Consider the following 144,179-nt stretch of genomic DNA (forward strand, 5'->3'; position numbering starts at 1 on the left):
TCCTTCATGAAAATTTTCAACTTTTTTGAAGCCCAAATACTTCATGAAAATATTCAACTTTTTTGAATCCCAAATCCTTCATGAAAATTTTCAACTTTTTTGAAGCCCAATTTCTTCATGAAAATTTTCAACTTTTTTGAAGCCCAAATACTTCTTGAAAATATTCAACTTTTTTGAAGCCCAAATACTTCATGAATATATTCAACTTTTTTGAATCCCAAATCCTTCATGAAAATTTTCAACTTTTTTGAAGCCCAAATACTTCATGAAAATTTTCAACTTTTTTGAAGCCGAATTTCTTCATGAAAATTTTCAACTTTTTTGAAGCCCAAATACTTCATGAAAATTTTCAACTTTTTTGAAGCCCAAATACTTCATGAAAATATTCAACTTTTTTGAAGCCGAAATACTTCATGAATATATTCAACTTTTTTGAATCCCAAATCCTTCATGAAAATTTTCAACTTTCTTGAAGCCCAAATACTTAATGAAAATTTTCAACTTTTTTGAAGCCGAATTTCTTCATGAAAATTTTCAACTTTTTTGAATCACAAATTCTTTCTTAAAATTTTCAACTTTTTTGAAGCCCAAATACTTCATGAAAATTTTCAACTTTTTTGAAGCCCAAATCCTTCATGAAAATGTTCAACTTTTTTGAAGCCCAATTTCTTCATGAAAATTTTCAACTTTTTTGAAGCCCAAATACTTCATGAAAATATTCAACTTTTTTGAAGCCCAAATACTTCATGAAAATTTTCAACTTTTTTGAAGCCCAAATCCTTCATGAAAATGTTCAACTTTTTTGAAGCCCAATTTCTTCATGAAAATTTTCAACTTTTTTGAAGCCGAAATCTTTTCATGAAAATTTTCAACTTTTTTGAAGCCGAAATACTTCATGAAAATGTTCGACTTTTTTAAAGCCGAAATCCTGTCGTGAAAATTTTCAACTTTTTTGAAGCCGAAATCTTTTCATGAAAATTTTGAACTTTTTTGAAGCTGAAATACTTCATGAAAATGTTCGACTTTTTTAAAGCCCAAATACTTCATGAAAATTTTCAACTTTTTTGAAGGCGAAATACTTCATGAAAATTTTAAACTTTTTTAAAGCCGAATTTCTTCATGAAAATTTAAAAAAAATTTGAAGCCCAAATACCTCATGAAAATTTTCAACTTTTTTGAAGCCGAATTTCTTCATGAAAATTTTTAACTTTTTTGAATCCGAATTTCTTCATGAAAATTTTCAACTTTTTTGAAGCCCAAATACTTCATGAAAATTTTAATCTTTTTTGAAGCCGAATTTCTTCATGAAAATTTTCAACTTTTTTGAAGCCCAAATGCTTCATGAAAATTTTCAACTTTTTTGAAGCCGAATTTCTTCATGAAAATTTTCAACTTTTTTGAAGCCCAAATGCTTCATGAAAATTTTCAACTTTTTTGAAGCCGAATTTCTTCATGAAAATTTTAAACTTTTTTGAAGCCCAAATACATCATGAAAATTTTTAACTTTTTTGAAGCCGAATTTCTTCATGAAAATTTTCAACTTTTTTGAAGCCCAAATACTTCATGAAAATTTTAATCTTTTTTGAAGCCGAATTTCTTCATGAAAATTTTCAACTTTTTTGAAGCCCAAATACTTCATGAAAATTTTAATCTTTTTTGAAGCCGAAATTCTTCATGAAAATGTTCAACTTTTTTGAAGCCCAAATACTTCATGAAAATTTTAAACTTTTTTGAAGCCCAAATACTTCATGAAAATTTTCAACTTTTGAAGCCCAATTTCTTCATGAATATTTTCAATTGACCCACCCCCCTCACGAAAAAGTTGAAAAAAGACGAAACACCCCCCTCTCACGAAAAAGTTGAAAAAAGACGAAACACCCCCCCTTACTAAAAAGTTGAAAAAAGACGAAACACCCCTCCTTGCGAAAAAATTTTTGAAGCCGAATTTCTTCATGAAAATTTTAAACTTTTTTGAAGCCCAAATACATCATGAAAATTTTTAACTTTTTTGAAGCAGAATTTCTTCATGAAAATTTTTAACTTTTTTGAATCCAAATTTCTTCATGAAAATTTTCAACTTTTTTGAAGCCCAAATACTTCATGAAAATTTTAATCTTTTTTGAAGCCGAATTTCTTCATGAAAATTTTCAACTTTTTTGAAGCCCAAATACTTCATGAAAATTTTAATCTTTTTTGAAGCCGAATTTCTTCATGAAAATTTTCAACTTTTTTGAAGCCCAAATACTTCATGAAAATTTTAATCTTTTTTGAAGCCGAAATTCTTCATGAAAATTTTAAACTTTTTTGAATCCCAATTTCTTCATGAATATTTTCAATTGACCCACCCCCCTCACGAAAAAGTTGAAAAAAGACGAAACACCCCCCTCTCACGAAAAAGTTGAAAAAAGACGAAACACCCCCCCTTACTAAAAACTTGAAAAAAGACGAAACACCCCTCCTTGCGAAAAATTTTTTGAAGCCGAATTTCTTCATGAAAATTTTAAACTTTTTTGAAGCCCAAATAGATCATGAAAATTTTTAACTTTTTTGAAGCCGAATTTCTTCATGAAAATTTTCAACTTTTTTGAAGCCCAAATACTTCATGAAAATTTTAATCTTTTTTGAAGCCGAATTTCTTCATGAAAATTTTCAACTTTTTTGAAGCCCAAATACTTCATGAAAATTTTAATCTTTTTTGAAGCCGAATTTCTTCATGAAAATTTTCAACTTTTTTGAAGCCGAATTTCTTCATGAAAATTTTCAACTTTTTTGAAGCCCAAATGCTTCATGAAAATTTTCAACTTTTTTGAAGCCGAATTTCTTCATGAAAATTTTAAACTTTTTTGAAGCCCAAATACATCATGAAAATTTTTAACTTTTTTGAAGCCGAATTTCTTCATGAAAATTTTCAACTTTTTTGAAGCCCAAATACTTCATGAAAATTTTAATCTTTTTTGAAGCCGAATTTCTTCATGAAAATTTTCAACTTTTTTGAAGCCCAAATACTTCATGAAAATTTTAATCTTTTTTGAAGCCGAAATTCTTCATGAAAATGTTCAACTTTTTTGAAGCCCAAATACTTCATGAAAATTTTAAACTTTTTTGAACCCCAAATACTTCATGAAAATTTTCAACTTTTGAAGCCCAATTTCTTCATGAATATTTTCAATTGACCCACCCCCCTCACGAAAAAGTTGAAAAAAGACGAAACACCCCCCTCTCACCAAAAAGTTGAAAAAAGACGAAACACCCCCCCTTACTAAAAAGTTGAAAAAAGACGAAACACCCCTCCTTGCGAAAAAAATTTTGAAGCCGAATTTCTTCATGAAAATTTTAAACTTTTTTGAAGCCCAAATACATCATGAAAATTTTAAACTTTTTTGAAGCCGAATTTCTTCATGAAAATTTTCAACTTTTTTGAAGCCGAATTTCTTCATGAAAATTTTCAACTTTTTTGAAGCCCAAATGCTTCTTGAAAATTTTCAACTTTTTTGAAGCCGAATTTCTTCATGAAAATTTTAAACTTTTTTGAAGCCCAAATAGATCATGAAAATTTTTAACTTTTTTGAAGCCGAATTTCTTCATGAAAATTTTCAACTTTTTTGAAGCCCAAATACTTCATGAAAATTTTAATCTTTTTTGAAGCCGAATTTCTTCATGAAAATTTTAAACTTTTTTGAAGCCCAAATACATCATGAAAATTTTAAACTTTTTTGAAGCCGAATTTCTTCATGAAAATTTTCAACTTTTTTGAAGCCGAATTTCTTCATGAAAATTTTCAACTTTTTTGAAGCCCAAATGCTTCATGAAAATTTTCAACTTTTTTGAAGCCGAATTTCTTCATGAAAATTTTAAACTTTTTTGAAGCCCAAATAGATCATGAAAATTTTTAACTTTTTTGAAGCCGAATTTCTTCATGAAAATTTTCAACTTTTTTGAAGCCCAAATACTTCATGAAAATTTTAATCTTTTTTGAAGCCGAATTTCTTCATGAAAATTTTCAACTTTTTTGAAGCCCAAATACTTGATGAAAATTTTCAACTTTTTTGAAGCCGAATTTCTTCATGAATATTTTCAATTGACCCACCCCCCTCACGAAAAAGTTGAAAAAAGACGAAACACAACCCCCTTGCGAAAACTTTTTTGAAGCCGAATTTCTTCATGAAAATTTTAAACTTTTTTGAAGCCCAAATAGATCATGAAAATTTTTAACTTTTTTGAAGCCGAATTTCTTCATGAAAATTTTCAACTTTTTTGAAGCCCAAATACTTCATGAAAATTTTAATCTTTTTTGAAGCCGAATTTCTTCATGAAAATTTTCAACTTTTTTGAAGCCCAAATACTTCATGAAAATTTTAATCTTTTTTGAAGCCGAATTTCTTCATGAAAATTTTCAACTTTTTTGAAGCCGAATTTCTTCATGAAAATTTTCAACTTTTTTGAAGCCCAAATGCTTCATGAAAATTTTCAACTTTTTTGAAGCCGAATTTCTTCATGAAAATTTTAAACTTTTTTGAAGCCCAAATACATCATGAAAATTTTTAACTTTTTTGAAGCCGAATTTCTTCATGAAAATTTTCAACTTTTTTGAAGCCCAAATACTTCATGAAAATTTTAATCTTTTTTGAAGCCGAATTTCTTCATGAAAATTTTCAACTTTTTTGAAGCCCAAATACTTCATGAAAATTTTAATCTTTTTTGAAGCCGAATTTCTTCATGAAAATTTTCAACTTTTTTGAAGCCGAATTTCTTCATGAAAATTTTCAACTTTTTTGAAGCACAAATGCTTCATGAAAATTTTAATCTTTTTTGAAGCCGAATTTCTTCATGAAAATTTTCAACTTTTTTGAAGCCCAAATACTTCATGAAAATTTTAATCTTTTTTGAAGCCGAATTTCTTCATGAAAATTTTCAACTTTTTTGAAGCCGAATTTCTTCATGAAAATTTTCAACTTTTTTGAAGCCCAAATGCTTCATGAAAATTTTCAACTTTTTTGAAGCCGAATTTCTTCATGAAAATTTTAAACTTTTTTGAAGCCCAAATACTTCATGAAAATTTTCAACCTTTTTGATGCCGAATTTCTTCATGAAAATTTTCATCTTTTTTGAAGCCGAATTTCTTCATGAATATTTTCAATTGACCCACCCCCCCTCACGAAAAAGTTGAAAAAAGACGAAACACACCTCTCTTACGAAAAAGTTGAAAAAAGAGGAAACACCCCCCCCTTACGAAAAAGTTGAAAAAAGACGAAACACCCCCCCTTACGAAAAAGTTGAAAAAAGACGAAACACCCCCCACCTTGCGAAAACTTTTTTGAAGCCGAATTTCTTCATGAAAATTTTAAACTTTTTTGAAGCCGAATTTCTTCATGAAAATTTTAAACTTTTTTGAAGCCCAAATACTTGATGAAAATTTTAAACTTTTTTGAAGCCGAATTTCTTCATGAATATTTTCAATTGACCCACCCCCCTCACGAAAAATGTGAAAAAAGACGAAACACCCCCCCATGCGAAAACATTTTTGAAGCCGAATTTCTTCATGAAAATTTTCAACTTTTTTCAAGCCCAAATACTTCATGAAAAATTTCAACTTTTTTGAAGACGAATTTCTTCATGAAAATTTTAAACTTTTTTGAAGCAGAATTTCTTCATGAAAATTTTCAACTTTTTTGAAGCCCAAATACTTCATGAAAATTTTAATCTTTTTTGAAGCCGAATTTCTTCATGAAAATTTTCAACTTTTTTGAAGCCGAATTTCTTCATGAAAATTTTCAACTTTTTTGAAGCCCAAATGCTTCATGAAAATTTTCAACTTTTTTGAAGCCGAATTTCTTCATGAAAATTTTAAACTTTTTTGAAGCCCAAATACTTCATGAAAATTTTCAACCTTTTTGATGCCGAATTTCTTCATGAAAATTTTCATCTTTTTTGAAGCCGAATTTCTTCATGAATATTTTCAATTGACCCACCCCCCCTCACGAAAAAGTTGAAAAAAGACGAAACACACCTCTCTTACGAAAAAGTTGAAAAAAGAGGAAACACCCCCCCCTTACGAAAAAGTTGAAAAAAGACGAAACACCCCCCCTTACGAAAAAGTTGAAAAAAGACGAAACACCCCCCACCTTGCGAAAACTTTTTTGAAGCCGAATTTCTTCATGAAAATTTTAAACTTTTTTGAAGCCGAATTTCTTCATGAAAATTTTAAACTTTTTTGAAGCCCAAATACTTGATGAAAATTTTAAACTTTTTTGAAGCCGAATTTCTTCATGAATATTTTCAATTGACCCACCCCCCTCACGAAAAAGGTGAAAAAAGACGAAACACCCCCCCATGCGAAAACATTTTTGAAGCCGAATTTCTTCATGAAAATTTTCAACTTTTTTCAAGCCCAAATACTTCATGAAAAATTTCAACTTTTTTGAAGACGAATTTCTTCATGAAAATTTTAAACTTTTTTGAAGCAGAATTTCTTCATAAAAATTTAAAAAAATTTTGAAGCCCAAATACTTCATGAAAATTTTCAACTTTTTTGAAGCCGAATTTCTTCATGAATATTTTCAATTGTCCCACCCCCCCTCACGAAAAAGTTGAAAAAAGACGAAACACCCCTCTCTTACGAAAAGGTTGAAAAATGACGAAACACCCCCCCCTTGCAAAAACTTTTTTGAAGCCGAATTTCTTCATGAAAATTTTCAACTTTTTTGAATCCCAAATACTTCATGAAAATTTTCAACTTTTTTGAAGCCGAATTTCTTCATGAAAATTTAAAAAAAATTTCAAGCCCAAATACTTCATGAAAATTTTCAACTTTATTGAAGCCCAAATACTTCATGAAAATTTTCAAACTTTTTGAAGCCGAATTTCTTCATGAAAATTTTAAACTTTTTTGAAGCCCAAATACTTCATGAAAATTTTAAACTTTTTTGAAGCCCAAATACTTCATGAAAATTTTCAACTTTTGAAGCCGAATTTCTTCATGAATATTTTCAATTGACCCACCCCCCTTACGAAAAAGTTGAAAAAAGACGAAACACCCCCCTTACGAAAAAGTTGAAAAAAGACGAAACACCCCCCCCTTGCGAAAACATTTTTGAAGCCGAATTTCTTCATGAAAATTTTAAACTTTTTTGAAGCCCAAATACTTCATGAAAATTTTCAACATTTTTGAAGACGAATTTCTTCATGAAAATTTTTAACTTTTTTGAAGCAGAATTTCTTCATAAAAATTTAAAAAAATTTTGAAGCCCAAATACTTCATGAAAATTTTCAACTTTTTTGAAGCCGAATTTCTTCATGAATATTTTCAATTGTCCCACCCCCCCTCACGAAAAAGTTGAAAAAATACGAAACACCCCTCTCTTACGAAAAGGTTGAAAAATGACGAAACACCCCCCCTTGCAAAAACTTTTTTGAAGCCGAATTTCTTCATGAAAATTTTCAACTTTTTTGAAGCCCAAATACTTCATGAAAATTTTCAACTTTTTTGAAGCCGAATTTCTTCATGAAAATTTAAAAAAAATTTCAAGCCCAAATACTTCATGAAAATTTTCAACTTTATTGAAGCCCAAATACTTCATGAAAATTTTCAAACTTTTTGAAGCCGAATTTCTTCATGAAAATTTTAAACTTTTTTGAAGCCCAAATACTTCATGAAAATTTTCAACTTTTTTGAAGCCGAATTTCTTCATGAATATTTTCAACTTTTTTGAAGCAGAATTTCTTCATTATAATTTTCAACTTTTTTGAAGCCGAATTTCTTCATGAATATTTTCAGCTTTTTTGAAGCCCAAATACTTTTTGAAAATTTTCAACTTTTTTGAAGTTGAATTTCTTCATGAATATTTTCAATTGACCCACCCCCCCTCACGAAAAAGTTGAAAAAAGACGAAACACCCCCCTCTTACGAAAAAGTTGAAAAAAGACGAAACACCCTCACGAAAAAGTTGAAAAAAGACGAAACACCCCCCCCCTTGCGAAAACTTTTTTGAGGCCAAATTTCTTCATGAAAATTTTCAACTTTTTTGAAGCCCAAATACTTCATGAAAAATTTAAACTTTTTTAAGCCGAATTTCATCATGAAAATTTTTAACTTTTTTGAAGCCGAATTTCTTCATGAAAATTTTTAACTTTTTTGAATCCGAATTTCTTCATGAATATTTTCAATTGACCCACCCCCCCTCACGAAAAATTTGAAAAAAAAAGAAACACCCCCCCTTGCGAAAACTTTTTTGAAGCCGAATTTCTTCATGAAAATATTCAACTTTTTTGAATCCCAAATACTTCATGAAAATTTTCAACTTTTTTTAAGCCGAATTTCTACATGAAAATTTTCAAATTCTTTGAAGCCCAAATACTTGATGAAAATTTTCAACTTTTTTGAAGCCGAATTTCTTCATGAATATTTTCAATTGACCCACCCCCCTCACGAAAAAGTTGAAAAAAGACGAAACACAACCCCCTTGCGAAAACTTTTTTGAAGCCGAATTTCTTCATGAAAATTTTAAACTTTTTTGAAGCCGAATTTCTTCATGAAAATTTAAAAAAAAATTTGAAGCCCAAATACTTCATGAAAATTTTCAACTTTTTTGAAGCCGAATTTCTTCATGAATATTTTCAACTTTTTTGAAGCCCAAATACTTCACGAAAATTTTAAACTTTTTTGAAGCCGAATTTCTTCATGAAAATTTTAAACTTTTTTGAAGCCCAAATACTTTTTGAAAATTTTCAACTTTTTTGAAGCCGAATTTCTTCATGAATATTTTCAATTGACCCACCCCCCCTCACGAAAAAGTTGAAAAAAGACGAAACACCCACCTCTTACGAAAAAGTTGAAAAAAGACGAAACACCCCCCCCTTGCGAAAACTTTTTTAAGCCGAATTTCATCATGAAAACTTTTAACATTTTTGAAGCCGAATTTCTTCATGAAAATTTTCAACTTTTTTGAAGCCCAAATGCTTCATGAAAATTTTCAACTTTTTTGAAGCCGAATTTCTTCATGAATATTTTCAATTGACCCACCCCCCTCACGAAAAAGTTGAAAAAAGACGAAACACCCCCCTCTTACGAAAAAGTTGAAAAAAGACGAAACACCCCCCCTCACGAAAAAGTTGAAAAAAGACGAAACACCCCCCCATTACGAAAAAGTTGAAAAAAGACGAAACACCCCCCCCTTGCGAAAACTTTTTTGAAGCCGAATTTCTTCATGAAAATTTTCAACTTTTTTGAATCCCAAATACTTCATGAAAATTTTCAACTTTTTTGAAGCCGAATTTCTTCATGAATATTTTCAATTGACCCACCCCCCTCACGAAAAAGTTGAAAAAAGACGAAACACCCCACCCTTACGAAAAAGTTGAAAAAATACGAAACACCCCCCCCCTTGCGAAAACATTTTTGAAGCCGAATTTCTTCATGAAAATTTTCAACTTTTTTGAAGCCCAAATACTTCATGAAAATTTTCAACTTTTTTGATGCTGAATTTCTTCCTGAAAATTTTAAACTTTTTTGAAGCCCAAATACATCAGGAAAATTTTTAACTTTTTTGAAGCCGAATTTCTTCCTGAAAATTTTTAACTTTTTTGAATCCGAATTTCTTCATGAAAATTTTCAACTTTTTTGAAGCTCAAATACTTCATGAAAATTTTCAACTTTTTTGAAGCCGAATTTCTTCATGAATATTTTCAATTGACCCACCCCCCTCACGAAAAATTTGAAAAAAGACGAAACACCCCCCCGTTGCGAAAACTTTTTTGAAGCCGAATTTCTTCATGAAAATTTTCAACTTTATTCAAGCCCAAATACTTCATGAAAATGTTCAACTTTTTTGAAGCCCAAATACTTCATGAAAATTTTCAACTTTTTTGAAGCTGAATTTCTTCATGAAAATTTTCAACTTTTTTGAAGCCGAATTTCTTCATGAAAATTTTAAACTTTTTTGAAGCCCAAATACTTCATGAAAATTTTCAACTTTTGAAGCCCAATTTCTTAATGAATATTTTCAATTGACCCACCCCCCTCACGAAAAAGTTGAAAAAAGACGAAACACCCCCCTCTTACGAAAAAGTTGAAAAAAGACGAAACACCCCCCACCTTGCGAAAACTTTTTTGAAGCCGAATTTCTTCATGAAAATTTTCAACTTTTTTCAAGCCCAAATACTTCATGAAAATTTTAAACTTTTTTGAAGCTGAATTTCTTCATGAAAATGTTAAACTTTTTTGAAGCCGAATTTCTTCATGAAAATTTTAAACTTTTTTGAAGCCCAAATACTTCATGAAAATTTTCAACTTTTGAAGCCGAATTTCTTCATGAATATTTTCAATTGACCCACCAAACTCACGAAAAAGTTGAAAAAAGACGAAACACCCCCCTCTTACGAAAAAGTTGAAAAAAGACGAAACACCCCCCCCCTTGCGAAAAATCTTTTGAAGCCGAATTTCTTCATGAAAATTTTTTACTTTTTTGAAGCCGAATCTCTTCATGAAAATTTTCAACTTTTTTCAAGCCCAAATACTTCATGAAAATGTTCAACTTTTTTGAAGCCAAATTTCTTCATGAAAATTTTAAACTTTTTTGAAGCCGAAATACTTTTTGAAAATTTTCAACTTTTTTGAAGCCGAATTTCTTCATGAATATTTTCAATTGACCCACCCCCCCTCACGAAAAAGTTGAAAAAAGACGAAACACCCCCCCCCTTACGAAAAAGTTGAAAAAAGACGAAACACCCCCCCCTTGCGAAAACTTTTTTGAAGCCGAATTTCTTCATGAAAATTTTCAACTTTTTTGAAGCCCAAATACTTCATGAAAATTTTCATCTTTTTTGAAGCCAAATTTCTTCATGAATATTTTCAATTGACCCACCCCCTCACGAAAAAGTTGAAAAAATACGAAACACCCCCTCCTTGCGAAAACTTTTTTGAAGCCGAATTTCTTCATGAAAATTTTCAACTTTTTTGAATCCCAAATACTTCATGAAAATTTTCAACTTTTTTGAAGCCGAATTTCTTCATGAAAATTTTAAACTTTTTTGAAGCCGAATTTCTTCATGAAAATTTAAAAAAAATTTCAAGCCCAAATACTTCATGAAAATTTTCAACTTTTTTGAAGCCGAATTTCTTCATGAATATTTTCAACTTTTTTCAAGCCCAAATACTTCATGAAAATTTTCAACTTTTTTGAAGCCGAATTTCTTCATGAATATTTTCAATTGACCCACCCCCCCTCACGAAAAAGTTGAAAAAAGACAAAACACCCCCCTCTTACGAAAAAGTTGAAAAAAGACGAAACACCCCCCCTCACGAAAAAGTTGAAAAAAGATGAAACACCCCCCCCTTACGAAAAAGTTGAAAAAAGACGAAACACCCCCCCCTTACGAAAAAGTTGAAAAAAGACGAAACACCCCCCCCTTACGAAAAAGTTGAAAAAAGACGAAACACCCCCCACCTTGCGAAAACTTTTTTGAAGCCGAATTTCTTCATGAAAATTTTCAACTTTTTTCAAGCCCAAATACATCATGAAAATTTTCAACTTTTTTCAAGCCGAATTTCTTCATGAAAATTTTCAACTTTTTTGAAGCTGAATTTCTTCATGAATATTTTCAACTTTTTTGAAGCCCAAATACTTCACGAAAATGTTCAACTTTTTTGGAGCCCAAATAATTTTTGAAAACTTTCAACTTTTTTGAAGCCAAATTTCTTCATGAATATTTTCAATTGACCCACCCCCCCCTCACGAAAAAGTTGAAAAAAGACGAAACACCCCCCTTTTACAAAAAAGTTGAAAAAAGACGAAACACCCCCCCTTACGAAAAAGTTGAAAAAAGACGAAACACCCCCCCCTTGCGAAAACTTTTTTGAAGCCGAATTTCTTCATGAAAATTTTCAACTTTTTTGAAGCCCAAATACTTCATGAAAATTTTCATCTTTTTTGAAGCCAAATTTCTTCATGAATATTTTCAATTGACCCACCCCCTCACGAAAAAGTTGAAAAAAGACGAAACACCCCCTCCTTGCGAAAACTTTTTTGAAGCCGAATTTCTTCATGAAAATTTTCAACTTTTTTGAATCCCAAATACTTCATGAAAATTTTCAACTTTTTTGAAGCCGAATTTCTTCATGAAAATTTTAAAATTTTTTGAAGCCGAATTTCTTCATGAAAATTTAAAAAAAATTTCAAGCCCAAATACTTCATGAAAATTTTCAACTTTTTTGAAGCCGAATTTCTTCATGAATATTTTCAACTTTTTTGAAGCCCAAATACTTCATGAAAATTTTCAACTTTTTTGAAGCCGAATTTCTTCATGAATATTTTCAATTGACCCACCCCCCCTCACGAAAAAGTTGAAAAAAGACAAAACACCCCCCTCTTACGAAAAAGTTGAAAAAAGACGAAACACCCCCCCTCACGAAAAAGTTGAAAAAAGATGAAACACCCCCCCCTTACGAAAAAGTTGAAAAAAGACGAAACACCCCCCCCTTACGAAAAAGTTGAAAAAAGACGAAACACCCCCCCCTTACGAAAAAGTTGAAAAAAGACGAAACACCCCCCACCTTGCGAAAACTTTTTTGAAGCCGAATTTCTTCATGAAAATTTTCAACTTTTTTCAAGCCCAAATACATCATGAAAATTTTCAACTTTTTTCAAGCCGAATTTCTTCATGAAAATTTTCAAATTTTTTGAAGCTGAATTTCTTCATGAATATTTTCAATTGACCCACCCCCCCTCACGAAAAAGTTGAAAAAAAACGAAACACCCCCCTCTTACGAAAAAGTTGAAAAAAGACGAAACACCCCCCCCTCACGAAAAAGTTGTAAAAAGATGAAACACCCCCCCTTACGAAAAAGTTGAAAAAAGACGAAACACCCCCCCCTTACGAAAAAGTTGAAAAAAGACGAAACACCCCCCCCTTACGAAAAAGTTGAAAAAAGACGAAACACCCCCCACCTTGCGAAAACTTTTTTGAAGCCGAATTTCTTCATGAAAATTTTCAACTTTATTCAAGCCCAAATACTTCATGAAAATGTTCAACTTTTTTGAAGCCGAATTTCTTCATGAATATTTTCAATTGACCCACCCCCTCACGAAAAAGTTGAAAAAAGACGAAACACCCCACCCTTACGAAAAAGTTGAAAAAATACGAAACACCCCCCCCTTGCGAAAACATTTTTGAAGCCGAATTTCTTCATGAAAATTTTCAACTTTTTTGAAGCTGAATTTCTTCATGAAAATTTTCAACTTTTTTGAAGCCGAATTTCTTCATGAAAATTTTAAACTTTTTTGAAGCCCAAATACTTCATGAAAATTTTCAACTTTTGAAGCCCAATTTCTTAATGAATATTTTCAATTGACCCACCCCCCTCACGAAAAAGTTGAAAAAAGACGAAACACCCCCCTCTTACGAAAAAGTTGAAAAAAGACGAAACACCCCCCACCTTGCGAAAACTTTTTTGAAGCCGAATTTCTTCATGAAAATTTTCAACTTTTTTCAAGCCCAAATACTTCATGAAAATTTTAAACTTTTTTGAAGCTGAATTTCTTCATGAAAATGTTAAACTTTTTTGAAGCCGAATTTCTTCATGAAAATTTTAAACTTTTTTGAAGCCCAAATACTTCATGAAAATTTTCAACTTTTGAAGCCGAATTTCTTCATGAATATTTTCAATTGACCCACCAAACTCACGAAAAAGTTGAAAAAAGACGAAACACCCCCCTCTTACGAAAAAGTTGAAAAAAGACGAAACACCCCCCCCTTGCGAAAAATCTTTTGAAGCCGAATTTCTTCATGAAAATTTTTAACTTTTTTGAAGCCGAATCTCTTCATGAAAATTTTCAACTTTTTTCAAGCCCAAATACTTCATGAAAATGTTCAACTTTTTTGAAGCCAAATTTCTTCATGAAAATTTTAAACTTTTTTGAAGCCGAAATACTTTTTGAAAATTTTCAACTTTTTTGAAGCCGAATTTCTTCATGAATATTTTCAATTGACCCACCCCCCCTCACGAAAAAGTTGAAAAAAGACGAAACACCCCCCCCCTTACGAAAAAGTTGAAAAAAGACGAAACACCCCCCCCTTGCGAAAACTTTTTTGAAGCCGAATTTCTTCATGAAAATTTTCAACTTTTTTGAAGCCCAAATACTTCATGAAAATTTTCATCTTTTTTGAAGCCAAATTTCTTCATGAATATTTTCAATTGACCCACCCCCTCACGAAAAAGTTGAAAAAAGACGAAACACCCCCTCCTTGCGAAAACTTTTTTGAAGCCGAATTTCTTCATGAAAATTTTCAGCTTTTTTGAATCCCAAATACTTCATGAAAATTTTCAACTTTTTTTTAGCCGAATTTCTTCATGAAAATTTTAAACTTTTTTGAAGCCGAATTTCTTCATGAAAATTTAAAAAAAATTTCAAGCCCAAATACTTCATGAAAATTTTCAACTTTTTTGAAGCCGAATTTCTTCATGAATATTTTCAACTTTTTTCAAGCCCAAATACTTCATGAAAATTTTCAACTTTTTTGAAGCCGAATTTCTTCATGAATATTTTCAATTGACCCACCCCCCCTCACGAAAAAGTTGAAAAAAGACAAAACACCCCCCTCTTACGAAAAAGTTGAAAAAAGACGAAACACCCCCCCTCACGAAAAAGTTGAAAAAAGATGAAACACCCCCCCCTTACGAAAAAGTTGAAAAAAGACGAAACACCCCCCCCTTACGAAAAAGTTGAAAAAAGACGAAACACCCCCCCCTTACGAAAAAGTTGAAAAAAGACGAAACACCCCCCACCTTGCGAAAACTTTTTTGAAGCCGAATTTCTTCATGAAAATTTTCAACTTTTTTCAAGCCCAAATACATCATGAAAATTTTCAACTTTTTTCAAGCCGAATTTCTTCATGAAAATTTTCAACTTTTTTGAAGCTGAATTTCTTCATGAATATTTTCAACTTTTTTGAAGCCCAAATACTTCACGAAAATGTTCAACTTTTTTGGAGCCCAAATAATTTTTGAAAACTTTCAACTTTTTTGAAGCCAAATTTCTTCATGAATATTTTCAACTTTTTTGAAGCCCAAATACTTCACGAAAATTTTCAACTTTTTTGAAGCCGAATTTCTTCATGAAAATTTTAAACTTTTTTGAAGCCCAAATACTTTTTGAAAATTTTAAACTTTTTTGAAGCCGAATTTCTTCATGAATATTTTCAATTGACCCACCCCCCTCACGAAAAAGTTGAAAAAAGACGAAACACCCCCCCCTTGCGACAACTTTTTTGAAGCCGAATTTCTTCATGAAAATTTTCAACTTTTTTGAATCCCAAATACTTCATGAAAATTTTCAACTTTTTTGAAGCCGAATTTCTTCATGAAAATTTTAAACTTTTTTGAAGCCGAATTTCTTCATGAAAATTTAAAAAAAATTTCAAGCCCAAATACTTCATGAAAATTTTCAACTTTTTTGAAGCCGAATTTCTTCATCAATATTTTCAACTTTTTTGAAGCCCAAATACTTCATGAAAATTTTCAACTTTTTTGAAGCCGAATTTCTTCATGAATATTTTCAATTGACCCACCCCCCCTCACGAAAAAGTTGAAAAAAAACGAAAAACCCCCCTCTTACGAAAAAGTTGAAAAAAGACGAAACACCCCCCCCTCACGAAAAAGTTGAAAAAAGATGAAACACCCCCCCCTTACGAAAAAGTTGAAAAAAGACGAAACACCCCCCCCTTACGAAAAAGTTGAAAAAAGACGAAACACCCCCCACCTTGCGAAAACTTTTTTGAAGCCGAATTTCTTCATGAAAATTTTCAACTTTTTTCAAGCCCAAATACTTCATGAAAATTTTCAACTTTTTTGAAGCTGAATTTCTTCATGAAAATTTTAAACTTTTTTGAAGCCGAAATACTTTTTGAAAATTTTCAACTTTTTTGAAGCCGAATTTCTTCATGAATATTTTCAATTGACCCACCCCCCCTCACGAAAAAGTTGAAAAAAGATGAAACACCCCCCCCTCACGAAAAAGTTGAAAAAAGACGAAACACCCCCCCCTTACGAAAAAGTTGAAAAAAGACGAAACACCCCCCACCTTGCGAAAACTTTTTTGAAGCCGAATTTCTTCATGAAAATTTTCAACTTTTTTCAAGCCCAAATACTTCATGAAAATGTTCAACTTTTTTGAAGCTGAATTTCTTCATGAAAATTTTAAACTTTTTTGAAGCCTAATTTCTTCATGAAAATTTTAAACTTTTTTGAAGCCCAAATACTTCATGAAAATTTTCAACTTTTGAAGCCCAATTTCTTCATGAATATTTTCAATTGACCCACCCCCCTCACGAAAAAGTTGAAAAAAGACGAAACACCCCCCTCTTACGAAAAAGTTGAAAAAAGACGAAACACCCCCCCTTGCGAAAAAGTTGAAAAAAGACGAAACACCCCCCACCTTGCGAAAACTTTTTTGAAGCCGAATTTCTTCATGAAAATTTTCAACTTTTTTCAAGCCCAAATACTTCATGAAAATTTTAACCTTTTTTGAAGCTGAATTTCTTCATGAAAATTTTAAACTTTTTTGAAGCCGAATTTCTTCATGAAAATTTTAAACTTTTTTGAAGCCTAAATACTTCATGAAAATTTTCAACTTTTGAAGCCGAATTTCTTCATGAATATTTTCAATTGACCCACCCCCCCTCACGAAAAAGTTGAAAAAAGACGAAACACCCCCCCTTACGAAAAAGTTGAAAAAAGACGAAACACCCCCCCCTCATGAAAAAGTTGAAAAAAGACGAAACACCCCCCACCTTGCGAAAACTTTTTTGAAGCTGAATTTCTTCATGAAAATTTTTAACTTTTTTGAAGCCGAATTTCTTCATGAAAATTTTTAACTTTTTTGAATCCGAATTTCTTCATGAAAATTTTCAACTTTTTTGAAGCCGAATTTCTTCATGAATATTTTCAACTTTTTTGAAGCCCAAATACTTCATGAAAATTTTCAAACTTTTTGAAGCCGAATTTCTTCATGAAAATTTTAAACTTTTTTGAAGCCCAAATACATCATGAAAATTTTTAACTTTTTTGAAGCCGAATTTCTTCATGAAAATTTTTAACTTTTTTGAATCCGAATTTCTTCATGAAAATTTTTAACTTTTTTGAAGACCAAATACTTCATGAAAATTGTAATCTTTTTTGAAGCCGAACTTCTTCATGAAAATTTTCAACTTTTTTCAAGCCCAAATATTTCATGAAAATGTTCAACTTTTTTGAAGCCCAAATATTTCATGAAAATGTTCAACTTTTTTGAAGCCCAAATACTTGATGAAAATGTTCAACTTTTTTGAAACCGAATTTCTTCATGAATATTTTCAATTGACCCACCCCCCTCACGAAAAAGTTGAAAAAAGACGAAACTCCCCCCCCTTGCGAAAACTTTTTTGAAGCCGAATTTCTTCATGAAAATTTTCAACTTTTTTGAAGCCAAATTTCTTCATGAATATTTTCAATTGACCCATCCCCGCTTACGAAAAAGTTGAAAAAAGACGAAACACCCCCCCCTTGCGAAAACTTTTTTGAAGCCGAATTTCTTCATGAATATTTTCAATTGACCCACCCCCCCTCACGAAAAAGTTGAAAAAAGACGAAACACCCCCTCTTACGAAAAAGTCGAAAAAAGACGAAACACCCCCCCCCTTGCGAAAACATTTTTGAAGCCGAATTTCTTCATGAAAATTTTCAACTTTTTTGAAGCCCAAATACTTCATGAAAATTTTCAACTTTTTTGATGCTGAATTTCTTCCTGAAAATTTTAAACTTTTTTGAAGCCCAAATACATCAGGAAAATTTTTAACTTTTTTGAAGCCGAATTTCTTCCTGAAAATTTTTAACTTTTTTGAATCCGAATTTCTTCATGAAAATTTTCAACTTTTTTGAAGCCCAAATACTTCATGAAAATTTTCAACTTTTTTGAAGCCGAATTTCTTCATGAATATTTTCAATTGACCCACCCCCCTCACGAAAAATTTGAAAAAAGACGAAACACCCCCCCGTTGCGAAAACTTTTTTGAAGCCGAATTTCTTCATGAAAATTTTCAACTTTATTCAAGCCCAAATACTTCATGAAAATGTTCAACTTTTTTGAATCCCAAATACTTCATGAAAATTTTCAACTTTTTTGAAGCTGAATTTCTTCATGAATATTTTCAATTGACCCACCCCCCTCACGAAAAAGTTGAAAAAAGACGAAACACCCCCCTCTTACGAAAAAGTTGAAAAAAGACGAAACACCCCCCCCTTACTAAAAAGTTGAAAAAAGACGAAACACCCCCCCTTGTGAAAAAGTTGAAAAAAGACGAAACACCCCCCACCTTGCGAAAACTTTTTTGAAGCCGAATTTCTTCATGAAAATTTTCAACTTTTTTCAAGCCCAAATACTTCATGAAAATTTTAAACTTTTTTGAAGCTGAATTTCTTCATGAAAATTTTAAACTTTTTTGAAGCCGAATTTCTTCATGAAAATTTTCAACTTTTTTGAAGCCCAAATACTTCATGAAAATTTTCAACTTTTGAAGCCGAATTTCTTCATGAATATTTTCAATTGACCCACCAAACTCACGAAAAAGTTGAAAAAAGACGAAACACCCCCCTCTTACGAAAAAGTTGAAAAAAGACGAAACACCCCCCCCTTGCGAAAAATCTTTTGAAGCCGAATTTCTTCATGAAAATTTTTAACTTTTTTGAAGCCGAATCTCTTAAATGAAAATTTTCAACTTTTTTCAAGCCCAAATACTTCATGAAAATGTTCAACTTTTTTGAAGCCAAATTTCTTCATGAATATTTTCAATTGACCCACCCCCCCTCACGAAAAAGTTGAAAAAAGACGAAACACCCCCTCTTACGAAAAAGTCGAAAAAAGACGAAACACCCCCCCCCTTGCGAAAACATTTTTGAAGCCGAATTTCTTCATGAAAATTTTCAACTTTTTTGAAGCCCAAATACTTCATGAAAATTTTCAACTTTTTTGATGCTGAATTTCTTCCTGAAAATTTTAAACTTTTTTGAAGCCCAAATACATCAGGAAAATTTTTAACTTTTTTGAAGCCGAATTTCTTCCTGAAAATTTTTAACTTTTTTGAATCCGAATTTCTTCATGAAAATTTTCAACTTTTTTGAAGCCCAAATACTTCATGAAAATTTTCAACTTTTTTGAAGCCGAATTTCTTCATGAATATTTTCAATTGACCCACCCCCCTCACGAAAAATTTGAAAAAAGACGAAACACCCCCCCGTTGCGAAAACTTTTTTGAAGCCGAATTTCTTCATGAAAATTTTCAACTTTATTCAAGCCCAAATACTTCATGAAAATGTTCAACTTTTTTGAATCCCAAATACTTCATGAAAATTTTCAACTTTTTTGAAGCTGAATTTCTTCATGAAAATTTTCAACTTTTTTGAAGCCGAATTTCTTCATGAAAATTTTAAACTTTTTTGAAGCCCAAATACTTCATGAAAATTTTCAACTTTTGAAGCCCAATTTCTTCATGAATATTTTCAATTGACCCACCCCCCTCACGAAAAAGTTGAAAAAAGACGAAACACCCCCCTCTTACGAAAAAGTTGAAAAAAGACGAAACACCCCCCCCTTACTAAAAAGTTGAAAAAAGACGAAACACCCCCCCTTGTGAAAAAGTTGAAAAAAGACGAAACACCCCCCACCTTGCGAAAACTTTTTTGAAGCCGAATTTCTTCATGAAAATTTTCAACTTTTTTCAAGCCCAAATACTTCATGAAAATTTTAAACTTTTTTGAAGCTGAATTTCTTCATGAAAATTTTAAACTTTTTTGAAGCCGAATTTCTTCATGAAAATTTTCAACTTTTTTGAAGCCCAAATACTTCATGAAAATTTTCAACTTTTGAAGCCGAATTTCTTCATGAATATTTTCAATTGACCCACCAAACTCACGAAAAAGTTGAAAAAAGACGAAACACCCCCCTCTTACGAAAAAGTTGAAAAAAGACGAAACACCCCCCCCTTGCGAAAAATCTTTTGAAGCCGAATTTCTTCATGAAAATTTTTAACTTTTTTGAAGCCGAATCTCTTAAATGAAAATTTTCAACTTTTTTCAAGCCCAAATACTTCATGAAAATGTTCAACTTTTTTGAGGCCAAATTTCTTCATGAAAATTTTAAACTTTTTTGAAGCCGAAATACTTTTTGAAAATTTTCAACTTTTTTGAAGCCGAATTTCTTCATGAATATTTTCAATTGACCCACCCCCCCTCACGAAAAAGTTGAAAAAAGACGAAACACCCCCCCCCCTTACGAAAAAGTTGAAAAAAGACGAAACACCCCACCCTTGCGAAAACTTTTTTGAAGCCGAATTTCTTCATGAAAATTTTCAACTTTTTTGAAGCCCAAATACTTCATGAAAATTTTCATCTTTTTTGAAGCCAAATTTCTTCATGAATATTTTCAATTGACCCACCCCCTCACGAAAAAGTTGAAAAAAGACGAAACACCCCCTCCTTGCGAAAACTTTTTTGAAGCCGAATTTCTTCATGAAAATTTTCAACTTTTTTGAATCCCAAATACTTCATGAAAATTTTCAACTTTTTTGAAGCCGAATTTCTTCATGAAAATTTTCAACTTTTTTGAAGCCGAATTTCTTCATGAAAATTTAAAAAAAATTTCAAGCCCAAATACTTCATGAAAATTTTCAACTTTTTTGGAGCCCAAATAATTTTTGAAAACTTTCAACTTTTTTGAAGCCATATCTCTTCATGAAAATTTTCAACTTTTTTGAAGCCCAAATACTTCATGAAAATTTGAAAATTTTTTGAAGCCCAAATACTTCATGAAAATTTTCAACTTTTTTGAAGCCGAATTTCTTCATGAAAATTTTAAACTTTTTTGAAGCCGAATTTCTTCATGAAAATTTAAAAAAAATTTCAAGCCCAAATACTTCATGAAAATTTTCAACTTTTTTGAAGCCGAATTTCTTCATGAAAATTTTCAACTTTTTTGAATCCCAAATACTTCATGAAAATTTTCAACTTTTTTGAAGCCGAATTTCTTCATGAAAATTTTAAACTTTTTTGAAGCCGAATTTCTTCATGAAAATTTAAAAAAATGTTCAAGCCCAAATACTTCATGAAAATATTCAACTTTTTTGAAGCCGAATTTCTTCATCAATATTTTCAACTTTTTTGAAGCCCAAATACTTCATGAAAATTTTCAACTTTTTTGAAGCCGAATTTCTTCATGAATATTTTCAATTGACCCACCCCCCCTCACGAAAAAGTTGAAAAAAGAAGAAACACCCCCCTCTTACGAAAAAGTTGAAAAAAGACGAAACACCCCCCCCTCACGAAAAAGTTGAAAAAAGATGAAACACCCCCCCCTTACGAAAAAGTTGAAAAAAGACGAAACACCCCCCCCTTACGAAAAAGTTGAAAAAAGACGAAACACCCCCCACCTTGCGAAAACTTTTTTGAAGCCGAATTTCTTCATGAAAATTTTCAACTTTTTTCAAGCCCAAATACTTCATGAAAATGTTCAACTTTTTTGAAGCTGAATTTCTTCATGAAAATTTTCAACTTTTTTGAAGCCTAATTTCTTCATGAAAATTTTAAACTTTTTTGAAGCCCAAATACTTCATGAAAATTTTCAACTTTTGAAGCCCAATTTCTTCATGAATATTTTCAATTGACCCACCCCCCTCACGAAAAAGTTGAAAAAAGACGAAACACCCCCCTCTTACGAAAAAGTTGAAAAAAGACGAAACACCCCCCCCTTACTAAAAAGTTGAAAAAAAACGAAACACCCCCCCTTGCGAAAAAGTTGAAAAAAGACGAAACACCCCCCACCTTGCGAAAACTTTTTTGAAGCCGAATTTCTTCATGAAAATTTTCAACTTTTTTCAAGCCCAAATACTTCATGAAAATTTTAAACTTTTTTGAAGCTGAATTTCTTCATGAAAATTTTAAACTTTTTTGAAGCCGAATTTCTTCATGAAAATTTTAAACTTTTTTGAAGCCCAAATACTTCATGAAAATTTTCAACTTTTGAAGCCGAATTTCTTCATGAATATTTTCAATTGACCCACCCCCCCTCACGAAAAAGTTGAAAAAAGACGAAACACCCCCCCTTACGAAAAAGTTGAAAAAAGACGAAACACCCCCCCCTTATGAAAAAGTTGAAAAAAGACGAAACACCCCCCACCTTGCGAAAACTTTTTTGAAGCTGAATTTCTTCATGAAAATTTTAAACTTTTTTGAAGCCGAATTTCTTCATGAAAATTTTTAACTTTTTTGAAGCCGAATTTCTTCATGAATATTTTCAACTTTTTTGAAGCCCAAATACTTCATGAAAATTTTCAAACTTTTTGAAGCCGAATTTCTTCATGAAAATTTTCAACTTTTTTGAAGCCCAAATACATCATGAAAATTTTTAACTTTTTTGAAGCCGAATTTCTTCATGAAAATTTTTAACTTTTTTGAATCCGAATTTCTTCATGAAAATTTTTAACTTTTTTGAAGACCAAATACTTCATGAAAATTTTAATCTTCTTTGAAGCTGAATTTCTTCATGAACATTTTCAACTTTTTTCAAGCCAAAATATTTCATGAAAATGTTCAACTTTTTTGAAGCCCAAATATTTCATGAAAATGTTCAACTTTTTTGAAGCCCAAATACTTGATGAAAATGTTCAACTTTTTTGAAGCCGAATTTCTTCATGAATATTTTCAATTGACCCACCCCCCTCACGTAAAGGTTGAAAAAAGACGAAACTCCCCCCCCTTGCGAAAACTTTTTTGAAGCCGAATTTCTTCATGAAAATTTTCAACTTTTTTGAAGCCAAATTTCTTCATGAATATTTTCAATTGACCCATCCCCGCTTACGAAAAAGTTGAAAAAAGACGAAACACCCCCCCCTTGCGAAAACTTTTTTGAAGCCGAATTTCTTCATGAATATTTTCAATTGACCCACCCCCCCTCACGAAAAAGTTGAAAAAAGACGAAACACCCCCTCTTACGAAAAAGTCGAAAAAAGACGAAACACCCCCCCTTACGAAAAAGTTGAAAAAAGACGAAACACCCCCTCTTGCGAAAACTTTTTTAAAGCCGAATTTCTTCATGAAAATTTTCAACTTTTTTGAAGCCGAATTTCTTCATGAAAATTTTCAACTTTTTTGAAGCCCAAATACTTCATGAAAATTTTCAACTTTTTTGAAGCCGAATTTCTTCATGAAAATTTTAAACTTTTTTGAAGCCGAATTTCTTCATGAAAATTAAAAAAAAATTTCAAGCCCAAATACTTCATGAAAATTTTCAACTTTTTTGAAGCCGAATTTCTTCATGAAAATTTTCAACTTTTTTGAATCCCAAATACTTCATGAAAATTTTCAACTTTTTTGAAGCCGAATTTCTTCATGAAAATTTTAAACTTTTTTGAAGCCGAATTTCTTCATGAAAATTTAAAAAAATGTTCAAGCCCAAATACTTCATGAAAATATTCAACTTTTTTGAAGCCGAATTTCTTCATCAATATTTTCAACTTTTTTGAAGCCCAAATACTTCATGAAAATTTTCAACTTTTTTGAAGCCGAATTTCTTCATGAATATTTTCAATTGACCCACCCCCCCTCACGAAAAAGTTGAAAAAAGAAGAAACACCCCCCTCTTACGAAAAAGTTGAAAAAAGACGAAACACCCCCCCCTCACGAAAAAGTTGAAAAAAGATGAAACACCCCCCCCTTACGAAAAAGTTGAAAAAAGACGAAACACCCCCCCCTTACGAAAAAGTTGAAAAAAGACGAAACACCCCCCACCTTGCGAAAACTTTTTTGAAGCCGAATTTCTTCATGAAAATTTTCAACTTTTTTCAAGCCCAAATACTTCATGAAAATGTTCAACTTTTTTGAAGCTGAATTTCTTCATGAAAATTTTCAACTTTTTTGAAGCCTAATTTCTTCATGAAAATTTTAAACTTTTTTGAAGCCCAAATACTTCATGAAAATTTTCAACTTTTGAAGCCCAATTTCTTCATGAATATTTTCAATTGACCCACCCCCCTCACGAAAAAGTTGAAAAAAGACGAAACACCCCCCTCTTACGAAAAAGTTGAAAAAAGACGAAACACCCCCCCCTTACTAAAAAGTTGAAAAAAAACGAAACACCCCCCCTTGCGAAAAAGTTGAAAAAAGACGAAACACCCCCCACCTTGCGAAAACTTTTTTGAAGCCGAATTTCTTCATGAAAATTTTCAACTTTTTTCAAGCCCAAATACTTCATGAAAATTTTAAACTTTTTTGAAGCTGAATTTCTTCATGAAAATTTTAAACTTTTTTGAAGCCGAATTTCTTCATGAAAATTTTAAACTTTTTTGAAGCCCAAATACTTCATGAAAATTTTCAACTTTTGAAGCCGAATTTCTTCATGAATATTTTCAATTGACCCACCCCCCCTCACGAAAAAGTTGAAAAAAGACGAAACACCCCCCCTTACGAAAAAGTTGAAAAAAGACGAAACACCCCCCCCTTATGAAAAAGTTGAAAAAAGACGAAACACCCCCCACCTTGCGAAAACTTTTTTGAAGCTGAATTTCTTCATGAAAATTTTAAACTTTTTTGAAGCCGAATTTCTTCATGAAAATTTTTAACTTTTTTGAAGCCGAATTTCTTCATGAATATTTTCAACTTTTTTGAAGCCCAAATACTTCATGAAAATTTTCAAACTTTTTGAAGCCGAATTTCTTCATGAAAATTTTCAACTTTTTTGAAGCCCAAATACATCATGAAAATTTTTAACTTTTTTGAAGCCGAATTTCTTCATGAAAATTTTTAACTTTTTTGAATCCGAATTTCTTCATGAAAATTTTTAACTTTTTTGAAGACCAAATACTTCATGAAAATTTTAATCTTCTTTGAAGCTGAATTTCTTCATGAACATTTTCAACTTTTTTCAAGCCAAAATATTTCATGAAAATGTTCAACTTTTTTGAAGCCCAAATATTTCATGAAAATGTTCAACTTTTTTGAAGCCCAAATACTTGATGAAAATGTTCAACTTTTTTGAAGCCGAATTTCTTCATGAATATTTTCAATTGACCCACCCCCCTCACGTAAAGGTTGAAAAAAGACGAAACTCCCCCCCTTGCGAAAACTTTTTTGAAGCCGAATTTCTTCATGAAAATTTTCAACTTTTTTGAAGCCAAATTTCTTCATGAATATTTTCAATTGACCCATCCCCGCTTACGAAAAAGTTGAAAAAAGACGAAACACCCCCCCCTTGCGAAAACTTTTTTGAAGCCAAATTTCTTCATGAATATTTTCAATTGACCCACCCCCCCTCACGAAAAAGTTGAAAAAAGACGAAACACCCCCTCTTACGAAAAAGTCGAAAAAAGACGAAACACCCCCCTTACGAAAAAGTTGAAAAAAGACGAAACACCCCCTCTTGCGAAAACTTTTTTAAAGCCGAATTTCTTCATGAAAATTTTCAACTTTTTTGAAGCCGAATTTCTTCATGAAAATTTTCAACTTTTTTGAAGCCCAAATACTTCATGAAAATTTTCAACTTTTTTGAAGCCGAATTTCTTCATGAAAATTTTCAACTTTTTTGAAGCCGAATTTCTTCATGAAAATTTAAAAAAAATTTCAAGCCCAAATACTTCATGAAAATTTTCAACTTTTTTGAAGCCGAATTTCTTCATGAAAATTTTCAACTTTTTTGAATCCCAAATACTTCATGAAAATTTTCAACTTTTTTGAAGCCGAATTTCTTCATGAAAATTTTAAACTTTTTTGAAGCCGAATTTCTTCATGAAAATTTAAAAAAATGTTCAAGCCCAAATACTTCATGAAAATATTCAACTTTTTTGAAGCCGAATTTCTTCATCAATATTTTCAACTTTTTTGAAGCCCAAATACTTCATGAAAATTTTCAACTTTTTTGAAGCCGAATTTCTTCATGAATATTTTCAATTGACCCACCCCCCCTCACGAAAAAGTTGAAAAAAGAAGAAACACCCCCCTCTTACGAAAAAGTTGAAAAAAGACGAAACACCCCCCCCTCACGAAAAAGTTGAAAAAAGATGAAACACCCCCCCCTTACGAAAAAGTTGAAAAAAGACGAAACACCCCCCCCTTACGAAAAAGTTGAAAAAAGACGAAACACCCCCCACCTTGCGAAAACTTTTTTGAAGCCGAATTTCTTCATGAAAATTTTCAACTTTTTTCAAGCCCAAATACTTCATGAAAATGTTCAACTTTTTTGAAGCTGAATTTCTTCATGAAAATTTTCAACTTTTTTGAAGCCTAATTTCTTCATGAAAATTTTAAACTTTTTTGAAGCCCAAATACTTCATGAAAATTTTCAACTTTTGAAGCCCAATTTCTTCATGAATATTTTCAATTGACCCACCCCCCTCACGAAAAAGTTGAAAAAAGACGAAACACCCCCCTCTTACGAAAAAGTTGAAAAAAGACGAAACACCCCCCCCTTACTAAAAAGTTGAAAAAAAAACGAAACACCCCCCCTTGCGAAAAAGTTGAAAAAAGACGAAACACCCCCCACCTTGCGAAAACTTTTTTGAAGCCGAATTTCTTCATGAAAATTTTCAACTTTTTTCAAGCCCAAATACTTCATGAAAATTTTAAACTTTTTTGAAGCTGAATTTCTTCATGAAAATTTTAAACTTTTTTGAAGCCGAATTTCTTCATGAAAATTTTAAACTTTTTTGAAGCCCAAATACTTCATGAAAATTTTCAACTTTTGAAGCCGAATTTCTTCATGAATATTTTCAATTGACCCACCCCCCCTCACGAAAAAGTTGAAAAAAGACGAAACACCCCCCCTTACGAAAAAGTTGAAAAAAGACGAAACACCCCCCCCTTATGAAAAAGTTGAAAAAAGACGAAACACCTCCCACCTTGCGAAAACTTTTTTGAAGCTGAATTTCTTCATGAAAATTTTAAACTTTTTTGAAGCCGAATTTCTTCATGAAAATTTTTAACTTTTTTGAAGCCGAATTTCTTCATGAATATTTTCAACTTTTTTGAAGCCCAAATACTTCATGAAAATTTTCAAACTTTTTGAAGCCGAATTTCTTCATGAAAATTTTCAACTTTTTTGAAGCCCAAATACATCATGAAAATTTTTAACTTTTTTGAAGCCGAATTTCTTCATGAAAATTTTTAACTTTTTTGAATCCGAATTTCTTCATGAAAATTTTTAACTTTTTTGAAGACCAAATACTTCATGAAAATTTTAATCTTCTTTGAAGCTGAATTTCTTCATGAACATTTTCAACTTTTTTCAAGCCAAAATATTTCATGAAAATGTTCAACTTTTTTGAAGCCCAAATATTTCATGAAAATGTTCAACTTTTTTGAAGCCCAAATACTTGATGAAAATGTTCAACTTTTTTGAAGCCGAATTTCTTCATGAATATTTTCAATTGACCCACCCCCCTCACGTAAAGGTTGAAAAAAGACGAAACTCCCCCCCCTTGCGAAAACTTTTTTGAAGCCGAATTTCTTCATGAAAATTTTCAACTTTTTTGAAGCCAAATTTCTTCATGAATATTTTCAATTGACCCATCCCCGCTTACGAAAAAGTTGAAAAAAGACGAAACACCCCCCCCTTCGAAAACTTTTTTGAAGCCGAATTTCTTCATGAATATTTTCAATTGACCCACCCCCCCTCACGAAAAAGTTGAAAAAAGACGAAACACCCCCTCTTACGAAAAAGTCGAAAAAAGACGAAACACCCCCCCTTACGAAAAAGTTGAAAAAAGACGAAACACCCCCTCTTGCGAAAACTTTTTTAAAGCCGAATTTCTTCATGAAAATTTTCAACTTTTTTGAAGCCGAATTTCTTCATGAAAATTTTCAACTTTTTTGAAGCCCAAATACTTCATGAAAATTTTCAACTTTTTTGAAGCCGAATTTCTTCATGAAAATTTTAAACTTTTTTGAAGCCGAATTTCTTCATGAAAATTTAAAAAAAATTTCAAGCCCAAATACTTCATGAAAATTTTCAACTTTTTTGAAGCCGAATTTCTTCATGAAAATTTTCAACTTTTTTGAATCCCAAATACTTCATGAAAATTTTCAACTTTTTTGAAACCGAATTTCTTCATGAAAATTTTAAACTTTTTTGAAGCCGAATTTCTTCATGAAAATTTAAAAAAATGTTCAAGCCCAAATACTTCATGAAAATATTCAACTTTTTTGAAGCCGAATTTCTTCATCAATATTTTCAACTTTTTTGAAGCCCAAATACTTCATGAAAATTTTCAACTTTTTTGAAGCCGAATTTCTTCATGAATATTTTCAATTGACCCACCCCCCCTCACGAAAAAGTTGAAAAAAGAAGAAACACCCCCCTCTTACGAAAAAGTTGAAAAAAGACGAAACACCCCCCCCTCACGAAAAAGTTGAAAAAAGATGAAACACCCCCCCCTTACGAAAAAGTTGAAAAAAGACGAAACACCCCCCCCTTACGAAAAAGTTGAAAAAAGACGAAACACCCCCCACCTTGCGAAAACTTTTTTGAAGCCGAATTTCTTCATGAAAATTTTCAACTTTTTTCAAGCCCAAATACTTCATGAAAATGTTCAACTTTTTTGAAGCTGAATTTCTTCATGAAAATTTTCAACTTTTTTGAAGCCTAATTTCTTCATGAAAATTTTAAACTTTTTTGAAGCCCAAATACTTCATGAAAATTTTCAACTTTTGAAGCCCAATTTCTTCATGAATATTTTCAATTGACCCACCCCCCTCACGAAAAAGTTGAAAAAAGACGAAACACCCCCCTCTTACGAAAAAGTTGAAAAAAGACGAAACACCCCCCCCTTACTAAAAAGTTGAAAAAAAACGAAACACCCCCCCTTGCGAAAAAGTTGAAAAAAGACGAAACACCCCCCACCTTGCGAAAACTTTTTTGAAGCCGAATTTCTTCATGAAAATTTTCAACTTTTTTCAAGCCCAAATACTTCATGAAAATTTTAAACTTTTTTGAAGCTGAATTTCTTCATGAAAATTTTAAACTTTTTTGAAGCCGAATTTCTTCATGAAAATTTTAAACTTTTTTGAAGCCCAAATACTTCATGAAAATTTTCAACTTTTGAAGCCGAATTTCTTCATGAATATTTTCAATTGACCCACCCCCCCTCACGAAAAAGTTGAAAAAAGACGAAACACCCCCCCTTACGAAAAAGTTGAAAAAAGACGAAACACCCCCCCCTTATGAAAAAGTTGAAAAAAGACGAAACACCCCCCACCTTGCGAAAACTTTTTTGAAGCTGAATTTCTTCATGAAAATTTTAAACTTTTTTGAAGCCGAATTTCTTCATGAAAATTTTTAACTTTTTTGAAGCCGAATTTCTTCATGAATATTTTCAACTTTTTTGAAGCCCAAATACTTCATGAAAATTTTCAAACTTTTTGAAGCCGAATTTCTTCATGAAAATTTTCAACTTTTTTGAAGCCCAAATACATCATGAAAATTTTTAACTTTTTTGAAGCCGAATTTCTTCATGAAAATTTTTAACTTTTTTGAATCCGAATTTCTTCATGAAAATTTTTAACTTTTTTGAAGACCAAATACTTCATGAAAATTTTAATCTTCTTTGAAGCTGAATTTCTTCATGAACATTTTCAACTTTTTTCAAGCCAAAATATTTCATGAAAATGTTCAACTTTTTTGAAGCCCAAATATTTCATGAAAATGTTCAACTTTTTTGAAGCCCAAATACTTGATGAAAATGTTCAACTTTTTTGAAGCCGAATTTCTTCATGAATATTTTCAATTGACCCACCCCCCTCACGTAAAGGTTGAAAAAAGACGAAACTCCCCCCCCTTGCGAAAACTTTTTTGAAGCCGAATTTCTTCATGAAAATTTTCAACTTTTTTGAAGCCAAATTTCTTCATGAATATTTTCAATTGACCCATCCCCGCTTACGAAAAAGTTGAAAAAAGACGAAACACCCCCCCCTTGCGAAAACTTTTTTGAAGCCGAATTTCTTCATGAATATTTTCAATTGACCCACCCCCCCTCACGAAAAAGTTGAAAAAAGACGAAACACCCCCTCTTACGAAAAAGTCGAAAAAAGACGAAACACCCCCCCTTACGAAAAAGTTGAAAAAAGACGAAACACCCCCTCTTGCGAAAACTTTTTTAAAGCCGAATTTCTTCATGAAAATTTTCAACTTTTTTGAAGCCGAATTTCTTCATGAAAATTTTCAACTTTTTTGAAGCCCAAATACTTCATGAAAATTTTCAACTTTTTTGAAGCCGAATTTCTTCATGAAAATTTTAAACTTTTTTGAAGCCGAATTTCTTCATGAAAATTTTAAAAAAATTTCAAGCCCAAATACTTCATGAAAATTTTCAACTTTTTTGAAGCCGAATTTCTTCATGAAAATTTTCAACTTTTTTGAATCCCAAATACTTCATGAAAATTTTCAACTTTTTTGAAGCCGAATTTCTTCATGAAAATTTTAAACTTTTTTGAAGCCGAATTTCTTCATGAAAATTTAAAAAAATGTTCAAGCCCAAATACTTCATGAAAATATTCAACTTTTTTGAAGCCGAATTTCTTCATCAATATTTTCAACTTTTTTGAAGCCCAAATACTTCATGAAAATTTTCAACTTTTTTGAAGCCGAATTTCTTCATGAATATTTTCAATTGACCCACCCCCCCTCACGAAAAAGTTGAAAAAAGAAGAAACACCCCCCTCTTACGAAAAAGTTGAAAAAAGACGAAACACCCCCCCCTCACGAAAAAGTTGAAAAAAGATGAAACACCCCCCCCTTACGAAAAAGTTGAAAAAAGACGAAACACCCCCCCCTTACGAAAAAGTTGAAAAAAGACGAAACACCCCCCACCTTGCGAAAACTTTTTTGAAGCCGAATTTCTTCATGAAAATTTTCAACTTTTTTCAAGCCCAAATACTTCATGAAAATGTTCAACTTTTTTGAAGCTGAATTTCTTCATGAAAATTTTCAACTTTTTTGAAGCCTAATTTCTTCATGAAAATTTTAAACTTTTTTGAAGCCCAAATACTTCATGAAAATTTTCAACTTTTGAAGCCCAATTTCTTCATGAATATTTTCAATTGACCCACCCCCCTCACGAAAAAGTTGAAAAAAGACGAAACACCCCCCTCTTACGAAAAAGTTGAAAAAAGACGAAACACCCCCCCCTTACTAAAAAGTTGAAAAAAAACGAAACACCCCCCCTTGCGAAAAAGTTGAAAAAAGACGAAACACCCCCCACCTTGCGAAAACTTTTTTGAAGCCGAATTTCTTCATGAAAATTTTCAACTTTTTTCAAGCCCAAATACTTCATGAAAATTTTAAACTTTTTTGAAGCTGAATTTCTTCATGAAAATTTTAAACTTTTTTGAAGCCGAATTTCTTCATGAAAATTTAAAACTTTTTTGAAGCCCAAATACTTCATGAAAATTTTCAACTTTTGAAGCCGAATTTCTTCATGAATATTTTCAATTGACCCACCCCCCCTCACGAAAAAGTTGAAAAAAGACGAAACACCCCCCCTTACGAAAAAGTTGAAAAAAGACGAAACACCCCCCCCTTATGAAAAAGTTGAAAAAAGACGAAACACCCCCCACCTTGCGAAAACTTTTTTGAAGCTGAATTTCTTCATGAAAATTTTAAACTTTTTTGAAGCCGAATTTCTTCATGAAAATTTTTAACTTTTTTGAAGCCGAATTTCTTCATGAATATTTTCAACTTTTTTGAAGCCCAAATACTTCATGAAAATTTTCAAACTTTTTGAAGCCGAATTTCTTCATGAAAATTTTCAACTTTTTTGAAGCCCAAATACATCATAAAAATTTTTAACTTTTTTGAAGCCGAATTTCTTCATGAAAATTTTTAACTTTTTTGAATCCGAATTTCTTCATGAAAATTTTTAACTTTTTTGAAGACCAAATACTTCATGAAAATTTTAATCTTTTTTGAAGCCGAATTTCTTCATGAAAATTTTCAACTTTTTTCAAGCCCAAATATTTCATGAAAATGTTCAACTTTTTTGAAGCGCAAATATTTCATGAAAATGTTCAACTTTTTTGAAGCCCAAATACTTGATGAAAATGTTCAACTTTTTTGAAGCCGAATTTCTTCATGAATATTTTCAATTGACCCACCCCCCTCACGAAAAAGTTGAAAAAAGACGAAACTCCCCCCCCTTGCGAAAACTTTTTTGAAGCCTTATTTCTTCATGAAAATTTTCAACTTTTTTGAAGCCAAATTTCTTCATGAATATTTTCAATTGACCCATCCCCGCTTACGAAAAAGTTGAAAAAAGACTAAACACCCCCCCCTTGCGAAAACTTTTTTGAAGCCGAATTTCTTCATGAATATTTTCAATTGACCCACCCCCCCTCACGAAAAAGTTGAAAAAAGACGAAACACCCCCTCTTACGAAAAAGTCGAAAAAAGACGAAACACCCCCCCTTACGAAAAAGTTGAAAAAAGACGAAACACCCCCCCTTGCGAAAACTTTTTTAAAGCCGAATCTCTTCATGAAAATTTTCAACTTTTTTGAAGCCGAATTTCTTCATGAAAATTTTCAACTTTTTTGAAGCCCAAATACTTCATGAAAATTTTCAACTTTTTTGAAGCCCAAATACTTCATGAAAATTTTAATCTTTTTTGAAGCCGAATTTCTTCATGAAAATTTTCAACTTTTTTCAAGCCCAAATACTTCATGAAAATGTTCAACTTTTTTGAAGCCCAAATACTTCATGAAAATTTTAAACTTTTTTGAAGCCGAATTTCTTCATGAAAATTTTAAACTTTTTTGAAGCCCAAATACTTCATGAAAATTTTCAACTTTTTTGAAGCCGAATTTCTTCATGAATATTTTCAATTGACCCACCCCCCTCACGAAAAAGTTGAAAAAAGACGAAACACCACCACCTTGCGAAAACTTTTTTGAAGCCGAATTTCTTCATGAAAATTTTCAACTTTTTTGAAGCCAAATTTCTTCATCAATATTTTCAATTGACCCATCCCCGCTTACGAAAAAGTTGAAAAAAGACGAAACACCCCCCCCCCTTGCGAAAACTTTTTTGAAGCCGAATTTCTTCATGAATATTTTCAATTGACCCACCCCCTCACGAAAAAGTTGAAAAAAGACGAAACACACCCCTCTTACGAAAAAGTTGAAAAAAGACGAAACACCCCCCCTTACGAAAAAGTTGAAAAAAGACGAAACACCCCCCCCTTGCGAAAACTTTTTTGAAGCCGAATTTCTTCATGAATATTTTTAACTTTTTTGAAGCCCAAATACTTCATGAAAATTTTCAAACTTTTTGAAGCCGAATTTCTTCATGAAAATTTTAAACTTTTTTGAAGCCCAAATACTTCATGAAAATTTTAAACTTTTTTGAAGCCGAATTTCTTCATGAAAATTTTAAACTTTTTTAAAGCCCAAATACTTCATGAAAATTTTAAACTTTTTTGAAGCCCAAATACTTCATGAAAATTGTACACTTTTTTGAAGCCGAATTTCTTCATGAATATTTTCAATTGACCCACCCCCCCTCACGAAAAAGTTGAAAAAAGACGAAACACCCCCCCTTACGAAAAAGTTGAAAAAAGACGAAACACCCCCCCCTTATGAAAAAGTTGAAAAAAGACGAAACACCCCCCACCTTGCGAAAACTTTTTTGAAGCCGAATTTCTTCATGAAAATTTTAATCTTTTTTGAAGCCGAATTTCTTCATGAAAATTTTCAACTTTTTTCAAGCCCAAATACTTCATGAAAATGTTCAACTTTTTTGAAGCCCAAATACTTCATGAAAATTTTCAACTTTTTTGAAGCTGAATTTCTTCATGAAAATTTTAAACTTTTTTGAAGCCGAATTTCTTCATGAATATTTTCAATTGACCCACCCCCCTCACGAAAAAGTTGAAAAAAGACGAAACACCCCCCCCTTACGAAAAAGGTGAAAAAAGACGGAACACCCCCCACCTTGAGAAAACTTTTTTGAAGCCGAATTTCTTCATGAAAATTTTAAACTTTTTTGAAGCCCAAATACATCATAAAAATTTTTAACTTTTTTGAAGCCGAATTTCTTCATGAAAATTTTTAACTTTTTTGAATCCGAATTTCTTCATGAAAATTTTTAACTTTTTTGAAGACCAAATACTTCATGAAAATTTTAATCTTTTTTGAAGCCGAATTTCTTCATGAAAATTTTCAACTTTTTTCAAGCCCAAATATTTCATGAAAATGTTCAACTTTTTTGAAGCGCAAATATTTCATGAAAATGTTCAACTTTTTTGAAGCCCAAATACTTGATGAAAATGTTCAACTTTTTTGAAGCCGAATTTCTTCATGAATATTTTCAATTGACCCACCCCCCTCACGAAAAAGTTGAAAAAAGACGAAACTCCCCCCCCTTGCGAAAACTTTTTTGAAGCCTTATTTCTTCATGAAAATTTTCAACTTTTTTGAAGCCAAATTTCTTCATGAATATTTTCAATTGACCCATCCCCGCTTACGAAAAAGTTGAAAAAAGACTAAACACCCCCCCCTTGCGAAAACTTTTTTGAAGCCGAATTTCTTCATGAATATTTTCAATTGACCCACCCCCCCTCACGAAAAAGTTGAAAAAAGACGAAACACCCCCTCTTACGAAAAAGTTGAAAAAAGACGAAACACCCCCCCCTTATGAAAAAGTTGAAAAAAGACGAAACACCCCCCACCTTGCGAAAACTTTTTTGAAGCTGAATTTCTTCATGAAAATGTTAAACTTTTTTGAAGCCGAATTTCTTCATGAAAATTTTTAACTTTTTTGAAGCCGAATTTCTTCATGAATATTTTCAACTTTTTTGAAGCCCAAATACTTCATGAAAATTTTCAAACTTTTTGAAGCCGAATTTCTTCATGAAAATTTTCAACTTTTTTGAAGCCCAAATACATCATGAAAATTTTTAACTTTTTTGAAGCCGAATTTCTTCATGAAAATTTTTAACTTTTTTGAATCCGAATTTCTTCATGAAAATTTTTAACTTTTTTGAAGACCAAATACTTCATGAAAATTTTAATCTTTTTTGAAGCCGAATTTCTTCATGAAAATTTTCAACTTTTTTCAAGCCCAAATATTTCATGAAAATGTTCAACTTTTTTGAAGCCCAAATATTTCATGAAAATGTTCAACTTTTTTGAAGCCCAAATACTTGATGAAAATGTTCAACTTTTTTGAAGCCGAATTTTTCATGAATATTTTCAATTGACCCACCCCCCTCACGAAAAAGTTGAAAAAAGACGAAACTCCCCCCCCTTGCGAAAACTTTTTTGAAGCCGAATTTCTTCATGAAAATTTTCAACTTTTTTGAAGCCAAATTTCTTCATGAATATTTTCAATTGACCCATCCCCGCTTACGAAAAAGTTGAAAAAAGACGAAACACCCCCCCCTTGCGAAAACTTTTTTGAAGCCGAATTTCTTCATGAATATTTTCAATTGACCCACCCCCCCTCACGAAAAAGTTGAAAAAAGACGAAACACCCCCTCTTACGAAAAAGTCGAAAAAAGACGAAACACCCCCCCTTACGAAAAAGTTGAAAAAAGACGAAACACCCCCCCTTGCGAAAACTTTTTTAAAGCCGAATTTCTTCATGAAAATTTTCAACTTTTTTGAAGCCGAATTTCTTCATGAAAATTTTCAACTTTTTTGAAGCCCAAATACTTCATGAAAATTTTCAACTTTTTTGAAGCCCAAATACTTCATGAAAATTTTAATCTTTTTTGAAGCCGAATTTCTTCATGAAAATTTTCAACTTTTTTCAAGCCCAAATACTTCATGAAAATGTTCAACTTTTTTGAAGCCCAAATACTTCATGAAAATTTTCAACTTTTTTGAAGCTGAATTTCTTCATGAAAATTTTAAACTTTTTTGAAGCCGAATTTCTTCATGAAAATTTTAAACTTTTTTGAAGCCCAAATACTTCATGAAAATTTTCAACTTTTTTGAAGCCGAATTTCTTCATGAATATTTTCAATTGACCCACCCCCCTCACGAAAAAGTTGAAAAAAGACGAAACACCACCACCTTGCGAAAACTTTTTTGAAGCCGAATTTCTTCATGAAAATTTTCAACTTTTTTGAAGCCAAATTTCTTCATCAATATTTTCAATTGACCCATCCCCGCTTACGAAAAAGTTGAAAAAAGACGAAACACCCCCCCCCCTTGCGAAAACTTTTTTGAAGCCGAATTTCTTCATGAATATTTTCAATTGACCCACCCCCTCACGAAAAAGTTGAAAAAAGACGAAACACACCCCTCTTACGAAAAAGTTGAAAAAAGACGAAACACCCCCCCTTACGAAAAAGTTGAAAAAAGACGAAACACCCCCCCCTTGCGAAAACTTTTTTGAAGCCGAATTTCTTCATGAATATTTTTAACTTTTTTGAAGCCCAAATACTTCATGAAAATTTTCAAACTTTTTGAAGCCGAATTTCTTCATGAAAATTTTAAACTTTTTTGAAGCCCAAATACTTCATGAAAATTTTAAACTTTTTTGAAGCCGAATTTCTTCATGAAAATTTTAAACTTTTTTAAAGCCCAAATACTTCATGAAAATTTTAAACTTTTTTGAAGCCCAAATACTTCATGAAAATTGTACACTTTTTTGAAGCCGAATTTCTTCATGAATATTTTCAATTGACCCACCCCCCCTCACGAAAAAGTTGAAAAAAGACGAAACACCCCCCCTTACGAAAAAGTTGAAAAAAGACGAAACACCCCCCCCTTATGAAAAAGTTGAAAAAAGACGAAACACCCCCCACCTTGCGAAAACTTTTTTGAAGCCGAATTTCTTCATGAAAATTTTAATCTTTTTTGAAGCCGAATTTCTTCATGAAAATTTTCAACTTTTTTCAAGCCCAAATACTTCATGAAAATGTTCAACTTTTTTGAAGCCCAAATACTTCATGAAAATTTTCAACTTTTTTGAAGCTGAATTTCTTCATGAAAATTTTAAACTTTTTTGAAGCCGAATTTCTTCATGAATATTTTCAATTGACCCACCCCCCTCACGAAAAAGTTGAAAAAAGACGAAACACCCCCCCCTTACGAAAAAGGTGAAAAAAGACGGAACACCCCCCACCTTGAGAAAACTTTTTTGAAGCCGAATTTCTTCATGAAAATTTTAAACTTTTTTGAAGCCCAAATACTTCATGAAAATTTTCAACTTTTTTGAAGACCAAATACTTCATGAAAATTTTAATCTTTTTTGAAGCCGAATTTCTTCATGAAAATTTTCAACTTTTTTCTAGCCCAAATATTTCATGAAAATGTTCAACTTTTTTGAAGCCCAAATACTTCATGAAAATTTTCAACTTTTTTGAAGCTGAATTTCTTCATGAAAATTTTAAACTTTTTTGAAGCCGAATTTCTTCATGAAAATTTTAAACTTTTTTGAAGCCCAAATACTTGATGAAAATGTTCAACTTTTTTGAAGCCGAATTTCTTCATGAATATTTTCAATTGACCCACCCCCCTCACGAAAAAGTTGAAAAAAGATGAAACACCCCCCCCTTGCGAAAACTTTTTTGATGCCGAATTTCTTCATGAAAATTTTCAACTTTTTTGAAGCCAAATTTCTTCATGAATATTTTCAATTGACCCATCCCCGCTTACGAAAAAGTTGAAAAAAGACGAAACACCACCCCCTTGCGAAAACATTTTTGAATCCGAATTTCTTCATGAAAATTTTCAACTTTTTTGAAGCCCAAATACTTCATGAAAATTTTAATCTTTTTTGAAGCCGAATTTCTTCATGAAAATTTTAAACTTTTTTGAAGCCCAAATACTTCATGAAAATTTTAAACTTTTTTGATGCCGAATTTCTTCATGAAAATTTTAAACTTTTTTGAAGCCCAAATACTTCATGAAAAATTTCAACTTTTTTGAAGCCGAATTTCATCATGAAAATTTTTAACTTTTTTGAAGCCGAATTTCTTCATGAAAATTTTCAACTTTTTTGAAGCCCAAATGCTTCATGAAAATTTTCAACTTTTTTGAAGCCGAATTTCTTCATGAATGTTTTCAATTGACCCACCCCCCTCACGAAAAAGTTGAAAAAAGACGAAACACCACCACCTTGCGAAAACTTTTTTGAAGCCGAATTTCTTCATGAAAATTTTCAACTTTTTTGAAGCCAAATTTCTTCATCAATATTTTCAATTGACCCATCCCCGCTTACGAAAAAGTTGAAAAAAGACGAAACACCCCCCCCCCTTGCGAAAACTTTTTTGAAGCCGAATTTCTTCATGAATATTTTCAATTGACCCACCCCCTCACGAAAAAGTTGAAAAAAGACGAAACACACCCCTCTTACGAAAAAGTTGAAAAAAGACGAAACACCCCCCCTTACGAAAAAGTTGAAAAAAGACGAAACACCCCCCCCTTGCGAAAACTTTTTTGAAGCCGAATTTCTTCATGAAAATTTTTAACTTTTTTGAAGCCCAAATACTTCATGAAAATTTTCAAACTTTTTGAAGCCGAATTTCTTCATGAATATTTTCAATTGACCCACCCCCCCTCACGAAAAAGTTGAAAAAAGAAGAAACACCCCCATCTTACGAAAAAGTTGAAAAAAGACGAAACACCCCCCCTTGCGAAAACTTTTTTGAAGCCGAATTTCTTCATGAAAATTTTAAACTTTTTTGAAGCCGAATTTCTTCATGAATATTTTTAACTTTTTTGAAGCCCAAATACTTCATGAAAATTTTCAACTTTTTTGAAGCCAAATTTCTTCATGAATATTTTCAATTGACCCACCCCCCTCACGAAAAAGTTGAAAAAAGACGAAACACCCCCCTCTTACGAAAAAGTTGAAAAAAGACGAAACACCCCCCCCTTACGATAAAGTGGAAAAAAGAAGAAACACCCCCATCTTACGAAAAAGTTGAAAAAAGACGAAACACCCCCCCTTGCGAAAACTTTTTTGAAGCCGAATTTCTTCATGAAAATTTTAAACTTTTTTGAAGCCCAAATACTTCATGAAAATTTTAAACTTTTTTGATGCCGAATTTCTTCATGAAAATTTTAAACTTTTTTGAAGCCCAAATACTTCATGAAAAATTTCGACTTTTTTGAAGCCGAATTTCATCATGAAAATTTTTAACTTTTTTGAAGCCGAATTTCTTCATGAAAATTTTCAACTTTTTTGAAGCCCAAATGCTTCATGAAAATTTTCAACTTTTTTGAAGTCGAATTTCTTCATGAAAATGTTCAACTTTTTTGAAGCCCAAATACTTCATGAAAATTTTAAACTTTTTTGAAGCTGAATTTCTTCATGAAAATTTTCAACTTTTTTGAAGCCCAAATACTTCATGAAAATTTTCAACTTTTAAAGCCGAATTTCTTCATGAATATTTTCAATTGACCCACCCCCCTCACGAAAAAGTTGAAAAAAGACGAAACACCCCCCTCTTACGAAAAAGTTGAAAAAAGACGAAACACCCCCCCCTTACGAAAAAGTTGAAAAAAGACGAAACACCCCCCCTTACGAAAAAAATTTTGAAGCCGAATTTCTTCATGAAAATCTTAAACTTTTTTGAAGCCCAAATACTTCATGAAAATTTTTAACTTTTTTGAAGCCGAATTTCTTCATGAAAATTTTCAACTTTTTTGAGGCCGAATTTCTTCATGAATATTTTCAACTTTTTTGAAGCCCAAATACTTCAAGAAAATTTTCAACTTTTTTGAAGCCGAATTTCTTCATGAAAATTTTAAACTTTTTTGAAGCCCAAATACTTGATGAAAATTTTCAACTTTTTTGAAGCCGAATTTCTTCATGAATATTTTCAATTGACCCACCCCCCCTCACGAAAAAGTTGAAAAAAGACGAAACACCCCCGTCTTACGAAAAAGTTGAAAAAAGACGAAACACCCCCCCCTTGCGAAAACTTGATTGAAGCCGAATTTCTTCATGAAAATTTTTTACTTTTTTGAAGCCGAATTTCTTCATGAATATTTTCAATTGACCCACCCCCGTTTACGAAAAAGTTGAAAAAAGACGAAACACCCCCCCCCTTACGAAAAAGTTGAAAAAAGACGAAACACCCCCCCCTTGCGAAAACTTTTTTGAAACCGAATTTCTTCATGAATATTTTCAATTGACCCACCCCCGTTTACGAAAAAGTTGAAAAAAGACGAAACACCCCCCCTTACGAAAAAGTTGAAAAAAGACGAAACACCCCCCCTTGCGAAAACTTTTTTGAAGCCGAATTTCTTCATGAATATTTTCAATTGACCCACCCCCTCACGAAAAAGTTGAAAAAAGACGAAACACACCCCTCTTACGAAAAAGTTGAAAAAAGACGAAACACCCCCCCTTACGAAAAAGTTGAAAAAAGACGAAACACCCCGCCCTTGCGAAAACTTTTTTGAAGCCAAATTTCTTCATGAAAATTTTCAACTTTTTTGAAGCCCAAATACTTCATGACAATTTTCAACTTTTTTGAAGCCGAATTTCTTCATGAATATTTTCAATTGACCCACCCCCCCTCACGAAAAAGTTGAAAAAAGACGAAACACCCCCCCTTGCGAAAACTTTTTTGAAGCCGAATTTCTTCATGAAAATTTTAAACTTTTTTGAAGCCGAATTTCTTCATGAAAATTTAAAAAATTTTTGATGCCCAAATACTTCATGAAAATTTTCAACTTTTTTGAAGCCAAATTTCTTCATGAATATTTTCAATTGACCCACCCCCCTCACGAAAAAGTTGAAAAAAGACGAAACATCCCCCTCTTACGAAAAAGTTGAAAAAAGACGAAACACCCCCCCCTTACGAAAAAGTTGAAAAAAGAAGAAACACCCCCATCTTACGAAAAAGTTGAAAAAAGACGAAACACCCCCCCTTGCGAAAACTTTTTTGAAGCCGAATTTCTTCATGAAAATTTTAAACTTTTTTGAAGCCCAAATACTTCATGAAAATTTTCAACTTTTTTGAAGCCGAATTTCTTCATGAAAATTTTCAACTTTTTTGAAGCCGAATTTCTTCATGAAAATTTAAAAAAAAATTCAAGCCCAAATACTTCATGAAAATTTTCAACTTTTTTGAAGCCGAATTTGTTCATGAAAATTTTAAACTTTTTTGAAGCCCAAATACTTGATGAAAATTTTCAACTTTTTTGAAGCCGAATTTCTTCATGAATATTTTCAATTGACCCACCCCCCCCTCACGAAAAAGTTGAAAAAAGACGAAACACCCCCGTCTTACGAAAAAGTTGAAAAAAGACGAAACACCCCCCCCTTGCGAAAACTTGTTTGAAGCCGAATTTCTTCATGAAAATTTTTAACTTTTTTGAAGCCGAATTTCTTCATGAATATTTTCAATTGACCCACCCCCGTTTACGAAAAAGTTGAAAAAAGACGAAACACCCCCCCCTTACGAAAAAGTTGAAAAAAGACGAAACACCCCCCCCTTGCGAAAACTTTTTTGAAGCCGAATTTCTTCATGAATATTTTCAATTGACCCACCCCCTCACGAAAAAGTTGAAAAAAGACGAAACACACCCCTCTTACGAAAAAGTTGAAAAAAGACGAAACACCCCCCCTTACGAAAAAGTTGAAAAAAGACGAAACACCCCGCCCTTGCGAAAACTTTTTTGAAGCCAAATTTCTTCATGAATATTTTCAATTGACCCACCCCCCCTCACGAAAAAGTTGAAAAAAGAAGAAACACCCCCATCTTACGAAAAAGTTGAAAAAAGACGAAACACCCCCCCTTGCGAAAACTTTTTTGAAGCCGAATTTCTTCATGAAAATTTTAAACTTTTTTGAAGCCGAATTTCTTCATGAAAATTTAAAAAAAATTTGAAGCCCAAATACTTCATGAAAATTTTCAACTTTTTTGAAGCCGAATTTCTTCATGAAAATTTTCAACTTTTTTGAAGCCCAAATACTTCATGAAAATTTTCAACTTTTTTGAAGCCGAATTTCTTCATGAATATTTTCAATTGACCCACCCCCCCTCACGAAAAAGTTGAAAAAAGAAGAAACACCCCCATCTTACGAAAAAGTTGAAAAAAGACGAAACACCCCCCCCTTGCGAAAACTTTTTTGAAGCCGAAATACTTCATGAAAATTTTAAACTTTTTTGAAGCCGAATTTCTTCATGAAAATTTTCAACTTTTTTGAAGCCGAATTTCTTCATGAATACTTTCAATTGACCCACCCCCCTCACGAAAAAGTTGAAAAAAGACGAAACACCCCCCCCTTACGAAAAAGTTGAAAAAAGACGAAACACCCCCCCCTTGCGAAAACTTTTTTGAAGCCGAATTTCTTCATGAAAATTTTCAACTTTTTTGAAGCCCAAATACTTGATGAATATTTTCAACTTTTTTGAAGCCCAAATACTTCATGAAAATTTTCAACTTTTTTGAAGCCGAATTTCTTCATGAATATTTTCAATTGACCCACCCCCCCTCACAAAAAAGTTGAAAAAAGACGAAACACCCCCCTCTTACGAAAAAGTTGAAAAAAGACGAAACACCCCCCCCTTACGAAAAAGTTGAAAAAAGACGAAACACCCCCCCCTTGCGAAAACTTTTTTGAAGCCGGATTTCTTCATGAAAATTTTAAACTTTTTTGAAGCCCAAATACTTCATGAAAATTTTCAACTTTTTTGAAGCCGAATTTCTTCATGAATATTTTAAACTTTTTTGAATCTCAAATACTTCATGAAAATTTTCAACTTTTTTGAAACCGAATTTCTTCATGAATATTTTCAATTGACCCACCCCCCCTCACGAAAAAGTTGAAAAAAGACGAAACAGCCCCCTCTTACGAAAAAGTTGAAAAAAGACGAAACACCCCCCCCCCTTACGACAAAGTTGAAAAAAGACGAAACACCCCCCCCTTGCGAAAACTTTTTTGAAGCCGAATTTCTTCATGAAAATTTTCAACTTTTTTGAAGCCCAAATACTTCATGAAAATTTTAAACTTTTTTGAAGCCGAATTTCTTCATGAAAATTTTAAACTTTTTTGAAGCCCAAATACTTCATGAAAATTTTCAACTTTTTTGAAGCCGAATTTCTTCATGAAAATTTTAAACTTTTTTGAAGCCCAAATACTTCATGAAAATTTTCAACTTTGTTGAAGCCGAATTTCTTCATGAATATTTTCAATTGACCCACCCCCCTCACGAAAAAATTGAAAAAAGACGAAACACCCCCCCCTTACGAAAAAGTTGAAAAAAGACGAAACACCCCCCCCTTACGAAAAAGTTGAAAAAAGACGAAACACCCCCCCCTTGCGAAAACTTTTTTGAAGCCGAATTTCTTCATGAAAATTTTCAACTTTTTTGAAGCCCAAATACTTCATGAAAATTTTCAACTTTTTTGAAGCAGAATTTCTTCATGAAAATTTTAAACTTTTTTGAAGCCCAAATACTTCATGAAAATTTTCAACTTTTTTGAAGCCGAATTTCTTCATGAAAATTTTCAACTTTTTTGAAGCCCAAATACTTCATGAAAATTTTCAACTTTTTTGAAGCCGAATTTCTTCATGAATATTTTCAATTGACCCACCCCCTCACGAAAAAATTGAAAAAAGACGAAACACCCCCCCCTTACGAAAAAGTTGAAAAAAGACGAAACACCCCCCCCTTGCGAAAACTTTTTTGAAGCAGAATTTCTTCATTAAAATTTTCAACTTTTTTGAAGCCCAAATACTTCATGAAAATTTTCAACTTTTTTGAATCAGAATTTCTTCATGAAAATTTTAAACTTTTTTGAAGCCCAAATACTTCATGAAAATTTTCAACTTTTTTGAAGCCGAATTTCTTCATGAAAATTTTCAACTTTTTTGAAGCCCAAATACTTCATGAAAATTTTCAACTTTTTTGAATCAGAATTTCTTCATGAAAATTTTAAACTTTTTTGAAGCCCAAATACTTCATGAATATATTCAACTTTTCTGAAGCCGAAATCCTTCATGAAAATTTTCAACTTTTTTGAAGCCCAAATACTTCATGAAAATGTTCAACTTTTTTGAAGCCGAATTTCTTCATGAATATTTTCAATTGACCCACCCCCCTCACGAAAAAATTGAAAAAAGACGAAACACCCCCCCTTACGAAAAAATTGAAAAAAGACGAAACACCCCCCCCTTACAAAAAATTTGAAAAAAGACGAAACACCCCCCCCATTGCGAAAACTTTTTTGAAGCCGAATTTCTTCATGAATATTTTCAATTGACCCACCCCCTCAAGAAAAAGTTGAAAAAAGACGAAACACCCTGCCCTTGCGAAAACTTTTTTGAAGCCCAAATACTTTATGAAAATTGTCAACTTTTTTGAAGTCGAATTTCTTCATGAAAATTTTAAACTTTTTTGAAGCCGAATTTCTTCATGAAAATTTAAAAAAAATTTCAAGCCCAAATACTTCATGAAAATGTTCAACTTTTTTGAAGCCGAATTTCTTCATGAATATTTTCAACTTTTTTGAAGCCCAAATACTTCATGAAAATTTTCAACTTTTTTGAAGCCGAATTTCTTCATGAATATTTTCAATTGACCCACCCCCCATCACGAAAAAGTTGAAAAAAGACGAAACACCCCCCTCTTACGAAAAAGTTGAAAAAAGACGAAAAACCCCCCCCTTGCGAAAACTTTTTTGAAGCCGGATTTCTTCATGAAAATTTTAAACTTTTTTGAAGCCCAAATACTTCATGAAAATTTTCAACTTTTTTGAAGCCGAATTTCTTCATGAATATTTTAAACTTTTTTGAATCCCAAATACTTCATGAAAATTTTCAACTTTTTTGAAACCGAATTTCTTCATGAATATTTTCAATTGACCCACCCCCCCTCACGAAAAAGTTGAAAAAAGACGAAACACCCCCCTCTTACGAAAAAGTTGAAAAAAGACGAAACACCCCCCCCCCTTACGACAAAGTTGAAAAAAGACGAAACACCCCCCCCTTGCGAAAACTTTTTTGAAGCCGAATTTCTTCATGAAAATTTTCAACTTTTTTGAAGCCCAAATACTTCATGAAAATTTTAAACTTTTTTGAAGCCGAATTTCTTCATGAAAATTTTAAACTTTTTTGAAGCCCAAATACTTCATGAAAATTTTCAACTTTTTTGAAGCCGAATTTCTTCATGAAAATTTTCAACTTTTTTGAAGCCCAAATACTTGATGAAAATTTTCAACTTTGTTGAAGCCGAATTTCTTCATGAATATTTTCAATTGACCCACCCCCCTCACGAAAAAATTGAAAAAAGACGAAACACCCCCCCCTTACGAAAAAGTTGAAAAAAGACGAAACACCCCCCCCTTACGAAAAAGTTGAAAAAAGACGAAACACCCCCCCCTTGCGAAAACTTTTTTGAAGCCGAATTTCTTCATGAAAATTTTCAACTTTTTTGAAGCCCAAATACTTCATGAAAATTTTCAACTTTTTTGAAGCAGAATTTCTTCATGAAAATTTTAAACTTTTTTGAAGCCCAAATACTTCATGAAAATTTTCAACTTTTTTGAAGCCGAATTTCTTCATGAAAATTTTCAACTTTTTTGAAGCCCAAATACTTCATGAAAATTTTCAACTTTTTTGAAGCCGAATTTCTTCATGAATATTTTCAATTGACCCACCCCCTCACGAAAAAATTGAAAAAAGACGAAACACCCCCCCCTTACGAAAAAGTTGAAAAAAGACGAAACACCCCCCCCTTGCGAAAACTTTTTTGAAGCAGAATTTCTTCATTAAAATTTTCAACTTTTTTGAAGCCCAAATACTTCATGAAAATTTTCAACTTTTTTGAATCAGAATTTCTTCATGAAAATTTTAAACTTTTTTGAAGCCCAAATACTTCATGAAAATTTTCAACTTTTTTGAAGCCGAATTTCTTCATGAAAATTTTCAACTTTTTTGAAGCCCAAATACTTCATGAAAATTTTCAACTTTTTTGAATCAGAATTTCTTCATGAAAATTTTAAACTTTTTTGAAGCCCAAATACTTCATGAATATATTCAACTTTTCTGAAGCCGAAATCCTTCATGAAAATTTTCAACTTTTTTGAAGCCCAAATACTTCATGAAAATGTTCAACTTTTTTGAAGCCGAATTTCTTCATGAATATTTTCAATTGACCCACCCCCCTCACGAAAAAATTGAAAAAAGACGAAACACCCCCCCTTACGAAAAAATTGAAAAAAGACGAAACACCCCCCCTTACAAAAAATTTGAAAAAAGACGAAACACCCCCCCCATTGCGAAAACTTTTTTGAAGCCGAATTTCTTCATGAATATTTTCAATTGACCCACCCCCTCAAGAAAAAGTTGAAAAAAGACGAAACACCCTGCCCTTGCGAAAACTTTTTTGAAGCCCAAATACTTTATGAAAATTGTCAACTTTTTTGAAGTCGAATTTCTTCATGAAAATTTTAAACTTTTTTGAAGCCGAATTTCTTCATGAAAATTTAAAAAAAATTTCAAGCCCAAATACTTCATGAAAATGTTCAACTTTTTTGAAGCCGAATTTCTTCATGAATATTTTCAACTTTTTTGAAGCCCAAATACTTCATGAAAATTTTCAACTTTTTTGAAGCCGAATTTCTTCATGAATATTTTCAATTGACCCACCCCCCATCACGAAAAAGTTGAAAAAAGACGAAACACCCCCCCTTACGAAAAAGTTGAAAAAAGACGAAACACCCCCCCCTTGCGAAAACTTTTTTGAAGCCGAATTTCTTCATGAATATTTTCAATTGACCCACCCCCTCACGAAAAAGTTGAAAAAAGATGAAACACCCCCCTCTTACGAAAAAGTTGAAAAAAGACGAAACACCCCCCCTTACGAAAAAGTTGAAAAAAGACGAAACACCCCCCCTTGCGAAAACTTTTTTGAAGCCGAATTTCTTCATGAATATTTTCAATTGACCCACCCCCTCACGAAAAAGTTGAAAAAAGACGAAACACACCCCTCTTTCGAAAAAGTTGAAAAAAGACGAAACACCCCCCCCTTACGAAAAAGTTGAAAAAAGACGACACACCCCCCCCTTGCGAAAACTTTTTTGAAGCCGAATTTCTTCATGAAAATTTTCAACTTTTTTGAAGCCCAAATACTTCATGAAAATTTTAAACTTTTTTGAAGCCGAATTTCTTCATGAATACTTTCAATTGACCCACCCCCCTCACGAAAAAGTTGAAAAAAGACGAAACACCCCCCCCTTGCGAAAACTTTTTTGAAGCCGAATTTCTTCATGAAAATTTTCAACTTTTTTGAAGCCCAAATAATTCATGAAAATTTTAAACTTTTTTGAAGCCAAATTTCTTCATGAAAATTTTAAACTTTTTTGAAGCCCAAATACTTGATGAAAATTTTCAACTTTTTTGAAGCCGAATTTCTTCAAGAATATTTTCAATTGACCCACCCCCCTCACGAAAAAGTTGAAAAAAGACGAAACACCCCCCCCTTACGAAAAAGTTGAAAAAAGACGAAACACCCCCCCTTACGAAAAAGTTGAAAAAAGACGAAACACCCCCCCCTTACGAAAAAGTTGAAAAAAGACGAAACACCCCCCCCTTGCGTAAACTTTTTTGAAGCCGGATTTCTTCATGAAAATTTTAAACTTTTTTGAAAGCCCAAATACTTCATGAAAATTTTCAACTTTTTTGAAGCCGAATTTCTTCATGAATATTTTCAATTGACCCACCCCCTCTCACGAAAAAGTTGAAAAAAGACGAAACCCCCCCCTCTTACGAAAAAGTTGAAAAAAGACGAAACACCCCCCCCCTTACGAAAAAGTTGAAAAAAGACGAAACACCCCCCCCTTGCGAAAACTTTTTTGAAGCCGAATTTCTTCATGAAAATTTTCAACTTTTTTGAAGCCCAAATACTTGATGAAAATTTTAAACTTTTTTGAAGCCGAATTTCTTCATGAATATTTTCAATTGACCCACCCCCGTCACGAAAAAATTGAAAAAAGACGAAACACCCCCCCCTTACGAAAAAGTTGAAAAAAGACGAAACACCCCCCCCTTGCGAAAACTTTTTTGAAGCCGAATTTCTTCATGAAAATTTTCAATTGACCCACCCCCTCTCACGAAAAAGTTGAAAAAAGACGAAACCCCCCCTCTTACGAAAAAGTTGAAAAAAGACGAAACACCCCCCCCTTACGAAAAAGTTGAAAAAAGACGAAACACCCCCCCCTTGCGAAAACTTTTTTGAAGCCGAATTTCTTCATGAAAATTTTCAACTTTTTTGAAGCCCAAATACTTCATGAAAATTTTAAACTTTTTTGAAGCCAAATTTCTTCATGAAAATTTTAAACTTTTTTGAAGCCCAAATACTTCATGAAAATTTTCAACTTTTTTGAAGCCGAATTTCTTCATGAAAATTTTCAACTTTTTTGAAGCCCAAATACTTGATGAAAATTTTCAACTTTTTTGAAGCCGAATTTCTTCATGAATATTTTCAATTGACCCACCCCCGTCACGAAAAAATTGAAAAAAGACGAAACACCCCCCCCTTACGAAAAAGTTGAAAAAAGACGAAACACCCCCCCCTTGCGAAAATTTTTTTGAAGCCGAATTTCTTCATGAAAATTTTCAACTTTTTTGAAGCCCAAATACTTCATGAAAATTTTAAACTTTTTTGAAGCCAAATTTCTTCATGAAAATTTTAAACTTTTTTGAAGCCCAAATACTTCATGAAAATGTTCAACTTTTTTGAAGCCGAATTTCTTCATGAATATTTTCAATTGACCCAACCCCCCTCACGAAAAAGTTGAAAAAAGACGAAACACCCCCCTCTTACGAAAAAGTTGAAAAAAGACGAAACACCCCCCCTTACGAAAAAGTTGAAAAAAGACGAAACACCCCCCCCTTGCGAAAACTTTTTTGAAGCCGAAATACTTCATGAAAATTTTAAACTTTTTTGAAGCCGAATTTCTTCATGAAAATTTTCAACTTTTTTGAAGCCGAATTTCTTCATGAATACTTTCAATTGACCCACCCCCCTCACGAAAAAGTTGAAAAAAGACGAAACACCCCCCCCTTACGAAAAAGTTGAAAAAAGACGAAACACCCCCCCCTTGCGAAAACTTTTTTGAAGCCGAATTTCTTCATGAAAATTTTCAACTTTTTTGAAGCCCAAATACTTCATGAATATATTCAACTTTTCTGAAGCCGAAATCCTTCATGAAAATTTTCAACTTTTTTGAAGCCCAAATACTTGATGAATATTTTCAACTTTTTTGAAGCCCAAATACTTCATGAAAATTTTCAACTTTTTTGAAGCCGAATTTCTTCATGAATATTTTCAATTGACCCACCCCCCCTCACAAAAAAGTTGAAAAAAGACGAAACACCCCCCTCTTACGAAAAAGTTGAAAAAAGACGAAACACCCCCCCCTTACGAAAAAGTTGAAAAAAGACGAAACACCCCCCCCTTGCGAAAACTTTTTTGAAGCCGGATTTCTTCATGAAAATTTTAAACTTTTTTGAAGCCCAAATACTTCATGAAAATTTTCAACTTTTTTGAAGCCGAATTTCTTCATGAATATTTTAAACTTTTTTGAATCCCAAATACTTCATGAAAATTTTCAACTTTTTTGAAGCCGAATTTCTTCATGAATATTTTCAATTGACCCACCCCCCCTCTCGAAAAAGTTGAAAAAAGACGAAACACCCCCCTCTTACGAAAAAGTTGAAAAAAGACGAAACACCCCCCCCCCTTACGACAAAGTTGAAAAAAGACGAAACACCCCCCCCTTGCGAAAACTTTTTTGAAGCCGAATTTCTTCATGAAAATTTTCAACTTTTTTGAAGCCCAAATACTTCATGAAAATTTTAAACTTTTTTGAAGCCGAATTTCTTCATGAAAATTTTAAACTTTTTTGAAGCCCAAATACTTCATGAAAATTTTCAACTTTTTTGAAGCCGAATTTCTTCATGAAAATTTTCAACTTTTTTGAAGCCCAAATACTTGATGAAAATTTTCAACTTTGTTGAAGCCGAATTTCTTCATGAATATTTTCAATTGACCCACCCCCCTCACGAAAAAATTGAAAAAAGACGAAACACCCCCCCCTTACGAAAAAGTTGAAAAAAGACGAAACACCCCCCCCTTGCGAAAACTTTTTTGAAGCAGAATTTCTTCATTAAAATTTTCAACTTTTTTGAAGCCCAAATACTTCATGAAAATTTTCAACTTTTTTGAATCAGAATTTCTTCATGAAAATTTTAAACTTTTTTGAAGCCCAAATACTTGATGAAAATTTTCAACTTTGTTGAAGCCGAATTTCTTCATGAATATTTTCAATTGACCCACCCCCCTCACGAAAAAATTGAAAAAAGACGAAACACCCCCCCCTTACGAAAAAGTTGAAAAAAGACGAAACACCCCCCCCTTGCGAAAACTTTTTTGAAGCAGAATTTCTTCATTAAAATTTTCAACTTTTTTGAAGCCCAAATACTTCATGAAAATTTTCAACTTTTTTGAATCAGAATTTCTTCATGAAAATTTTAAACTTTTTTGAAGCCCAAATACTTCATGAAAATTTTCAACTTTTTTGAAGCCGAATTTCTTCATGAAAATTTTCAACTTTTTTGAAGCCCAAATACTTCATGAAAATTTTCAACTTTTTTGAATCAGAATTTCTTCATGAAAATTTTAAACTTTTTTGAAGCCCAAATACTTCATGAATATATTCAACTTTTCTGAAGCCGAAATCCTTCATGAAAATTTTCAACTTTTTTGAAGCCCAAATACTTCATGAAAATGTTCAACTTTTTTGAAGCCGAATTTCTTCATGATTATTTTCAATTGACCCACCCCCCTCACGAAAAAATTGAAAAAAGACGAAACACCCCCCCTTACGAAAAAATTGAAAAAAGACGAAACACCCCCCCCTTACAAAAAATTTGAAAAAAGACGAAACACCCCCCCCATTGCGAAAACATTTTTGAAGCCGAATTTCTTCATGAAAATTTTCAACTTTTTTGAAGCCCAAATACTTCATGAAAATTTTAAACTTTTTTGAAGCCGAATTTCTTCATGAAAATTTTAAACTTTTTTGAAGCCCAAATACTTCATGAAAATTTTCAACTTTTTTGAAGCCGAATTTCTTCATGAAAATTTTCAACTTTTTTGAAGCCCAAATACTTCATGAAAATGTTCAACTTTTTTGAAGCCCAAATACTTCATGAAAATTTTCAACTTTTTTGAAGCCCAATTTCTTCATGAAAATTTTCAACTTTTTTGAAGCCCAAATACTTCATGAAAATTTTAAACTTTTTTGAAGCCGAATTTCTTCATGAATACTTTCAATTGACCCACCCCCCTCACGAAAAAGTTGAAAAAAGACGAAACACCCCCCCCTTACGAAAAAGTTGAAAAAAGACGAAACACCCCCCCCTTGAGAAAACTTTTTTGAAGCCGAATTTCTTCATGAATACTTTCAATTGACCCACCCCCTCACGAAAAGGTTGAAAAAAGACGAAACACACCCCTCTTACGAAAAAGTTGAAAAAAGACGAAACACCCCCCCCTTACGAAAAAGTTGAAAAAAGACGAAACACCCCCCCCTTGCGAAAACTTTTTTGAAGCCGGATTTCTTCATGAAAATTGTAAACTTTTTTGAAGCCCAAATACTTGATGAAAATTTTCAACTTTTTTGAAGCCGAATTTCTTCATGAAAATTTTCAACTTTTTTGAAGCCCAAATACTTGATGAAAATTTTAAACTTTTTTGAAGCCGAATTTCTTCATGAATACTTTCAATTGACCCACCCCCCTCACGAAAAATTTGAAAAAAGACGAAACACCCCCCCTTACGAAAAAGTTGAAAAAAGACGAAACACCCCCCCCTTGCGAAAACTTTTTTGAAGCCGAATTTCTTCATGAATACTTTCAATTGACCCACCCCCTCACGAAAAGGTTGAAAAAAGACGAAACACACCCCTCTTACGAAAAAGTTGAAAAAAGACGAAACACCCCCCCCTTACGAAAAAGTTGAAAAAAGACGAAACACCCCCCCCTTGCGAAAACTTTTTTGAAGCCGAAATACTTCATAAAAATTTTCAACTTTTTTGAAGCCGAATTTCTTCATGAATATTTTCAACTTTTTTGAAGCCCAAATACTTCATGAAAATGTTCAACTTTTTTGAAGCCGAATTTCTTCATGAATATTTTCAATTGACCCACCCCCCCTCAGGAAAAAGTTGAAAAAAGACGAAACACCCCCCTCTTACGAAAAAGTTGAAAAAAGACGAAACACCCCCCCCCTTACGAAAAAGTTGAAAAAAGACGAAACACCCCCCCTTGCGAAAACTTTTTTGAAGCCGAAATACTTCATGAAAATTTTAAACTTTTTTGAAGCCGAATTTCTTCATGATAATTTTCAACTTTTTTGAAGCCCAAATACTTGATGAAAATTTTCAACTTTTTTGAAGCCGAATTTCTTCATGAATATTTTCAATTGACACACCCCCCTCACGAAAAAATTGAAAAAAGACGAAACACCCCCCCCTTACGAAAAAGTTGAAAAAAGACGAAACACCCCCCCTTGCGAAAACTTTTTTGAAGCCGAATTTCTTCATGAAAATTTTCAACTTTTTTGAAGCCCAAATACTTGATGAATATATTCAACTTTTCTGAAGCCGAAATCCTTCATGAAAATTTTCAACTTTTTTGAAGCCCAAATACTTGATGAATATTTTCAACTTTTTTGAAGCCCAAATACTTCATGAAAATTTTCAACTTTTTTGAAGCCAAATTTCTTCATGAATATTTTCAATTGACCCACCCCCCTCACGAAAAAGTTGAAAAAAGACGAGACACCCCCCCCTTACGAAAAAGTTGAAAAAAGACGAAACACCCCCCCCTTACGAAAAAGTTGAAAAAAGACGAAACACCCCCCCCCTTGCGAAAACTTTTTTGAAGCCGGATTTCTTCATGAAAATTTTAAACTTTTTTGAATCCCAAATACTTCATGAAAATTTTCAACTTTTTTGAAGCCGAATTTCTTCATGAATATTTTCAACTTTTTTGAATCCAAAATACTTCATGAAAATTTTCAACTTTTTTGAAGCCGAATTTCTTCATGAATATTTTCAATTGACCCACCCCCCCTCACGAAAAAGTTGAAAAAAGACGAAACACCCCCCTCTTATGAAAAAGTTGAAAAAAGACGAAACACCCCCCCCTTACGACAAAGTTGAAAAAAGACGAAACACCCCCCCTTGCGAAAACCTTTTTGAAGCCGAATTTCTTCATGAAAATTTTCAACTTTTTTGAAGCCCAAATACTTCATGAAAATTTAAAACTTTTTTGAAGCCGAATTTGTTCATGAAAATTTTAAACTTTTTTGAAGCCCAAATACTTCATGAAAATTTTCAACTTTTTTGAAGCCGAATTTCTTCATGAAAATGTTCAACTTTTTTGAAGCCCAAATACTTGATGAAAATTTTCAACTTTGTTGAAGCCGAATTTCTTCATGAATATTTTCAATTGACCCACCCCCCTCACGAAAAAATTGAAAAAAGACGAAACACCCCCCCCTTACGAAAAAGTTGAAAAAAGACGAAACACCCCCCCCTTGCGAAAACTTTTTTGAAGCAGAATTTCTTCATGAAAATTTTCAACTTTTTTGAAGCCCAAATACTTCATGAAAATTTTCAACTTTTTTGAAGCCGAATTTCTTCATGAATACTTTCAATAGACCCACCCCCCTCACGAAAAAGTTGAAAAAAGACGAAACACCCCCCCCTTACGAAAAAGTTGAAAAAAGATGAAACACCCCCCCTTGCGACAACTTTTTTGAAGCCGAATTTTTTCATGAATACTTTCAATTGACCCACCCCCTCACGAAAAGGTTGAAAAAAGACGAAACACACCCCTCTTACGAAAAAGTTGAAAAAAGACGAAACACCCCCCCTTACGAAAAAGTTGAAAAAAGACGAAACACCCCCCCCTTGCGAAAACTTTTTTGAAGCCGGATTTCTTCATGAAAATTGTAAACTTTTTTGAAGCCCAAATACTTCATGAAAATTTTCAACTTTTTTGATGCCCAAATACTTGATGAAAATTTTCAACTTTTTTGAAGCCGAATTTCTTCATGAATATTTTCAATTGACCCACCCCCCCTCACGAAAAAGTTGAAAAAAGACGAAACACCCCCCTCTTACGAAAAAGTTGAAAAAAGACGAAACACCCCCCCTTACGAAAAAGTTGAAAAAAGACGAAACACCCCCCCTTGCGAAAACTTTTTTGAAGCCGAAATACTTCATGAAAATTTTAAACTTTTTTGAAGCCGAATTTCTTCATGAAAATTTTCAACTTTTTTGAAGCCCAAATACTTGATGAAAATTTTCAACTTTTTTGAAGCCGAATTTCTTTATGAATATTTTCAATTGACCCACCCCCCCTCACGAAAAAGTTGAAAAAAGACGAAACACCCCCCTCTCACGAAAAAGTTGAAAAAAGACGAAACACCCCCCCCTTACGAAAAAGTTGAAAAAAGACGAAACACCCCCCCCTTGCGAAAACTTTTTTGAAGCCGAATTTCTTCATGAAAATTTTCAACTTTTTTGAAGCCCAAATACTTCATGAAAATTTTCAACTTTTTTGAAGCCGAATTTCTTCATGAATATTTTCAACTTTTTTGAAGCCCAAATACTTCATGAAAATGTTCAACTTTTTTGAAGCCGAATTTCTTCATGAATATTTTCAATTGACCCACCCCCCCTCACGAAAAAGTTGAAAAAAGACGAAACACCCCCCTCTCACGAAAAAGTTGAAAAAAGACGAAACACCCCCCCCTTACGAAAAAGTTGAAAAAAGACGAAACACCCCCCCCTTGCGAAAACTTTTTTGAAGCCGAATTTCTTCATGAAAATTTTCAACTTTTTTGAAGCCCAAATACTTCATGAAAATTTTAAACTTTTTTGAAGCCAAATTTCTTCATGAAAATTTTAAACTTTTTTGAAGCCCAAATACTTCATGAAAATTTTCAACTTTTTTGAAGCCGAATTTCTTCATGAAAATTTTCAACTTTTTTGAAGCCCAAATACTTGATGAAAATTTTCAACTTTTTTGAAGCCGAATTTCTTCATGAATATTTTCAATTGACCCACCCCCCTCACGAAAAAATTTAAAAAAGACGAAACACCCCCCCCCCTTACGAAAAAGTTGAAAAAAGACGAAACACCCCCACCTTGCGAAAACTTTTCTGAAGCCGAATTTCTTCATGAAAATTTTAAACTTTTTTGAAGCCCAAATACTTCATGAAAATTTTCAACTTTTTTGAAGCCGAATTTCTTCATGAATATTTTCAACTTTTTTGAAGCCCAAATACTTCATGAAAATGTTCAACTTTTTTGAAGCCGAATTTCTTCATGAATATTTTCAATTGACCCACCCCCCCTCAGGAAAAAGTTGAAAAAAGACGAAACACCCCCCTCTTACGAAAAAGTTGAAAAAAGACGAAACACCCCCCCCTTACGAAAAAGTTGAAAAAAGACGAAACACCCCCCCTTGCGAAAACTTTTTTGAAGCCGAAATACTTCATGAAAATTTTAAACTTTTTTGAAGCCGAATTTCTTCATGAAAATTTTCAACTTTTTTGAAGCCCAAATACTTGATGAAAATTTTCAACTTTTTTGAAGCCGAATTTCTTCATGAATATTTTCAATTGACCCACCCCCCTCACGAAAAAATTGAAAAAAGACGAAACACCCCCCCCTTACGAAAAAGTTGAAAAAAGACGAAACACCCCCCCCTTGCGAAAACTTTTTTGAAGCCGAATTTCTTAATGAAAATTTTCAACTTTTTTGAAGCCCAAATACTTCATGAATATATTCAACTTTTCTGAAGCCGAAATCCTTCATGAAAATTTTCAACTTTTTTGAAGCCCAAATACTTGATGAATATTTTCAACTTTTTTGAAGCCCAAATACTTCATGAAAATTTTCAACTTTTTTGAAGCCGAATTTCTTCATGAATATTTTCAATTGACCCACCCCCCTCACGAAAAAGTTGAAAAAAGACGAGACACCCCCCCCTTACGAAAAAGTTGAAAAAAGACGAAACACCCCCCCCTTACGAAAAAGTTGAAAAAAGACGAAACACCCCCCCCTTGCGAAAACTTTTTTGAAGCCGGATTTCTTCATGAAAATTTTAAACTTTTTTGAAGCCCAAATACTTCATGAAAATTTTCAACTTTTTTGAAGCCGAATTTCTTCATGAATATTTTCAACTTTTTTGAATCCAAAATACTTCATGAAAATTTTCAACTTTTTTGAAGCCGAATTTCTTCATGAATATTTTCAATTGACCCACCCCCCCTCACGAAAAAGTTGAAAAAAGACGAAACACCCCCCTCTTACGACAAAGTTGAAAAAAGACGAAACACCCCCCCCTTGCGAAAACTTTTTTGAAGCCAAATTTCTTCATGAAAATTTTCAACTTTTTTGAAGCCCAAATACTTCATGAAAATTTTTAACTTTTTTGAAGCCCAAATACTTCATGAAAATTTTCAACTTTTTTGAAGCCGAATTTCTTCATGAATATTTTCAACTTTTTTGAATCCAAAATACTTCATGAAAATTTTCAACTTTTTTGAAGCCGAATTTCTTCATGAATATTTTCAATTGACCCACCCCCCCTCACGAAAAAGTTGAAAAAAGACGAAACACCCCCCTCTTACGAAAAAGTTGAAAAAAGACGAAACACCCCCCCTTACGAAAAAGTTGAAAAAAGACGAAACACCCCCCCTTGCGAAAACTTTTTTGAAGCCGAAATACTTCATGAAAATTTTAAACTTTTTTGAAGCCGAATTTCTTCATGAAAATTTTCAACTTTTTTGAAGCCCAAATACTTGATGAAAATTTTCAACTTTTTTGAAGCCGAATTTCTTCATGAATATTTTCAATTGACCCACCCCCCCTCACGAAAAAGTTGAAAAAAGATGAAACACCCCCCTCTCACGAAAAAGTTGAAAAAAGACGAAACACCCCCCCCTTACGAAAAAGTTGAAAAAAGACGAAACACCCCCCCCTTGCGAAAACTTTTTTGAAGCCGAATTTCTTCATGAAAATTTTCAACTTTTTTGAAGCCCAAATACTTCATGAAAATTTTAAACTTTTTTGAAGCCAAATTTCTTCATGAAAATTTTAAACTTTTTTGAAGCCCAAATACTTCATGAAAATTTTCAACTTTTTTGAAGCCGAATTTCTTCATGAAAATTTTCAACTTTTTTGAAGCCCAAATACTTGATGAAAATTTTCAACTTTTTTGAAGCCGAATTTCTTCATGAATATTTTCAATTGACCCACCCCCCTCACGAAAAAATTTAAAAAAGACGAAACACCCCCCCCTTACGAAAAAGTTGAAAAAAGACGAAACACCCCCACCTTGCGAAAACTTTTCTGAAGCCGAATTTCTTCATGAAAATTTTCAACTTTTTTGAAGCCCAAATACTTCATGAAAATTTTCAACTTTTTTGAAGCCGAATTTCTTCATGAATATTTTCAACTTTTTTGAAGCCCAAATACTTCATGAAAATGTTCAACTTTTTTGAAGCCGAATTTCTTCATGAATATTTTCAATTGACCCACCCCCCCTCAGGAAAAAGTTGAAAAAAGACGAAACACCCCCCTCTTACGAAAAAGTTGAAAAAAGACGAAACACCCCCCCCTTACGAAAAAGTTGAAAAAAGACGAAACACCCCCCCTTGCGAAAACTTTTTTGAAGCCGAAATACTTCATGAAAATTTTAAACTTTTTTGAAGCCGAATTTCTTCATGAAAATTTTCAACTTTTTTGAAGCCCAAATACTTGATGAAAATTTTCAACTTTTTTGAAGCCGAATTTCTTCATGAATATTTTCAATTGACCCACCCCCCTCACGAAAAAATTGAAAAAAGACGAAACACCCCCCCCTTACGAAAAAGTTGAAAAAAGACGAAACACCCCCCCCTTGCGAAAACTTTTTTGAAGCCGAATTTCTTAATGAAAATTTTCAACTTTTTTGAAGCCCAAATACTTCATGAATATATTCAACTTTTCTGAAGCCGCAATCCTTCATGAAAATTTTCAACTTTTTTGAAGCCCAAATACTTGATGAATATTTTCAACTTTTTTGAAGCCCAAATACTTCATGAAAATTTTCAACTTTTTTGAAGCCGAATTTCTTCATGAATATTTTCAATTGACCCACCCCCCTCACGAAAAAGTTGAAAAAAGACGAGACACCCCCCCCTTACGAAAAAGTTGAAAAAAGACGAAACACCCCCCCCTTACGAAAAAGTTGAAAAAAGACGAAACACCCCCCCCTTGCGAAAACTTTTTTGAAGCCGGATTTCTTCATGAAAATTTTAAACTTTTTTGAAGCCCAAATACTTCATGAAAATTTTCAACTTTTTTGAAGCCGAATTTCTTCATGAATATTTTCAACTTTTTTGAATCCAAAATACTTCATGAAAATTTTCAACTTTTTTGAAGCCGAATTTCTTCATGAATATTTTCAATTGACCCACCCCCCCTCACGAAAAAGTTGAAAAAAGACGAAACACCCCCCTCTTACGAAAAAGTTGAAAAAAGACGAAACACCCCCCCCTTACGACAAAGTTGAAAAAAGACGAAACACCCCCCCCTTGCAAAAAATTTTTTGAAGCCGAATTTCTTCATGAAAATTTTCAACTTTTTTGAAGCCCAAATACTTCATGAAAATTTTTAACTTTTTTGAAGCCCAAATACTTCATGAAAATTTTCAACTTTTTTGAAGCCGAATTTCTTCATGAATATTTTCAACTTTTTTGAATCCAAAATACTTCATGAAAATTTTCAACTTTTTTGAAGCCGAATTTCTTCATGAATATTTTCAATTGACCCACCCCCCCTCACGAAAAAGTTGAAAAAAGACGAAACACCCCCCTCTTACGAAAAAGTTGAAAAAAGACGAAACACCCCCCCTTACGAAAAAGTTGAAAAAAGACGAAACACCCCCCCTTGCGAAAACTTTTTTGAAGCCGAAATACTTCATGAAAATTTTAAACTTTTTTGAAGCCGAATTTCTTCATGAAAATTTTCAACTTTTTTGAAGCCCAAATACTTGATGAAAATTTTCAACTTTTTTGAAGCCGAATTTCTTCATGAATATTTTCAATTGACCCACCCCCCCTCACGAAAAAGTTGAAAAAAGACGAAACACCCCCCTCTCACGAAAAAGTTGAAAAAAGACGAAACACCCCCCCCTTACGAAAAAGTTGAAAAAAGACGAAACACCCCCCCCTTGCGAAAACTTTTTTGAAGCCGAATTTCTTCATGAAAATTTTCAACTTTTTTGAAGCCCAAATACTTCATGAAAATTTTCAACTTTTTTGAAGCCGAATTTCTTCATGAAAATTTTCAACTTTTTTGAAGCCGAATTTCTTCATGAATATTTTCAATTGACCCACCCCCCTCACGAAAAAGTTGAAAAAAGACGAGACACCCCCCCCTTACGAAAAAGTTGAAAAAAGACGAAACACCCCCCCCTTACGAAAAAGTTGAAAAAAGACGAAACACCCCCCCCTTGCGAAAACTTTTTTGAAGCCGGATTTCTTCATGAAAATTTTAAACTTTTTTGAAGCCCAAATACTTCATGAAAATTTTCAACTTTTTTGAAGCCGAATTTCTTCATGAATATTTTCAACTTTTTTGAATCCAAAATACTTCATGAAAATTTTCAACTTTTTTGAAGCCGAATTTCTTCATGAATATTTTCAATTGACCCACCCCCCCTCACGAAAAAGTTGAAAAAAGACGAAACACCCCCCTCTTACGAAAAAGTTGAAAAAAGACGAAACACCCCCCCCTTACGACAAAGTTGAAAAAAGACGAAACACCCCCCCCTTGCGAAAACTTTTTTGAAGCCGAATTTCTTCATGAAAATTTTCAACTTTTTTGAAGCCCAAATACTTCATGAAAATTTTAAACTTTTTTGAAGCCCAAATACTTCATGAAAATTTTCAACTTTTTTGAAGCCGAATTTCTTCATGAATATTTTCAACTTTTTTGAATCCAAAATACTTCATGAAAATTTTCAACTTTTTTGAAGCCGAATTTCTTCATGAATATTTTCAATTGACCCACCCCCCCTCACGAAAAAGTTGAAAAAAGACGAAACACCCCCCTCTTACGAAAAAGTTGAAAAAAGACGAAACACCCCCCCTTACGAAAAAGTTGAAAAAAGACGAAACACCCCCCCTTGCGAAAACTTTTTTGAAGCCGAAATACTTCATGAAAATTTTAAACTTTTTTGAAGCCGAATTTCTTCATGAAAATTTTCAACTTTTTTGAAGCCCAAATACTTCATGAAAATTTTCAACTTTTTTGAATCAGAATTTCTTCATGAAAATTTTAAACTTTTTTGAAGCCCAAATACTTCATGAAAATTTTCAACTTTTTTGAAGCCGAATTTCTTCATGAAAATTTTCAACTTTTTTGAAGCCCAAATACTTCATGAAAATTTTCAACTTTTTTGAAGCCGAATTTCTTCATGAAAATTTTCAACTTTTTTGAAGCCCAAATACTTGATGAAAATTTTCAACTTTTTTGAAGCCGAATTTCTTCATGAATATTTTCAATTGACCCACCCCCCTCACGAAAAAATTTAAAAAAGACGAAACACCCCCCCCTTACGAAAAAGTTGAAAAAAGACGAAACACCCCCACCTTGCGAAAACTTTTCTGAAGCCGAATTTCTTCATGAAAATTTTCAACTTTTTTGAAGCCCAAATACTTCATGAAAATTTTCAACTTTTTTGAAGCCGAATTTCTTCATGAATATTTTCAACTTTTTTGAAGCCCAAATACTTCATGAAAATGTTCAACTTTTTTGAAGCCGAATTTCTTCATGAATATTTTCAATTGACCCACCCCCCCTCAGGAAAAAGTTGAAAAAAGACGAAACACCCCCCTCTTACGAAAAAGTTGAAAAAAGACGAAACACCCCCCCCTTACGAAAAAGTTGAAAAAAGACGAAACACCCCCCCTTGCGAAAACTTTTTTGAAGCCGAAATACTTCATGAAAATTTTAAACTTTTTTGAAGCCGAATTTCTTCATGAAAATTTTCAACTTTTTTGAAGCCCAAATACTTGATGAAAATTTTCAACTTTTTTGAAGCCGAATTTCTTCATGAATATTTTCAATTGACCCACCCCCCTCACGAAAAAATTGAAAAAAGACGAAACACCCCCCCCTTACGAAAAAGTTGAAAAAAGACGAAACACCCCCCCCTTGCGAAAACTTTTTTGAAGCCGAATTTCTTAATGAAAATTTTCAACTTTTTTGAAGCCCAAATACTTCATGAATATATTCAACTTTTCTGAAGCCGAAATCCTTCATGAAAATTTTCAACTTTTTTGAAGCCCAAATACTTGATGAATATTTTCAACTTTTTTGAAGCCCAAATACTTCATGAAAATTTTCAACTTTTTTGAAGCCGAATTTCTTCATGAATATTTTCAATTGACCCACCCCCCTCACGAAAAAGTTGAAAAAAGACGAGACACCCCCCCCTTACGAAAAAGTTGAAAAAAGACGAAACACCCCCCCCTTACGAAAAAGTTGAAAAAAGACGAAACACCCCCCCCTTGCGAAAACTTTTTTGAAGCCGGATTTCTTCATGAAAATTTTAAACTTTTTTGAAGCCCAAATACTTCATGAAAATTTTCAACTTTTTTGAAGCCGAATTTCTTCATGAATATTTTCAACTTTTTTGAATCCAAAATACTTCATGAAAATTTTCAACTTTTTTGAAGCCGAATTTCTTCATGAATATTTTCAATTGACCCACCCCCCCTCACGAAAAAGTTGAAAAAAGACGAAACACCCCCCTCTTACGAAAAAGTTGAAAAAAGACGAAACACCCCCCCCTTACGACAAAGTTGAAAAAAGACGAAACACCCCCCCCTTGCGAAAACTTTTTTGAAGCCGAATTTCTTCATGAAAATTTTCAACTTTTTTGAAGCCCAAATACTTCATGAAAATTTTAAACTTTTTTGAAGCCCAAATACTTCATGAAAATTTTCAACTTTTTTGAAGCCGAATTTCTTCATGAATATTTTCAACTTTTTTGAATCCAAAATACTTCATGAAAATTTTCAACTTTTTTGAAGCCGAATTTCTTCATGAATATTTTCAATTGACCCACCCCCCCTCACGAAAAAGTTGAAAAAAGACGAAACACCCCCCTCTTACGAAAAAGTTGAAAAAAGACGAAACACCCCCCCTTACGAAAAAGTTGAAAAAAGACGAAACACCCCCCCTTGCGAAAACTTTTTTGAAGCCGAAATACTTCATGAAAATTTTAAACTTTTTTGAAGCCGAATTTCTTCATGAAAATTTTCAACTTTTTTGAAGCCCAAATACTTCATGAAAATTTTCAACTTTTTTGAATCAGAATTTCTTCATGAAAATTTTAAACTTTTTTGAAGCCCAAATACTTCATGAAAATTTTCAACTTTTTTGAAGCCGAATTTCTTCATGAATATTTTCAACTTTTTTGAATCCAAAATACTTCATGAAAATTTTCAACTTTTTTGAAGCCGAATTTCTTCATGAATATTTTCAATTGACCCACCCCCCCTCACGAAAAAGTTGAAAAAAGACGAAACACCCCCCTCTTACGAAAAAGTTGAAAAAAGACGAAACACCCCCCCCTTGCGAAAACTTTTTTGAAGCCGAATTTCTTCATGAAAATTTTCAACTTTTTTGAAGCCCAAATACTTCATGAAAATTTTCAACTTTTTTGAAGCCGAATTTCTTCATGAATATTTTCAACTTTTTTGAATCCAAAATACTTCATGAAAATTTTCAACTTTTTTGAAGCCGAATTTCTTCATGAATATTTTCAATTGACCCACCCCCCCTCACGAAAAAGTTGAAAAAAGACGAAACACCCCCCTCTTACGAAAAAGTTGAAAAAAGACGAAACACCCCCCCTTACGAAAAAGTTGAAAAAAGACGAAACACCCCCCCTTGCGAAAACTTTTTTGAAGCCGAAATACTTCATGAAAATTTTAAACTTTTTTGAAGCCGAATTTCTTCATGAAAATTTTCAACTTTTTTGAAGCCCAAATACTTGATGAAAATTTTCAACTTTTTTGAAGCCGAATTTCTTCATGAATATTTTCAATTGACCCACCCCCCCTCACGAAAAAGTTGAAAAAAGACGAAACACCCCCCTCTCACGAAAAAGTTGAAAAAAGACGAAACACCCCCCCCTTACGAAAAAGTTGAAAAAAGACGAAACACCCCCCCCTTGCGAAAACTTTTTTGAAGCCGAATTTCTTCATGAAAATTTTCAACTTTTTTGAAGCCCAAATACTTCATGAAAATTTTCAACTTTTTTGAAGCCGAATTTCTTCATGAAAATTTTCAACTTTTTTGAAGCCGAATTTCTTCATGAATATTTTCAATTGACCCACCCCCCTCACGAAAAAGTTGAAAAAAGACGAGACACCCCCCCCTTACGAAAAAGTTGAAAAAAGACGAAACACCCCCCCCTTACGAAAAAGTTGAAAAAAGACGAAACACCCCCCCCTTGCGAAAACTTTTTTGAAGCCGGATTTCTTCATGAAAATTTTAAACTTTTTTGAAGCCCAAATACTTCATGAAAATTTTCAACTTTTTTGAAGCCGAATTTCTTCATGAATATTTTCAACTTTTTTGAATCCAAAATACTTCATGAAAATTTTCAACTTTTTTGAAGCCGAATTTCTTCATGAATATTTTCAATTGACCCACCCCCCCTCACGAAAAAGTTGAAAAAAGACGAAACACCCCCCTCTTACGAAAAAGTTGAAAAAAGACGAAACACCCCCCCCTTACGACAAAGTTGAAAAAAGACGAAACACCCCCCCCTTGCGAAAACTTTTTTGAAGCCGAATTTCTTCATGAAAATTTTCAACTTTTTTGAAGCCCAAATACTTCATGAAAATTTTCAACTTTTTTGAAGCCCAAATACTTCATGAAAATTTTAAACTTTTTTGAAGCCGAATTTCTTCATGAATATTTTCAACTTTTTTGAATCCAAAATACTTCATGAAAATTTTCAACTTTTTTGAAGCCGAATTTCTTCATGAATATTTTCAATTGACCCACCCCCCCTCACGAAAAAGTTGAAAAAAGACGAAACACCCCCCTCTTACGAAAAAGTTGAAAAAAGACGAAACACCCCCCCTTACGAAAAAGTTGAAAAAAGACGAAACACCCCCCCTTGCGAAAACTTTTTTGAAGCCGAAATACTTCATGAAAATTTTAAACTTTTTTGAAGCCGAATTTCTTCATGAAAATTTTCAACTTTTTTGAAGCCCAAATACTTCATGAAAATTTTCAACTTTTTTGAATCAGAATTTCTTCATGAAAATTTTAAACTTTTTTGAAGCCCAAATACTTCATGAAAATTTTCAACTTTTTTGAAGCCGAATTTCTTCATGAAAATTTTCAACTTTTTTGAAGCCCAAATACTTCATGAAAATTTTCAACTTTTTTGAAGCCGAATTTCTTCATGAAAATTTTCAACTTTTTTGAAGCCCAAATACTTGATGAAAATTTTCAACTTTTTTGAAGCCGAATTTCTTCATGAATATTTTCAATTGACCCACCCCCCTCACGAAAAAATTTAAAAAAGACGAAACACCCCCCCCTTACGAAAAAGTTGAAAAAAGACGAAACACCCCCACCTTGCGAAAACTTTTCTGAAGCCGAATTTCTTCATGAAAATTTTCAACTTTTTTGAAGCCCAAATACTTCATGAAAATTTTCAACTTTTTTGAAGCCGAATTTCTTCATGAATATTTTCAACTTTTTTGAAGCCCAAATACTTCATGAAAATGTTCAACTTTTTTGAAGCCGAATTTCTTCATGAATATTTTCAATTGACCCACCCCCCCTCAGGAAAAAGTTGAAAAAAGACGAAACACCCCCCTCTTACGAAAAAGTTGAAAAAAGACGAAACACCCCCCCCTTACGAAAAAGTTGAAAAAAGACGAAACACCCCCCCTTGCGAAAACTTTTTTGAAGCCGAAATACTTCATGAAAATTTTAAACTTTTTTGAAGCCGAATTTCTTCATGAAAATTTTCAACTTTTTTGAAGCCCAAATACTTGATGAAAATTTTCAACTTTTTTGAAGCCGAATTTCTTCATGAATATTTTCAATTGACCCACCCCCCTCACGAAAAAATTGAAAAAAGACGAAACACCCCCCCCTTACGAAAAAGTTGAAAAAAGACGAAACACCCCCCCCTTGCGAAAACTTTTTTGAAGCCGAATTTCTTAATGAAAATTTTCAACTTTTTTGAAGCCCAAATACTTCATGAATATATTCAACTTTTCTGAAGCCGAAATCCTTCATGAAAATTTTCAACTTTTTTGAAGCCCAAATACTTGATGAATATTTTCAACTTTTTTGAAGCCCAAATACTTCATGAAAATTTTCAACTTTTTTGAAGCCGAATTTCTTCATGAATATTTTCAATTGACCCACCCCCCTCACGAAAAAGTTGAAAAAAGACGAGACACCCCCCCCTTACGAAAAAGTTGAAAAAAGACGAAACACCCCCCCCTTGCGAAAACTTTTTTGAAGCCGAATTTCTTAATGAAAATTTTCAACTTTTTTGAAGCCCAAATACTTCATGAATATATTCAACTTTTCTGAAGCCGAAATCCTTCATGAAAATTTTCAACTTTTTTGAAGCCCAAATACTTGATGAATATTTTCAACTTTTTTGAAGCCCAAATACTTCATGAAAATTTTCAACTTTTTTGAAGCCCAAATACTTCATGAAAATTTTCAACTTTTTTGAATCAGAATTTCTTCATGAAAATTTTAAACTTTTTTGAAGCCCAAATACTTCATGAAAATTTTCAACTTTTTTGAAGCCGAATTTCTTCATGAAAATTTTCAACTTTTTTGAAGCCCAAATACTTCATGAAAATTTTCAACTTTTTTGAATCAGAATTTCTTCATGAAAATTTTCAACTTTTTTGAAGCCCAAATACTTGATGAAAATTTTCAACTTTTTTGAAGCCGAATTTCTTCATGAATATTTTCAATTGACCCACCCCCCTCACGAAAAAATTGAAAAAAGACGAAACACCCCCCCCTTACGAAAAAGTTGAAAAAAGACGAAACACCCCCCCCTTGCGAAAACTTTTTTGAAGCCGAATTTCTTAATGAAAATTTTCAACTTTTTTGAAGCCCAAATACTTCATGAATATATTCAACTTTTCTGAAGCCGAAATCCTTCATGAAAATTTTCAACTTTTTTGAAGCCCAAATACTTGATGAATATTTTCAACTTTTTTGAAGCCCAAATACTTCATGAAAATTTTCAACTTTTTTGAAGCCGAATTTCTTCATGAATATTTTCAACTTTTTTGAATCCAAAATACTTCATGAAAATTTTCAACTTTTTTGAAGCCGAATTTCTTCATGAATATTTTCAATTGACCCACCCCCCCTCACGAAAAAGTTGAAAAAAGACGAAACACCCCCCTCTTACGAAAAAGTTGAAAAAAGACGAAACACCCCCCCCTTACGACAAAGTTGAAAAAAGACGAAACACCCCCCCCTTGCGAAAACTTTTTTGAAGCCGAATTTCTTCATGAAAATTTTCAACTTTTTTGAAGCCCAAATACTTCATGAAAATTTTAAACTTTTTTGAAGCCCAAATACTTCATGAAAATTTTCAACTTTTTTGAAGCCGAATTTCTTCATGAATATTTTCAACTTTTTTGAATCCAAAATACTTCATGAAAATTTTCAACTTTTTTGAAGCCGAATTTCTTCATGAATATTTTCAATTGACCCACCCCCCCTCACGAAAAAGTTGAAAAAAGACGAAACACCCCCCTCTTACGAAAAAGTTGAAAAAAGACGAAACACCCCCCCTTACGAAAAAGTTGAAAAAAGACGAAACACCCCCCCTTGCGAAAACTTTTTTGAAGCCGAAATACTTCATGAAAATTTTAAACTTTTTTGAAGCCGAATTTCTTCATGAAAATTTTCAACTTTTTTGAAGCCCAAATACTTCATGAAAATTTTCAACTTTTTTGAATCAGAATTTCTTCATGAAAATTTTAAACTTTTTTGAAGCCCAAATACTTCATGAAAATTTTCAACTTTTTTGAAGCCGAATTTCTTCATGAAAATTTTCAACTTTTTTGAAGCCCAAATACTTCATGAAAATTTTCAACTTTTTTGAATCAGAATTTCTTCATGAAAATTTTAAACTTTTTTGAAGCCCAAATACTTCATGAAAATTTTCAACTTTTTTGAAGCCGAATTTCTTCATGAAAATTTTCAACTTTTTTGAAGCCCAAATACTTCATGAAAATTTTCAACTTTTTTGAATCAGAATTTCTTCATGAAAATTTTAAACTTTTTTGAAGCCCAAATACTTCATGAATATATTCAACTTTTCTGAAGCCGAAATCCTTCATGAAAATTTTCAACTTTTTTGAAGCCCAAATACTTCATGAAAATGTTCAACTTTTTTGAAGCCGAATTTCTTCATGAATATTTTCAATTGACCCACCCCCCTCACGAAAAAATTGAAAAAAGACGAAACACCCCCCCTTACGAAAAAATTGAAAAAAGACGAAACACCCCCCCCTTACAAAAAATTTGAAAAAAGACGAAACACCCCCCCCATTGCGAAAACTTTTTTGAAGCCGAATTTCTTCATGAATATTTTCAATTGACCCACCCCCTCAAGAAAAAGTTGAAAAAAGACGAAACACCCTGCCCTTGCGAAAACTTTTTTGAAGCCCAAATACTTTATGAAAATTGTCAACTTTTTTGAAGTCGAATTTCTTCATGAAAATTTTAAACTTTTTTGAAGCCGAATTTCTTCATGAAAATTTAAAAAAAATTTCAAGCCCAAATACTTCATGAAAATGTTCAACTTTTTTGAAGCCGAATTTCTTCATGAATATTTTCAACTTTTTTGAAGCCCAAATACTTCATGAAAATTTTCAACTTTTTTGAAGCCGAATTTCTTCATGAATATTTTCAATTGACCCACCCCCCATCACGAAAAAGTTGAAAAAAGACGAAACACCCCCCTCTTACGAAAAAGTTGAAAAAAGACGAAACACCCCCCCTTACGAAAAAGTTGAAAAAAGACGAAACACCCCCCCTTGCGAAAACTTTTTTGAAGCCGAATTTCTTCATGAATATTTTCAATTGACCCACCCCCTCACGAAAAAGTTGAAAAAAGACGAAACACACCCCTCTTTCGAAAAAGTTGAAAAAAGACGAAACACCCCCCCCTTACGAAAAAGTTGAAAAAAGACGACACACCCCCCCCTTGCGAAAACTTTTTTGAAGCCGAATTTCTTCATGAAAATTTTCAACTTTTTTGAAGCCCAAATACTTCATGAAAATTTTAAACTTTTTTGAAGCCGAATTTCTTCATGAATACTTTCAATTGACCCACCCCCCTCACGAAAAAGTTGAAAAAAGACGAAACACCCCCCCCTTGCGAAAACTTTTTTGAAGCCGAATTTCTTCATGAAAATTTTCAACTTTTTTGAAGCCCAAATAATTCATGAAAATTTTAAACTTTTTTGAAGCCAAATTTCTTCATGAAAATTTTAAACTTTTTTGAAGCCCAAATACTTGATGAAAATTTTCAACTTTTTTGAAGCCGAATTTCTTCAAGAATATTTTCAATTGACCCACCCCCCTCACGAAAAAGTTGAAAAAAGACGAAACACCCCCCCCTTACGAAAAAGTTGAAAAAAGACGAAACACCCCCCCTTACGAAAAAGTTGAAAAAAGACGAAACACCCCCCCCTTACGAAAAAGTTGAAAAAAGACGAAACACCCCCCCCTTGCGTAAACTTTTTTGAAGCCGGATTTCTTCATGAAAATTTTAAACTTTTTTGAAGCCCAAATACTTCATGAAAATTTTCAACTTTTTTGAAGCCGAATTTCTTCATGAATATTTTCAATTGACCCACCCCCTCTCACGAAAAAGTTGAAAAAAGACGAAACCCCCCCCTCTTACGAAAAAGTTGAAAAAAGACGAAACACCCCCCCCTTACGAAAAAGTTGAAAAAAGACGAAACACCCCCCCCTTGCGAAAACTTTTTTGAAGCCGAATTTCTTCATGAAAATTTTCAACTTTTTTGAAGCCCAAATACTTCATGAAAATTTTAAACTTTTTTGAAGCCAAATTTCTTCATGAAAATTTTAAACTTTTTTGAAGCCCAAATACTTCATGAAAATTTTCAACTTTTTTGAAGCCGAATTTCTTCATGAAAATTTTCAACTTTTTTGAAGCCCAAATACTTGATGAAAATTTTCAACTTTTTTGAAGCCGAATTTCTTCATGAATATTTTCAATTGACCCACCCCCGTCACGAAAAAATTGAAAAAAGACGAAACACCCCCCCCTTGCGAAAACTTTTTTGAAGCCGAATTTCTTCATGAAAATTTTCAACTTTTTTGAAGCCCAAATACTTCATGAAAATTTTAAACTTTTTTGAAGCCAAATTTCTTCATGAAAATTTTAAACTTTTTTGAAGCCCAAATACTTCATGAAAATGTTCAACTTTTTTGAAGCCGAATTTCTTCATGAATATTTTCAATTGACCCAACCCCCCTCACGAAAAAGTTGAAAAAAGACGAAACACCCCCCTCTTACGAAAAAGTTGAAAAAAGACGAAACACCCCCCCTTACGAAAAAGTTGAAAAAAGACGAAACACCCCCCCCTTGCGAAAACTTTTTTGAAGCCGAAATACTTCATGAAAATTTTAAACTTTTTTGAAGCCGAATTTCTTCATGAAAATTTTAAACTTTTTTGAAGCCGAATTTCTTCATGAATACTTTCAATTGACCCACCCCCCTCACGAAAAAGTTGAAAAAAGACGAAACACCCCCCCCTTACGAAAAAGTTGAAAAAAGACGAAACACCCCCCCCTTGCGAAAACTTTTTTGAAGCCGAATTTCTTCATGAAAATTTTCAACTTTTTTGAAGCCCAAATACTTCATGAATATATTCAACTTTTCTGAAGCCGAAATCCTTCATGAAAATTTTCAACTTTTTTGAAGCCCAAATACTTGATGAATATTTTCAACTTTTTTGAAGCCCAAATACTTCATGAAAATTTTCAACTTTTTTGAAGCCGAATTTCTTCATGAATATTTTCAATTGACCCACCCCCCCTCACAAAAAAGTTGAAAAAAGACGAAACACCCCCCTCTTACGAAAAAGTTGAAAAAAGACGAAACACCCCCCCCTTACGAAAAAGTTGAAAAAAGACGAAACACCCCCCCCTTGCGAAAACTTTTTTGAAGCCGGATTTCTTCATGAAAATTTTAAACTTTTTTGAAGCCCAAATACTTCATGAAAATTTTCAACTTTTTTGAAGCCGAATTTCTTCATGAATATTTTAAACTTTTTTGAATCCCAAATACTTCATGAAAATTTTCAACTTTTTTGAAGCCGAATTTCTTCATGAATATTTTCAATTGACCCACCCCCCCTCTCGAAAAAGTTGAAAAAAGACGAAACACCCCCCTCTTACGAAAAAGTTGAAAAAAGACGAAACACCCCCCCCCCTTACGACAAAGTTGAAAAAAGACGAAACACCCCCCCCTTGCGAAAACTTTTTTGAAGCCGAATTTCTTCATGAAAATTTTCAACTTTTTTGAAGCCCAAATACTTCATGAAAATTTTAAACTTTTTTGAAGCCGAATTTCTTCATGAAAATTTTAAACTTTTTTGAAGCCCAAATACTTCATGAAAATTTTCAACTTTTTTGAAGCCGAATTTCTTCATGAAAATTTTCAACTTTTTTGAAGCCCAAATACTTGATGAAAATTTTCAACTTTGTTGAAGCCGAATTTCTTCATGAATATTTTCAATTGACCCACCCCCCTCACGAAAAAATTGAAAAAAGACGAAACACCCCCCCCTTACGAAAAAGTTGAAAAAAGACGAAACACCCCCCCCTTGCGAAAACTTTTTTGAAGCAGAATTTCTTCATTAAAATTTTCAACTTTTTTGAAGCCCAAATACTTCATGAAAATTTTCAACTTTTTTGAATCAGAATTTCTTCATGAAAATTTTAAACTTTTTTGAAGCCCAAATACTTGATGAAAATTTTCAACTTTGTTGAAGCCGAATTTCTTCATGAATATTTTCAATTGACCCACCCCCCTCACGAAAAAATTGAAAAAAGACGAAACACCCCCCCCTTACGAAAAAGTTGAAAAAAGACGAAACACCCCCCCCTTGCGAAAACTTTTTTGAAGCAGAATTTCTTCATTAAAATTTTCAACTTTTTTGAAGCCGAATTTCTTCATGAATATTTTCAACTTTTTTGAAGCCCAAATACTTGATGAATATTTTCAACTTTTTTGAAGCCCAAATACTTGATGAATATATTCAACTTTTCTGAAGCCGAAATCCTTCATGAAAATTTTCAACTTTTTTGAAGCCCAAATACTTGATGAATATTTTCAACTTTTTTGAAGCCCAAATACTTCATGAAAATTTTCAACTTTTTTGAAGCCAAATTTCTTCATGAATATTTTCAATTGACCCACCCCCCTCACGAAAAAGTTGAAAAAAGACGAGACACCCCCCCCTTACGAAAAAGTTGAAAAAAGACGAAACACCCCCCCCCTTGCGAAAACTTTTTTGAAGCCGGATTTCTTCATGAAAATTTTAAACTTTTTTGAAGCCCAAATACTTCATGAAAATTTTCAACTTTTTTGAAGCCGAATTTCTTCATGAATATTTTCAACTTTTTTGAATCCAAAATACTTCATGAAAATTTTAAACTTTTTTGAAGCCGAATTTCTTCATGAATATTTTCAATTGACCCACCCCCCCTCACGAAAAAGTTGAAAAAAGACGAAACACCCCCCTCTTATGAAAAAGTTGAAAAAAGACGAAACACCCCCCCCTTACGACAAAGTTGAAAAAAGACGAAACACCCCCCCTTGCGAAAACCTTTTTGAAGCCGAATTTCTTCATGAAAATTTTCAACTTTTTTGAAGCCCAAATACTTCATGAAAATTTAAAACTTTTTTGAAGCCGAATTTGTTCATGAAAATTTTAAACTTTTTTGAAGCCCAAATACTTCATGAAAATTTTCAACTTTTTTGAAGCCGAATTTCTTCATGAAAATGTTCAACTTTTTTGAAGCCCAAATACTTGATGAAAATTTTCAACTTTGTTGAAGCCGAATTTCTTCATGAATATTTTCAATTGACCCACCCCCCTCACGAAAAAATTGAAAAAAGACGAAACACCCCCCCCTTACGAAAAAGTTGAAAAAAGACGAAACACCCCCCCCTTGCGAAAACTTTTTTGAAGCAGAATTTCTTCATGAAAATTTTCAACTTTTTTGAAGCCCAAATACTTCATGAAAATTTTCAACTTTTTTGAAGCCGAATTTCTTCATGAATACTTTCAATAGACCCACCCCCCTCACGAAAAAGTTGAAAAAAGACGAAACACCCCCCCCTTACGAAAAAGTTGAAAAAAGATGAAACACCCCCCCTTGCGACAACTTTTTTGAAGCCGAATTTTTTCATGAATACTTTCAATTGACCCACCCCCTCACGAAAAGGTTGAAAAAAGACGAAACACACCCCTCTTACGAAAAAGTTGAAAAAAGACGAAACACCCCCCCCCTTACGAAAAAGTTGAAAAAAGACGAAACACCCCCCCCTTGCGAAAACTTTTTTGAAGCCGGATTTCTTCATGAAAATTGTAAACTTTTTTGAAGCCCAAATACTTCATGAAAATTTTCAACTTTTTTGATGCCCAAATACTTGATGAAAATTTTCAACTTTTTTGAAGCCGAATTTCTTCATGAATATTTTCAATTGACCCACCCCCCCTCACGAAAAAGTTGAAAAAAGACGAAACACCCCCCCTTACGAAAAAGTTGAAAAAAGACGAAACACCCCCCCTTGCGAAAACTTTTTTGAAGCCGAAATACTTCATGAAAATTTTAAACTTTTTTGAAGCCGAATTTCTTCATGAAAATTTTCAACTTTTTTGAAGCCCAAATACTTGATGAAAATTTTCAACTTTTTTGAAGCCGAATTTCTTCATGAATATTTTCAATTGACCCACCCCCCCTCACGAAAAAGTTGAAAAAAGACGAAACACCCCCCTCTCACGAAAAAGTTGAAAAAAGACGAAACACCCCCCCCCTTACGAAAAAGTTGAAAAAAGACGAAACACCCCCCCCTTGCGAAAACTTTTTTGAAGCCGAATTTCTTCATGAAAATTTTCAACTTTTTTGAAGCCCAAATACTTCATGAAAATTTTCAACTTTTTTGAAGCCGAATTTCTTCATGAATATTTTCAACTTTTTTGAAGCCCAAATACTTCATGAAAATGTTCAAATTTTTTGAAGCCGAATTTCTTCATGAATATTTTCAATTGACCCACCCCCCCTCACGAAAAAGTTGAAAAAAGACGAAACACCCCCCTCTCACGAAAAAGTTGAAAAAAGACGAAACACCCCCCCCCTTACGAAAAAGTTGAAAAAAGACGAAACACCCCCCCCTTGCGAAAACTTTTTTGAAGCCGAATTTCTTCATGAAAATTTTCAACTTTTTTGAAGCCCAAATACTTCATGAAAATTTTAAACTTTTTTGAAGCCAAATTTCTTCATGAAAATTTTAAACTTTTTTGAAGCCCAAATACTTCATGAAAATTTTCAACTTTTTTGAAGCCGAATTTCTTCATGAAAATTTTCAACTTTTTTGAAGCCCAAATACTTGATGAAAATTTTCAACTTTTTTGAAGCCGAATTTCTTCATGAATATTTTCAATTGACCCACCCCCCTCACGAAAAAATTTAAAAAAGACGAAACACCCCCCCCCTTACGAAAAAGTTGAAAAAAGACGAAACACCCCCACCTTGCGAAAACTTTTCTGAAGCCGAATTTCTTCATGAAAATTTTAAACTTTTTTGAAGCCCAAATACTTCATGAAAATTTTCAACTTTTTTGAAGCCGAATTTCTTCATGAATATTTTCAACTTTTTTGAAGCCCAAAAACTTCATGAAAATGTTCAACTTTTTTGAAGCCGAATTTCTTCATGAATATTTTCAATTGACCCACCCCCCCTCAGGAAAAAGTTGAAAAAAGACGAAACACCCCCCTCTTACGAAAAAGTTGAAAAAAGACGAAACACCCCCCCCTTACGACAAAGTTGAAAAAAGACGAAACACCCCCCCTTGCGAAAACTTTTTTGAAGCCGAAATACTTCATGAAAATTTTAAACTTTTTTGAAGCCGAATTTCTTCATGAAAATTTTCAACTTTTTTGAAGCCCAAATACTTGATGAAAATTTTCAACTTTTTTGAAGCCGAATTTCTTCATGAATATTTTCAATTGACCCACCCCCCTCACGAAAAAATTGAAAAAAGACGAAACACCCCCCCCTTACGAAAAAGTTGAAAAAAGACGAAACACCCCCCCCTTGCGAAAACTTTTTTGAAGCCGAATTTCTTAATGAAAATTTTCAACTTTTTTGAAGCCCAAATACTTCATGAATATATTCAACTTTTCTGAAGCCGAAATCCTTCATGAAAATTTTCAACTTTTTTGAAGCCCAAATACTTGATGAATATTTTCAACTTTTTTGAAGCCCAAATACTTCATGAAAATTTTCAACTTTTTTGAAGCCGAATTTCTTCATGAATATTTTCAATTGACCCACCCCCCTCACGAAAAAGTTGAAAAAAGACGAGACACCCCCCCCTTACGAAAAAGTTGAAAAAAGACGAAACACCCCCCCCTTACGAAAAAGTTGAAAAAAGACGAAACACCCCCCCCTTGCGAAAACTTTTTTGAAGCCGGATTTCTTCATGAAAATTTTAAACTTTTTTGAAGCCGAATTTCTTCATGAAAATTTTCAACTTTTTTGAAGCCCAAATACTTGATGAAAATTTTCAACTTTTTTGAAGCCGAATTTCTTCATGAATATTTTCAATTGACCCACCCCCCCTCACGAAAAAGTTGAAAAAAGACGAAACACCCCCCTCTCACGAAAAAGTTGAAAAAAGACGAAACACCCCCCCCTTACGAAAAAGTTGAAAAAAGACGAAACACCCCCCCCTTGCGAAAACTTTTTTGAAGCCGAATTTCTTCATGAAAATTTTCAACTTTTTTGAAGCCCAAATACTTCATGAAAATTTTAAACTTTTTTGAAGCCAAATTTCTTCATGAAAATTTTAAACTTTTTTGAAGCCCAAATACTTCATGAAAATTTTCAACTTTTTTGAAGCCGAATTTCTTCATGAAAATTTTCAACTTTTTTGAAGCCCAAATACTTGATGAAAATTTTCAACTTTTTTGAAGCCGAATTTCTTCATGAATATTTTCAATTGACCCACCCCCCTCACGAAAAAATTTAAAAAAGACGAAACACCCCCCCCTTACGAAAAAGTTGAAAAAAGACGAAACACCCCCACCTTGCGAAAACTTTTCTGAAGCCGAATTTCTTCATGAAAATTTTCAACTTTTTTGAAGCCCAAATACTTCATGAAAATTTTCAACTTTTTTGAAGCCGAATTTCTTCATGAATATTTTCAACTTTTTTGAAGCCCAAATACTTCATGAAAATGTTCAACTTTTTTGAAGCCGAATTTCTTCATGAATATTTTCAATTGACCCACCCCCCCTCAGGAAAAAGTTGAAAAAAGACGAAACACCCCCCTCTTACGAAAAAGTTGAAAAAAGACGAAACACCCCCCCCTTACGAAAAAGTTGAAAAAAGACGAAACACCCCCCCTTGCGAAAACTTTTTTGAAGCCGAAATACTTCATGAAAATTTTAAACTTTTTTGAAGCCGAATTTCTTCATGAAAATTTTCAACTTTTTTGAAGCCCAAATACTTGATGAAAATTTTCAACTTTTTTGAAGCCGAATTTCTTCATGAATATTTTCAATTGACCCACCCCCCTCACGAAAAAATTGAAAAAAGACGAAACACCCCCCCCTTACGAAAAAGTTGAAAAAAGACGAAACACCCCCCCCTTGCGAAAACTTTTTTGAAGCCGAATTTCTTAATGAAAATTTTCAACTTTTTTGAAGCCCAAATACTTCATGAATATATTCAACTTTTCTGAAGCCGAAATCCTTCATGAAAATTTTCAACTTTTTTGAAGCCCAAATACTTCATGAAAATTTTCAACTTTTTTGAAGCCGAATTTCTTCATGAATATTTTCAACTTTTTTGAAGCCCAAATACTTCATGAAAATGTTCAACTTTTTTGAAGCCGAATTTCTTCATGAATATTTTCAATTGACCCACCCCCCCTCAGGAAAAAGTTGAAAAAAGACGAAACACCCCCCTCTTACGAAAAAGTTGAAAAAAGACGAAACACCCCCCCCTTACGAAAAAGTTGAAAAAAGACGAAACACCCCCCCTTGCGAAAACTTTTTTGAAGCCGAAATACTTCATGAAAATTTTAAACTTTTTTGAAGCCGAATTTCTTCATGAAAATTTTCAACTTTTTTGAAGCCCAAATACTTCATGAAAATTTTCAACTTTTTTGAAGCCGAATTTCTTCATGAATATTTTCAACTTTTTTGAAGCCCAAATACTTCATGAAAATGTTCAACTTTTTTGAAGCCGAATTTCTTCATGAATATTTTCAATTGACCCACCCCCCCTCAGGAAAAAGTTGAAAAAAGACGAAACACCCCCCTCTTACGAAAAAGTTGAAAAAAGACGAAACACCCCCCCCTTACGAAAAAGTTGAAAAAAGACGAAACACCCCCCCTTGCGAAAACTTTTTTGAAGCCGAAATACTTCATGAAAATTTTAAACTTTTTTGAAGCCGAATTTCTTCATGAAAATTTTCAACTTTTTTGAAGCCCAAATACTTGATGAAAATTTTCAACTTTTTTGAAGCCGAATTTCTTCATGAATATTTTCAATTGACCCACCCCCCTCACGAAAAAATTGAAAAAAGACGAAACACCCCCCCCTTACGAAAAAGTTGAAAAAAGACGAAACACCCCCCCCTTGCGAAAACTTTTTTGAAGCCGAATTTCTTAATGAAAATTTTCAACTTTTTTGAAGCCCAAATACTTCATGAATATATTCAACTTTTCTGAAGCCGAAATCCTTCATGAAAATTTTCAACTTTTTTGAAGCCCAAATACTTGATGAATATTTTCAACTTTTTTGAAGCCCAAATACTTCATGAAAATTTTCAACTTTTTTGAAGCCGAATTTCTTCATGAATATTTTCAATTGACCCACCCCACTCACGAAAAAGTTGAAAAAAGACGAAACACCCCCCCCTTACGAAAAAGTTGAAAAAAGACGAAACACCCCCCCCTTGCGAAAACTTTTTTGAAGCCGAATTTCTTCATGAAAATTTTCAACTTTTTTGAAGCCCAAATACTTGATGAAAATTTTCAACTTTTTTGAAGCCGAATTTCTTCATGAATATTTTCAATTGACCCACCCCCCTCACGAAAAAATTTAACAAAGACGAAACACCCCCCCCTTACGAAAAAGTTGAAAAAAGACGAAACACCCCCACCTTGCGAAAACTTTTCTGAAGCCGAATTTCTTCATGAAAATTTTAAACTTTTTTGAAGCCCAAATACTTCATGAAAATTTTCAACTTTTTTGAAGCCGAATTTCTTCATGAAAATTTTAAACTTTTTTGAAGCCCAAATACTTCATGAAAATTTTCAACTTTTTTGAAGCCGAATTTCTTCATGAATATTTTCAACTTTTTTGAAGCCCAAATACTTCATGAAAATGTTCAACTTTTTTGAAGCCGAATTTCTTCATGAATATTTTCAATTGACCCACCCCCCCTCACGAAAAAGTTGAAAAAAGACGAAACACCCCCCTCTTACGAAAAAGTTGAAAAAAGACGAAACACCCCCCCTTGCGAAAACTTTTTTGTAGCCGAATTTCTTCATGAAAATTTTCAACTTTTTTGAAGCCCAAATACTTCATGAATATATTCAACTTTTCTGAAGCCGAAATCCTTCATGAAAATTTTCAACTTTTTTGAAGACCAAATCCTTCATGAAAATTTTCAACTTTTTTGAAGCCCAAATACTTGATGAAAATTTTCAACTTTTTTGAAGCCGAATTTCTTCATGAATATTTTCAATTGACCCACCCCCCCTCACGAAAAAGTTGAAAAAACACGAAACACCCCCCTCTTACGAAAAAGTTGAAAAAAGACGAAACACCCCCCCCTTACGAAAAAGTTGAAAAAAGACGAAACACCCCCCCCTTGCGAAAACTTTTTTGAAGCCGAATTTCTTCATGAAAATTTTCAACTTTTTTGAAGCCCAAATACTTCATGAAAATTTTCAACTTTTTTAAAGCCGAATTTCTTCATGAATATTTTCAATTGACCCACCCCCCTCACGAAAAAATTTAACAAAGACGAAACACCCCCCCCTTACGAAAAAGTTGAAAAAAGACGAAACACCCCCACCTTGCGAAAACTTTTCTGAAGCCGAATTTCTTCATGAAAATTTTAAACTTTTTTTAAGCCCAAATACTTCATGAAAATTTTCAACTTTTTTGAAGCCGAATTTCTTCATGAATATTTTCAACTTTTTTGAAGCCCAAATACTTCATGAAAATGTTCAACTTTTTTGAAGCCGAATTTCTTCATGAATATTTTCAATTGACCCCCCCCCCTCACGAAAAAGTTGAAAAAAGACGAAACACCCCCCTCTTACGAAAAAGTTGAAAAAAGACGAAACACCCCCCCCTTACGAAAAAGTTGAAAAAAGACGAAACACCCCCCCTTGCGAAAACTTTTTTGAAGCCGAAATACTTCATGAAAATTTTAAACTTTTTTGAAGCCGAATTTCTTCATGAAAATTTTCAACTTTTTTGAAGCCCAAATACTTGATGAAAATTTTCAACTTTTTTGAAGCCGAATTTCTTCATGAATATTTTCAATTGACCCACCCCCCTCACGAAAAAATTTAACAAAGACGAAACACCCCCCCCTTACGAAAAAGTTGAAAAAAGACGAAACACCCCCACCTTGCGAAAACTTTTCTGAAGCCGAATTTCTTCATGAAAATTTTAAACTTTTTTGAAGCCCAAATACTTCATGAAAATTTTCAACTTTTTTGAAGCCGAATTTCTTCATGAAAATTTTAAACTTTTTTGAAGCCCAAATACTTCATGAAAATTTTCAACTTTTTTGAAGCCGAATTTCTTCATGAATATTTTCAACTTTTTTGAAGCCCAAATACTTCATGAAAATGTTCAACTTTTTTGAAGCCGAATTTCTTCATGAATATTTTCAATTGACCCACCCCCCCTCACGAAAAAGTTGAAAAAAGACGAAACACCCCCCTCTTACGAAAAAGTTGAAAAAAGACGAAACACCCCCCCCTTACGAAAAAGTTGAAAAAAGACGAAACACCCCCCCTTGCGAAAACTTTTTTGTAGCCGAATTTCTTCATGAAAATTTTCAACTTTTTTGAAGCCCAAATACTTCATGAATATATTCAACTTTTCTGAAGCCGAAATCCTTCATGAAAATTTTCAACTTTTTTGAAGACCAAATCCTTCATGAAAATTTTCAACTTTTTTGAAGCCCAAATACTTGATGAAAATTTTCAACTTTTTTGAAGCCGAATTTCTTCATGAATATTTTCAATTGACCCACCCCCCCTCACGAAAAAGTTGAAAAAACACGAAACACCCCCCTCTTACGAAAAAGTTGAAAAAAGACGAAACACCCCCCCCTTACGAAAAAGTTGAAAAAAGACGAAACACCCCCCCCTTGCGAAAACTTTTTTGAAGCCGAATTTCTTCATGAAAATTTTCAACTTTTTTGAAGCCCAAATACTTCATGAAAATTTTCAACTTTTTTAAAGCCGAATTTCTTCATGAATATTTTCAATTGACCCACCCCCCTCACGAAAAAATTTAACAAAGACGAAACACCCCCCCCTTACGAAAAAGTTGAAAAAAGACGAAACACCCCCACCTTGCGAAAACTTTTCTGAAGCCGAATTTCTTCATGAAAATTTTAAACTTTTTTTAAGCCCAAATACTTCATGAAAATTTTCAACTTTTTTGAAGCCGAATTTCTTCATGAATATTTTCAACTTTTTTGAAGCCCAAATACTTCATGAAAATGTTCAACTTTTTTGAAGCCGAATTTCTTCATGAATATTTTCAATTGACCCCCCCCCCTCACGAAAAAGTTGAAAAAAGACGAAACACCCCCCTCTTACGAAAAAGTTGAAAAAAGACGAAACACCCCCCCCTTACGAAAAAGTTGAAAAAAGACGAAACACCCCCCCTTGCGAAAACTTTTTTGAAGCCGAAATACTTCATGAAAATTTTAAACTTTTTTGAAGCCGAATTTCTTCATGAAAATTTTCAACTTTTTTGAAGCCCAAATACTTGATGAAAATTTTCAACTTTTTTGAAGCCGAATTTCTTCATGAATATTTTCAATTGACCCACCCCCCTCACGAAAAAATTTAACAAAGACGAAACACCCCCCCCTTACGAAAAAGTTGAAAAAAGACGAAACACCCCCACCTTGCGAAAACTTTTCTGAAGCCGAATTTCTTCATGAAAATTTTAAACTTTTTTGAAGCCCAAATACTTCATGAAAATTTTCAACTTTTTTGAAGCCGAATTTCTTCATGAAAATTTTAAACTTTTTTGAAGCCCAAATACTTCATGAAAATTTTCAACTTTTTTGAAGCCGAATTTCTTCATGAATATTTTCAACTTTTTTGAAGCCCAAATACTTCATGAAAATGTTCAACTTTTTTGAAGCCGAATTTCTTCATGAATATTTTCAATTGACCCACCCCCCCTCACGAAAAAGTTGAAAAAAGACGAAACACCCCCCTCTTACGAAAAAGTTGAAAAAAGACGAAACACCCCCCCCTTACGAAAAAGTTGAAAAAAGACGAAACACCCCCCCTTGCGAAAACTTTTTTGTAGCCGAATTTCTTCATGAAAATTTTCAACTTTTTTGAAGCCCAAATACTTCATGAATATATTCAACTTTTCTGAAGCCGAAATCCTTCATGAAAATTTTCAACTTTTTTGAAGACCAAATCCTTCATGAAAATTTTCAACTTTTTTGAAGCCCAAATACTTGATGAAAATTTTCAACTTTTTTGAAGCCGAATTTCTTCATGAATATTTTCAATTGACCCACCCCCCCTCACGAAAAAGTTGAAAAAACACGAAACACCCCCCTCTTACGAAAAAGTTGAAAAAAGACGAAACACCCCCCCCTTACGAAAAAGTTGAAAAAAGACGAAACACCCCCCCCTTGCGAAAACTTTTTTGAAGCCGAATTTCTTCATGAAAATTTTCAACTTTTTTGAAGCCCAAATACTTCATGAAAATTTTCAACTTTTTTAAAGCCGAATTTCTTCATGAATATTTTCAATTGACCCACCCCCCTCACGAAAAAATTTAACAAAGACGAAACACCCCCCCCTTACGAAAAAGTTGAAAAAAGACGAAACACCCCCACCTTGCGAAAACTTTTCTGAAGCCGAATTTCTTCATGAAAATTTTAAACTTTTTTTAAGCCCAAATACTTCATGAAAATTTTCAACTTTTTTGAAGCCGAATTTCTTCATGAATATTTTCAACTTTTTTGAAGCCCAAATACTTCATGAAAATGTTCAACTTTTTTGAAGCCGAATTTCTTCATGAATATTTTCAATTGACCCCCCCCCTCACGAAAAAGTTGAAAAAAGACGAAACACCCCCCTCTTACGAAAAAGTTGAAAAAAGACGAAACACCCCCCCCTTACGAAAAAGTTGAAAAAAGACGAAACACCCCCCCTTGCGAAAACTTTTTTGAAGCCGAAATACTTCATGAAAATTTTAAACTTTTTTGAAGCCGAATTTCTTCATGAAAATTTTCAACTTTTTTGAAGCCCAAATACTTGATGAAAATTTTCAACTTTTTTGAAGCCGAATTTCTTCATGAATATTTTCAATTGACCCACCCCCCTCACGAAAAAATTGAAAAAAGACGAAACACCCCCCCCCTTACGAAAAAGTTGAAAAAAGACGAAACACCCCCCCCTTGCGAAAACTTTTTTGAAGCCGAATTTCTTCATGAAAATTTTCAACTTTTTTGAAGCCCAAATACTTCATGAAAATTTTAAACTTTTTTGAAGCCGAATTTCTTCATGAAAATTTTAAACTTTTTTGAAGCCCAAATACTTCATGAAAATTTTCAACTTTTTTGAAGCCGAATTTCTTCATGAATATTTTCAACTTTTTTGAAGCCCAAATACTTCATGAAAATGTTCAACTTTTTTGAAGCCGAATTTCTTCATGAATATTTTCAATTGACCCACCCCCCCTCACGAAAAAGTTGAAAAAAGACGAAACACCCCCCTCTTACGAAAAAGTTGAAAAAAGACGAAACACCCCCCCCTTACGAAAAAGTTGAAAAAAGACGAAACACCCCCCCTTGCGAAAACTTTTTTGTAGCCGAATTTCTTCATGAAAATTTTCAACTTTTTTGAAGCCCAAATACTTCATGAATATATTCAACTTTTCTGAAGCCGAAATCCTTCATGAAAATTTTCAACTTTTTTGAAGACCAAATCCTTCATGAAAATTTTCAACTTTTTTGAAGCCCAAATACTTGATGAAAATTTTCAACTTTTTTGAAGCCGAATTTCTTCATGAATATTTTCAATTGACCCACCCCCCCTCACGAAAAAGTTGAAAAAACATGAAACACCCCCCTCTTACGAAAAAGTTGAAAAAAGACGAAACACCCCCCCCTTACGAAAAAGTTGAAAAAAGACGAAACACCCCCCCCTTGCGAAAACTTTTTTGAAGCCGAATTTCTTCATGAAAATTTTCAACTTTTTTGAAGCCCAAATACTTCATGAAAATTTTCAACTTTTTTGAAGCCGAATTTCTTCATGAATATTTTCAATTGACCCACCCCCCTCACGAAAAAATTTAACAAAGACGAAACACCCCCCCCCTTACGAAAAAGTTGAAAAAAGACGAAACACCCCCACCTTGCGAAAACTTTTCTGAAGCCGAATTTCTTCATGAAAATTTTAAACTTTTTTTAAGCCCAAATACTTCATGAAAATTTTCAACTTTTTTGAAGCCGAATTTCTTCATGAATATTTTCAACTTTTTTGAAGCCCAAATACTTCATGAAAATGTTCAACTTTTTTGAAGCCGAATTTCTTCATGAATATTTTCAATTGACCCACCCCCCCTCACGAAAAAGTTGAAAAAAGACGAAACACCCCCCTCTTACGAAAAAGTTGAAAAAAGACGAAACACCCCCCCCTTACGAAAAAGTTGAAAAAAGACGAAACACCCCCCCTTGCGAAAACTTTTTTGAAGCCGAAATACTTCATGAAAATTTTAAACTTTTTTGAAGCCGAATTTCTTCATGAAAATTTTCAACTTTTTTGAAGCCCAAATACTTGATGAAAATTTTCAACTTTTTTGAAGCCGAATTTCTTCATGAATATTTTCAATTGACCCACCCCCCTCACGAAAAAATTGAAAAAAGACGAAACACCCCCCCCTTACGAAAAAGTTGAAAAAAGACGAAACACCCCCCCCTTGCGAAAACTTTTTTGAAGCCGAATTTCTTCATGAAAATTTTCAACTTTTTTGAAGCCCAAATACTTCATGAATATATTCAACTTTTCTGAAGCCGAAATCCTTCATGAAAATTTTCAACTTTTTTGAAGCCCAAATACTTGATGAATATTTTCAACTTTTTTGAAGACCAAATACTTCATGAAAATTTTCAACTTTTTTGAAGCCGAATTTCTTCATGAATATTTTCAATTGACCCACCCCCCCTCACGAAAAAGTTGAAAAAAGACGAAACACCCCCCTCTTACGAAAAAGTTGAAAAAAGACGAAACACCCCCCCCTTACGAAAAAGTTGAAAAAAGACGAAACACCCCCCCCTTGCGAAAACTTTTTTGAAGCCGAATTTCTTCATGAAAATTTTCAACTTTTTTGAAGCCCAAATACTTCATGAAAATTTTAAACTTTTTTGAAGCCGAATTTCTTCATGAAAATTTTAAACTTTTTTGAAGCCCAAATACTTCATGAAAATTTTCAACTTTTTTGAAGCCGAATTTCTTCATGAATATTTTCAATTGACCCACCCCCCCTCACGAAAAAGTTGAAAAAAGACGAAACACCCCCCTCTTACGAAAAAGTTGAAAAAAGACGAAACACCCCCCCCTTACGAAAAAGTTGAAAAAAGACGAAACACCCCCCCTTGCGAAAACTTTTTTGTAGCCGAATTTCTTCATGAAAATTTTCAACTTTTTTGAAGCCCAAATACTTCATGAATATATTCAACTTTTCTGAAGCCGAAATCCTTCATGAAAATTTTCAAATTTTTTGAAGACCAAATCCTTCATGAAAATTTTCAACTTTTTTGAAGCCCAAATACTTGATGAAAATTTTCAACTTTTTTGAAGCCGAATTTCTTCATGAATATTTTCAATTGACCCACCCCCCCTCACGAAAAAGTTGAAAAAACACGAAACACCCCCCTCTTACGAAAAAGTTGAAAAAAGACGAAACACCCCCCCCTTACGAAAAAGTTGAAAAAAGACGAAACACCCCCCCCTTGCGAAAACTTTTTTGAAGCCGAATTTCTTCATGAAAATTTTCAACTTTTTTGAAGCCCAAATACTTCATGAAAATTTTCAACTTTTTTGAAGCCGAATTTCTTCATGAATATTTTCAATTGACCCACCCCCCTCACGAAAAAATTTAACAAAGACGAAACACCCCCCCCTTACGAAAAAGTTGAAAAAAGACGAAACACCCCCACCTTGCGAAAACTTTTCTGAAGCCGAATTTCTTCATGAAAATTTTAAACTTTTTTTAAGCCCAAATACTTCATGAAAATTTTCAACTTTTTTGAAGCCGAATTTCTTCATGAATATTTTCAACTTTTTTGAAGCCCAAATACTTCATGAAAATGTTCAACTTTTTTGAAGCCGAATTTCTTCATGAATATTTTCAATTGACCCACCCCCCCTCACGAAAAAGTTGAAAAAAGACGAAACACCCCCCTCTTACGAAAAAGTTGAAAAAAGACGAAACACCCCCCCCTTACGAAAAAGTTGAAAAAAGACGAAACACCCCCCCTTGCGAAAACTTTTTTGAAGCCGAAATACTTCATGAAAATTTTAAACTTTTTTGAAGCCGAATTTCTTCATGAAAATTTTCAACTTTTTTGAAGCCCAAATACTTGATGAAAATTTTCAACTTTTTTGAAGCCGAATTTCTTCATGAATATTTTCAATTGACCCACCCCCCTCACGAAAAAATTGAAAAAAGACGAAACACCCCCCCCTTACGAAAAAGTTGAAAAAAGACGAAACACCCCCCCCTTGCGAAAACTTTTTTGAAGCCGAATTTCTTCATGAAAATTTTCAACTTTTTTGAAGCCCAAATACTTCATGAATATATTCAACTTTTCTGAAGCCGAAATCCTTCATGAAAATTTTCAACTTTTTTGAAGCCCAAATACTTGATGAATATTTTCAACTTTTTTGAAGACCAAATACTTCATGAAAATTTTCAACTTTTTTGAAGCCGAATTTCTTCATGAATATTTTCAATTGACCCACCCCCCCTCACGAAAAAGTTGAAAAAAGACGAAACACCCCCCTCTTACGAAAAAGTTGAAAAAAGACGAAACACCCCCCCCTTACGAAAAAGTTGAAAAAAGACGAAACACCCCCCCCTTGCGAAAACTTTTTTGAAGCCGAATTTCTTCATGAAAATTTTCAACTTTTTTGAAGCCCAAATACTTCATGAAAATTTTAAACTTTTTTGAAGCCGAATTTCTTCATGAAAATTTTAAACTTTTTTGAAGCCCAAATACTTCATGAAAATTTTCAACTTTTTTGAAGCAGAATTTCTTCATGAATATTTTCAACTTTTTTGAAGCCCAAATACTTCATGAAAATGTTCAACTTTTTTGAAGCCGAATTTCTTCATGAATATTTTCAATTGACCCACCCCCCCTCACGAAAAAGTTGAAAAAAGACGAAACACCCCCCTCTTACGAAAAAGTTGAAAAAAGACGAAACACCCCCCTCTTACGAAAAAGTTGAAAAAAGACGAAACAACTTTTTTGAAGCCCAAATAATTGATGAAAATTTTCAACTTTTTTGAAGCCGAATTTCTTCATGAATATTTTCAATTGACCCACCCCCCTCACGAAAAAATTGAAAAAAGACGAAACACCCCCCCTTACGAAAAAGTTGAAAAAAGACGAAACACCCCCCCCTTGCGAAAACTTTTTTGAAGCCGAATTTCTTCATGAAAATTTTCAACTTTTTTGAAGCCCAAATACTTCATGAATATATTCAACTTTTCTGAAGCCGAAATCCTTCATGAAAATTTTCAACTTTTTTGAAGCCCAAATACTTGATGAATATTTTCAACTTTTTTGAAGACCAAATACTTCATGAAAATTTTCAACTTTTTTGAAGCCGAATTTCTTCATGAATATTTTCAATTGACCCACCCCCCCTCACGAAAAAGTTGAAAAAAGACGAAACACCCCCCTCTTACGAAAAAGTTGAAAAAAGACGAAACACCCCCCCCTTACGAAAAAGTTGAAAAAAGACGAAACACCCCCCCCTTGCGAAAACTTTTTTGAAGCCGAATTTCTTCATGAAAATTTTCAACTTTTTTGAAGCCCAAATACTTCATGAAAATTTTAAACTTTTTTGAAGCCGAATTTCTTCATGAAAATTTTAAACTTTTTTGAAGCCCAAATACTTCATGAAAATTTTCAACTTTTTTGAAGCCGAATTTCTTCATGAATATTTTCAACTTTTTTGAAGCCCAAATACTTCATGAAAATGTTCAACTTTTTTGAAGCCGAATTTCTTCATGAATATTTTCAATTGACCCACCCCCTCAGGAAAAAGTTGAAAAAAGACGAAACACCCCCCCCCTTATGAAAAAGTCGAAAAAAGACGAAACACCCCCCCCTTACGAAAACTTTTTTGAAGCCGAATTTCTTCATGAAAATTTTCAACTTTTTTGAAGCCTAATTTCTTCATGAAAATTTTAAACTTTTTTGAAGCCCAAATACTTCATGAAAATTTTCAACTTTTTTGAAGCCGAAATCCTTCATGAAAATTTTCAACTTTTTTGAAGCCCAAATACTTCATGAATATATTCAACTTTTCTGAAGCCGAAATCCTTCATGAAAATTTTCAACTTTTTTGAAGCCCAAATCCTTCATGAAAATTTTCAACTTTTTTGAAGCACAAATACTTCAAGAAAATTTTCAACTTTTTTGAAGCCGAATTTCTTCATGAAAATTTTCAACTTTTTTGAAGCCGAATTTCTTCATGAATATTTTCAACTTTTTTGAAGCCCAAATTCTTCATGAAAATTTTCAACCTTTTTGAAGCCGAATTTCTTCATGAAAATTTTAAACTTTTTTGAAGCCCAAATACTTCATGAAAATTTTCAACTTTTTTGAAGCCGAATTTCTTCATGAATATTTTCAACTTTTTTGAAGCCCAAATACTTCATGAAAATTTTCAACTTTTTTGAAGCCGAATTTCTTCATGAATATTTTCAATTGACCCACCCCCTCACGAAAAAGTTGAAAAAAGACGAAACACCCCCCCCCCCCTTACGAAAAAGTTGAAAAAAGACGAAACACCCCCCCCTTACGAAAAAGTTGAAAAAAGACGAAACACCCCCCACTTGCGAAAACTTTTTTGAAGCCGAATTTCTTCATGAAAATTTTCAACTTTTTTGAAGCCCAATTACTTCATGAAAATTTTAAACTTTTTTGAAGCCTAATTTCTTCATGAAAATTTTAAACTTTTTTGAAGCCCAAATACTTCATGAATATATTCAACTTTTCTGAAGCCGAAATCCTTCATGAAAATTTTCAACTTTTTTGAAGCCCAAATCCTTCATGAAAATTTTCAAAATTTTTTAAGCACAGATACTTCAAGAAAATTTTCAACTTTTTTGAAGCCGAATTTCTTCATGAAAATTTTCAACTTTTTTGAAGCCGAATTTCTTCATGAATATTTTCAACTTTTTTGAAGCCCAAATTCTTCATGAAAATTTTCAACCTTTTTGAAGCCGAATTTCTTCATGAATATTTTCAACTTTTTTGAAGCCCAAATACTTCATGAAAATTTTCAACTTTTTTGAAGCCGAATTTCTTCATGAAAATTTTAAACTTTTTTGAAGCCCAAATACTTCATGAAAATTTTCAACTTTTTTGAAGCCGAATTTCTTCATGAATATTTTCAACTTTTTTGAAGCCCAAATACTTCATGAAAATTTTCAACTTTTTTGAAGCCGAATTTCTTCATGAATATTTTCAATTGACCCACCCCCTCACGAAAAAGTTGAAAAAAGACGAAACACCCCCCCCCCTTACGAAAAAGTTGAAAAAAGACGAAACACCCCCCCCTTACGAAAAAGTTGAAAAAAGACGACACACCCCCCACTTGCGAAAACTTTTTTGAAGCCGAATTTCTTCATGAAAATTTTCAACTTTTTTGAAGCCCAATTACTTCATGAAAATTTTAAACTTTTTTGAAGCCTAATTTCTTCATGAAAATTTTAAACTTTTTTGAAGCCCAAATACTTCATGAAAATTTTCAACTTTTTTGAAGCCGAATTTCTTCATAAAAATTTTCAACTTTTTTGAAGCCCAAATACTTCATGAATATATTCAACTTTTCTGAAGCCGAAATCCTTCATGAAAATTTTCAACTTTTTTGAAGCCCAAATCCTTCATGAAAATTTTCAACATTTTTTAAGCACAAATACTTCAAGAAAATTTTCAACTTTTTTGAAGCCGAATTTCTTCATGAAAATTTTCAACTTTTTTGAAGCCGAATTTCTTCATGAATATTTTCAACTTTTTTGAAGCCCAAATTCTTCATGAAAATTTTCAACCTTTTTGAAGCCGAATTTCTTCATGAAAATTTTAAACTTTTTTGAAGCCCAAATACTTCATGAAAATTTTCAACTTTTTTGAAGCCGAATTTCTTCATGAATATTTTCAACTTTTTTGAAGCCCAAATACTTCATGAAAATTTTCAACTTTTTTGAAGCCGAATTTCTTCATGAAAAGTTTCAACTTTTTTGAAGCCGAATTTCTTCATGAATATTTTCAACTTTTTTGAAGCCCAAATTCTTCATGAAAATTTTCAACCTTTTTGAAGCCGAATTTCTTCATGAAAATTTTAAACTTTTTTGAAGCCCAAATACTTCATGAAAATTTTCAACTTTTTTGAAGCCGAATTTCTTCATGAATATTTTCAACTTTTTTGAAGCCCAAATACTTCATGAAAATTTTCAACTTTTTTGAATCCCAAATACTTCATGAAAATGTTCAACTTTTTTGAAGCCGAATTTCTTCATGAATATATTCAACTTTTTTGAAGCCCAAATCCTTCATGAAAATGTTCAACTTTTTTGAAGCCCAAATACTTCATGAAAATATTCAACTTTTTTGAAGCCCAAATACTTCATGAATATATTCAACTTTTTTGAAGCCGAAATCCTTCATGAAAATTTTCAACTTTTTTGAAGCCCAAATCCTTCATGAAAATGTTCAACTTTTTTGAAGCCCAAATACTTCATGAATATTTTCAACTTTTTTGATGCCCAAATACTTCATGAATATATTCAACTTTTTTGAAGCCCAATTTCTTCATGAAAATTTTCAACTTTTTTGAAGCCCAAATACTTCATGAAAATGTTCAACTTTTTTGAAGCCGAATTTCTTCATGAATATATTCAACTTTTTTGAAGCCCAAATCCTTCATGAAAATTTTCAACTTTTTTGAAGCCCAAATACTTCATGAAAATGTTCAACTTTTTTGAAGCCGAATTTCTTCATGAATATATTCAACTTTTTTGAAGCCCAAATCCTTCATGACAATTTTCAACTTTTTTGAAGCCCAAATACTTCATGAAAATATTCAACTTTTTTGAAGCCGAAATCCTTCATGAAAATTTTCAACTTTTTTGAAGACCAAATCCTTCATGAAAATGTTCAACTTTTTTGAAGCCGAAATACTTTATGAATATTTTCAACTTTTTTGAAGCCCAATTTCTTCATGAAAATTTTCAACTTTTTTGAAGCCCAAATACTTGATGAAAATTTTCAACTTTTTTGAAGCCGAATTTCTTCATGAATATTTTCAATTGACCCACCCCCTCACGAAAAAGTTGAAAAAAGACGAAACACCCCCCCCTTACGAAAAAGTTGAAAAAAGGCGAAACACCCCCCCTTACGAAAAAGTTGAAAAAAGACGAAACACCCCCCACCTTGCGAAAACTTTTTTGAAGCTGAATTTCTTCATGAAAATTTTTAACTTTTTTGAAGCCGAATTTCTTCATGAAAATTTTCAACTTTTTTCAAGCCCAAATACTTCATGAAAATGTTCAACTTTTTTGAAGCCCAAATACTTCATGAAAATGTTCAACTTTTTTGAAGCCCATATACTTCATGAAAATTTTCAACTTTTTTGAAGCCCAAATACTTCATGAAAATGTTCAACTTTTTTGAAGCCGAATTTCTTCATGAATATATTCAACTTTTTTGAAGCCCAAATCCTTCATGAAAATTTTCACCTTTTTTGAATCCCAAATACTTCATGAAAATGTTCAACTTTTTTGAAGCCGAATTTCTTCATGAATATATTCAACTTTTTTGAAGCCCAAATCCTTCATGAAAATGTTTAACTTTTTTGAAGCCCAAATACTTCATGAAAATATTCAACTTTTTTGAAGCCCAAATACTTCATGAATATATTCAACTTTTTTGAAGCCGAATTTCTTCTTGAAAATGTTCAACTTTTTTGAAGCCCAAATCCTTCATGAAAATGTTCAACTTTTTTGAAGCCCAAATACTTCATGAAAATTTTCAACTTTTTTGAAGCCCAAATACTTCATGAAAATATTCAACTTTTTTGTAGCCGAATTTCTTCATGAATATATTCAACTTTTTTGAAGCCCAAATCCTTCATGAAAATTTTCAACTTTTTTGAAGCCCAAATACTTCATGAAAATGTTCAACTTTTTTGAAGCCGAATTTCTTCTTGAAAATGTTCAACTTTTTTGAAGCCCAAATCCTTCATGAAAATGTTCAACTTTTTTGAAGCCCAAATGCTTCATGAATATATTCAACTTTTTTGAAGCCCAAATACTTCATGAAAATATTCAACTTTTTTGAAGCCGAAATAATTCATGAATATATTCAACTTTTTTGAAGCCCAAATACTTCATGAAAATTTTCAACTTTTTTGAAGCCCAAATACTTCATGAAAATGTTCAACTTTTTTGAAGCCGAATTTCTTCTTGAAAATATTCAACTTTTTTGAAGCCCAAATCATTCATGAAAATGTTCAACTTTTTTGAAGCCCAAATACTTCATGAAAATGTTCAACTTTTTTGAAGCCCAAATCCTTCATGAAAATTTTCAACTTTTTTGAAGCCCAAATCCTTCATGAAAATGTTCAACTTTTTTGAAGCCCAAATACTTTATGAATATTTTCAACTTTTTTGATGCCCAAATACTTCATGAATATATTTAACTTTTTTGAAGCCCAATTTCTTCATGAAAATTTTCAACTTTTTTGAAGCCGAAATACTTCATGAAAATTTTCAACTTTTTTGAAGCCGAATTTCTTCTTGAAAATGTTCAACTTTTTTGAAGCCCAAATCCTTCATGAAAATGTTCAACTTTTTTGAAGCCCAAATACTTCATGAAAATTTTCAACTTTTTTGAAGCCCAAATACTTCATGAAAATGTTCAACTTTTTTGAAGCCGAATTTCTTCTTGAAAATGTTCAACTTTTTTGAAGCCCAAATCCTTCATGAAAATGTTCAACTTTTTTGAAGCCCAAATGCTTCATGAATATATTCAACTTTTTTGAAGCCCAAATCCTTCATGAAAATTTTCAACTTTTTTGAAGCCCAAATACTTCATGAAAATGTTCAACTTTTTTGAAGCCGAATTTCTTCTTGAAAATGTTCAACTTTTTTGAAGCCCAAATCCTTCATGAAAATGTTCAACTTTTTTGAAGCCCAAATGCTTCATGAATATATTCAACTTTTTTGAAGCCCAAATACTTCATGAAAATATTCAACTTTTTTGAAGCCGAAATATTTCATGAATATATTAAACTTTTTTGAAGCCGAAGTCCTTCATGAAAATTTTCAACTTTTTTGAAGCCCAAATCCTTCATGAAAATGTTCAACTTTTTTGAAGCCCAAATACTTCATTAATATTTTCAACTTTTTTGATGCCCAAATACTTCATGAATATATTCAACTTTTTTGAAGCCCAATTTCTTCATGAAAATTTTCAACTTTTTTGAAGCCCAAATACTTCATGAAAATTTTCAACTTTTTTGAAGCCCAAATCCTTCATGAAAATGTTCAACTTTTTTGAAGCCCAAATACTTTATGAATATTTTCAACTTTTTTGATGCCCAAATACTTCATGAATATATTCAACTTTTTTGAAGCCCAATTTCTTCATGAAAATTTTCAACTTTTTTGAAGCCGAAATCCTTCATGAAAATTTTAAACTTTTTTGAAGCCCAAATCCTTCATGAAAATGTTCAACTTTTTTGAAGCCCAAATACTTTATGAATATTTTCAACTTTTTTGATGCCCAAATACTTCATGAATATATTCAACTTTTTTGAAGCCCAATTTCTTCATGAAAATTTTCAACTTTTTTGAAGCCGAAATACTTCATGAAAATTTTCAACTTTTTTGAAGCGGAATTTCTTCTTGAAAATGTTCAACTTTTTTGAAGCCCAAATCCTTCATGAAAATGTTCAACTTTTTTGAAGCCCAAATACTTCATGAAAATTTTCAACTTTTTTGAAGCCCAAATACTTCATGAAAATATTCAACTTTTTTGAAGCCGAATTTCTTCATGAATATATTCAACTTTTTTGAAGCCCAAATCCTTCATGAAAATTTTCAACTTTTTTGAAGCCGAAATACTTCATGAAAATTTTCAACTTTTTTGAAGCCGAATTTCTTCTTGAAAATTTTCAACTTTTTTGAAGCCGAATTTCTTCTTGAAAATGTTCAACTTTTTTTAAGCCCAAATCCTTCATGAAAATGTTCAACTTTTTTGAAGCCCAAATACTTCATGAAAATTTTCAACTTTTTTGAAGCCGAATTTCTTCTTGAAAATGTTCAACTTTTTTGAAGCCCAAATCCTTCATGAAAATGTTCAACTTTTTTGAAGCCCAAATACTTCATGAAAATTTTCAACTTTTTTGAAGCCCAAATACTTCATGAAAATATTCAACTTTTTTGAAGCCGAATTTCTTCATGAATATATTCAACTTTTTTGAAGCCCAAATCCTTCATGAAAATTTTCAACTTTTTTGAAGCCAAAATACTTCATGAAAATGTTCAACTTTTTTGAAGCCGAATTTCTTCTTGAAAATGTTCAACTTTTTTGAAGCCGAATTTCTTCTTGAAAATGTTCAACTTTTTTGAAGCCCAAATCCTTCATGAAAATTTTCAACTTTTTTGAAGCCCAAATACTTCATGAAAATATTCAACTTTTTTGAAGCCGAATTTCTTCATGAATATATTCAACTTTTTTGAAGCCCAAATCCTTCATGAAAATTTTCAACTTTTTTGAAGCCGAAATACTTCATGAAAATTTTCAACTTTTTTGAAGCCGAATTTCTTCTTGAAAATTTTCAACTTTTTTGAAGCCGAATTTCTTCTTGAAAATGTTCAACTTTTTTTAAGCCCAAATCCTTCATGAAAATGTTCAACTTTTTTGAAGCCCAAATACTTCATGAAAATTTTCAACTTTTTTGAAGCCGAATTTCTTCTTGAAAATGTTCAACTTTTTTGAAGCCCAAATCCTTCATGAAAATGTTCAACTTTTTTGAAGCCCAAATACTTCATGAAAATTTTCAACTTTTTTGAAGCCCAAATACTTCATGAAAATATTCAACTTTTTTGAAGCCGAATTTCTTCATGAATATATTCAACTTTTTTGAAGCCCAAATCCTTCATGAAAATTTTCAACTTTTTTGAAGCCCAAATACTTCATGAAAATGTTCAACTTTTTTGAAGCCGAATTTCTTCTTGAAAATGTTCAACTTTTTTGAAGCCGAATTTCTTCTTGAAAATGTTCAACTTTTTTGAAGCCCAAATCCTTCATGAAAATGTTCAACTTTTTTGAAGCCCAAATGCTTCATGAATATATTCAACTTTTTTGAAGCCCAAATACTTCATGAAAATATTCAACTTTTTTGAAGCCGAAATATTTCATGAATATATTAAACTTTTTTGAAGCCGAAGTCCTTCATGAAAATTTTCAACTTTTTTGAAGCCCAAATCCTTCATGAAAATGTTCAACTTTTTTGAAGCCCAAATACTTCATGAATATTTTCAACTTTTTTGATGCCCAAATACTTCATGAATATATTCAACTTTTTTGAAGCCCAATTTCTTCATGAAAATTTTCAACTTTTTTGAAGCCGAAATCCTTCATGAAAATTTTAAACTTTTTTGAAGCCCAAATCCTTCATGAAAATGTTCAACTTTTTTGAAGCCCAAATACTTTATGAATATTTTCAACTTTTTTGATGCCCAAATACTTCATGAATATATTCAACTTTTTTGAAGCCCAATTTCTTCATGAAAATTTTCAACTTTTTTGAAGCCGAAATACTTCATGAAAATTTTCAACTTTTTTGAAGCGGAATTTCTTCTTGAAAATGTTCAACTTTTTTGAAGCCCAAATCCTTCATGAAAATGTTCAACTTTTTTGAAGCCCAAATACTTCATGAAAATTTTCAACTTTTTTGAAGCCCAAATACTTCATGAAAATATTCAACTTTTTTGAAGCCGAATTTCTTCATGAATATATTCAACTTTTTTGAAGCCCAAATCCTTCATGAAAATTTTCAACTTTTTTGAAGCCGAAATACTTCATGAAAATTTTCAACTTTTTTGAAGCCGAATTTCTTCTTGAAAATTTTCAACTTTTTTGAAGCCGAATTTCTTCTTGAAAATGTTCAACTTTTTTTAAGCCCAAATCCTTCATGAAAATGTTCAACTTTTTTGAAGCCCAAATACTTCATGAAAATTTTCAACTTTTTTGAAGCCGAATTTCTTCTTGAAAATGTTCAACTTTTTTGAAGCCCAAATCCTTCATGAAAATGTTCAACTTTTTTGAAGCCCAAATACTTCATGAAAATTTTCAACTTTTTTGAAGCCCAAATACTTCATGAAAATATTCAACTTTTTTGAAGCCGAATTTCTTCATGAATATATTCAACTTTTTTGAAGCCCAAATCCTTCATGAAAATTTTCAACTTTTTTGAAGCCCAAATACTTCATGAAAATGTTCAACTTTTTTGAAGCCGAATTTCTTCTTGAAAATGTTCAACTTTTTTGAAGCCGAATTTCTTCTTGAAAATGTTCAACTTTTTTGAAGCCCAAATCCTTCATGAAAATGTTCAACTTTTTTGAAGCCCAAATGCTTCATGAATATATTCAACTTTTTTGAAGCCCAAATACTTCATGAAAATATTCAACTTTTTTGAAGCCGAAATATTTCATGAATATATTAAACTTTTTTGAAGCCGAAGTCCTTCATGAAAATTTTCAACTTTTTTGAAGCCCAAATCCTTCATGAAAATGTTCAACTTTTTTGAAGCCCAAATACTTCATGAATATTTTCAACTTTTTTGATGCCCAAATACTTCATGAATATATTCAACTTTTTTGAAGCCCAATTTCTTCATGAAAATTTTCAACTTTTTTGAAGCCCAAATACTTCATGAAAATTTTCAACTTTTTTGAAGCCCAAATCCTTCATGAAAATGTTCAACTTTTTTGAAGCCCAAATACTTTATGAATATTTTCAACTTTTTTGATGCCCAAATACTTCATGAATATATTCAACTTTTTTGAAGCCCAATTTCTTCATGAAAATTTTCAACTTTTTTGAAGCCGAAATCCTTCATGAAAATTTTAAACTTTTTTGAAGCCCAAATCCTTCATGAAAATGTTCAACTTTTTTGAAGCCCAAATACTTTATGAATATTTTCAACTTTTTTGATGCCCAAATACTTCATGAAAATTTTCAACTTTTTTGAAGCCGAATTTCTTCTTGAAAATGTTCAACTTTTTTGAAGCCCAAATCCTTCATGAAAATGTTCAACTTTTTTGAAGCCCAAATACTTCATGAAAATGTTCAACTTTTTTGAAGCCGAATTTCTTCTTGAAAATGTTCAACTTTTTTGAAGCCGAATTTCTTCTTGAAAATGTTCAACTTTTTTGAAGCCCAAATCCTTCATGAAAATGTTCAACTTTTTTGAAGCCCAAATGCTTCATGAATATATTCAACTTTTTTGAAGCCCAAATACTTCATGAAAATATTCAACTTTTTTGAAGCCGAAATATTTCATGAATATATTAAACTTTTTTGAAGCCGAAGTCCTTCATGAAAATTTTCAACTTTTTTGAAGCCCAAATCCTTCATGAAAATGTTCAACTTTTTTGAAGCCCAAATACTTCATGAATATTTTCAACTTTTTTGATGCCCAAATACTTCATGAATATATTCAACTTTTTTGAAGCCCAATTTCTTCATGAAAATTTTCAACTTTTTTGAAGCCCAAATACTTCATGAAAATTTTCAACTTTTTTGAAGCCCAAATCCTTCATGAAAATGTTCAACTTTTTTGAAGCCCAAATACTTTATGAATATTTTCAACTTTTTTGATGCCCAAATACTTCATGAATATATTCAACTTTTTTGAAGCCCAATTTCTTCATGAAAATTTTCAACTTTTTTGAAGCCGAAATCCTTCATGAAAATTTTAAACTTTTTTGAAGCCCAAATCCTTCATGAAAATGTTCAACTTTTTTGAAGCCCAAATACTTTATGAATATTTTCAACTTTTTTGATGCCCAAATACTTCATGAAAATTTTCAACTTTTTTGAAGCCGAATTTCTTCTTGAAAATGTTCAACTTTTTTGAAGCCCAAATCCTTCATGAAAATGTTCAACTTTTTTGAAGCCCAAATACTTCATGAAAATTTTCAACTTTTTTGAAGCCCAAATACTTCATGAAAATATTCAACTTTTTTGAAGCCGAATTTCTTCATGAATATATTCAACTTTTTTGAAGCCCAAATCCTTCATGAAAATTTTCAACTTTTTTGAAGCCCAAATACTTCATGAAAATGTTCAACTTTTTTGAAGCCGAATTTCTTCTTGAAAATGTTCAACTTTTTTGAAGCCGAATTTCTTCTTGAAAATGTTCAACTTTTTTGAAGCCCAAATCCTTCATGAAAATGTTCAACTTTTTTGAAGCCCAAATGCTTCATGAATATATTCAACTTTTTTGAAGCCCAAATACTTCATGAAAATATTCAACTTTTTTGAAGCCGAAATATTTCATGAATATATTAAACTTTTTTGAAGCCGAAGTCCTTCATGAAAATTTTCAACTTTTTTGAAGCCCAAATCCTTCATGAAAATGTTCAACTTTTTTGAAGCCCAAATACTTCATGAATATTTTCAACTTTTTTGATGCCCAAATACTTCATGAATATATTCAACTTTTTTGAAGCCCAATTTCTTCATGAAAATTTTCAACTTTTTTGAAGCCCAAATACTTCATGAAAATTTTCAACTTTTTTGAAGCCCAAATCCTTCATGAAAATGTTCAACTTTTTTGAAGCCCAAATACTTTATGAATATTTTCAACTTTTTTGATGCCCAAATACTTCATGAATATATTCAACTTTTTTGAAGCCCAATTTCTTCATGAAAATTTTCAACTTTTTTGAAGCCGAAATCCTTCATGAAAATTTTAAACTTTTTTGAAGCCCAAATCCTTCATGAAAATGTTCAACTTTTTTGAAGCCCAAATACTTTATGAATATTTTCAACTTTTTTGATGCCCAAATACTTCATGAATATATTCAACTTTTTTGAAGCCCAATTTCTTCATGAAAATTTTCAACTTTTTTGAAGCCGAAATACTTCATGAAAATTTTCAACTTTTTTGAAGCGGAATTTCTTCTTGAAAATGTTCAACTTTTTTGAAGCCCAAATCCTTCATGAAAATGTTCAACTTTTTTGAAGCCCAAATACTTCATGAAAATTTTCAACTTTTTTGAAGCCCAAATACTTCATGAAAATATTCAACTTTTTTGAAGCCGAATTTCTTCATGAATATATTCAACTTTTTTGAAGCCCAAATCCTTCATGAAAATTTTCAACTTTTTTGAAGCCGAAATACTTCATGAAAATTTTCAACTTTTTTGAAGCCGAATTTCTTCTTGAAAATTTTCAACTTTTTTGAAGCCGAATTTCTTCTTGAAAATGTTCAACTTTTTTTACGCCCAAATCCTTCATGAAAATGTTCAACTTTTTTGAAGCCCAAATACTTCATGAAAATTTTCAACTTTTTTGAAGCCGAATTTCTTCTTGAAAATGTTCAACTTTTTTGAAGCCCAAATCCTTCATGAAAATGTTCAACTTTTTTGAAGCCCAAATACTTCATGAAAATTTTCAACTTTTTTGAAGCCCAAATACTTCATGAAAATATTCAACTTTTTTGAAGCCGAATTTCTTCATGAATATATTCAACTTTTTTGAAGCCCAAATCCTTCATGAAAATTTTCAACTTTTTTGAAGCCCAAATACTTCATGAAAATGTTCAACTTTTTTGAAGCCGAATTTCTTCTTGAAAATGTTCAACTTTTTTGAAGCCGAATTTCTTCTTGAAAATGTTCAACTTTTTTGAAGCCCAAATCCTTCATGAAAATGTTCAACTTTTTTGAAGCCCAAATGCTTCATGAATATATTCAACTTTTTTGAAGCCCAAATACTTCATGAAAATATTCAACTTTTTTGAAGCCGAAATATTTCATGAATATATTAAACTTTTTTGAAGCCGAAGTCCTTCATGAAAATTTTCAACTTTTTTGAAGCCCAAATCCTTCATGAAAATGTTCAACTTTTTTGAAGCCCAAATACTTCATGAATATTTTCAACTTTTTTGATGCCCAAATACTTCATGAATATATTCAACTTTTTTGAAGCCCAATTTCTTCATGAAAATTTTCAACTTTTTTGAAGCCCAAATACTTCATGAAAATTTTCAACTTTTTTGAAGCCCAAATCCTTCATGAAAATGTTCAACTTTTTTGAAGCCCAAATACTTTATGAATATTTTCAACTTTTTTGATGCCCAAATACTTCATGAATATATTCAACTTTTTTGAAGCCCAATTTCTTCATGAAAATTTTCAACTTTTTTGAAGCCGAAATCCTTCATGAAAATTTTAAACTTTTTTGAAGCCCAAATCCTTCATGAAAATGTTCAACTTTTTTGAAGCCCAAATACTTTATGAATATTTTCAACTTTTTTGATGCCCAAATACTTCATGAATATATTCAACTTTTTTGAAGCCCAATTTCTTCATGAAAATTTTCAACTTTTTTGAAGCCGAAATACTTCATGAAAATTTTCAACTTTTTTGAAGCGGAATTTCTTCTTGAAAATGTTCAACTTTTTTGAAGCCCAAATCCTTCATGAAAATGTTCAACTTTTTTGAAGCCCAAATACTTCATGAAAATTTTCAACTTTTTTGAAGCCCAAATACTTCATGAAAATATTCAACTTTTTTGAAGCCGAATTTCTTCATGAATATATTCAACTTTTTTGAAGCCCAAATCCTTCATGAAAATTTTCAACTTTTTTGAAGCCGAAATACTTCATGAAAATTTTCAACTTTTTTGAAGCCGAATTTCTTCTTGAAAATTTTCAACTTTTTTGAAGCCGAATTTCTTCTTGAAAATGTTCAACTTTTTTTAAGCCCAAATCCTTCATGAAAATGTTCAACTTTTTTGAAGCCCAAATACTTCATGAAAATTTTCAACTTTTTTGAAGCCGAATTTCTTCTTGAAAATGTTCAACTTTTTTGAAGCCCAAATCCTTCATGAAAATGTTCAACTTTTTTGAAGCCCAAATACTTCATGAAAATTTTCAACTTTTTTGAAGCCCAAATACTTCATGAAAATATTCAACTTTTTTGAAGCCGAATTTCTTCATGAATATATTCAACTTTTTTGAAGCCCAAATCCTTCATGAAAATTTTCAACTTTTTTGAAGCCCAAATACTTCATGAAAATGTTCAACTTTTTTGAAGCCGAATTTCTTCTTGAAAATGTTCAACTTTTTTGAAGCCGAATTTCTTCTTGAAAATGTTCAACTTTTTTGAAGCCCAAATCCTTCATGAAAATGTTCAACTTTTTTGAAGCCCAAATGCTTCATGAATATATTCAACTTTTTTGAAGCCCAAATACTTCATGAAAATATTCAACTTTTTTGAAGCCGAAATATTTCATGAATATATTAAACTTTTTTGAAGCCGAAGTCCTTCATGAAAATTTTCAACTTTTTTGAAGCCCAAATCCTTCATGAAAATGTTCAACTTTTTTGAAGCCCAAATACTTCATGAATATTTTCAACTTTTTTGATGCCCAAATACTTCATGAATATATTCAACTTTTTTGAAGCCCAATTTCTTCATGAATATATTCAACTTTTTTGAAGCCCAAATACTTCATGAAAATATTCAACTTTTTTGAAGCCGAAATATTTCATGAATATATTAAACTTTTTTGAAGCCGAAGTCCTTCATGAAAATTTTCAACTTTTTTGAAGCCCAAATCCTTCATGAAAATGTTCAACTTTTTTGAAGCCCAAATACTTCATGAATATTTTCAACTTTTTTGATGCCCAAATACTTCATGAATATATTCAACTTTTTTGAAGCCCAATTTCTTCATGAAAATTTTCAACTTTTTTGAAGCCCAAATACTTCATGAAAATTTTCAACTTTTTTGAAGCCCAAATCCTTCATGAAAATGTTCAACTTTTTTGAAGCCCAAATACTTTATGAATATTTTCAACTTTTTTGATGCCCAAATACTTCATGAATATATTCAACTTTTTTGAAGCCCAATTTCTTCATGAAAATTTTCAACTTTTTTGAAGCCGAAATCCTTCATGAAAATTTTAAACTTTTTTGAAGCCCAAATCCTTCATGAAAATGTTCAACTTTTTTGAAGCCCAAATACTTTATGAATATTTTCAACTTTTTTGATGCCCAAATACTTCATGAATATATTCAACTTTTTTGAAGCCCAATTTCTTCATGAAAATTTTCAACTTTTTTGAAGCCGAAATACTTCATGAAAATTTTCAACTTTTTTGAAGCGGAATTTCTTCTTGAAAATGTTCAACTTTTTTGAAGCCCAAATCCTTCATGAAAATGTTCAACTTTTTTGAAGCCCAAATACTTCATGAAAATTTTCAACTTTTTTGAAGCCCAAATACTTCATGAAAATATTCAACTTTTTTGAAGCCGAATTTCTTCATGAATATATTCAACTTTTTTGAAGCCCAAATCCTTCATGAAAATTTTCAACTTTTTTGAAGCCGAAATACTTCATGAAAATTTTCAACTTTTTTGAAGCCGAATTTCTTCTTGAAAATTTTCAACTTTTTTGAAGCCGAATTTCTTCTTGAAAATGTTCAACTTTTTTTAAGCCCAAATCCTTCATGAAAATGTTCAACTTTTTTGAAGCCCAAATACTTCATGAAAATTTTCAACTTTTTTGAAGCCCAAATACTTCATGAAAATATTCAACTTTTTTGAAGCCGAATTTCTTCATGAATATATTCAACTTTTTTGAAGCCCAAATCCTTCATGAAAATTTTCAACTTTTTTGAAGCCCAAATCCTTCATGAAAATGTTCAACTTTTTTGAAGCCCAAATACTTTATGAATATTTTCAACTTTTTTGATGCCCAAATACTTCATGAATATATTCAACTTTTTTGAAGCCCAATTTCTTCATGAAAATTTTCAACTTTTTTGAAGCCGAAATACTTCATGAAAATTTTCAACTTTTTTGAAGCGGAATTTCTTCTTGAAAATGTTCAACTTTTTTGAAGCCCAAATCCTTCATGAAAATGTTCAACTTTTTTGAAGCCCAAATACTTCATGAAAATTTTCAACTTTTTTGAAGCCCAAATACTTCATGAAAATATTCAACTTTTTTGAAGCCGAATTTCCTCATGAATATATTCAACTTTTTTGAAGCCCAAATCCTTCATGAAAATTTTCAACTTTTTTGAAGCCGAAATACTTCATGAAAATTTTCAACTTTTTTGAAGCCGAATTTCTTCTTGAAAATTTTCAACTTTTTTGAAGCCGAATTTCTTCTTGAAAATGTTCAACTTTTTTTAAGCCCAAATCCTTCATGAAAATGTTCAACTTTTTTGAAGCCCAAATACTTCATGAAAATTTTCAACTTTTTTGAAGCCGAATTTCTTCTTGAAAATGTTCAACTTTTTTGAAGCCCAAATCCTTCATGAAAATGTTCAACTTTTTTGAAGCCCAAATACTTCATGAACATTTTCAACTTTTTTGAAGCCCAAATACTTCATGAAAATATTCAACTTTTTTGAAGCCGAATTTCTTCATGAATATATTCAACTTTTTTGAAGCCCAAATCCTTCATGAAAATTTTCAACTTTTTTGAAGCCCAAATACTTCATGAAAATGTTCAACTTTTTTGAAGCCGAATTTCTTCTTGAAAATGTTCAACTTTTTTGAAGCCGAATTTCTTCTTGAAAATGTTCAACTTTTTTGAAGCCCAAATCCTTCATGAAAATGTTCAACTTTTTTGAAGCCCAAATGCTTCATGAATATATTCAACTTTTTTGAAGCCCAAATACTTCATGAAAATATTCAACTTTTTTGAAGCCGAAATATTTCATGAATATATTAAACTTTTTTGAAGCCGAAGTCCTTCATGAAAATTTTCAACTTTTTTGAAGCCCAAATCCTTCATGAAAATGTTCAACTTTTTTGAAGCCCAAATACTTCATGAATATTTTCAACTTCTTTGATGCCCAAATACTTCATGAATATATTCAACTTTTTTGAAGCCCAATTTCTTCATGAATATATTCAACTTTTTTGAAGCCCAAATACTTCATGAAAATATTCAACTTTTTTGAAGCCGAAATATTTCATGAATATATTAAACTTTTTTGAAGCCGAAGTCCTTCATGAAAATTTTCAACTTTTTTGAAGCCCAAATCCTTCATGAAAATGTTCAACTTTTTTGAAGCCCAAATACTTCATGAATATTTTCAACTTTTTTGATGCCCAAATACTTCATGAATATATTCAACTTTTTTGAAGCCCAATTTCTTCATGAAAATTTTCAACTTTTTTGAAGCCCAAATACTTCATGAAAATTTTCAACTTTTTTGAAGCCCAAATCCTTCATGAAAATGTTCAACTTTTTTGAAGCCCAAATACTTTATGAATATTTTCAACTTTTTTGATGCCCAAATACTTCATGAATATATTCAACTTTTTTGAAGCCCAATTTCTTCATGAAAATTTTCAACTTTTTTGAAGCCGAAATACTTCATGAAAATTTTCAACTTTTTTGAAGCGGAATTTCTTCTTGAAAATGTTCAACTTTTTTGAAGCCCAAATCCTTCATGAAAATGTTCAACTTTTTTGAAGCCCAAATACTTCATGAAAATTTTCAACTTTTTTGAAGCCCAAATACTTCATGAAAATATTCAACTTTTTTGAAGCCGAATTTCTTCATGAATATATTCAACTTTTTTGAAGCCCAAATCCTTCATGAAAATTTTCAACTTTTTTGAAGCCCAAATCCTTCATGAAAATGTTCAACTTTTTTGAAGCCCAAATACTTTATGAATATTTTCAACTTTTTTGATGCCCAAATACTTCATGAATATATTCAACTTTTTTGAAGCCCAATTTCTTCATGAAAATTTTCAACTTTTTTGAAGCCGAAATACTTCATGAAAATTTTTAACTTTTTTGAAGCGGAATTTCTTCTTGAAAATGTTCAACTTTTTTGAAGCCCAAATCCTTCATGAAAATGTTCAACTTTTTTGAAGCCCAAATACTTCATGAAAATTTTCAACTTTTTTGAAGCCCAAATACTTCATGAAAATATTCAACTTTTTTGAAGCCGAATTTCTTCATGAATATATTCAACTTTTTTGAAGCCCAAATCCTTCATGAAAATTTTCAACTTTTTTGAAGCCCAAATACTTCATGAAAATGTTCAACTTTTTTGAAGCCGAATTTCTTCTTGAAAATGTTCAACTTTTTTGAAGCCCAAATCCTTCATGAAAATGTTCAACTTTTTTGAAGCCCAAATGCTTCATGAATATATTCAACTTTTTTGAACCCCAAATACTTCATGAAAATTTTCAACTTTTTTGAAGCCCAAATACTTCATGAAAATTTTCAACTTTTTTGAAGCCCAAATACTTCATGAAAATGTTCAACTTTTTTGAAGCCGAATTTCTTCATGAATATATTCAACTTTTTTGAAGCCCAAATCCTTCATGAAAATTTTCAACTTTTTTGAAGCCCAAATACTTCATGAAAATGTTCAACTTTTTTGAAGCCGAATTTCTTCATGAATATATTCAACTTTTTTGAAGCCCAAATCCTTCATGAAAATTTTCAACTTTTTTGAAGCCCAAATACTTCATGAAAATATTCAACTTTTTTGAAGCCGAAATACTTCATGAATATATTCAACTTTTTTGAAGCCGAAGTCCTTCATGAAAATTTTCAACTTTTTTGAAGCCCAAATCCTTCATGAAAATGTTCAACTTTTTTGAATCCCAAATACTTCATGAATATTTTCAACTTTTTTGATGCCCAAATACTTCATGAATATATTCAACTTTTTTGAAGCCCAATTTCTTCATGAAAATTTTCAACTTTTTTGAAGCCCAAATACTTCATGAAAATGTTCAACTTTTTTGAAGCCGAAATACTTCATGAAAATATTCAACTTTTTTGAAGCCGAAATAATTCATGAATATATTCAACTTTTTTGAAGCCCAATTTCTTCATGAAAATTTTCAACTTTTTTGAAGCCCAAATACTTCATGAAAATATTCAACTTTTTTGAAGCCGAATATCTTCATGAATATATTCAACTTTTTTGAAGCCCAAATCCTTCATGAAAATATTCAACTTTTTTGAAGCCGAATTTCTTCATGAATATATTCAACTTTTTTGAAGCCCAAATCCTTCATGAAAATTTTCAACTTTTTTGAAGCCGAAATACTTCATGAAAATTTTCAACTTTTTTGGAGCCGAATTTCTTCTTGAAAATTTTCAACTTTTTTGAAGCCGAATTTCTTCTTGAAAATGTTCAACTTTTTTTAAGCCCAAATCCTTCATGAAAATGTTCAACTTTTTTGAAGCCCAAATACTTCATGAAAATTTTCAACTTTTTTGAAGCCGAATTTCTTCTTGAAAATGTTCAACTTTTTTGAAGCCCAAATCCTTCATGAAAATGTTCAACTTTTTTGAAGCCCAAATACTTCATGAAAATTTTCAACTTTTTTGAAGCCCAAATACTTCATGAAAATATTCAACTTTTTTGAAGCCGAATTTCTTCATGAATATATTCAACTTTTTTGAAGCCCAAATCCTTCATGAAAATTTTCAACTTTTTTGAAGCCCAAATACTTCATGAAAATGTTCAACTTTTTTGAAGCCGAATTTCTTCTTGAAAATGTTCAACTTTTTTGAAGCCGAATTTCTTCTTTAAAATGTTCAACTTTTTTGAAGCCCAAATCCTTCATGAAAATGTTCAACTTTTTTGAAGCCCAAATGCTTCATGAATATATTCAACTTTTTTGAAGCCCAAATACTTCATGAAAATATTCAACTTTTTTGAAGCCGAAATATTTCATGAATATATTAAACTTTTTTGAAGCCGAAGTCCTTCATGAAAATTTTCAACTTTTTTGAAGCCCAAATCCTTCATGAAAATGTTCAACTTTTTTGAAGCCCAAATACTTCATGAATATTTTCAACTTTTTTGATGCCCAAATACTTCATGAATATATTCAACTTTTTTGAAGCCCAATTTCTTCATGAAAATTTTCAACTTTTTTGAAGCCCAAATACTTCATGAAAATTTTCAACTTTTTTGAAGCCCAAATCCTTCATGAAAATGTTCAACTTTTTTGAAGCCCAAATACTTTATGAATATTTTCAACTTTTTTGATGCCCAAATACTTCATGAATATATTCAACTTTTTTGAAGCCCAATTTCTTCATGAAAATTTTCAACTTTTTTGAAGCCGAAATCCTTCATGAAAATTTTAAACTTTTTTGAAGCCCAAATCCTTCATGAAAATGTTCAACTTTTTTGAAGCCCAAATACTTTATGAATATTTTCAACTTTTTTGATGCCCAAATACTTCATGAATATATTCAACTTTTTTGAAGCCCAATTTCTTCATGAAAATGTTCAACTTTTTTGAAGCCGAAATACTTCATGAAAATTTTCAACTTTTTTGAAGCGGAATTTCTTCTTGAAAATGTTCAACTTTTTTGAAGCCCAAATCCTTCATGAAAATGTTCAACTTTTTTGAAGCCCAAATACTTCATGAAAATTTTCAACTTTTTTGAAGCCCAAATACTTCATGAAAATATTCAACTTTTTTGAAGCCGAATTTCTTCATGAATACATTCAACTTTTTTGATGCCCAAATCCTTCATGAAAATTTTCAACTTTTTTGAAGCCGAAATACTTCATGAAAATTTTCAACTTTTTTGAAGCCGAATTTCTTCTTGAAAATTTTCAACTTTTTTGAAGCCGAATTTCTTCTTGAAAATGTTCAACTTTTTTTAAGCCCAAATCCTTCATGAAAATGTTCAACTTTTTTGAAGCCCAAATACTTCATGAAAATTTTCAACTTTTTTGAAGCCGAATTTCTTCTTGAAAATGTTCAACTTTTTTGAAGCCCAAATCCTTCATGAAAATGTTCAACTTTTTTGAAGCCCAAATACTTCATGAAAATATTCAACTTTTTTGAAGCCGAATTTCTTCATGAATATATTCAACTTTTTTGAAGCCCAAATCCTTCATGAAAATTTTCAACTTTTTTGAAGCCCAAATACTTCATGAAAATGTTCAACTTTTTTGAAGCCGAATTTCTTCTTGAAAATGTTCAACTTTTTTGAAGCCCAAATCCTTCATGAAAATGTTCAACTTTTTTGAAGCCCAAATGCTTCATGAATATATTCAACTTTTTTGAAGCCCAAATACTTCATGAAAATATTCAACTTTTTTGAAGCCGAAATATTTCATGAATATATTAAACTTTTTTGAAGCCGAAGTCCTTCATGAAAATTTTCAACTTTTTTGATGCCCAAATCCTTCATGAAAATTTTCAACTTTTTTGAAGCCGAAATACTTCATGAAAATTTTCAACTTTTTTGAAGCCGAATTTCTTCTTGAAAATTTTCAACTTTTTTGAAGCCGAATTTCTTCTTGAAAATGTTCAACTTTTTTTAAGCCCAAATCCTTCATGAAAATGTTCAACTTTTTTGAAGCCCAAATACTTCATGAAAATTTTCAACTTTTTTGAAGCCGAATTTCTTCTTGAAAATGTTCAACTTTTTTGAAGCCCAAATCCTTCATGAAAATGTTCAACTTTTTTGAAGCCCAAATACTTTATGAATATTTTCAACTTTTTTGATGCCCAAATACTTCATGAATATATTCAACTTTTTTGAAGCCCAATTTCTTCATGAAAATTTTCAACTTTTTTGAAGCCGAAATCCTTCATGAAAATTTTAAACTTTTTTGAAGCCCAAATCCTTCATGAAAATGTTCAACTTTTTTGAAGCCCAAATACTTTATGAATATTTTCAACTTTTTTGATGCCCAAATACTTCATGAATATATTCAACTTTTTTGAAGCCCAATTTCTTCATGAAAATTTTCAACTTTTTTGAAGCCGAAATACTTCATGAAAATTTTCAACTTTTTTGAAGCGGAATTTCTTCTTGAAAATGTTCAACTTTTTTGAAGCCCAAATCCTTCATGAAAATGTTCAACTTTTTTGAAGCCCAAATACTTCATGAAAATTTTCAACTTTTTTGAAGCCCAAATACTTCATGAAAATATTCAACTTTTTTGAAGCCGAATTTCTTCATGAATATATTCAACTTTTTTGAAGCCCAAATCCTTCATGAAAATTTTCAACTTTTTTGAAGCCGAAATACTTCATGAAAATTTTCAACTTTTTTGAAGCCGAATTTCTTCTTGAAAATTTTCAACTTTTTTGAAGCCGAATTTCTTCTTGAAAATGTTCAACTTTTTTTAAGCCCAAATCCTTCATGAAAATGTTCAACTTTTTTGAAGCCCAAATACTTCATGAAAATTTTCAACTTTTTTGAAGCCCAAATACTTCATGAAAATATTCAACTTTTTTGAAGCCGAATTTCTTCATGAATATATTCAACTTTTTTGAAGCCCAAATCCTTCATGAAAATTTTCAACTTTTTTGAAGCCCAAATCCTTCATGAAAATGTTCAACTTTTTTGAAGCCCAAATACTTTATGAATATTTTCAACTTTTTTGATGCCCAAATACTTCATGAATATATTCAACTTTTTTGAAGCCCAATTTCTTCATGAAAATTTTCAACTTTTTTGAAGCCGAAATACTTCATGAAAATTTTCAACTTTTTTGAAGCGGAATTTCTTCTTGAAAATGTTCAACTTTTTTGAAGCCCAAATCCTTCATGAAAATGTTCAACTTTTTTGAAGCCCAAATACTTCATGAAAATTTTCAACTTTTTTGAAGCCCAAATACTTCATGAAAATATTCAACTTTTTTGAAGCCGAATTTCTTCATGAATATATTCAACTTTTTTGAAGCCGAAATCCTTCATGAAAATTTTCAACTTTTTTGAAGCCGAAATACTTCATGAAAATTTTCAACTTTTTTGAAGCCGAATTTCTTCTTGAAAATTTTCAACTTTTTTGAAGCCGAATTTCTTCTTGAAAATGTTCAACTTTTTTTAAGGCCAAATCCTTCATGAAAATGTTCAACTTTTTTGAAGCCCAAATCCTTCATGAAAATGTTCAACTTTTTTGAAGCCCAAATACTTTATGAATATTTTCAACTTTTTTGATGCCCAAATACTTCATGAATATATTCAACTTTTTTGAAGCCCAATTTCTTCATGAAAATTTTCAACTTTTTTGAAGCCGAAATACTTCATGAAAATTTTCAACTTTTTTGAAGCGGAATTTCTTCTTGAAAATGTTCAACTTTTTTGAAGCCCAAATCCTTCATGAAAATGTTCAACTTTTTTGAAGCCCAAATACTTCATGAAAATTTTCAACTTTTTTGAAGCCCAAATACTTCATGAAAATATTCAACTTTTTTGAAGCCGAATTTCTTCATGAATATATTCAACTTTTTTGAAGCCCAAATCCTTCATGAAAATTTTCAACTTTTTTGAAGCCGAAATACTTCATGAAAATTTTCAACTTTTTTGAAGCCGAATTTCTTCTTGAAAATTTTCAACTTTTTTGAAGCCGAATTTCTTCTTGAAAATGTTCAACTTTTTTTAAGCCCAAATCCTTCATGAAAATGTTCAACTTTTTTGAAGCCCAAATACTTCATGAAAATTTTCAACTTTTTTGAAGCCCAAATACTTCATGAAAATATTCAACTTTTTTGAAGCCGAATTTCTTCATGAATATATTCAACTTTTTTGAAGCCCAAATCCTTCATGAAAATTTTCAACTTTTTTGAAGCCCAAATACTTCATGAAAATGTTCAACTTTTTTGAAGCCGAATTTCTTCTTGAAAATGTTCAACTTTTTTGAAGCCCAAATCCTTCATGAAAATGTTCAACTTTTTTGAAGCCCAAATGTTTCATGAATACATTCAACTTTTTTGAACCCCAAATACTTCATGAAAATTTTCAACTTTTTTGAAGCCCAAATACTTCATGAAAATTTTCAACTTTTTTGAAGCCCAAATACTTCATGAAAATGTTCAACTTTTTTGAAGCCGAATTTCTTCATGAATATATTCAACTTTTTTGAAGCCCAAATCCTTCATGAAAATTTTCAACTTTTTTGAAGCCCAAATACTTCATGAAAATGTTCAACTTTTTTGAAGCCGAATTTCTTCATGAATATATTCAACTTTTTTGAAGCCCAAATCCTTCATGAAAATTTTCAACTTTTTTGAAGCCCAAATACTTCATGAAAATATTCAACTTTTTTGAAGCCGAAATACTTCATGAATATATTCAACTTTTTTGAAGCCGAAGTCATTCATGAAAATTTTCAACTTTTTTGAAGCCCAAATCCTTCATGAAAATGTTCAACTTTTTTGAATCCCAAATACTTCATGAATATTTTCAACTTTTTTGATGCCCAAATACTTCATGAATATATTCAACTTTTTTGAAGCCCAAATTCTTCATGAAAATTTTCAACTTTTTTGAAGCCCAAATACTTCATGAAAATGTTCAACTTTTTTGAAGCCGAAATACTTCATGAAAATATTCAACTTTTTTGAAGCCGAAATAATTCATGAATATATTCAACTTTTTTGAAGCCCAATTTCTTCATGAAAATTTTCAACTTTTTTGAAGCCCAAATACTTCATGAAAATATTCAACTTTTTTGAAGCCGAATATCTTCATGAATATATTCAACTTTTTTGAAGCCCAAATCCTTCATGAAAATTTTCAACTTTTTTGAAGCCGAAATACTTCATGAAAATTTTCAACTTTTTTGAAGCCGAATTTCTTCTTGAAAATTTTCAACTTTTTTGAAGCCGAATTTCTTCTTGAAAATGTTCAACTTTTTTGAAGCCCAAATCCTTCATGAAAATGTTCAACTTTTTTGAAGCCCAAATACTTCATGAAAATTTTCAACTTTTTTGAAGCCGAAATCCTTCATGAAAATGTTCAACTTTTTTGAAGCCCAAATACTTCATGAATATTTTCAACTTTTTTGATGCCCAAATACTTCATGAATATATTCAACTTTTTTGAAGCCCAATTTCTTCATGAAAATTTTCAACTTTTTTGAAGCCCAAATACTTCATGAAAATATTCAACTTTTTTGAAGCCGAATTTCTTCATGAATATATTCAACTTTTTTGAAGCCCAAATCCTTCATGAAAATGTTCAACTTTTTTGAAGCCCAAATACTTCATGAAAATGTTCAACTTTTTTGAAGCCGAATTTCTTCTTGAAAATGTTCAACTTTTTTGAAGCCCAAATCCTTCATGAAAATGTTCAACTTTTTTGAAGCCCAAATGCTTCATGAATATATTCAACTTTTTTGAAGCCCAAATACTTCATGAAAATGTTCAACTTTTTTGAAGCCGAATTTCTTCATGAATATATTCAACTTTTTTGAAGCCCAAATCCTTCATGAAAATTTTCAACTTTTTTGAGGCCCAAATACTTCATGAAAATGTTCAACTTTTTTGAAGCCGAATTTCTTCATGAATATATTCAACTTTTTTGAAGCCCAAATCATTCATGAAAATTTTCAACTTTTTTGAAGCCCAAATACTTCATGAAAATATTCAACTTTTTTGAAGCCGAAATACTTCATGAATATATTCAACTTTTTTGAAGCCGAAGTCCTTCATGAAAATTTTCAACTTTTTTGAAGCCCAAATCCTTCATGAAAATGTTCAACTTTTTTGAAGCCCAAATACTTCATGAATATTTTCAACTTTTTTGATGCCCAAATACTTCATGAATATATTCAACTTTTTTGAAGCCCAATTTCTTCATGAAAATTTTCAACTTTTTTGAAGCCCAAATACTTCAGGAAAATGTTCAACTTTTTTGAAGCCGAAATCCTTCATGAAAATTTTCAACTTTTTTGAAGCCCAAATTCTTCATGAAAATGTTCAACTTTTTTGAAGCCCAAATACTTTATGAATATTTTCAACTTTTTTGATGCCCAAATACTTCATGAATATATTCAACTTTTTTGAAGCCCAATTTCTTCATGAAAATTTTCAACTTTTTTGAAGCCGAAATACTTCATGAAAATGTTCAACTTTTTTGAAGCCGAATTTCTTCATGAATATATTCAACTTTTTTGAAGCCCAAATCCTTCATGAAAATTTTCAACTTTTTTGAAGCCCAAATACTTCATGAAAATATTCAACTTTTTTGAAGCCGAAATACTTCATGAATATATTCAACTTTTTTGAAGCCGAAGTCCTTCATGAAAATTTTCAACTTTTTTGAAGCCGAAATCCTTCATGAAAATGTTCAACTTTTTTGAAGCCCAAATACTTCATGAATATTTTCAACTTTTTTGATGCCCAAATACTTCATGAATATATTCAACTTTTTTGAAGCCCAATTTCTTCATGAAAATTTTCAACTTTTTTGAAGCCCAAATACTTCATGAAAATATTCAACTTTTTTGAAGCCGAAATCCTTCATGAAAATTTTCAACTTTTTTGAAGCCCAAATCCTTCATGAAAATGTTCAACTTTTTTGAAGCCCAAATACTTTATGAATATTTTCAACTTTTTTGATGCCCAAATACTTCATGAATATATTCAACTTTTTTGAAGCCCAATTTCTTCATGAAAATTTTCAACTTTTTTGAAGCCGAAATATTTCATGAAAATTTTCAACTTTTTTGAAGCCGAATTTCTTCTTGAAAATGTTCAACTTTTTTGAAGCCCAAATCCTTCATGAAAATGTTCAACTTTTTTGAAGCCCAAATACTTCATGAAAATGTTCAACTTTTTTGAAGCCGAATTTCTTCTTGAAAATGTTCAACTTTTTTGAAGCCCAAATCCTTGATGAAAATGTTCAACTTTTTTGAAGCCCAAATGCTTCATGAATATATTCAACTTTTTTGAAGCCCAAATACTTCATGAAAATGTTCAACTTTTTTGAAGCCGAATTTCTTCATGAATATATTCAACTTTTTTGAAGCCCAAATCCTTCATGAAAATTTTCAACTTTTTTGAAGCCCAAATACTTCATGAAAATGTTCAACTTTTTTGAAGCCGAATTTCTTCATGAATATATTCAACTTTTTTGAAGCCCAAATCATTCATGAACATTTTTTTACTTTTTTGAAGCCCAAATACTTCATGAAAATATTCAACTTTTTTGAAGCCGAAATACTTCATGAATATATTCAACTTTTTTGAAGCCGAAGTCCTTCATGAAAATTTTCAACTTTTTTGAAGCCCAAATCCTTCATGAAAATGTTCAACTTTTTTGAAGCCCAAATACTTCATGAATATTTTCAACTTTTTTTATGCCCAAATACTTCATGAATATATTCAACTTTTTTGAAGCCCAATTTCTTCATGAAAATTTTCAACTTTTTTGAAGCCCAAATACTTCATGAAAATGTTCAACTTTTTTGAAGCCGAAATCCTTCATGAAAATTTTCAACTTTTTTGAAGCCCAAATCCTTCATGAAAATGTTCAACTTTTTTGAAGCCCAAATACTTTATGAATATTTTCAACTTTTTTGATGCCCAAATACTTCATGAATATATTCAACTTTTTTGAAGCCCAATTTCTTCATGAAAATTTTCAACTTTTTTGAAGCCGAAATACTTCATGAAAATGTTGAACTTTTTTGAAGCCGAATTTCTTCATGAATATATTCAACTTTTTTGAAGCCCAAATCCTTCATGAAAATTTTCAACTTTTTTGAAGCCCAAATACTTCATGAAAATATTCAACTTTTTTGAAGCCGAAATACTTCATGAATATATTCAACTTTTTTGAAGCCGAAGTCCTTCATGAAAATTTTCAACTTTTTTGAAGCCGAAATCCTTCATGAAAATGTTCAACTTTTTTGAAGCCCAAATACTTCATGAATATTTTCAACTTTTTTGATGCCCAAATACTTCATGAATATATTCAACTTTTTTGAAGCCCAATTTCTTCATGAAAATTTTCAACTTTTTTGAAGCCCAAATACTTCATGAAAATATTCAACTTTTTTGAAGCCGAATTTCTTCATGAATATATTCAACTTTTTTGAAGCCCAAATCCTTCATGAAAATGTTCAACTTTTTTGAAGCCCAAATACTTCATGAAAATGTTCAACTTTTTTGAAGCCGAATTTCTTCTTGAAAATGTTCAACTTTTTTGAAGCCCAAATCCTTCATGAAAATGTTCAACTTTTTTGAAGCCCAAATGCTTCATGAATATATTCAACTTTTTTGAAGCCCAAATACTTCATGAAAATGTTCAACTTTTTTGAAGCCGAATTTCTTCATGAATATATTCAACTTTTTTGAAGCCCAAATCCTTCATGAAAATTTTCAACTTTTTTGAAGCCCAAATACTTCATGAAAATATTCAACTTTTTTGAAGCCGAAATACTTCATGAATATATTCAACTTTTTTGAAGCCGAAGTCCTTCATGAAAATTTTCAACTTTTTTGAAGCCGAAATCCTTCATGAAAATGTTCAACTTTTTTGAAGCCCAAATACTTCATGAATATTTTCAACTTTTTTGATGCCCAAATACTTCATGAATATATTCAACTTTTTTGAAGCCCAATTTCTTCATGAAAATTTTCAACTTTTTTGAAGCCCAAATACTTCATGAAAATATTCAACTTTTTTGAAGCCGAAATCCTTCATGAAAATTTTCAACTTTTTTGAAGCCCAAATCCTTCATGAAAATGTTCAACTTTTTTGAAGCCCAAATACTTTATGAATATTTTCAACTTTTTTGATGCCCAAATACTTCATGAATATATTCAACTTTTTTGAAGCCCAATTTCTTCATGAAAATTTTCAACTTTTTTGAAGCCCAAATACTTCATGAAAATATTCAACTTTTTTGAAGCCGAAATCCTTCATGAAAATTTTCAACTTTTTTGAAGCCCAAATCCTTCATGAAAATGTTCAACTTTTTTGAAGCCCAAATACTTTATGAATATTTTCAACTTTTTTGATGCCCAAATACTTCATGAATATATTCAACTTTTTTGAAGCCCAATTTCTTCATGAAAATTTTCAACTTTTTTGAAGCCGAAATACTTCATGAAAATTTTCAACTTTTTTGAAGCCGAATTTCTTCTTGAAAATGTTCAACTTTTTTGAAGCCCAAATCCTTCATGAAAATGTTCAACTTTTTTGAAGCCCAAATACTTCATGAAAATGTTCAACTTTTTTGAAGCCGAATTTCTTCTTGAAAATGTTCAACTTTTTTGAAGCCCAAATCCTTCATGAAAATGTTCAACTTTTTTGAAGCCCAAATGCTTCATGAATATATTCAACTTTTTTGAAGCCCAAATACTTCATGAAAATGTTCAACTTTTTTGAAGCCGAATTTCTTCATGAATATATTCAACTTTTTTGAAGCCCAAATCCTTCATGAAAATTTTCAACTTTTTTGAAGCCCAAATACTTCATGAAAATGTTCAACTTTTTTGAAGCCGAATTTCTTCATGAATATATTCAACTTTTTTGAAGCCCAAATCATTCATGAAAATTTTTTTTACTTTTTTGAAGCCCAAATACTTCATGAAAATATTCAACTTTTTTGAAGCCGAAATACTTCATGAATATATTCAACTTTTTTGAAGCCGAAGTCCTTCATGAAAATTTTCAACTTTTTTGAAGCCCAAATCCTTCATGAAAATGTTCAACTTTTTTGAAGCCCAAATACTTCATGAATATTTTCAACTTTTTTGATGCCCAAATACTTCATGAATATATTCAACTTTTTTGAAGCCCAATTTCTTCATGAAAATTTTCAACTTTTTTGAAGCCCAAATACTTCATGAAAATGTTCAACTTTTTTGAAGCCGAAATCCTTCATGAAAATTTTCAACTTTTTTGAAGCCCAAATCCTTCATGAAAATGTTCAACTTTTTTGAAGCCCAAATACTTTATGAATATTTTCAACTTTTTTGATGCCCAAATACTTCATGAATATATTCAACTTTTTTGAAGCCCAATTTCTTCATGAAAATTTTCAACTTTTTTGAAGCCGAAATACTTCATGAAAATGTTGAACTTTTTTGAAGCCGAATTTCTTCATGAATATATTCAACTTTTTTGAAGCCCAAATCCTTCATGAAAATTTTCAACTTTTTTGAAGCCCAAATACTTCATGAAAATATTCAACTTTTTTGAAGCCGAAATACTTCATGAATATATTCAACTTTTTTGAAGCCGAAGTCCTTCATGAAAATTTTCAACTTTTTTGAAGCCGAAATCCTTCATGAAAATGTTCAACTTTTTTGAAGCCCAAATACTTCATGAATATTTTCAACTTTTTTGATGCCCAAATACTTCATGAATATATTCAACTTTTTTGAAGCCCAATTTCTTCATGAAAATTTTCAACTTTTTTGAAGCCCAAATACTTCATGAAAATATTCAACTTTTTTGAAGCCGAATTTCTTCATGAATATATTCAACTTTTTTGAAGCCCAAATCCTTCATGAAAATGTTCAACTTTTTTGAAGCCCAAATACTTCATGAAAATGTTCAACTTTTTTGAAGCCGAATTTCTTCTTGAAAATGTTCAACTTTTTTGAAGCCCAAATCCTTCATGAAAATGTTCAACTTTTTTGAAGCCCAAATGCTTCATGAATATATTCAACTTTTTTGAAGCCCAAATACTTCATGAAAATGTTCAACTTTTTTGAAGCCGAATTTCTTCATGAATATATTCAACTTTTTTGAAGCCCAAATCCTTCATGAAAATTTTCAACTTTTTTGAAGCCGAAATACTTCATGAAAATGTTCAACTTTTTTGAAGCCGAATTTCTTCATGAATATATTCAACTTTTTTGAAGCCCAAATCATTCATGAAAATTTTCAACTTTTTTGAAGCCCAAATACTTCATGAAAATATTCAACTTTTTTGAAGCCGAAATACTTCATGAATATATTCAACTTTTTTGAAGCCGAAGTCCTTCATGAAAATTTTCAACTTTTTTGAAGCCCAAATCCTTCATGAAAATGTTCAACTTTTTTGAAGCCCAAATACTTCATGAATATTTTCAACTTTTTTGATGCCCAAATACTTCATGAATATATTCAACTTTTTTGAAGCCCAATTTCTTCATGAAAATTTTCAACTTTTTTGAAGCCCAAATACTTCAGGAAAATGTTCAACTTTTTTGAAGCCGAAATCCTTCATGAAAATTTTCAACTTTTTTGAAGCCCAAATTCTTCATGAAAATGTTCAACTTTTTTGAAGCCCAAATACTTTATGAATATTTTCAACTTTTTTGATGCCCAAATACTTCACGAATATATTCAACTTTTTTGAAGCCCAATTTCTTCATGAAAATTTTCAACTTTTTTGAAGCCGAAATACTTCATGAAAATGTTCAACTTTTTTGAAGCCGAATTTCTTCATGAATATATTCAACTTTTTTGAAGCCCAAATCCTTCATGAAAATTTTCAACTTTTTTGAAGCCCAAATACTTCATGAAAATATTCAACTTTTTTGAAGCCGAAATACTTCATGAATATATTCAACTTTTTTGAAGCCGAAGTCCTTCATGAAAATTTTCAACTTTTTTGAAGCCGAAATCCTTCATGAAAATGTTCAACTTTTTTGAAGCCCAAATACTTCATGAATATTTTCAACTTTTTTGATGCCCAAATACTTCATGAATACATTCAACTTTTTTGAAGCCCAATTTCTTCATGAAAATTTTCAACTTTTTTGAAGCCCAAATACTTCATGAAAATATTCAACTTTTTTGAAGCCGAAATCCTTCATGAAAATTTTCAACTTTTTTGAAGCCCAAATCCTTCATGAAAATGTTCAACTTTTTTGAAGCCCAAATAATTTATGAATATTTTCAACTTTTTTGATGCCCAAATACTTCATGAATATATTCAACTTTTTTGAAGCCCAATTTCTTCATGAAAATTTTCAACTTTTTTGAAGCCGAAATACTTCATGAAAATTTTCAACTTTTTTGAAGCCGAATTTCTTCTTGAAAATGTTCAACTTTTTTGAAGCCCAAATCCTTCATGAAAATGTTCAACTTTTTTGAAGCCCAAATACTTCATGAAAATTTTCAACTTTTTTGAAGCCCAAATACTTCATGAAAATATTCAACTTTTTTGAAGCCGAATTTCTTCATGAATATATTCAACTTTTTTGAAGCCCAAATCCTTCATGAAAATTTTCAACTTTTTTGAAGCCGAAATACTTCATGAAAATTTTCAACTTTTTTGAAGCCGAATTTCTTCTTGAAAATTTTCAACTTTTTTGAAGCCGAATTTCTTCTTGAAAATGTTCAACTTTTTTGAAGCCCAAATCCTTCATGAAAATGTTCAACTTTTTTGAAGCCCAAATACTTCATGAAAATTTTCAACTTTTTTGAAGCCCAAATACTTCATGAAAATATTCAACTTTTTTGAAGCCGAATTTCTTCATGAATATATTCAACTTTTTTGAAGCCCAAATCCTTCATGAAAATTTTCAACTTTTTTGAAGCCCAAATACTTCATGAAAATGTTCAACTTTTTTGAAGCCGAATTTCTTCTTGAAAATGTTCAACTTTTTTGAAGCCCAAATCCTTCATGAAAATGTTCAACTTTTTTGAAGCCCAAATGCTTCATGAATATATTCAACTTTTTTGAACCCCAAATACTTCATGAAAATTTTCAACTTTTTTGAAGCCCAAATACTTCATGAACATTTTCAACTTTTTTGATGCCCAAATACTTCATGAATATATTCAACTTTTTTGAAGCCCAATTTCTTCATGAAAATTTTCAACTTTTTTGAAGCCCAAATACTTCAGGAAAATGTTCAACTTTTTTGAAGCCGAAATCCTTCATGAAAATTTTCAACTTTTTTGAAGCCCAAATCCTTCATGAAAATGTTCAACTTTTTTGAAGCCCAAATACTTTATGAATATTTTCAACTTTTTTGATGCCCAAATACTTCATGAATATATTCAACTTTTTTGAAGCCCAATTTCTTCATGAAAATTTTCAACTTTTTTGAAGCCGAAATACTTCATGAAAATGTTCAACTTTTTTGAAGCCGAATTTCTTCATGAATATATTCAACTTTTTTGAAGCCCAAATCCTTCATGAAAATTTTCAACTTTTTTGAAGCCCAAATACTTCATGAAAATATTCAACTTTTTTGAAGCCGAAATACTTCATGAATATATTCAACTTTTTTGAAGCCGAAGTCCTTCATGAAAATTTTCAACTTTTTTGAAGCCCAAATCCTTCATGAAAATGTTCAACTTTTTTGAAGCCCAAATACTTCATGAATATTTTCAACTTTTTTGATGCCCAAATACTTCATGAATATATTCAACTTTTTTGAAGCCCAATTTCTTCATGAAAATTTTCAACTTTTTTGAAGCCCAAATACTTCATGAAAATATTCAACTTTTTTGAAGCCGAAATCCTTCATGAAAATTTTCAACTTTTTTGAAGCCCAAATCCTTCATGAAAATGTACAACTTTTTTGAAGACCAAATACTTTATGAATATTTTCAACTTTTTTGATGCCCAAATACTTCATGAATATATTCAACTTTTTTGAAGCCCAATTTCTTCATGAAAATGTTCAACTTTTTTGAAGCCGAAATCCTTCATGAAAATTTTCAACTTTTTTGAAGCCCAAATCCTTCATGAAAATGTTCAACTTTTTTGAAGCCCAAATACTTTATGAATATTTTCAACTTTTTTGATGCCCAAATACTTCATGAATATATTCAACTTTTTTGAAGCCCAATTTCTTCATGAAAATTTTCAACTTTTTTGAAGCCGAAATACTTCATGAAAATGTTCAACTTTTTTGAAGCCGAATTTCTTCATGAATATATTCAACTTTTTTGAAGCCCAAATCCTTCATGAAAATTTTCAACTTTTTTGAAGCCCAAATACTTCATGAAAATATTCAACTTTTTTGAAGCCGAAATACTTCATGAATATATTCAACTTTTTTGAAGCCGAAGTCCTTCATGAAAATTTTCAACTTTTTTGAAGCCCAAATCCTTCATGAAAATGTTCAACTTTTTTGAAGCCCAAATACTTCATGAATATTTTCAACTTTTTTGATGCCCAAATACTTCATGAATATATTCAACTTTTTTGAAGCCCAATTTCTTCATGAAAATTTTCAACTTTTTTGAAGCCCAAATACTTCATGAAAATATTCAACTTTTTTGAAGCCGAAATCCTTCATGAAAATTTTCAACTTTTTTGAAGCCCAAATCCTTCATGAAAATGTACAACTTTTTTGAAGACCAAATACTTTATGAATATTTTCAACTTTTTTGATGCCCAAATACTTCATGAATATATTCAACTTTTTTGAAGCCCAATTTCTTCATGAAAATTTTCAACTTTTTTGAAGCCGAAATACTTCATGAAAATTTTCAACTTTTTTGAAGCCGAATTTCTTCTTGAAAATGTTCAACTTTTTTGAAGCCCAAATCCTTCATGAAAATGTTCAACTTTTTTGAAGCCCAAATACTTCATGAAAATTTTCAACTTTTTTGAAGCCCAAATACTTCATGAAAATATTCAACTTTTTTGAAGCCGAATTTCTTCATGAATATATTCAACTTTTTTGAAGCCCAAATCCTTCATGAAAATTTTCAACTTTTTTGAAGCCGAAATACTTCATTAAAATTTTCAACTTTTTTGAAGCCGAATTTCTTCTTGAAAATTTTCAACTTTTTTGAAGCCGAATTTCTTCTTGAAAATGTTCAACTTTTTTGAAGCCCAAATCCTTCATGAAAATGTTCAACTTTTTTGAAGCCCAAATACTTCATGAAAATTTTCAACTTTTTTGAAGCCCAAATACTTCATGAAAATATTCAACTTTTTTGAAGCCGAATTTCTTCATGAATATATTCAACTTTTTTGAAGCCCAAATCCTTCATGAAAATTTTAAACTTTTTTGAAGCCCAAATACTTCATGAAAATGTTCAACTTTTTTGAAGCCGAATTTCTTCTTGAAAATGTTCAACTTTTTTGAAGCCCAAATCCTTCATGAAAATGTTCAACTTTTTTGAAGCCCAAATGCTTCATGAATATATTCAACTTTTTTGAACCCCAAATACTTCATGAAAATTTTCAACTTTTTTGAAGCCCAAATACTTCATGAAAATTTTCAACTTTTTTGAAGCCCAAATACTTCATGAAAATGTTCAACTTTTTTGAAGCCGAATTTCTTCATGAATATATTCAACTTTTTTGAAGCCCAAATCCTTCATGAAAATTTTCAACTTTTTTGAAGCCCAAATACTTCATGAAAATGTTCAACTTTTTTGAAGCCGAATTTCTTCATGAATATATTCAACTTTTTTGAAGCCCAAATCCTTCATGAAAATTTTCAACTTTTTTGAAGCCCAAATACTTCATGAAAATATTCAACTTTTTTGAAGCCGAAATACTTCATGAATATATTCAACTTTTTTGAAGCCGAAGTCCTTCATGAAAATTTTCAACTTTTTTGAAGCCCAAATCCTTCATGAAAATGTTCAACTTTTTTGAAGCCCAAATACTTCATGAATATTTTCAACTTTTTTGATGCCCAAATACTTCATGAATATATTCAACTTTTTTGAAGCCCAATTTCTTCATGAAAATGTTCAACTTTTTTGAAGCCGAAATCCTTCATGAAAATTTTCAACTTTTTTGAAGCCCAAATCCTTCATGAAAATGTTCAACTTTTTTGAAGCCCAAATACTTTATGAATATTTTCAACTTTTTTGATGCCCAAATACTTCATGAATATATTCAACTTTTTTGAAGCCCAATTTCTTCATGAAAATGTTCAACTTTTTTGAAGCCCAAATACTTCATGAAAATATTCAACTTTTTTGAAGCCGAATTTCTTCATGAATATATTCAACTTTTTTGAAGCCCAAATCCTTCATGAAAATTTTCAACTTTTTTGAAGCCGAAATACTTCATGAAAATTTTCAACTTTTTTGAAGCCGAATTTCTTCTTGAAAATGTTCAACTTTTTTGAAGCCCAAATACTTCATGAAAATATTCAACTTTTTTGAAGCCGAATTTCTTCATGAATATATTCAACTTTTTTGAAGCCCAAATCCTTCATGAAAATTTTCAACTTTTTTGAAGCCCAAATACTTCATGAAAATGTTCAACTTTTTTGAAGCCGAATTTCTTCTTGAAAATGTTCAACTTTTTTGAAGCCCAAATCCTTCATGAAAATGTTCAACTTTTTTGAAGCCCAAATGCTTCATGAATATATTCAACTTTTTTGAACCCCAAATACTTCATGAAAATTTTCAACTTTTTTGAAGCCCAAATACTTCATGAAAATTTTCAACTTTTTTGAAGCCCAAATACTTCATGAAAATGTTCAACTTTTTTGAAGCCGAATTTCTTCTTGAAAATGTTCAACTTTTTTGAAGCCCAAATCCTTCATGAAAATGTTCAACTTTTTTGAAGCCCAAATGCTTCATGAATATATTCAACTTTTTTGAAGCCCAAATACTTCATGAAAATGTTCAACTTTTTTGAAGCCGAATTTCTTCATGAATATATTCAACTTTTTTGAAGCCCAAATCCTTCATGAAAATTTTCAACTTTTTTGAAGCCGAAATACTTCATGAAAATGTTCAACTTTTTTGAAGCCGAATTTCTTCATGAATATATTCAACTTTTTTGAAGCCCAAATCATTCATGAAAATTTTCAACTTTTTTGAAGCCCAAATACTTCATGAAAATATTCAACTTTTTTGAAGCCGAAATACTTCATGAATATATTCAACTTTTTTGAAGCCGAAGTCCTTCATGAAAATTTTCAACTTTTTTGAAGCCCAAATCCTTCATGAAAATGTTCAACTTTTTTGAAGCCCAAATACTTCATGAATATTTTCAACTTTTTTGATGCCCAAATACTTCATGAATATATTCAACTTTTTTGAAGCCCAATTTCTTCATGAAAATTTTCAACTTTTTTGAAGCCCAAATACTTCAGGAAAATGTTCAACTTTTTTGAAGCCGAAATCCTTCATGAAAATTTTCAACTTTTTTGAAGCCCAAATTCTTCATGAAAATGTTCAACTTTTTTGAAGCCCAAATACTTTATGAATATTTTCAACTTTTTTGATGCCCAAATACTTCACGAATATATTCAACTTTTTTGAAGCCCAATTTCTTCATGAAAATTTTCAACTTTTTTGAAGCCGAAATACTTCATGAAAATGTTCAACTTTTTTGAAGCCGAATTTCTTCATGAATATATTCAACTTTTTTGAAGCCCAAATCCTTCATGAAAATTTTCAACTTTTTTGAAGCCCAAATACTTCATGAAAATATTCAACTTTTTTGAAGCCGAAATACTTCATGAATATATTCAACTTTTTTGAAGCCGAAGTCCTTCATGAAAATTTTCAACTTTTTTGAAGCCCAAATACTTCATGAAAATATTCAACTTTTTTGAAGCCGAAATCCTTCATGAAAATTTTCAACTTTTTTGAAGCCCAAATCCTTCATGAAAATGTTCAACTTTTTTGAAGCCCAAATACTTTATGAATATTTTCAACTTTTTTGATGCCCAAATACTTCATGAATATATTCAACTTTTTTGAAGCCCAATTTCTTCATGAAAATTTTCAACTTTTTTGAAGCCGAAATACTTCATGAAAATTTTCAACTTTTTTGAAGCCGAATTTCTTCTTGAAAATGTTCAACTTTTTTGAAGCCCAAATCCTTCATGAAAATGTTCAACTTTTTTGAAGCCCAAATACTTCATGAAAATTTTCAACTTTTTTGAAGCCCAAATACTTCATGAAAATATTCAACTTTTTTGAAGCCGAATTTCTTCATGAATATATTCAACTTTTTTGAAGCCCAAATCCTTCATGAAAATTTTCAACTTTTTTGAAGCCGAAATACTTCATGAAAATTTTCAACTTTTTTGAAGCCGAATTTCTTCTTGAAAATTTTCAACTTTTTTGAAGCCGAATTTCTTCTTGAAAATGTTCAACTTTTTTGAAGCCCAAATCCTTCATGAAAATGTTCAACTTTTTTGAAGCCCAAATACTTCATGAAAATTTTCAACTTTTTTGAAGCCCAAATACTTCATGAAAATATTCAACTTTTTTGAAGCCGAATTTCTTCATGAATATATTCAACTTTTTTGAAGCCCAAATCCTTCATGAAAATTTTCAACTTTTTTGAAGCCCAAATACTTCATGAAAATGTTCAACTTTTTTGAAGCCGAATTTCTTCTTGAAAATGTTCAACTTTTTTGAAGCCCAAATCCTTCATGAAAATGTTCAACTTTTTTGAAGCCCAAATGCTTCATGAATATATTCAACTTTTTTGAACCCCAAATACTTCATGAAAATTTTCAACTTTTTTGAAGCCCAAATACTTCATGAAAATTTTCAACTTTTTTGATGCCCAAATACTTCATGAATATATTCAACTTTTTTGAAGCCCAATTTCTTCATGAAAATTTTCAACTTTTTTGAAGCCCAAATACTTCAGGAAAATGTTCAACTTTTTTGAAGCCGAAATCCTTCATGAAAATTTTCAACTTTTTTGAAGCCCAAATCCTTCATGAAAATGTTCAACTTTTTTGAAGCCCAAATACTTTATGAATATTTTCAACTTTTTTGATGCCCAAATACTTCATGAATATATTCAACTTTTTTGAAGCCCAATTTCTTCATGAAAATTTTCAACTTTTTTGAAGCCGAAATACTTCATGAAAATGTTCAACTTTTTTGAAGCCGAATTTCTTCATGAATATATTCAACTTTTTTGAAGCCCAAATGCTTCATGAAAATTTTCAACTTTTTTGAAGCCCAAATACTTCATGAAAATATTCAACTTTTTTGAAGCCGAAATACTTCATGAATATATTCAACTTTTTTGAAGCCGAAGTCCTTCATGAAAATTTTCAACTTTTTTGAAGCCGAAATCCTTCATGAAAATGTTCAACTTTTTTGAAGCCCAAATACTTCATGAATATTTTCAACTTTTTTGATGCCCAAATACTTCATGAATATATTCAACTTTTTTGAAGCCCAATTTCTTCATGAAAATTTTCAACTTTTTTGAAGCCCAAATACTTCATGAAAATATTCAACTTTTTTGAAGCCGAAATCCTTCATGAAAATTTTCAACTTTTTTGAAGCCCAAATCCTTCATGAAAATGTACAACTTTTTTGAAGACCAAATACTTTATGAATATTTTCAACTTTTTTGATGCCCAAATACTTCATGAATATATTCAACTTTTTTGAAGCCCAATTTCTTCATGAAAATTTTCAACTTTTTTGAAGCCGAAATACTTCATGAAAATTTTCAACTTTTTTGAAGCCGAATTTCTTCTTGAAAATGTTCAACTTTTTTGAAGCCCAAATCCTTCATGAAAATGTTCAACTTTTTTGAAGCCCAAATACTTCATGAAAATTTTCAACTTTTTTGAAGCCCAAATACTTCATGAAAATATTCAACTTTTTTGAAGCCGAATTTCTTCATGAATATATTCAACTTTTTTGAAGCCCAAATCCTTCATGAAAATTTTCAACTTTTTTGAAGCCGAAATACTTCATGAAAATTTTCAACTTTTTTGAAGCCGAATTTCTTCTTGAAAATTTTCAACTTTTTTGAAGCCGAATTTCTTCTTGAAAATGTTCAACTTTTTTGAAGCCCAAATCCTTCATGAAAATGTTCAACTTTTTTGAAGCCCAAATACTTCATGAAAATTTTCAACTTTTTTGAAGCCCAAATACTTCATGAAAATATTCAACTTTTTTGAAGCCGAATTTCTTCATGAATATATTCAACTTTTTTGAAGCCCAAATCCTTCATGAAAATTTTTAACTTTTTTGAAGCCCAAATACTTCATGAAAATGTTCAACTTTTTTGAAGCCGAATTTCTTCTTGAAAATGTTCAACTTTTTTGAAGCCCAAATCCTTCATGAAAATGTTCAACTTTTTTGAAGCCCAAATGCTTCATGAATATATTCAACTTTTTTGAACCCCAAATACTTCATGAAAATTTTCAACTTTTTTGAAGCCCAAATACTTCATGAAAATTTTCAACTTTTTTGAAGCCCAAATACTTCATGAAAATGTTCAACTTTTTTGAAGCCGAATTTCTTCATGAATATATTCAACTTTTTTGAAGCCCAAATCCTTCATGAAAATTTTCAACTTTTTTGAAGCCCAAATACTTCATGAAAATGTTCAACTTTTTTGAAGCCGAATTTCTTCATGAATATATTCAACTTTTTTGAAGCCCAAATCCTTCATGAAAATTTTCAACTTTTTTGAAGCCCAAATACTTCATGAAAATATTCAACTTTTTTGAAGCCGAAATACTTCATGAATATATTCAACTTTTTTGAAGCCGAAGTCCTTCATGAAAATTTTCAACTTTTTTGAAGCCCAAATCCTTCATGAAAATGTTCAACTTTTTTGAAGCCCAAATACTTCATGAATATTTTCAACTTTTTTGATGCCCAAATACTTCATGAATATATTCAACTTTTTTGAAGCCCAATTTCTTCATGAAAATGTTCAACTTTTTTGAAGCCGAAATCCTTCATGAAAATTTTCAACTTTTTTGAAGCCCAAATCCTTCATGAAAATGTTCAACTTTTTTGAAGCCCAAATACTTTATGAATATTTTCAACTTTTTTGATGCCCAAATACTTCATGAATATATTCAACTTTTTTGAAGCCCAATTTCTTCATGAAAATGTTCAACTTTTTTGAAGCCCAAATACTTCATGAAAATTTTCAACTTTTTTGAAGCCCAAATACTTCATGAAAATATTCAACTTTTTTGAAGCCGAATTTCTTCATGAATATATTCAACTTTTTTGAAGCCCAAATCCTTCATGAAAATTTTCAACTTTTTTGAAGCCGAAATACTTCATGAAAATTTTCAACTTTTTTGAAGCCGAATTTCTTCTTGAAAATGTTCAACTTTTTTGAAGCCCAAATCCTTCATGAAAATGTTCAACTTTTTTGAAGCCCAAATACTTCACGAAAATTTTCAACTTTTTTGAAGCCCAAATACTTCATGAAAATATTCAACTTTTTTGAAGCCGAATTTCTTCATGAATATATTCAACTTTTTTGAAGCCCAAATCCTTCATGAAAATTTTCAACTTTTTTGAAGCCCAAATACTTCATGAAAATGTTCAACTTTTTTGAAGCCGAATTTCTTCTTGAAAATGTTCAACTTTTTTGAAGCCCAAATCCTTCATGAAAATGTTCAACTTTTTTGAAGCCCAAATGCTTCATGAATATATTCAACTTTTTTGAACCCCAAATACTTCATGAAAATTTTCAACTTTTTTGAAGCCCAAATACTTCATGAAAATTTTCAACTTTTTTGAAGCCCAAATACTTCATGAAAATGTTCAACTTTTTTGAAGCCGAATTTCTTCATGAATATATTCAAATTTTTTGAAGCCCAAATCCTTCATGAAAATTTTCAACTTTTTTGAAGCCCAAATACTTCATGAAAATATTCAACTTTTTTGAAGCCGAAATACTTCATGAATATATTCAACTTTTTTGAAGCCGAAGTCCTTCATGAAAATTTTCAACTTTTTTGAAGCCCAAATCCTTCATGAAAATGTTCAACTTTTTTGAAGCCCAAATACTTCATGAATATTTTCAACTTTTTTGATGCCCAAATACTTCATGAATATATTCAACTTTTTTGAAGCCCAATTTCTTCATGAAAATTTTCAACTTTTTTGAAGCCCAAATACTTCATGAAAATGTTCAACTTTTTTGAAGCCGAAATCCTTCATGAAAATTTTCAACTTTTTTGAAGCCCAAATCCTTCATGAAAATGTTCAACTTTTTTGAAGCCCAAATACTTTATGAATATTTTCAACTTTTTTGATGCCCAAAAACTTCATGAATATATTCAACTTTTTTGAAGCCCAATTTCTTCATGAAAATTTTCAACTTTTTTGAAGCCGAAATACTTCATGAAAATGTTGAACTTTTTTGAAGCCGAATTTCTTCATGAATATATTCAACTTTTTTGAAGCCCAAATCCTTCATGAAAATTTTCAACTTTTTTGAAGCCCAAATACTTCATGAAAATATTCAACTTTTTTGAAGCCGAAATACTTCATGAATATATTCAACTTTTTTGAAGCCGAAGTCCTTCATGAAAATTTTCAACTTTTTTGAAGCCGAAATCCTTCATGAAAATGTTCAACTTTTTTGAAGCCCAAATACTTCATGAATATTTTCAACTTTTTTGATGCCCAAATACTTCATGAATATATTCAACTTTTTTGAAGCCCAATTTCTTCATGAAAATTTTCAACTTTTTTGAAGCCCAAATACTTTATGAATATTTTCAACTTTTTTGAAGCCCAAATACTTCATGAAAATATTCAACTTTTTTGAAGCCGAAATACTTCATGAATATATTCAACTTTTTTGAAGCCGAAGTCCTTCATGAAAATTTTCAACTTTTTTGAAGCCGAAATCCTTCATGAAAATGTTCAACTTTTTTGAAGCCCAAATACTTCATGAATATATTCAACTTTTTTGAAGCCGAAATCCTTCATGAAAATTTTCAACTTTTTTGAAGCCCAAATCCTTCATGAAAATGTTCAACTTTTTTGAAGCCCAAATACTTTATGAATATTTTCAACTTTTTTGATGCCCAAATACTTCATGAATATATTCAACTTTTTTGAAGCCCAATTTCTTCATGAAAATTTTCAACTTTTTTGAAGCCGAAATACTTCATGAAAATTTTCAACTTTTTTGAAGCCGAATTTCTTCTTGAAAATGTTCAACTTTTTTGAAGCCCAAATCCTTCATGAAAATGTTCAACTTTTTTGAAGCCCAAATACTTCATGAAAATTTTCAACTTTTTTGAAGCCCAAATACTTCATGAAAATATTCAACTTTTTTGAAGCCGAATTTCTTCATGAATATATTCAACTTTTTTGAAGCCCAAATCCTTCATGAAAATTTTCAACTTTTTTGAAGCCGAAATACTTCATGAAAATTTTCAACTTTTTTGAAGCCGAATTTCTTCTTGAAAATTTTCAACTTTTTTGAAGCCGAATTTCTTCTTGAAAATGTTCAACTTTTTTGAAGCCCAAATCCTTCATGAAAATGTTCAACTTTTTTGAAGCCCAAATACTTCATGAAAATTTTCAACTTTTTTGAAGCCCAAATACTTCATGAAAATATTCAACTTTTTTGAAGCCGAATTTCTTCATGAATATATTCAACTTTTTTGAAGCCCAAATCCTTCATGAAAATTTTCAACTTTTTTGAAGCCCAAATACTTCATGAAAATGTTCAACTTTTTTGAAGCCGAATTTCTTCTTGAAAATGTTCAACTTTTTTGAAGCCCAAATCCTTCATGAAAATGTTCAACTTTTTTGAAGCCCAAATGCTTCATGAATATATTCAACTTTTTTGAAGCCCAAATCCTTCATGAAAATTTTCAACTTTTTTGAAGCCCAACTACTTCATGAAAATGTTCAACTTTTTTGAAGCCGAATTTCTTCATGAATATATTCAACTTTTTTGAAGCCCAAATCCTTCATGAAAATTTTCAACTTTTTTGAAGCCCAAATACTTCATGAAAATATTCAACTTTTTTGAAGCCGAAATACTTCATGAATATATTCAACTTTTTTGAAGCCGAAGTCCTTCATGAAAATTTTCAACTTTTTTGAAGCCCAAATCCTTCATGAAAATGTTCAACTTTTTTGAAGCCCAAATACTTCATGAATATTTTCAACTTTTTTGATGCCCAAATACTTCATGAATATATTCAACTTTTTTGAAGCCCAATTTCTTCATGAAAATTTTCAACTTTTTTGAAGCCGAAATCCTTCATGAAAATTTTCAACTTTTTTGAAGCCCAAATCCTTCATGAAAATGTTCAACTTTTTTGAAGCCCAAATACTTTATGAATATTTTCAACTTTTTTGATGCCCAAATACTTCATGAATATATTCAACTTTTTTGAAGCCCAATTTCTTCATGAAAATGTTCAACTTTTATGAAGCCCAAATACTTCATGAAAATTTTCAACTTTTTTGAAGCCCAAATACTTCATGAAAATATTCAACTTTTTTGAAGCCGAATTTCTTCATGAATATATTCAACTTTTTTGAAGCCCAAATCCTTCATGAAAATTTTCAACTTTTTTGAAGCCGAAATACTTCATGAAAATTTTCAACTTTTTTGAAGCCGAATTTCTTCTTGAAAATTTTCAACTTTTTTGAAGCCGAATTTCTTCTTGAAAATGTTCAACTTTTTTGAAGCCCAAATCCTTCATGAAAATGTTCAACTTTTTTGAAGCCCAAATACTTCACGAAAATTTTCAACTTTTTTGAAGCCCAAATACTTCATGAAAATATTCAACTTTTTTGAAGCCGAATATCTTCATGAATATATTCAACTTTTTTGAAGCCCAAATCCTTCATGAAAATTTTCAACTTTTTTGAAGCCCAAATACTTCATGAAAATGTTCAACTTTTTTGAAGCCGAATTTTTTCTTGAAAATGTTCAACTTTTTTGAAGCCCAAATCCTTCATGAAAATGTTCAACTTTTTTGAAGCCCAAATGCTTCATGAATATATTCAACTTTTTTGAACCCCAAATACTTCATGAAAATTTTCAACTTTTTTGAAGCCCAAATACTTCATGAAAATTTTCAACTTTTTTGAAGCCCAAATACTTCATGAAAATGTTCAACTTTTTTGAAGCCGAATTTCTTCATGAATATATTCAACTTTTTTGAAGCCCAAATCCTTCATGAAAATTTTCAACTTTTTTGAAGCCCAAATACTTCATGAAAATGTTCAACTTTTTTGAAGCCGAATTTCTTCATGAATATATTCAACTTTTTTGAAGCCCAAATCCTTCATGAAAATTTTCAACTTTTTTGAAGCCCAAATACTTCATGAATATATTCAACTTTTTTGAAGCCGAAGTCCTTCATGAAAATTTTCAACTTTTTTGAAGCCCAAATCCTTCATGAAAATGTTCAACTTTTTTGAAGCCCAAATACTTCATGAATATTTTCAACTTTTTTGATGCCCAAATACTTCATGAATATATTCAACTTTTTTGAAGCCCAATTTCTTCATGAAAATTTTCAACTTTTTTGAAGCCCAAATACTTCATGAAAATGTTCAACTTTTTTGAAGCCGAAACCCTTCATGAAAATTTTCAACTTTTTTGAAGCCCAAATCCTTCATGAAAATGTTCAACTTTTTTGAAGCCCAAATACTTCATGAAAATGTTCAACTTTTTTGAAGCCCAAATACTTCATGAAAATTTTCAACTTTTTTGAAGCCCAAATACTTCATAAAAATATTCAACTTTTTTGAAGCCGAATTTCTTCATGAATATATTCAACTTTTTTGAAGCCCAAATCCTTCATGAAAATGTTCAACTTTTTTGAAGCCCAAATACTTTATGAATATTTTCAACTTTTTTGATGCCCAAATACTTCATGAATATATTCAACTTTTTTGAAGCCCAATTTCTTCATGAAAATGTTCAACTTTTATGAAGCCCAAATACTTCATGAAAATTTTCAACTTTTTTGAAGCCCAAATACTTCATGAAAATATTCAACTTTTTTGAAGCCGAATTTCTTCATGAATATATTCAACTTTTTTGAAGCCCAAATCCTTCATGAAAATTTTCAACTTTTTTGAAGCCCAACTACTTCATGAAAATGTTCAACTTTTTTGAAGCCGAAACCCTTCATGAAAATTTTCAACTTTTTTGAAGCCCAAATCCTTCATGAAAATGTTCAACTTTTTTGAAGCCCAAATACTTCATGAAAATGTTCAACTTTTTTGAAGCCCAAATACTTCATGAAAATTTTCAACTTTTTTGAAGCCCAAATACTTCATAAAAATATTCAACTTTTTTGAAGCCGAATTTCTTCATGAATATATTCAACTTTTTTGAAGCCCAAATCCTTCATGAAAATGTTCAACTTTTTTGAAGCCCAAATACTTTATGAATATTTTCAACTTTTTTGATGCCCAAATACTTCATGAATATATTCAACTTTTTTGAAGCCCAATTTCTTCATGAAAATGTTCAACTTTTATGAAGCCCAAATACTTCATGAAAATTTTCAACTTTTTTGAAGCCCAAATACTTCATGAAAATATTCAACTTTTTTGAAGCCGAATTTCTTCATGAATATATTCAACTTTTTTGAAGCCCAAATCCTTCATGAAAATTTTCAACTTTTTTGAAGCCCAACTACTTCATGAAAATGTTCAACTTTTTTGAAGCCGAATTTCTTCATGAATATATTCAACTTTTTTGAAGCCCAAATCCTTCATGAAAATTTTCAACTTTTTTGAAGCCCAAATACTTCATGAAAATATTCAACTTTTTTGAAGCCGAAATACTTCATGAATATATTCAACTTTTTTGAAGCCGAAGTCCTTCATGAAAATTTTCAACTTTTTTGAAGCCCAAATCCTTCATGAAAATGTTCAACTTTTTTGAAGCCCAAATACTTCATGAATATTTTCAACTTTTTTGATGCCCAAATACTTCATGAATATATTCAACTTTTTTGAAGCCCAATTTCTTCATGAAAATTTTCAACTTTTTTGAAGCCGAATTTCTTCTTGAAAATGTTCAACTTTTTTGAAGCCCAAATCCTTCATGAAAATGTTCAACTTTTTTGAAGCCCAAATACTTCATGAAAATTTTCAACTTTTTTGAAGCCCAAATACTTCATGAAAATATTCAACTTTTTTGAAGCCGAATTTCTTCATGAATATATTCAACTTTTTTGAAGCCCAAATCCTTCATGAAAATTTTCAACTTTTTTGAAGCCCAAATACTTCATGAAAATGTTCAACTTTTTTGAAGCCGAATTTCTTCTTGAAAATGTTCAACTTTTTTGAAGCCCAAATCCTTCATGAAAATGTTCAACTTTTTTGAAGCCCAAATGCTTCATGAATATATTCAACTTTTTTGAACCCCAAATACTTCATGAAAATTTTCAACTTTTTTGAAGCCCAAATACTTCATGAAAATGTTCAACTTTTTTGAAGCCGAATTTCTTCATGAATATATTCAACTTTTTTGAAGCCCAAATCCTTCATGAAAATTTTCAACTTTTTTGAAGCCCAACTACTTCATGAAAATGTTCAACTTTTTTGAAGCCGAATTTCTTCATGAATATATTCAACTTTTTTGAAGCCCAAATCCTTCATGAAAATTTTCAACTTTTTTGAAGCCCAAATACTTCATGAAAATATTCAACTTTTTTGAAGCCGAAATACTTCATGAATATATTCAACTTTTTTGAAGCCGAAGTCCTTCATGAAAATTTTCAACTTTTTTGAAGCCCAAATCCTTCATGAAAATGTTCAACTTTTTTGAAGCCCAAATACTTCATGAATATTTTCAACTTTTTTGATGCCCAAATACTTCATGAATATATTCAACTTTTTTGAAGCCCAATTTCTTCATGAAAATTTTCAACTTTTTTGAAGCCGAAATCCTTCATGAAAATTTTCAACTTTTTTGAAGCCCAAATCCTTCATGAAAATGTTCAACTTTTTTGAAGCCCAAATACTTTGTGAATATTTTCAACTTTTTTGATGCCCAAATACTTCATGAATATATTCAACTTTTTTGAAGCCCAATTTCTTCATGAAAATGTTCAACTTTTATGAAGCCCAAATACTTCATGAAAATTTTCAACTTTTTTGAAGCCCAAATACTTCATGAAAATATTCAACTTTTTTGAAGCCGAATTTCTTCATGAATATATTCAACTTTTTTGAAGCCCAAATCCTTCATGAAAATTTTCAACTTTTTTGAAGCCGAAATACTTCATGAAAATGTTCAACTTTTTTGAAGCCGAATTTCTTCTTGAAAATTTTCAACTTTTTTGAAGCCGAATTTCTTCTTGAAAATGTTCAACTTTTTTGAAGCCCAAATCCTTCATGAAAATGTTCAACTTTTTTGAAGCCCAAATACTTCACGAAAATTTTCAACTTTTTTGAAGCCCAAATACTTCATGAAAATTTTCAACTTTTTTGAAGCCCAAATACTTCATGAAAATGTTCAACTTTTTTGAAGCCGAATTTCTTCATGAATATATTCAATTTTTTTGAAGCCCAAATCCTTCATGAAAATGTTCAACTTTTTTGAAGCCCAAATACTTCATGAAAATGTTCAACTTTTTTGAAGCCGAATTTCTTCATGAATATATTCAACTTTTTTGAAGCCCAAATCCTTCATGAAAATTTTCAACTTTTTTGAAGCCCAAATACTTCATGAAAATATTCAACTTTTTTGAAGCCGAAATACTTGATGAATATATTCAACTTTTTTGAAGCCGAAGTCCTTCATGAAAATTTTCAACTTTTTTGAAGACCAAATCCTTCATGAAAATGTTCAACTTTTTTGAAGCCCAAATACTTCATGAATATTTTCAACTTTTTTGATGCCCAAATACTTCATGAATATATTCAACTTTTTTGAAGCCCAATTTCTTCATGAAAATTTTCAACTTTTTTGAAGCCCAAATACTTCATGAAAATGTTCAACTTTTTTGAAGCCGAAACCCTTCATGAAAATTTTCAACTTTTTTGAAGCCCAAATCCTTCATGAAAATGTTCAACTTTTTTGAAGCCCAAATACTTTATGAATATTTTCAACTTTTTTGATGCCCAAATACTTCATGAATATATTCAACTTTTTTGAAGCCCAATTTCTTCATGAAAATTTTCAACTTTTTTGAAGCCGAAATACTTCATGAAAATTTTCAACTTTTTTGAAGCCGAATTTCTTCTTGAAAATTTTCAACTTTTTTGAAGCCCAAATACTTCATGAAAATGTTCAACTTTTTTGAAGCCCAAATACTTCATGAAAATTTTCAACTTTTTTGAAGCCCAAATACTTCATAAAAATATTCAACTTTTTTGAAGCCGAATTTCTTCATGAATATATTCAACTTTTTTGAAGCCCAAATCCTTCATGAAAATGTTCAACTTTTTTGAAGCCCAAATACTTTATGAATATTTTCAACTTTTTTGGTGCCCAAATACTTCATGAATATATTCAACTTTTTTGAAGCCCAATTTCTTCATGAAAATTTTCAACTTTTTTGAAGCCGAAATACTTCATGAAAATTTTCAACTTTTTTGAAGCCGAATTTCTTCTTGAAAATGTTCAACTTTTTTGAAGCCCAAATCCTTCATGAAAATGTTCAACTTTTTTGAAGCCCAAATACTTCATGAAAATTTTCAACTTTTTTGAAGCCCAAATACTTCATGAATATATTCAACTTTTTTGAAGCCCAAATCCTTCATGAAAATTTTCAACTTTTTTGAAGCCCAAATACTTCATGAAAATGTTCAACTTTTTTGAAGCCGAATTTCTACTTGAAAATGTTCAACTTTTTTGAAGCCCAAATCCTTCATGAAAATGTTCAACTTTTTTGAAGCCCAAATGCTTCATGAATATATTCAACTTTTTTGAAGCCCAAATACTTCATGAAAATTTTCAACTTTTTTGAAGCCCAAATACTTCATGAAAATTTTCAACTTTTTTGAAGCCCAAATACTTCATGAAAATGTTCAACTTTTTTGAAGCCGAATTTCTTCATGAATATATTCAACTTTTTTGAAGCCCAAATCCTTCATGAAAATTTTCAACTTTTTTGAAGCCCAAATACTTCATGAAAATGTTCAACTTTTTTGAAGCCGAATTTCTTCATGAATATATTCAACTTTTTTGAAGCCCAAATCCTTCATGAAAATTTTCAACTTTTTTGAAGCCCAAATACTTCATGAAAATATTCAACTTTTTTGAAGCCGAAATACTTCATGAATATATGCAACTTTTTTGAAGCCGAAATCCTTCATGAAAATTTTCAACTTTTTTGAAGCCCAAATCCTTCATGAAAATTTTCAACTTTTTTGAAGCCCAAATACTTCATGAAAATGTTCAACTTTTTTGAAGCCGAATTTCTTCATGAATATATTCAACTTTTTTGAAGCCCAAATCCTTCATGAAAATTTTCAACTTTTTTGAAGCCCAAATACTTCATGAAAATGTTCAACTTTTTTGAAGCCCAAATACTTCATGAAAATGTTCAACTTTTTTGAAGCCGAATTTCTTCATGAATATATTCAACTTTTTTGAAGCCCAAATCCTTCATGAAAATTTTCAACTTTTTTGAAGCCCAAATACTTCATGAAAATATTCAACTTTTTTGAAGCCGAAATACTTCATGAATATATTCAACTTTTTTGAAGCCGAAATCCTTCATGAAAATTTTCAACTTTTTTGAAGCCCAAATCCTTCATGAAAATGTTCAACTTTTTTGAAGCCCAAATACTTTATGAATATTTTCAACTTTTTTGATGCCCAAATACTTCATGAATATATTCAACTTTTTTGAAGCCCAATTTCTTCATGAAAATTTTCAACTTTTTTGAAGCCGAAATACTTCATGAAAATTTTCAACTTTTTTGAAGCCGAATTTCTTCTTGAAAATGTTCAACTTTTTTGAAGCCCAAATCCTTCATGAAAATGTTCAACTTTTTTGAAGCCCAAATACTTCATGAAAATTTTCAACTTTTTTGAAGCCCAAATACTTCATGAATATATTCAACTTTTTTGAAGCCCAAATCCTTCATGAAAATTTTCAACTTTTTTGAAGCCCAAATACTTCATGAAAATGTTCAACTTTTTTGAAGCCGAATTTCTACTTGAAAATGTTCAACTTTTTTGAACCCCAAATACTTCATGAAAATTTTCAACTTTTTTGAAGCCCAAATACTTCATGAAAATTTTCAACTTTTTTGAAGCCCAAATACTTCATGAAAATGTTCAACTTTTTTGAAGCCGAATTTCTTCATGAATATATTCAACTTTTTTGAAGCCCAAATCCTTCATGAAAATTTTCAACTTTTTTGAAGCCCAAATACTTCATGAAAATGTTCAACTTTTTTGAAGCCGAATTTCTTCATGAATATATTCAACTTTTTTGAAGCCCAAATCCTTCATGAAAATTTTCAACTTTTTTGAAGCCCAAATACTTCATGAAAATATTCAACTTTTTTGAAGCCGAAATACTTCATGAATATATTCAACTTTTTTGAAGCCGAAGTCCTTCATGAAAATTTTCAACTTTTTTGAAGCCCAAATCCTTCATGAAAATGTTCAACTTTTTTGAAGCCCAAATACTTCATGAATATTTTCAACTTTTTTGATGCCCAAATACTTCATGAATATATTCAACTTTTTTGAAGCCCAATTTCTTCATGAAAATTTTCAACTTTTTTGAAGCCCAAATACTTCATGAAAATATTCAACTTTTTTGAAGCCGAAATCCTTCATGAAAATTTTCAACTTTTTTGAAGCCCAAATCCTTCATGAAAATGTTCAACTTTTTTGAAGCCCAAATACTTTATGAATATTTTCAACTTTTTTGATGCCCAAATACTTCATGAATATATTCAACTTTTTTGAAGCCCAATTTCTTCATGAAAATTTTCAACTTTTTTGAAGCCGAAATACTTCATGAAAATTTTCAACTTTTTTGAAGCCGAATTTCTTCTTGAAAATGTTCAACTTTTTTGAAGCCCAAATCCTTCATGAAAATGTTCAACTTTTTTGAAGCCCAAATACTTCATGAAAATTTTCAACTTTTTTGAAGCCCAAATACTTCATAAAAATATTCAACTTTTTTGAAGCCGAATTTCTTCTTGAAAATTTTCAACTTTTTTGAAGCCGAATTTCTTCTTGAAAATGTTCAACTTTTTTGAAGCCCAAATCCTTCATGAAAATTTTCAACTTTTTTGAAGCCCAAATATTTCATGAAAATTTTCAACTTTTTTGAAGCCGAATTTCTTCTTGAAAATGTTCAACTTTTTTGAAGCCCAAATCCTTCATGAAAATGTTCAACTTTTTTGAAGCCCAAATACTTCATGAAAATTTTCAACTTTTTTGAAGCCCAAATACTTCATGAATATATTCAACTTTTTTGAAGCCCAAATCCTTCATGAAAATTTTCAACTTTTTTGAAGCCCAAATACTTCATGAAAATGTTCAACTTTTTTGAAGCCGAATTTCTACTTGAAAATGTTCAACTTTTTTGAAGCCCAAATCCTTCATGAAAATGTTCAACTTTTTTGAAGCCCAAATGCTTCATGAATATATTCAACTTTTTTGAAGCCCAAATACTTCATGAAAATTTTCAACTTTTTTGAAGCCCAAATACTTCATGAAAATTTTCAACTTTTTTGAAGCCCAAATACTTCATGAAAATGTTCAACTTTTTTGAAGCCGAATTTCTTCATGAATATATTCAACTTTTTTGAAGCCCAAATCCTTCATGAAAATTTTCAACTTTTTTGAAGCCCAAATACTTCATGAAAATGTTCAACTTTTTTGAAGCCGAATTTCTTCATGAATATATTCAACTTTTTTGAAGCCCAAATCCTTCATGAAAATTTTCAACTTTTTTGAAGCCCAAATACTTCATGAAAATATTCAACTTTTTTGAAGCCGAAATACTTCATGAATATATTCAACTTTTTTGAAGCCGAAATCCTTCATGAAAATTTTCAACTTTTTTGAAGCCCAAATCCTTCATGAAAATGTTCAACTTTTTTGAAGCCCAAATACTTCATGAAAATGTTCAACTTTTTTGAAGCCGAATTTCTTCATGAATATATTCAACTTTTTTGAAGCCCAAATCCTTCATGAAAATTTTCAACTTTTTTGAAGCCCAAATACTTCATGAAAATGTTCAACTTTTTTGAAGCCCAAATACTTCATGAAAATGTTCAACTTTTTTGAAGCCGAATTTCTTCATGAATATATTCAACTTTTTTGAAGCCCAAATCCTTCATGAAAATTTTCAACTTTTTTGAAGCCCAAATACTTCATGAAAATATTCAACTTTTTTGAAGCCGAAATACTTCATGAATATATTCAACTTTTTTGAAGCCGAAATCCTTCATGAAAATTTTCAACTTTTTTGAAGCCCAAATCCTTCATGAAAATGTTCAACTTTTTTGAAGCCCAAATACTTTATGAATATTTTCAACTTTTTTGATGCCCAAATACTTCATGAATATATTCAACTTTTTTGAAGCCCAATTTCTTCATGAAAATTTTCAACTTTTTTGAAGCCGAAATACTTCATGAAAATTTTCAACTTTTTTGAAGCCGAATTTCTTCTTGAAAATGTTCAACTTTTTTGAAGCCCAAATCCTTCATGAAAATGTTCAACTTTTTTGAAGCCCAAATACTTCATGAAAATTTTCAACTTTTTTGAAGCCCAAATCCTTCATGAAAATTTTCAACTTTTTTGAAGCCCAAATACTTCATGAAAATGTTCAACTTTTTTGAAGCCGAATTTCTACTTGAAAATGTTCAACTTTTTTGAACCCCAAATACTTCATGAAAATTTTCAACTTTTTTGAAGCCCAAATACTTCATGAAAATTTTCAACTTTTTTGAAGCCCAAATACTTCATGAAAATGTTCAACTTTTTTGAAGCCGAATTTCTTCATGAATATATTCAACTTTTTTGAAGCCCAAATCCTTCATGAAAATTTTCAACTTTTTTGAAGCCCAAATACTTCATGAAAATGTTCAACTTTTTTGAAGCCGAATTTCTTCATGAATATATTCAACTTTTTTGAAGCCCAAATCCTTCATGAAAATTTTCAACTTTTTTGAAGCCCAAATACTTCATGAAAATATTCAACTTTTTTGAAGCCGAAATACTTCATGAATATATTCAACTTTTTTGAAGCCGAAGTCCTTCATGAAAATTTTCAACTTTTTTGAAGCCCAAATCCTTCATGAAAATGTTCAACTTTTTTGAAGCCCAAATACTTCATGAATATTTTCAACTTTTTTGATGCCCAAATACTTCATGAATATATTCAACTTTTTTGAAGCCCAGTTTCTTCATGAAAATTTTCAACTTTTTTGAAGCCCAAATACTTCATGAAAATATTCAACTTTTTTCAAGCCGAAATCCTTCATGAATATTTTCAACTTTTTTGAAGCCCAAATCCTTCATGAAAATGTTCAACTTTTTTGAAGCCCAAATACTTTATGAATATTTTCAACTTTTTTGATGCCCAAATACTTCATGAATATATTCAACTTTTTTGAAGCCCAATTTCTTCATGAAAATTTTCAACTTTTTTGAAGCCGAAATACTTCATGAAAATTTTCAACTTTTTTGAAGCCGAATTTCTTCTTGAAAATGTTCAACTTTTTTGAAGCCCAAATCCTTCATGAAAATGTTCAACTTTTTTGAAGCCCAAATACTTCATGAAAATTTTCAACTTTTTTGAAGCCCAAATACTTCATAAAAATATTCAACTTTTTTGAAGCCGAATTTCTTCTTGAAAATTTTCAACTTTTTTGAAGCCGAATTTCTTCTTGAAAATGTTCAACTTTTTTGAAGCCCAAATCCTTCATGAAAATTTTCAACTTTTTTGAAGCCCAAATACTTCATGAAAATTTTCAACTTTTTTGAAGCCCAAATACTTCATGAAAATATTCAACTTTTTTGAAGCCGAATTTCTTCATGAATATATTCAACTTTTTTGAAGCCCAAATCCTTCATGAAAATTTTCAACTTTTTTGAAGCCCAAATACTTCATGAAAATGTTCAACTTTTTTGAAGCCGAATTTCTTCTTGAAAATGTTCAACTGTTTTGAAGCCCAAATCCTTCATGAAAATGTTCAACTTTTATGAAGCCCAAATGCTTCATGAATATATTCAACTTTTTTGAACCCCAAATACTTCATGAAAATTTTCAACTTTTTTGAAGCCCAAATACTTCATGAAAATTTTCAACTTTTTTGAAGCCCAAATACTTCATGAAAATGTTCAACTTTTTTGAAGCCGAATTTCTTCATGAATATATTCAACTTTTTTGAAGCCCAAATCCTTCACGAAAATGTTCAACTTTTTTGAAGCCCAAATCCTTCATGAAAATGTTCAACTTTTTTGAAGCCCAAATACTTCATGAATATTTTCAACTTTTTTGATGCCCAAATACTTCATGAAAATGTTCAACTTTTTTGAAGCCCAAATACTTTATGAATATTTTCAACTTTTTTGAATCCCAAATACTTCATGAAAATATTCAACTTTTTTGAAAACGAATTTCTTCATGAATATATTCAACTTTTTTGAAGCCCAAATCCTTCATGAAAATTTTCAACTTTTTTGAAGCCCAAATACTTCATGAAAATGTTCAACTTTTTTGAAGCCGAATTTCTTCTTGAAAATGTTCAACTTTTTTGAAGCCCAAATCCTTCATGAAAATGTTCAACTTTTTTGAAGCCCAAATGCTTCATGAATATATTCAACTTTTTTGAAACCCAAATACTTCATGAAAATTTTCAACTTTTTTGAAGCCCAAATACTTCATGAAAATTTTCAACTTTTTTGAAGCCCAAATACTTCATGAAAATGTTCAACTTTTTTGAAGCCGAATTTCTTCATGAATATATTCAACTTTTTTGAAGCCCAAATCCTTCATGAAAATTTTCAACTTTTTTGAAGCCCAAATACTTCATGAAAATGTTCAACTTTTTTGAAGCCGAATTTCTTCATGAATATATTCAACTTTTTTGAAGCCCAAATCCTTCATGAAAATTTTCAACTTTTTTGAAGCCCAAATACTTCATGAAAATATTCAACTTTTTTGAAGCCGAAATACTTCATGAAAATTTTCAACTTTTTTGAAGCCCAAATACTTCATAAAAATATTCAACTTTTTTGAAGCCGAATTTCTTTTTGAAAATTTTCAACTTTTTTGAAGCCGAATTTCTTCTTGAAAATGTTCAACTTTTTTGAATCCCAAATCCTTCATGAAAATTTTCAACTTTTTTGAAGCCCAAATACTTCATGAAAATTTTCAACTTTTTTGAAGCCCAAATACTTCATGAAAATATTCAACTTTTTTGAAGCCGAATTTCTTCATGAATATATTCAACTTTTTTGAAGCCCAAATCCTTCATGAAAATTTTCAACTTTTTTGAAGCCCAAATACTTCATGAAAATGTTCAACTTTTTTGAAGCCGAATTTCTTCTTGAAAATGTTCAACTGTTTTGAAGCCCAAATCCTTCATGAAAATGTTCAACTTTTATGAAGCCCAAATGCTTCATGAATATATTCAACTTTTTTGAAGCCCAAATACTTCATGAAAATTTTCAACTTTTTTGAAGCCCAAATACTTCATGAAAATGTTCAACTTTTTTGAAGCCGAATTTCTTCATGAATATATTCAACTTTTTTGAAGCCCAAATCCTTCATGAAAATTTTCAACTTTTTTGAAGCCCAAATACTTCATGAAAATGTTCAACTTTTTTGAAGCCGAATTTCTTCATGAATATATTCAACTTTTTTGAAGCCCAAATCCTTCGTGAAAATTTTCAACTTTTTTGATGCCCAAATACTTCATGAAAATATTCAACTTTTTTGAAGCCGAAATACTTCATGAAAATTTTCAACTTTTTTGAAGCCCAAATACTTCATAAAAATATTCAACTTTTTTGAAGCCGAATTTCTTCTTGAAAATTTTCAACTTTTTTGAAGCCGAATTTCTTCTTGAAAATGTTCAACTTTTTTGAAGCCCAAATCCTTCATGAAAATTTTCAACTTTTTTGAAGCCCAAATACTTCATGAAAATATTCAACTTTTTTGAAGCCGAATTTCTTCATGAATATATTCAACTTTTTTGAAGCCCAAATCCTTCATGAAAATTTTCAACTTTTTTGAAGCCCAAATACTTCATGAAAATGTTCAACTTTTTTGAAGCCGAATTTCTTCTTGAAAATGTTCAACTGTTTTGAAGCCCAAATCCTTCATGAAAATGTTCAACTTTTATGAAGCCCAAATGCTTCATGAATATATTCAACTTTTTTGAACCCCAAATACTTCATGAAAATTTTCAACTTTTTTGAAGCCCAAATACTTCATGAAAATTTTCAACTTTTTTGAAGCCCAAATACTTCATGAAAATGTTCAACTTTTTTGAAGCCGAATTTCTTCATGAATATATTCAACTTTTTTGAAGCCCAAATCCTTCATGAAAATGTTCAACTTTTTTGATGCCCAAATACTTCATGAAAATGTTCAACTTTTTTGAAGCCCAAATACTTTATGAATATTTTCAACTTTTTTGAATCCCAAATACTTCATGAAAATATTCAACTTTTTTGAAACCGAATTTCTTCATGAATATATTCAACTTTTTTGAAGCCCAAATCCTTCATGAAAATTTTCAACTTTTTTGAAGCCCAAATACTTCATGAAAATGTTCAACTTTTTTGAAGCCGAATTTCTTCATGAATATATTCAACTTTTTTGAAGCCCAAATCCTTCATGAAAATTTTCAACTTTTTTGAAGCCCAAATACTTCATGAAAATATTCAACTTTTTTGAAGCCGAAATACTTCATGAATATATTCAACTTTTTTGAAGCCGAAATCCTTCATGAAAATTTTCAACTTTTTTGAAGCCCAAATCCTTCATGAAAATGTTCAACTTTTTTGAAGCCCAAATACTTCATGAATATTTTCAACTTTTTTGATGCCCAAATACTTCATGAAAATGTTCAACTTTTTTGAAGCCGAATTTCTTCTTGAAAATGTTCAACTGTTTTGAAGCCCAAATCCTTCATGAAAATGTTCAACTTTTATGAAGCCCAAATGCTTCATGAATATATTCAACTTTTTTGAACCCCAAATACTTCATGAAAATGTTCAACTTTTTTGAAGCCCAAATACTTCATGAAAATTTTCAACTTTTTTGAAGCCCAAATACTTCATGAAAATGTTCAACTTTTTTGAAGCCGAATTTCTTCATGAATATATTCAACTTTTTTGAAGCCCAAATCCTTCATGAAAATGTTCAACTTTTTTGAAGCCCAAATCCTTCATGAAAATGTTCAACTTTTTTGAAGCCCAAATACTTCATGAATATTTTCAACTTTTTTGATGCCCAAATACTTCATGAAAATGTTCAACTTTTTTGAAGCCCAAATACTTTATGAATATTTTCAACTTTTTTGAATCCCAAATACTTCATGAAAATATTCAAATTTTTTGAAACCGAATTTCTTCATGAATATATTCAACTTTTTTGAATCCCAAATCCTTCATGAAAATTTTCA

The sequence above is a fragment of the Labrus mixtus genome, chromosome 1 (assembly GCF_963584025.1).
Source record: "Labrus mixtus chromosome 1, fLabMix1.1, whole genome shotgun sequence".
NCBI classification, from domain to species: domain Eukaryota; kingdom Metazoa; phylum Chordata; class Actinopteri; order Labriformes; family Labridae; genus Labrus; species Labrus mixtus.